The 144179-nt window shown below is 38.0% G+C and overlaps 1 protein-coding gene across 13 annotated transcripts; it reads left to right on the top strand.

Moving 5' to 3' along the window:
• Window positions 1-4872: 4872 nt before the first annotated feature.
• mef2cb (myocyte enhancer factor 2cb) lies at window positions 4873-62926 on the top strand. 13 transcript variants are annotated; one of them, XM_049002509.1, is made up of 12 exons: window positions 4873-5072; window positions 10842-10951; window positions 26437-26609; window positions 35866-36069; window positions 45792-45935; window positions 46025-46162; window positions 48425-48611; window positions 49409-49456; window positions 56442-56614; window positions 57611-57740; window positions 58404-58539; window positions 59511-62926. In XM_049002509.1, the coding sequence occupies exons 3-12, from the start codon at window positions 26556-26558 to the stop codon at window positions 59746-59748; spliced, it is 1452 nt and encodes a 483-aa protein (XP_048858466.1). In that variant the 5' UTR covers window positions 4873-5072; window positions 10842-10951; window positions 26437-26555; the 3' UTR covers window positions 59749-62926. The 13 variants fall into 13 exon arrangements, with proteins under 13 accessions (XP_048858466.1, XP_048858449.1, XP_048858465.1 ...); XM_049002492.1 differs by having other exon boundaries at window positions 4874-5072; window positions 48422-48611; window positions 59415-62926; XM_049002508.1 differs by having other exon boundaries at window positions 4874-5072; window positions 48422-48611.
• Window positions 62927-144179: the final 81253 nt, after the last annotated feature.

Raw genomic sequence — 144179 nt, forward strand, 5'->3', positions numbered from 1 at the left:
GCACAGCCCCATGTTTCTGGCCATGACAGGGACCTCTGATCATGGGCCAAGTCTTGCCATTTCTTTAGACGTCTTTATAGGGAGACAGAAATAATGGAGTGTTGAGAAGAGTAATAAGGAGAAATAAATGGTTTACAGTGTCCTACACTGAGTATTTGGATAATGTAGCACTGCCCTAACGACACGCACTGTTGGATGTCAAATGTCTGCTATTATGTTTTTCTTTGTTTCATGAAATATCTTGAAAGATTAATAAATTTCACAAGTTTTTTTTTAATCAGCATACATTTATTGCTAAATAAATATCATTTTGACATTTCTTCTCTGCTTTTCTATGTCATAATAAAGATGTGTTTAGTTTACAGAATATGTGATCATGTAATACACAAGGAATAAAGTGTCATGCTTGTATTTCCTCTATCAGTGTATAAACAAATTTTAATTCCTGGGGGTATGAAACAATTCATACCACTTTGGGTGTTAAAGATTTTTAGAAGTTTAAGAATAGGTGAAGCTAAATAATTTTGGCAAAGATCAAGGTTTACAAGTTCTGTATCAGCTACAAGTGTAACAGACAACAATTTATAGAATGAACAAGATTAAAGGGTTCGATACTGGTTTTCACAGAGCTGTGATTGCTGCTGTATATGATGGAACCAGCCAGTTATAATAAGGACACTAGGAATATTCAATAAGTCCAAAAGGATTCAGGTCTCTTACAATATTATTGGAAGATGCCAATTTATATTGGCCAACCTTACAGTATAACACTGACAAAATTAAAATAAGGAATTGAGAGTAATTCCTGAGACATTGCAATCTACGAAAAGATAATTTACATACAATGTTCAATGCATAGTATATTCATACTAAACTGACAATAATGAAGAGCAAATGGTGAAATAAATGAATACCTCACTGGGAGACAGTTACATGGAAACTGCCTGCACAGCATGATGAAAAATGTTTCAGAATAAGAGTTCAAGGAATATTCATATAAAAATTATGGGTAAGTTTGAAGGTTCTTTTGAAATGCATACAGATTAGTGAAAACTTAATTTGTGTTGCATGTCTGCATAAATTTAGTATAAATACATGTACATACATACATATGAACCACAGTGCATTCATTGATACAAGGTATTCAACTTTCATTGTCAATGTCCTTTAAAGTGAAAATGCAAAATAAAAGTATATATTGTTGTATTTATGGGGGCTTTTTACGTAATAATGCATAATGTATAATCATATATATGAAGTCACACATAATTTACCATAGCCCTGTAATAATGACAGAAAATGCAAAATATTTACTGCACGTTACATTGCAGTACTGGTTATAGTGATAGCAGTAACAATACTACAATAAGTCAGGAAATTGATTATTACATTTCTGCTGAACCTTTGTTTTCTTAATGCAAGCTATGTATGTAGCTTGTATGTAATAGTTTAATTAGTTTTTAAGTCTTTTCAAATATTCTAATATACATGTAGTTTTTCAGCTGAGTGTCTTTAGGAAAAAGACTACAAACAAACACTGGAGCTCGAGTGAATTCTCCTTGCAAGTGGGTAAGTGTGCACCTTCCTCTAAAGAATTCCTCCGTTACCCCAACCAGGTTCCAAGAGGCGTGGCATGAAAGAGACCTGATGAAGATTCACTTCACTGTAAGAGTATCAGTCTCCTGCCTTCATGTCCTCTGGGAATTGCGTATTCACTTTCACCAGTGCTTGAGCCACTTCCTAAAATGGTAGGAAATGTTTTGATCAGAAATATTACCTAAAACATTACATGTATAAAAAAAACACGGAAAGAGGGCTTTTTTTCCCCTTCCTGCTGTTTCATCCATTATTTTGTTTTGTCAGTCCAATAAAATTCTTTAAACTACTGCTATTATAATACTGCCAACTAATAATATGAAAATTCAATGGGATAATTCAGTACAAAGTAAATTCCTTGAGAACTCATGTATAATGACATTTAATATAGATAATGGGGAAGATACATGAGGATATAGTCTTACTGGTACCTTTTTAGGGCCACCTTTACATTACATATAAGCTCTTATTTATAGCGTGCTACCCTAGAGGACCAAGATACATATCTTTTCTAGTATGGGGAAGTATGTTCGTTTCTATGGACACATATTGTAATCCACTAAAGTTTAATGCTTGGGAAAAGCATTATATCTCCATCTTCCAGCCACATAACCTGGACCCAATCCCAAGCAGCTAAGGACACTGGGCTAGGGTACATATACATAGACGCACACATGCAATTATAGTCTATTGGTGGGATTAAAATCCTGGCGGTATGAAACTAGGATAAATGATGGAAAATAAATAAACAAAACATGACTACAAACACTCACTGGCCACTTTATTAGGTAAACCTTGCTAGTACCGAGTTGGACTTCTTTTTGCCATCAGAACGGCCTTAATTCTTCATGGCATGGATTCAACAAGGTGCTTGAAGCATTCCTCAAAGACCTTGGTTCATGCTGACATGATAGTATCACGCTGTTGCAGATTTGTTGGCTGCACCTTCATCATTTGAATCTCCTGTTCCACCACATGGAATGAGATCTTGTGACGGTAAAGGCCATTTCAGTACAGTGAACTGCCATGCTCAAGAAACCAGTCTGAGATGATATGAGCTTTGTCACATGGCACATTTATCCTGCTGGAAGTAGCCATTGGAAGCTGGGTACACTGTGGTCATAAACGGATGGACAGGGTCAGCAACAATACTGTAATGGTGCATTGTATACCCAAAAAAGTGGCCAGTGAGTGTATATATAGAATGCAGAGGTGGAGATTTCAGGTCCAGAGAGTACAAATCCTTGAGTCTAACATGTTAAGATCAGTTAAGCCTCATAGAAAGCAATTGCCATTCATCAAAGAATCATTTTTGAACCACTATGACAGCAGTTGGTGGTCTTAGCAGCAGTAATTGTATGATCTTGCTTATTCTTGTCTTCAGGAATACATTCATGAAGCACATAGCACAACCTTGTATGGAAAGGACCATGCAACTGCACTGCATTGCACCTATACCAGTGTTTCCCAACTTGGTCCTCTGGAACACTCAGACAGTCCAATTTTTGCTGGATTCCTGCAAAAATGTGTACTGTCTGTCAGGGAGCTGGCAGGGAGCAAAAATGTGTACTGTCTGTCAGGGAGCTGGCAGGGAGCAAAAATGTGTGTCTGGGGCTGTCCGAGGACCAGGTTGGGAAGCACTGACTTATACCAGAATTTAAGACAAAAAACAGAAAGTCTCTCATGTACAACAGATGTACAGTTGCAGTAATCCACAAGACAAAGGGAAATAAGAATGCTATGCTCCAACAAGACTGAATCTGCATATTCAATTCAATTTAATTTATTTTTATATAGCGCCTTTCACATCAGAGTCGTCCCAAAGCACTTTACAGTACATGGATGTGTTGTGATACATGAAACATCATTAAAGAGAGATACAGAACAGGAAAAAGGAAGGAAAGAAATTAAATAAAGAAAGGCAGAAGACAACGGAGGAGAGGAACCAAAAACTCCCAAGTAAGGAGAAAAAAACCCCCTGGGGGTCCAAGGTCAACTGGCTGCTACCCCCCCCCCCCCCCCCCCCCACCGGGCATGCTAACATTACCGAAAACAGAAAAGAGTGGACATGCTTGCTAAAAGCAAGGTGTAAGTTATGATTAAGAATGAAGACAAAGTCCATCAATGAGTCCATTGTCCATGTTGGCCTGTGTAGGGTGACCAAAGTCCATCAATAAGTCTTTTATCCATGCTGGGCTGTGTCAGGTGGCCATGAAGGCTGTATATATAATTCCACTCGTAAAAGTAATAGCAAATGATATGGCGCCGATGTCAAAATGAAGGAATACCCATGTGTGTCTGAATTCCCATGGAAAAGCAATAAGTGGGCTATAATTTGCTCAGTCCAGTCACTCCCTGGCTTCTACTTGGGCTCCTGTTCTCCATTATAAGGCATCACTAGCACAAGGCCCTCATGCTCTTCCACACCCTGCATGGATATCCAAACAATGGGCGCAGTCTCTTACTATGTGGCCTGGCGAGGTGCAGCTGCCCGAGTCAAAGCCCATGGTGCTTAGGAGCTCCAGCCAGATTCATGTTGGATGTTGATTGCAAGCAAGGAAAACACAGGAATATATCAAAGTACATTAAACAAGACATGAAATTATATTTTGAAGCCCAATATATTACTATTTGCAGATATCAACATAATTACAAAATACGCACTGTTTTGTAGAATAGGATTTTATTGCTAAAATATTCCGTGAATTTAAGCTTTCTTTCTGTGGAAGTACAATTGTTAGACATGGTGAAAAAGTATCCATGAAAATCTTGACAGAATTATGTAAAGCACTGAATATCCATGTTCCTTAATTGCCTTCCAAATGCAAATCAACTGGAAGTGTTATTTTTTTAAAAGCCAGTAATTCTGGGACAAGCATCAGCTTCATCAAAATTGGGATTTTTTTTCCATATTATTTTGTGGTTTCATTTGTGGTATCCTTTAACAAATGAATAAAAAAAATATCTCTGGCTTTGAGCATTTTTCTTGCTCACAAGGATGAGGTGTCCCTCCACCATCCTGGAGAAACACTCAATTTTCAATATGGCCATCAGTCGATGTGCATTTTTTTGTTCCAAGATGGCTAGCAGCATGCTTTTAGGGGCAATCATATGACAACACTGACAAACGCTGGGCTGTTACTGATACCTTTCAGGACTAAATATACCAAAGAGTGACAGTACCAGCTGCGAATGGCTTTGCCAGACACTTGTGCTGCTGGATCAGAAATATCAGTGGCCAGAAGTAAGTGGGGGGGGGGGGGAGGGGGGGTCGCAGTGTTCAGTGTAGAGAACGAACGGGGCAAAACACAACCCAAATCGGGTTTTCTACTCAAAGCCAGCTGGTCTGGCTTTATTTATGCTGGGCATTTTTTTTTTACTTAATTTTATTTTTTTCCCCTGTGAATGTTTGATTAACCTGGCCCACAGCAGGTGCTGGAGGGTGTAGCTTCCTGGGGAAGCAAGTAACGGCACTGGTAAGCTTTTTGGGTTTATTCTCTTCCTCTTCTTCTTGAAAGCATACTTGTGTGAATCTGGACTGGGTTAGCGCTTGGAGCATGCTCTCTGCTTCCCTTTCACTAGAGTTGACAAACCCATATGTGTCTTATATTTCTCATCATCGATTTAGAGTATTTTCCAACTGAGATTTCTTAATCCTGACAACTCTGGGTGTTATGTGGCTGTCTGAAACAAACTTAAGGCAAATGCGGCATGATGCTAAGAAGTAAAAACAATACAGAAATGGTTTCATTGGGGACTTTCTTATAATCTTCACTAAAATCATGAAATCCACATAATATACTATAAAGACAGGGCAGTTCTATGTCAGCTAAGAGGAAGGGAGACTGATATAAAACGAATATCTCCTGAGAACACCTTCATGAGAAATGTCATAAGAATTTTGTTTAATTTTAGGTTCTATTTGAAATAATTTCATGTGACTTTCAAAAAAATAATTTTCGAAATTGCATGCAGAGTCTTAAAGGTCATGACAAAAAATCATGGAATAGCATTAAAACCTTCTGTACGAAAAGTGTTTTTTTTTTTTTTTATTTCATGCTTTATAGTTTCAGTATGTTTTTCAGATCTTTTTTAATTCTCCAAGATCAAACTACTAACCATTCTTTTTTGTCATATTAGGACTATATTCCTGATTAAAAAAATGTATATTACCAGTAGTGATACTGGTAATAAAGACACAGGAAAAATTGATGAAGCTACTGATCGAATACTTTTCATTTACTTACATAATACATTTTGGGAAATTTATGAATTTGTAATGTACACATATACATATCCTTGCTGTCCCTTTTTACCTTTTGCATATACATACATATATATATATATATACACACACATACATAGATACACACTATGCTATATATATAGTGTATACACGTACATGCACACTATATATACTATATGAACCATATGTATCTTGTGAGTGTTTGTGTGTGTGTGTGTGTGTGTGTAAATATATATACACACATATATATAACATATATACATATATATATAATTAGCTATAAGTAGTACATACATATGGTACGTATAGTATATATATAGTGCATATATATAAATCTTTTTACTTTTGACATTTAATAACAAAAATCTAGAAGACTATTCCTATTAGGTACAAACATTACGCATGCAATAAATTTTTAGAATTTTATCATTTTATTTATATATACACTTTTATAGCGAGATGTAACAAGAACATTTTGTTTTATGAATATTCCTTGTTCAGTTCAAAACTATATTTGTTGTGCGCCAGCTCTACAGTTGGTTTAGCCATTAGTATCAAGGTTTCGAGTTTATTTATCACCAATCCGTTCCGGGAATCATGCCATCCTGCACCACTGACGTCGCCTTTTAAAGCAAAGGGGTTGTTCAGTCGGTAGCAGTGTTGCCTCTTCCATGCCGAGGGTTGAAAGCCCGCCCCTGTTGTTTTACAGTGCTGCACGGCCTTCCTCTGCATTCTCTTCCAATACATCTTCCAACAGTCCAAAGATGTTGCATTAACATTAACTCAAAATTACCTGTGCTATGTAATTGTGTCTGTCCTGCATCCCCTCCCTGTACTGCTTGGGTTTGGTTCCCAAGTTTATTGGAGTCTATAGTTCGCTGTTTGTTTATTTATTGTTTGTAAATAACGGTCAACTTTTGGTAATGGCTGACCAATTTTAGCATGGGCATCACAATTACAATAAAATCCTTTTCAGTTTGCATGCTTGCAAAACACCAAAATATATTGCTTGCATAAACATGTAAATGCCCCCAAAAGCTGGGTTATTATTCCTGTTTTATGTTTACAGTATTATACTTTTTTACATTTTGAGATTTTTTTCTTTATGTGACCCTCATTGAGTAGTCAAAACTGAATTGATATTTAAAAAGTATGCTTTTATTATTTTACGCGAGGGCGTACGGGATATGCAACCTCAAGCGATTTATAGCATTTATGATGCATTATGAAAAAGGAATTCCATCACTGAAGAGGCCAGCATGTTGTTTGATATCTGTCTGTCTGTGTTTTCATGACAGCACTTCCTAGCAGTTCCTCTGTAACAATTTCTGACCCAAACCTCCAGGTTAGCAAGGTCTTAAGGTTAAGTGTAGTGTCACCCTAAGGAAGATCTCTGCTGGGGTCATCGGGGGGGGGGGGGCTACCAGCACGCTGAACTCTTCGTTGTAATTATGGATTTGGGACAATTTGCTTTCTACCCACTTCACAACTATGCCAAGGCTGGCTGGGCTCAACCACTACAGAAATCCTCTCTACCTACTTTTTTCAGCTGCAAGCCCTTTCATTGTCCTAGACACAAAATCTCACTACCTTCTATTAAATTACATTTTGGGCTCAACTAAAGGTATTTGTTCTTGATATATAGTACCAGGGAGACATCGATCAAACATTCCCACTGAACGAACAAAGGAAATTATTTTTTTTTCATAAATATAATAAAGGTTGGATAAGCCTAAAAAGAACAAGTGTTTTTAGTTATAGAACAAAGAACAATAATATAATACGTACACTGTATGTGTATGAGTGGGTGCATGTGTGTGTCTCACCTCGGGATTGTGGAATTTCCCTTAATGCGTTTTAGTGCTGGTTTTATATGGTGTGGCAGAGCACGTACATAATTTTATTGTGATTAAAGCATACACCCCCTGTATAAGACTTCAAAACATGCCATTTGACACATTTGAGCTTGAGCTCCTTGCATACATAGTAGTATTTACTCATACTGTAATACTATTCATCTATTTTAAATGAAGCAAATAAATCAAGTTTGTAAAACAGTTCACAAGTTACTATGAAATTGTCTATGGAACATGAAAAATAAAATGATTATCAGCAGGACATCTCACTTTGTCCAAACACAAATAGCTTACCTGTACATTATTTAATTCTATACATAGTTGTTAGTATTTACAAAACATATTTGTGAGCTTGAGATTAACTGGTCAGCCTTACTTCAAATACTTGCGTAACCATATTTCAAAAACATGAACCACTGAAAAATAGCACCCCAGATGGAGAAAGAGTGAATTGCAATTGTTGTTATTTAAAAAAAAAAAAAGTACAACTGCGTTAATGTTTAATTTCTGATTCTTCTTCCTCTTCTTCTTCTTCTTCTTCTTCTTCTCCTTATTATTATTATTATTATTATTATTATTATTATTGTTGTTGTTGTTGTTGTTGAAGCATGTATATTTACACAATCTTTAATTGAAAGCAACTCACATTCTTCCAATCAGAAGACATACATGATATCAGTACAAAGATCTAGTGCTTAGTTGCTTAGTTCTAGGCTGAGCGCTTGGTGCAAAATAAGGTCAAAATGCTGAAAACAAAGCAGTATCATGTCATTATACAGAATAATTACCTTCTATTTTCTAAAAATATACTATGCTCATGATTCTATAGTTATCCCGCAAAAGAGACTTTGTCCATTACTTGTTGATATGTGGAATTAGGAATGTTATGAAATTATGTACACATATTAAATTGTTGATTTTAATGTGCCAATGGGAGATTTTTCAATGAAATAGATAAGCTTTTCATTCAGAGGTGAAAGAAAAGTGACCCTTTCCGATGTGACAATAATTGTACATGTATATGTTATACAGGGGTATTCAAAAAAATCTATTAACTTCACTCATTTCATTTAATAAATCATGAATGGATATAGACATGTGCACTCAAACTCTTTCAGGCACAAGCACGCACGTGCACATAGATAAGCATGATTATATCTGAAGAAATGCCAGCCGATACACTTCTTAAGTCTGTATTATTTCTGCTTCTGTGCAGTCGTGTCAAGTAACAATTCAAGGACAAACAATACCTACCTGGATTCATTATGTAATAAGAGATAAATCTCACTTTTCTTTGGTGTTAGATTTTTTTTAAAAGACTGAATATATTTGCGGCATTATCAGCAGTGGCAACCAGATTTTAAAGTACATTCCAAGTCCTACTGCTCATATTTAATTTATACTTGAATTATTGTCAAGGAGAGGCAATTGACTCATTTTTTTCCCCCATTAACAATCTGATAAGAAACAGTTAAAAAAGATACAATGTTTTGTCAGGTGCAGCAGCTGTTATATTTGTATTGTTATTCTTTTGAGTTCATAAACATTAAAGATATTTATATACAGCCTGTACTATCCATAAGAAACTATCCTGGAAAACTGTACCAAGATTTTAATAGCCTTTAATTTCCTTAATAAAGTTATTAGAAAGAAGCTTAGTAAACTATACATGCCAGAGATTTAATTTCTAAGATCTACAATGCATACTTGGCAGTGTCAGAGGAAATTTAACCGGAAAGTGCTCCCCAGGGAAAGCTTGTTTGCCTCTTGTTTGTGAGAGGCAGCTTAGAGTGGGGGTTGGGTACGAGCGAGGATGAAGAGGGCTATGGGAAATGGTCTATTTGCAGTAATTTTGTTATCATGTTTTCCATGTTAAACTTCTTTACTTAAAAAATTGAGAATTTGGAGAAAGGTTTTTTTTCTCCAAAATTTCTGAATACGTGAACATCGAATGTCATCAAAGGCTATGCAGTCTAGCATAGAGTTAAACTCGGTGATAATAAATGGCATGCATTTGAACCTGGACATGTAATTACATGTAGGGCTTTTATTACAAGGAAAGGAGCTGGATGCTATGCAGTAATGCTATTACAAGAATACAAAAGAGAAAGTATATGTCCATCCATCTATCCATCCATCTCTCATACAGTGTCACTGTAAACCCAGGAAGCACAGAATATGAGACATGAGACAACAGGTCAGGATGCCAGTTCCAAGTACTGGCTTAGTCACAAACTGAATACGTCCACTAGACGAAACATATGTTCCTCAGACTGACTCCTTCTGAAAAACCACACAACAAACCACATCCATGAAGCCTTCAACAAATTTGCACAGTGGATGCTTTATTAAACATATCCATTGTTTAGGTCTAACCAGAAAATTTGTCATTTTTAAAAACGGGCTGGTTTTTTCATACAGCTATTTTTTTGCGCTCAACTAGCTCAATTAGCTCAATTAGACGGTATATTTTATGCTAATATTTCCTCACGAACAAAACCTGTATTATTTTTTTGTTCTGCTATTGGGATCCTATTCCCAATTAGGTATACCTATTCAGTTGAGGTGCATGTGATAATGTTTGGGTCACATTATCATATGCAGTGTTCAAGTTAAGCACAAAGTGTTGCCACGGTGACTCCGCACTAGTTCTGCCATGCTTATTATACAGTTGTTCATTATCTATCATTATTCTCCCATCACTTACTGGCATGAAATCTGCGGCATTTCTCTGATGAAGACATAAACTGTGATAAAGGATTGTAGAAAGAGAATACTGACATACTGAACGAGTATGAGTACAGCTATACTGGAATGCGTATGTTCACATTTCCCATCTTGCTCTCCTTTGAGACATGCAGACACATATAGGTGAGAGAGAGGCTTGGGGTCCAAGCCATTTATCTGATGCCCCTAGAGCCCCTAGATGGTTAAGCATCTTGCTCAAGGGCCCAGCAACAATGTGACAATTCTGCCAAGCATGGGATGTGATCCAGCGACCTTCCAATCACAGCCGCAGAGGCCGTACCCAAATTGTGCCACAGACTGCCCCAACTTGTATATGTGGTCGTGCATCCATACATATATAGAAATTCCAAGACTACACATACCAACTAAATAGCTGCCATCTTTTTTTTACTTAGGTGCCAATCAAACAAGGAAGCACTGGGATCTGTGAAGACTAGTGATAAAGCGTCAAGACTACACACTTGACAGAAGGCTCTGAAGTTGAACTGAGAGAAATGTGAAGGTGGTAGGTAGAACACGGCTGCAGCTGTCTTACACTGTATATTTACATTTTGAATATAAAAAGACAGCTATCAAGTTTAAAAAAAATCACACAACCCTCTTTTAAAAACCATATGTTATATGAAATGTGACATTCATATATTGTGATGTAGTAGTAATAATAATAATAATAACAACAACAACAACAATAATAATAATAATAATAGTTCTTATGATTGGATTTGTATAACTTTTACTGAAATAGTTTATCTGAATGAAGACAATAATAGCTTTAATTCAAACAATACTTTTCATTGTTGCATGTTACAAAGCTGAATTTATGTCAACTGTACTGATTTCTTGAATAGTGTCAAAAAGTAGGATTATTTGGGGGATGTTATTCTGTTTAATGCATTACTTTCTGCTTCTAATCAATGCCAGATTCAGGTAAGTTGTCACATAAATCCTAAGTAGGCATGGGGAATAACAGTGACAACTGTCACATCCTCAAGCATTTAGAACCTGAAATTACCACTGGTTAGGACTATAGTGACACAAAAAACAGTGTACCCATATAACGTATTATTGTACGGATGCTATTTGGATTAATGAATTAATGAATAAGCTCATGCACTCATTTGATGCTTCCCTACAAAATGACCAGTTATATATTGTCCATATCCTTTATTCATATATACATCCGCAAATATGTATGCATATACATATATAAACATATAACACACTTCCATGCATATATGCACTGCACTTCTTATTTACTTCTTTACATTTTAACTGGGTTTATAACTAGGCCAATCGTAAAATAAAATCAAGAAATAAACAGGATTCAGAAGCAAAGCCTCCCTTGTTAAAAAAAAGAAAAATAAATATATTGCAAGTTAACAATAGAATAGCATGGTTTACGTTGGCTGAAAGACTGTTTTATTGAGAAAATATCTATGCCTAGTTCTTTTTTTCGTACATGGAGTACATCGCTAGTTTGAATTGCGTACCCGCTGTACCAGAATGAGATTTGAGATAAAAACGCATTAGTGCAATGCTTCTTTCATTAAAATACTTGAGAGATCTGAGCCCGCCCCTTTCAAAAATGATTATTTCTATCCGTACTGGAAGAGGGTGAGGGAGAGACACGGCTGGGATTGTGGGAGAGAACAGGAGCAGACCTCAACAACATCATCACCAGTCACTTTCAGTTCAGTCCTTCCTGCCTTTATCCCCCAAACACCCGAGAAGACTAAAGCAGGCGCATCTATCTGCTTAAAAGACACTGTACTTGGTTTCGTGTCAGACAGAAGACTGTCTAGTTTCGTTGCCATTGTGAGTTTGCGCTCCTACGTTGTACGCGGCGTTTCGCGTTTGTCCTCCTGGATTTTAAGTGACTTTTCGCGAAGTCCTCCAGCGCAGTCGCCTTTCACCAGTCAAGAAAAAACAAATCGGCTGAAGTAGATGACTTTTAACGGACAGAACACATGCATAATAAAGTAAGTGTTACTACTGCAATCAATACATGGCCATTTCCAGGTGTATTATTGTGTCGCGTACTGAATGTAATGCCAAGCTTTGGCTGGAGTTAAGGACAAACTCGGTTGCTTTGTGGATAACTCTGGGTTCGGTGATGAAACATGTTTCCTGAAGAAAAAAAAATGTATTAACTGTTCTGAGAACAAAGCCCCGGCACTAATGTAATACTAAGGGTAACTATGAAAAGAACTATGTAACAGGAGAGGGTTATTTCATAACTACATCGGATGAATAGATGTTTGCTTTCTGAATTATCCAACTACCAATCAATAAAAATAATACTAGCCTAAATGACCAGATTAATTTCAGCAGTTCAAATGCTGTTGATCTGTTAATATATTTGCCTCTGTTGTAATGTCTACACAGTTGGCTATTGTTAAAAATAGCAGTGCTATGGGATGGTCTTTTCATTTTGCCTTATGTCAATATGCCTAATATTTATTATGTAGATGTGTAAGCCGCAATATTGTGGATGAAGTAATTTACGTTTTTATTTACCTATTTACGTATTTTAAGAATAGCAGCACTTAAAAGAAATTCTATTATTTTCATAATACTTTGTTTTTTACAACTAGTATTGGTGAATGTTTTCGGACATTAGACATGAATATGCAGTTTTTAAAGACACAGCTTTAAAGTTTCTTTCAGTTCAGGGCCGACCACATGTTACCCGGCAGTATAGATCTGGCGGCGTGGCGTTATTATCTATTTACTTATTTATTATTTAATTCCCCCCACCCCCCATTATTTTTATTGCTTAGGACATAGCTCTGAGAAACTTTACACAACTTACATGCGTACGAGGTGCGGGTAGAAGGGGGGAAAAAAATAATAGTGTACAAATAGACTGTTTTGACGATATTAAACTGACTTGCTTGTAAATACACCGATTTTGGAACTTAACCGAAGTAAAGTGTACAGTTATTGCCACTACTTAACACAAATTTGAACCTTATGGTGGACATATGGTCAGGATTCCAGTGTAACATATATTTCATATCTATGTAAAAAAATAGCTGGAAGTTTCATTCATTGTGTGAAGTTGAATTTAAGGAATCACCTCTTTGCAATGTATCAGGTTTAAATCTGACATAAAATGTTGCTGCAGTCATTGGACAAATATCGCCTTACTGCTCCATAATAAATATATGTAAAATGTAAAACTTTTTTTTCAATAACTTACAGTCATTAGCACTTCTATTCTAGTTTTACCCCTTAATCTCAAATTCTAATAATTTCTATTGTGTTAAAATGTCTCTTCTGGAAACATGAATCTTATCACTTTGTTTGCTTTATTTTTACCTGCTTACTGTGTTATGGAATAGGTGTGAAAAAGTATACACCTGTAAACATTTGATAAATAAAGTAATTTATTGCATTTTATCACAATGTAAATTCCATACTACACAATCGTTGGCTTTGTACTGAGCTTTTCTAGATGACTTATACAACCCATTTAATATATGATTGTCATAAAAATAAACTGAAGGAACAATTCCACTGGTTCCTAAAGGCAGAAAAAGTATATCTCTTTTTACGGCTATACCCCATTATTTATAAAGCTTGTTATAGGTTGAATTATCCTCCATCTGGAAGCGAAACTGTAAATTCTTTGTTGTGTTTGATTCATCTTGACATATGCCGAGTTGAATTTTTAAATAAACATTTGCCAAAGGGCAGAACTTCCTTTGAACGAGAAATATAGTCAATTATTATTACATTTTCCCCATGTGCTGAATGCCTGTTGCTGTGGCAGGATTTGCTCTTGCTTAATCTCCTTAAATGTGAGGTGAACATGCCGCGTGTGGACCGACGATTACACAGGGGACCTCAGCCAAACAGCCTAATCTCAGAGTCACACCAAGTGTAACGTGCTGCTTAATTTCATGTTTTCCGGGACCTGTCGTCCGTGGGAATTCACTCTGGATTTCGCTGTCGATTCACAAAACTAACAATGACAACATGGTCTTACGTGGCTTGCCAAGAAGGATTAGGTGGTTCGTGTGTCACTCTGATTGGCTGGAACCTTGAGCCGATTGTTGAGACATGGCATTGGCATGCTCTGGGCCGAAGCGAGGATGGGGGTGTTCTATCGCTATGCGTACCTTGCCAGCAGTACACTGGCCCAAAGTAGCACCTTTGGTCTGTAAGATGAAGTTCTGCTGTCTAACGTAGGCAGGATTGTGCTGGAAATTTGTTACATGTTTTCAGAATTGTTTGATTGACACAATTATGTCTGTACTGTTTATTAATAATGTAACTGTTTTAATTGTCAGTTTAAGATTTTGTATCGTTGCTTTACAGCATTTATACAGTTCTACTCATAGAAACTCTAAATGCAATGCTACATTTATGTTTCTTTTTCAATGTGGAAGTATTTTATTAGGCTTCCTGCAAATAGGGTACTTTATGATTTCATGTGATTTAAATATACCGTGGTTTAGCTGGTGTCCTTCTTCTGTTCTGTTTTTCTGCAAATCTCTCCTTCCGTTAAACCAGCCTTGGAGGCAGGTGACTCCATTACAACTGCAGATTTTGGCAGAATTATATCAGCTATTTTTTCACGTAATGAAACACCGGTTATATTATAGCAACTTTTTTGTTTAATACTTTCTTTTGGTGAAATGTGAATTTATTAAATAAAGGCTTACAAATTTTCATGTAAAGTACAAGGAAGTGTAAATATTTTGTGGTCAGTTCAGAAGGTCATGCTGTATTCTAGTATCTTATTTGAAAGTACTCTAAAGTAGAGAAGAATAAATGCTTAGAGGATGCATAAATGGTAAATCATATATTGATGTGAAGAAAATTGAATAAAAATACAACCTGCTTCAGAAATGTAAAAATTAATATGAGAATACTTCTTATTCCAAGAAAAAAAAAATCGAAGGCTACTGTGAAGACTTTATTCATGAGTGTATTTAAAAACCACAGTGGAATATCTGCCTTTGATGTTTAATTGTAATTGTAAAGTACATTTCAGAATATGCCTACGTAATATTTTCTGCATAGCAGTGTCATATTGTATTTCTTCGTGTGAGCAAAATATCTTTCTTGGAAAGGGAGAACGGTATAAAGTCTTGAACGATATGGCTGTCTGGCGAGTCTGGTTAAAAGAGCTAGTGTCATGCATCTTGGAAAATTGGTCAGACAGAGCAGGGCTGTACTTGCAGAGTTCAGGGATTGAGAGAGAGAGGGACCGCACTCCTTCCTTGCGTCGGGCTGGGGCATGTTGAATCGCAGAGTGTGAGAAGCAGTTCTATACACATGGTCTGTAAAGGTGGGCCAGTCATCTGTCAGGCCTGAGCTACAGGAGCAGCTCCTGGTGCTGGGTGGTCTTGCAGGGGAGACCTCTTGGCCAGTCACAGTTGGTTTATGTCATCAGCTGTGGTCTAGCCAATAGACATTAAAAAGTTCAACATCTGGATGAGAATTTAGGATTTCCTCACTGGATTATTTGAAATATGGATGGAGCAGGGAATAGAGGCAGGCTAAGGTAGAGGATAAATAAACACGCATAGTTAGTTGAGGTAGTCGAGTCCATTACAAGGTGATTAATTTGGATTTAGATTTTATTTTTAGTTTTATTTTCAGTTTAATGCCATGGTTTTTTCAGTGTTTGTATAAACCAGGTCCAGAACTGTTAATTATTATAGCACTTCAGAACATACGATTTCTTTTAAAAGAAATCCTGCAGTGATTTAAAAGATTTCAAATTTTGAACTATGTAAATCCACAGTGCTTTTATATAGAAAGCATTTATGGTGGGGAGTTGCAGGCTCCTTTGTCCTATTGTAGAGTTTGATATGGACCAAAACTGAAACATTTCCCAGCGAATGTAATTTGTCTTTGTCAATGAAGCGGCATTCCGGGTCTTTCTCTGTCTGTTAGGGCTGCAAGCACACAGCCAGCCTTTACTGCTTGTGCCACACATAACACTCATGTGACAACTTAGTGTGTTCACAGAAGAGAGGGGTCTCACATGTTTCAGATTCATCCAGACTATCACAAAATCACGTAATTAATAACATCGATTTGCTAATAGTCATAAAGTTACTCTTTGAGAGTATTATACACCAGAAACGGAAATAACGTTGTAGTAGGGGACAGTTTGGCTATCTTGTGTCCTGCGTAAGCCATGCCATTGAAGTGTCCAGTCAGCCTGTGCAGAAGTGCTCTGTGAGATCTAGCCAGTACTGTTGTGAATAAGGTTAATAAACAAACAAAAAAATTCTCTTGCTACCATATGCCTGTGCAACGTAACAAAAATCCTGCGTCTTGCCAAGGTACACAAATGCATTTTTTTTCCCTCTGTCATCTGTCCCATTCTCAACAGATGTATGCAATCTGCTCTACTGTTACCACCAGGGTTTTGTTTATTAAGAGAATATGTTAGAAGATGCCACTGTGGTCACTGGATGCACTTGTGTCAGACTGATTGAGAGTGCGCTCTCAGGGCTGGCTGTGTTTTCCTGCTGCAGTGAAGGATGATCTTTAGAAAAAAAAGTACTTCTTTACATCTACCTTTAGGTTTCATCTTTGACTGAATGTTTGTTAGCCTGGATTGCATTTGTGTGTTTGAGTTTGCCAAGAAGTAAAACGATTGCAGATAATAACTGACGGGGCCTGCTTTTATTTTGCAAGGGAAGTAAATTTCAGCTCATTGAAATTCTTTTATTTAAAAAGTTATAAAATAAGCTATGTTATATTGCAATCGATAATGATAATCAGTTAATCTTAAATGTACTTTATGTTAACAAGGAATTCTTAGATTTATAGAGAAGCAATAATTAATTTTTAAGTGAACTTAAAAAGGGACTTGAAAAGTGATGCTCACTGAAAGCTATTTGTGATTATGTTGTGGTTTTACTCAAGGTGCCTCTGTTAGTTATTGGCGACAAGCTAAATTAAAGCAGGGAACTGCCAATCAGCTTCTGTGGTCAGGAACAGTACATACTGCTATCTTGCTTATGTGAGGAAGAGATGTATTTATGTTTTTTGTTATTGCTGTTTAATTTTCTCAATCGCTGCAATTCAGTTTTAACAAGTCATTTTTGTGGCCCAAAGTGAGAAAAGGTGGCTGTGTAAAAGCGGTAGCGCCATTTGAAAACCATTTGGAGAACAATAAAAACGCTAGGATCTTATATTATTTGCAAGATGCATGAATGTTGATTTTCCTTTGCTCTCTGAGCCCTCTAACATTTGTCCCTTAGCTATTACAGTATAACGGATAGACAGACACTAAGAGCAAATGGATTATTAAAGATTTTTTTCCCATTTAGAGTTTTTCTGCAGAGTACGTTGTTTTCTTTGATGTATGACTTTTCCTACACTAGTTCCTCCAAAGGACAGTCAATGATGTCATTAATTTTCTCATATTTTACAGATGCACTGTCTGGAACAGGGAGAGAGAGGAAAAAGAGGGGAAATTTGCAGCACCGTGTTGCATGTATAATTAATGGCAGCTGTGCTATATTTGAAACTTCAGATCCACGTTGCACTTGAAGGCTTGCTAGACTGTGCGCGGTCGTGGCTGAAGGAGTGCGCGCACGGATGCTTTTACCTGACACGGCCGGAAAACTTGGTAACAAAACAAATAATCTTGTCCGACTCATCAGCCAATGATCTGGTGTGCGATTCCAGCGATGACAGAAGCCTTAAAACATGCAGAGTTCAGTGATGGCTGTTTGACATTAAGAGGCAAACTGCTCCCGTCATTTTAGTATTGAATTAAATAATTCAGATGCAAAATTTTCATTAGGTGTATTAGTCCATGTATGTGTATGACCAGGCCTATTTTAGGCGGGCTTTAGATCCCCTAAAATGTTTTTTAACCCCCAAAACTAAATGTGGTTTATTGGTTTAAGTCAGCCCCCCCTCCCCAGTAAAGACTCAGTGCCCCTATCCATTCATCTCTATTTACACTCCTGATTTACATGTACCAGGATCATACACATACTCACACACACACACACACACAGGTTTGTAATTTTATCTTTGTGGGGACTCTCCATTCATCTCTATCGGGGGAAAACTCTAATTCCAACATGACGACCTTAAGCACTGTTTAACCATAAGTAACCAAACAAAATATGAGACGTTTGCCATTTTTACTTTCTTTATTGTGTTCGCAGATCTTTGTGGGGACCTGAAAAATGGTCCCCACAACGTCAAAATAACATATTTTTATTATATTGTGGGGGACATTTGGTCCACACAATGTAATATAAACATGATCCACACACACACATACACATACACACATCACAGTTTTTGATGTATAGATAGTGGAGATTTCATTCTCCAATTTGATTAAGTTATTTTTATTAAAGGTTATTTTTCATTCCATAAGAAATTACAAATGTAACAATGTAACATATGGCGATTTGTGAATGCCTGCCATTTTGGCCCATTTCGTTTCCTTTTTCCATTTTCACCTCTCGGCTCCTTTTTTTCCACTTACATCTGGCTGATGCCTTTTATTAAGACTACAGTTTAGACCGGAGCCCCTATTGTAACCTGTCGGTAAAAATATTCGTAGCCATGTTACTGCGAGCTTGTTAATGTTGCTTTTAGGCAGGAGTACTGTAATAAAACATCTGAGTCACAAATTTCACACAAATATTTTGGCTTTCACAAAACATGCATTTCCGGGAATTATCCAGTTTTATAAGAAATAAACAAAACTCTCCACTGTGGTCAAACTAACAGAGGATCCGTAATGTATTAACTTTGCCCTCACAGAAAAAGCATTGGCTACCTTTAGGACGATAACTTCACATTAAAATTCATTTCATATACGTTCGTACATTTTGAATTCAAATAAGTGCATGCTATTAATGTGCAGTTGTCATTATTTTATTAGCAGGCCATTTGTAATCCATCAAGGGCAAAAGGAAGATTGTTTTAAAAAACACACTCCAGACTATAGGAAGCGTTCACGGTGTTTTCTCCTCACTCTTTATTTGACCGTCTACAGTCTGCCCTTATCATGTTCTCTGGCTCTTTCGCTAATCAGAGGAGAAATGCTGGAAATGATAACAGGGATTAGCTTCCGATGCTTGCTAGCCTCCTCGGTCAATTACACATGTAATGAGATGTTTGTTTGGGATAATGCTCAGCGGGGTGGGTGCGCACCACTGAAACCGGGCATGGACGGGGGAGCTGGGGGGGGGGGGGCCAGCAGACCGCGTCCGCCCAGCGGAGATTCAGCTTTCCAGGGGCGGCACGGGATCACCTGAATGTTACAGTAGCGCTAGGGGAATGGAAAAAGCCACGGGAACGGGAGTGGCGTGTTTTGTTGTCATTAGCCGGGGGGGCAGCCGAGGTTATGTGAACAGCGCAGCTGCAAGGGGAGCCCTGGGACCTGGGAGTCCAGGCAGGCAGACCCTCAATGTTCTGTCTGTAGCAAAGAAAGCTTGTGAAAGTGCCCCCCACCCACCCCCATCCTGCTCTGACTGCTCGCCTCCCAAACCAAAAATACTGATCATATGGATAAGCCCACAAGCAAATAATAATGATACATGCACACCACTACTGAAGTCCATATGCTAGATGGATCGTCAGCGCAAATTCTGACTTGCATAGTTGTATTTATTATTTGAGATTTCAAAATTAGCCCTTTTTTTGTGTTACTTCACAGTGTTAAAACAAAATGTTGGCCTGCCTCTTGGCGCATTGTGACAAGAAGCCACACCTCCCTGTCACATTATGATCATATACTACAAGCTGTCTGATACAGCTGTAAAGAAAACAAAGCAATGTGAATGCATTTGTAAGTGACAAGACTGGAAAAAAAAATCTCATCACAGGAGCCCATCTACAAATGATATGTCCTGTGACTTTAAAGTATGGAAATCCTATACAATCAAGCGGTAGAACTTTGTTAAAAAAAAAAAATTCTTAAAGTGATACACAGCACTGAATATGCAGTGTGTATTATAGCGCCATTTAAATGAACGAGGAAAAAATGTTAACTTGCCATTCAGTAAAACAAAAAACAAGTCATATAAAACAGATAAACAACTGGCAAGCAGTGTTTTGACAAAACACACATTTTTTTATCTGCCCTTATGATTTTGTTAAGGTCAGTTTGAACAGCTGAAGTATTCTGCCAGTCCTCTGCTACGCAGTATAAGAATTTGTGATTTTTGCCATTTATTTCTCTTCTCTTTCTGAAGCGTTAAGTAGGAGGGAGTATTACTGGATTCCTCGAGCTCCAGTTGAGGTCCCTTTGAAAAGTGTGCAGTTTTGATTTTCTACAGCTGCATAAGCCCTTTAATCATATCTTTTTTGGAGCCACCTCAACTCCCCAACCCCCCTCCCCCAACATATGTTAATTGGCTGCTTTCTGTGACAAATTATGAGCACTTACTTTGATGAGGTTCGACTGTGATCATGCTGTAGTTGAGTGTGTGGTGATGCCAGACCCTGCTGGTTCCTCAAACCACTACAAACTTGCGCACGTCACCAGGCTGCTGAGTAATGAGAGACTGGCCTTCTCGCAGGGCTTTCATTTTCCAGTCTCCTAGACTGAGATGTAACTATAGGTAACCAGACAGTCTTGAGCAGTTTGGTCTCATTAAACTGGTTGACTTGTATTTAATCAAATCTTCAGAGGCTAGTGCTTGAAAAAATGTATACGTGTGCAATTACAATAATATTGGCTAAAAAACAGAACAGGTAATCAGTCTTCAGTCAAATTTAAGCTTGCGTGTAGCATTGTCACTCTATTGTTATTCTGCTATATGGCTCAGACTGCTTGCTTTTTCTGGGAACTGCTACAATTAAGACTTATTTTATTTCTCTCTCTTTGCGGTACATGATCTGGGTTACTCAATTTCCTGATGGAGCACAGGGAGTGAAACCTTAAGAAGGTCAAATTCATGAAGGACATTTTTGTTGAAACGCACGACCTTCTAGTTCTGCGTGAAATAGTCTCATATTGGAAGGTAGACATCACTAATAGTTAGGCCCATTGGTTGCTCAGGTTTGACAGGTGCATATGTTTGAAGTTTTAGCTGTACAGTAACTTATTTGTGACTTGGGTATTATGGTAATACGTTCTGAGATACAAGTTGAATGGTGTGGATAGGGATATTTTTCAGTACTATCATGTACTTTGAAGAACCTGTTCATTTCAATTCTCACAGCATTTTGTACTGAAAATCAGCATATTTTTTTCAATGAATTACTTATAAAATCAGCTGAATGAGAAAGTTTTTTGTGGGGGGAGGGGCAGTTGTAGAAATAATGGATAAGGACAGAGGGCTGAAAAATGTAATTTAATGGCACACCTCTGTTAACAGGAGTTGTACAGAAAATTTAACTGAACAAATTTAAGGCTAAGCAGTCTAAGAATGATCAGAGAATATCATGTCTTTTAACAAGCTGCTGGAGATAAAACAGTTTCCAACTATCTGAAAACTCACAACTTCCTCTTTTTTCACCACATGCTTAGCACATGCAGGAATTAAAAAAAAAACTCAATACATCACATCAGATCAAAAATGGACAAGTATTAAATTGGTGCCAAATAAAAAAAATGGGAGGAGAGGAAAGGAAGTAAGTTGGCGATCATTTGAATCTGTGAGTCCTCTAAGCCTCGAGGCCTAATTGGGGCCAGCTGGGAACATTTAATAATTGTTGTCAGTAGATCAAATTTAATTCTCTTCTTCGCAGGGCTGCTGTAGGGTATAGAGAGACAAATTGTCATCAGAGATTTATATATGAACAAAGCTTTAATTAGGCTGATTAGGATGCTGGAAAAGTGAGATGAAGTAATCAGCGGACCATCTAACTATGCATTTAGTGTTTGGGTCCCATTTGGCTCCGCCTACATTTTTTTTCCAGGAAGAGGTAACATCCAGCATTACCATTCCTGGGCAGATATGTCAGATTTTTGTTGTTGTTAGTAAGTTCTATTGGCTACAGACTGAACCCCAAAGTTTAAAAGAACTTTTAAAAAAAATTAAAATAATTAAATACGCCTGATGGTGTACTTTGAAGCGCCTAAGGCCTTTGGTATACAAGGACTCGTGAAAGGTTGTGTGAGCGTGTCACACCTGAGCTGTGTGAGGTGAGATAGCGGCTCAGCTTTCACCCTGCACATGCAGATGTGTCTGCTGGAGGACTGTGGGGGGCGGAGCCACAGGGCTGTTAGAAATGCCCGTCGGCTGCAGGAGAGCTAGAAGAGCAACACAGCTGATTAGCAGAGCTTCATCGTCGCTACCACTGCTGCCCCCATCCCTGCCATCGGCAATCTCCCACCCCTCTCTTCTCAATCCTCGGCAGACCTTAACACTCCAGGTGTCTGGTCCTCCCAGCTGGAAAGTGTTTTGACATATTAAATCATTCTGTTGATGAAGAAGCACACTTACAATTCATCACATTTTTTAAATCATTATACAAACATTGTTAATTTCTTGGACGGGTGAAACGCAGCACATGATTCGTCCACATTTATGTTTTCTTGTTAATGGGACCTGTGCTCCTTCGTCCAACAGCGATAGTTGTCGTCCTCTTTTATAAATAAAGTGATCTTTAGTTATCTAACAGTTGGGAAAGATTCAGCATGATCCACAAATTAATCCATACAGAAGATCTGCCTGATCCCACCACAAATTATACAAAACAAGTGAAAAAGGTGATCGCAGTATGAATCTGTGGTAGTGTTTTAGATGTTTATGCTTTGCTACATGACGGCTGCACTCATGCATCCTTTCAGAGGGGCTGACACAATATTTCATCTCCTCTTGTTTCCAGGAAGTTCCGTGGTTGGTAACGAAAAGGTTGTGAACGATACCGCTTTGGCTGCTGTTCTCACGTGGTTGTCAGAGCAACCAATGAATGGCGCAGGTGCTGCCAGTCGCAAACAAGAGGTGGCAACATCTCCTCCGGGTCTTTCACTCTTAAAAAAAACAGCTGTCATCTAAATTTAATTAAAATAATCCATTACTGCAATATAAGCTATTGTCATATGTGTATATGGATTCTGTTCTAATGTTACATGGACACTAACACAGCTGTGTCTTGCTTCATTATTTTTACCAAAATTAAAAACACTTTAAAATGCTTCCCATCAAATGTGTCCATCATGCTTATGGCATGATTACATTTTTAAAAATTGGTAGACGGCCATGTGCTGCTTTTCAGGTTCCATTTTCAAAGTCGCACAGCTTCCAGCATCTTCTTCCACCCTGTTTAACTAGTTTACCATTGGAGCAGGAAAAAGAAACTGTGGTTTCACCTCTGAAGCAGTTCCCTGTAATTCATAAATAAAAACAGTTTTTTCCCCTAATGCTTTAATGTAGCCTAGTACCTTAAAAGAGCTATTCACTGAATGTAGCCAAACAGAAATGCATTTCATCTATAATTTCACACACCGGCCCATAAAGCCTTTAATTTTAATAAAGGGCATTTACTGCTTCAGATGCCTAGAGTTCCCTATACATATAACGGTCAAGTTGTTGTTTTTTATATTTGCAATTGTTTTCTTGTTTTCAGTGACTGTAACAGAGCACTTGTGTAACACGATGATTATCTGTGTACAGCTAACAGGTAATTGAAAAAGATAATGGGAAGGCAGCTTATTTTGTTGGTTTTTACAACCTCCGGTCAGTAACTACTGATGGACTTGCATCTGAAGAGGTTAGGTTGCAGATCTTCAGCACAAAAAGACAATTCGGATAGCAGTTTCAGCTTGGAGCAGGAAGTAGAGCAGTTCTGGGTCCCAATTTGCCCACTCTGGGACACTTCAGGGAAGGAAGCACCTTTACATCTTTTATTGTTTGCAGCTGCTGATGTCACCTCCTTCCACAAACACGCTGTGCATGTTTCCTGCTATTCTGTCTGATGGGGGGAGCAAAGATTAAATGTGCAGGGCCCGTTGACACTGGATCAGGCTTCTGCTTTGGTATCACGGTACCGGACAGCATAATATGATCACTATTTTTGCCAAATTCTTATATGAAATTTTAAAGTGTATTGCAGCCATTGCATTCCTCTCACCACTGTAAAAAATAACATAACAAAGGTAATTAAGCTACAGGAGTATTTTTCCACATCTTATGAGCAGACAATGAACAATTGTAAGTTTTCTTGCCGTAAGTATCTCATTTAGACAGACTGGGTTAACAAGTGCTAGACTTAAGAGCCCGTGACTGTAATGACATTAGACGTACAATGAGCCCCTACATGCCCTATTGGCTGTACCCTCCTTCCTTTGCTCAAAATATTCCCATAAGAGCTGTTCTGTGGAAAAAAAAGTAAAATGCATGAACTGAGATGAATAGATAAGCATGTGGCAGAATAAGGGTAACTTAGCAGAATCCAAGCTTGAAACAGTGCCTGGAATATATACTCATATAGAGATTGTCTGGAAACTATATTAACACTGTTTTTTATTGAAGGAAATTAGAATTTATTTGATTATTTAGCTCACCTGAAAAGTTTATTTACTGCCTGCGATATGATGTTTTAAATCTCTATAAGCACATTTCCTATGAGGATTGAAGGCATTGCCTTCCGCATATGTTGTTAGTAAATGTATTGCAGATGTGCTGAGAGAAGCCACACAGTAGGAGTAATGGCCCAGTAAAGTTTTAGGGGAAAAAAATGTAAAAAATCATGCCACATTAATTTTCTGTCTAGCTAATTTACATAAACATAAGACCGGGTTCAACATATGACAAATTCATGTTCCTGATTTAAAAAAAAAAAAAACATATATATATAAATCTGCATAATACTCGTATAATATGCAAGTGATTGTTAAACTGATGGCTTTAAAAGGAGGATTATTTTTTCATGAGGCTATCCGAGAATTCAAAGTAAGCCCAGCTGAACACTTACCCAAGTGCCTTCAACCAGCAGTATACTAACTGGGAGAAATATACATAAACAAACATAAATCTCAAAGATGTGAAGTGATACTGAATCATGCCTCATTCAGTCTAACATCTGAGAGCAATACACAGTACAGTGCCTCATTAGATCGCAAGCTTTTTTCTTCTTCTTCCTGAATCTGCTGGAGGAATAAAATGCCTGATTAGCAGATGGAGGGGACAGCAGCAATGCTCTCGCCTTCCCTGGGAAGGCCATATCCTTGTCTTACTCTTTTCTGAAAGTCGTCTTCCCAGCCCCCTCTTCTCTCATGCAGAAGATGTGTGAAGTCCTTCCCACTCTCACCACCTCCTTCCCCAACCACCCAGACCTCCCAGTGAACCAAGGCTTACCAGAATTAGCTGACAGTGGTATCAGGTTGACCTTCAGAAAGAAAGGAGATTTTATCCCTCCTTTTTCTCTCTCCCTCTCTGCCTAAAATTTTTTCTGTGGACTAAAAGTCTCTTCAGTGTCTGTTCCTGCTGTTGCTACCGGGTAGCTGTTCCTAGTGGAAACGCAACAAAAATTCTCTTTGGACCAATGTTAATTTATGATAATATAGTATAAAAAATATATGATGTTTTTGCTGTTTTTAAGACTAGGTGCTTTTACATTTTTGGTGTAGCTTTTGTCAGAAGTCTTTGGAATTTCAATGTGCAAGATATAAAGTCGAGATGTGCCCAACGTTGTCACATCAGTAATTAACGTCAGAATTTCCATTCACATGTTTTCCTGTGTTCATTTAACCTTTTTTCTTTCCCTAATAACAGGTTAACATTGTTGTAGTTTTTAATATTTGTAGAAGCAGCTCTTAGTACTCAGAGTTAGGGTCATATAACCATTGCTTCCTATAAGGCCAATGGAGTTTCTTATGATGGTGTCAAACTTTGCTAAATAATTACTTTCAAGGGAAACCGATGACAGCTCAGTCTCTCTTAAGTTTCCGCATAAAAATCCAAAACTAATTTGTATTATATTGACACTTCAATTTACACTGCTGTTCCATTATTGAGCGAAGATGCTGGTTTGGAGGCACTGGATGTTTAGTTAACTGGACGGGTTGTCTGTGTTTCTCTCCCTTTTCTTTAGACGTGGAAGCTGGAAATTGTGAATTGACTTGAGCAAGTACAGTAAAGAAAGTGTGTTCTGAGGATAGCCGGAAAGAGTGAACGAGGCAAATAAAGGAGGAGAGAAGAAAAGAAGGAAAGATGGGGAGAAAAAAGATTCAGATTACACGGATTATGGATGAACGCAACAGACAGGTAAGAAAATGGGGGAAACGGGGCTCTTGTTTTCAGAAACCATGGATATAGATGCTGGAAATTTCGGGAAATTGGATTTGCTGTTGAAATCCATTCCAACATGAAGGCCGCAAAGCCATAGCAGTTCCCACTGCCTTGTTTGCCACACAAGACAACTCAGGCTCTCAGCAGTGGAATATTACTCTGGTGAAGAGGGGGCAGGTGGAAAAACACAAACAAATCAACCAACACAAAAGTGATAAAAAGCAATTGGATGTTGGTGCATTCCTTAAGTATAAGTCATGCCACTCTTGTTAACTACAGTAGGCTGCATTTTTTTGTAATGCGGAAATGTTTTCCAAAAAAGTGTCTGATGTCAGTTCCATTGCATCTGAAATGCATGCAATTACCGAGAAACAATACAATAATTTAAATACATTTTGTGATAATGATTCTGCTTTGCTTTCATTTTCTAAGCTGTACACCAGAGTGTACCATTATTGCATTTATATACAGTACTGTGCAAAAGTCTTACGCAGGCAAAGAAAATGATGTTTAGATTATCCTCGTATTGGTGTAAAACTATGATATTATGCCTGTCAAAGTGTGTCAGCTTCGCCATTTCAGAACCTCTGCTAAAATCATCCTAGTATTTGCAGCGACCGTCCAGTGCAGCCATGTATTTTTTGACTTGGCCACTAGCACACCTCATACAGCTGGTCAATCTCTCACTGACTTTTTAAACCAATATATTTAATTATTCAACTGAGCTGTTGGTGAAATTTAACAAAATCATGGAACGGCTGAGGTGAGCCTGAGGAGAAGTTTGGGAACTGAAGCGGTGTTCATCTAGCCATTCAACTAGATATCAGTAACTTTTTATAAAACAGAAGAAACTACTACTAGGTTTTATTGCGTTACTCTTAATTTGCACATGTTCTAATGTTAAATTGTGTTTTTTGTTCTAAGCCAAAGTACGCTTGATACCCAGATAAACAGCTTTAAACATTTCTTTGGACTGCCTAAGACTTTTGCACAGTACTGTATGTTGGATAGGAATGTTATTTTCACAATATCTAAGAAGAGCATTGTTTATATATTTATAATTTATTTATATATGTATATATAAATGGTAAAATAGCTTAAATACAATTAGCTTTTTGCTCCTGGAGAATTCTTCCTTTGTACAAATATTAAATAACTGTCTAAATCATTTAAAAAATTTCCTTGCGCAAGAATGACATAAAAGCTGAAAAATATTTTATATGATATATTACTTATTCTTGAATGTGAATAAATATTTGGGAATATTAATATATGAAATGTTTAAATATTACTTAAAGTGTTGCGAGTAGAAAAAAAGTAATATGAGGTCATTAAGAATGAATTCCTCAAAATAGCAATTCAGCTCATCAGTTCACAGAGTGGGAGGAAAACAATTATTTCATTCTATCTGATGAACAATTTAAAAAATGTAGTTTGGATTGATGAATGAAAAGCAGATGTTGATGAGGTGGATTGCACCACTTTACACAATCATTTAAGCTATATACTGTAGGGTTTGGAAATTATTTATTTTGTTGCAGAACAAAAAAAAATATAACCCTTAGCATATCTTGCTTCCATCATAGGGCAGGATATTGTGGCACATATATGAATCATTGTGAAAACCTAAAAAGTGTGACACTAAAATGTGAGGGAAATTTAGATATGATAAAACAACTATTTATCTCTCTAAGATATTTATCACAAAAAAATGTAACACCAATATATTTTTTAGATTTCTTTTTATTTTTTAAAGTGCTGCGTTTCTCAAACATATGTCTTTACATCTATTTACAAAATACTGGTCACTGCTTTTGTCAATTCTCAGTCCAGCAATGATCTGCTTTGAGCTGTGTTTAATATGCATTTATGCTATGAATTATAACTACAGCAGCAGGCAGAATCCAGAGGTTTAGTAATATTGCGTAATTAGGACACATGGGCAACACTGGCATACCATAAGTACATTTTCTGCTAAATGTAAATACATTACAGCTAAATATTAAGTCTACATAATAAATGTTGAGTTATGGCAAAAGGGGCAGGGAGGGAGTGGGGTGACTTATTTTGATTGGTATAGGGGGCTATAGAGTTGAATTTTGTCATCAGTATTGACTTTATCTTTGGTAAGCATTTGAAGTCTCTTAAAAAAAATGTAAGTGTTTCTATCGTAACATAGTATACATTCTGATAAGCATAGAGTACCCATAACCTGAACAGTGAATATGTTCAGCTTTGCTTTCCATTCTGTGTAAATTTATGAAACTGGACTTGAGATACAAATATCACTATTTGAAAATACTGACACAAAGATTATGATTTGAGCCACCAGGCAAAAATGAAAGAGGGAATGAAGAAAACCTATAATGAAAACAAATTATTAGTAAGAATTAGTTCTTTGATTTATTGAAATCTTTTAGAAATTTGCTATTTTTGAATTTACCAACTCAGTGTAAATGTCTAAGTTGGATTATTTTAATTAACAATAACTAATGCTTTTTCCAATTCATATTATAGATGTGTAACTAACTCTAACAGGCTATATTTCACGGCTATTCTATGTTTATGGTATTTCTTTTTATGCAGCTTTTTGTCAGTAGCCAAATGCAAACAGTTACATACTGGGGCAAAAAAAACATTGACTTATCAATTTCAGTACAAAGGCATATTACACCTAATATTTGAACAACAAACATTTGAATGATAGCTTGTATGGTAGTACAGAAAATACATCATATTTTCTGATGCTGACCTAGTACCACATTAGACATCCAAACGTTTTCTGATGGTCCAGTTTATTTTTGTGTTGATTCCTGGCACTATATAGGTCCCCATAAGCGCACACCAGTTTATCTGTTGACATTCCAAGGATACACCCTAATGTGGCAACCTTTCTGACAAACTTGTGGATGATGTTTTGAAACTCACTCCATTGTTTGTTCACATGGCAGTGTCAGACGAGGGCAGAGGGGCTGTCTTGTTGATCTAGGTGGATATCTGCAGACTCCTTCAACAACCCATAATGGATCTGTTATGCGGCTATAGTGCAGGTCCTTCTTAGAATAATACTGTGCATCCTGTCATCCTGCCTTCCTCTTTCAGGGGTGAAAAACACAACTGCGGAATCATGCTTACAGTTTTCCTAACAAGCCGCAAGACATTGTTTAGCACAGCGGTAAACACGGGATCTCTGGGTGAGGCTTCGTGGATTAAGTTTATCACAGGTGGTGTAAAAGTTGGAAACCTACATCCCCATAAGCCATGTATGTAAAGCAAGAATAAGACTGTGGTGCGTAGCAAGCTGATAACAGGGAGTACAAAGGTGTATAAAAGAATGAAGTCAATATAGATTATCTTGTATAGTTTTCCAGACAGCACATGAATCCTATCTTCTGATGTTGGCTCACTGCTCAAAGGTATACAACCACTCAGCCTCCCCTGGCTTCACCAGACATTCTTCGTGTGGGGCAGGCACTCTAGACTCCCTCCCAACACTTCCACCGTGTACATGCATATACATTGGGCCTCCGTGGTGTTGACCGGCTGCCCAGAACACACACAGGGCATCAGTGTGTGAGTCCTGGCTCATATCCTTATAGCCACTCAAAACTCTTTCCTAAGGCTATCACATGAAAGGCCCTCTATGCCATAAACACACTGACCATAGATGGGATAAGCGCAGACCTAAAAAATGGGTTCCAAATTGGATCAGCAATGCATTGTTTGCGTCCTAGCTATTTCTTTTACATTCGGCTTGAATTTTCTCGGTCATGTCTAATTTAACATAGTGACACGTCTACCGCTTTGGCTCCGAAGGGTTCAGGCAGGTCAAGGACGGGTGAATGAGTAAATGCCTATGACTGAATCATCCCTCGCATTAAGCAGTAATAGGGCATTACTGATGGTCCAAGCGTTTTACCGGAGCCCCCAGGAACCACATGCGGCGTGTGTTTTTAAACCCATTCGCAAGTGAAGGCAGGACCATGCGAAAGAGAGCAAATTGATCTGTCTGTGACCACAGCAGCTCCAGTCAACAGGATTAGAGTGTGAACCAGTTCAGCTCAACTGTACAGCAGGAGAATAATGAGGCCCCTTGGGTATCTTATCACTTCTTCCATTTTTTTTTCCTCTAGTCTCCCACAATTTCATGACTGTTACCCCTGAATGGCCCAGTGTCATTTCAGGCGCTGTAATTCGCCGTCAGCAGCCTTACATTGGCCGGATTTGTGCAGCTCAATTAAATATGTATTTGCGTTTTGTTTTAGAGGGTTGTATTGATTCTGTTCTTCGTAGCTTAATTTTTCCCTTCACTTTAAACTGACTGCTATGCCTTCCTGTATTTTAACAGATGCAGGTTTTATCTCAGCATGCTGAAAAAAAGTGTTATGTTGAGCAATCATATAGAAAGCAATTGCTGCAGGCACAAATAGCGTACTATAACACCCACGTCTTCAGCCGCTAAGTTTGGCACTATTTAACTTGTCATTTTGAACTGAACCAGGAACATGTGAAGTAGTCAAGCTGTTATGCTTTGAGAAGTTTTCACTAATTTATTACATTTTGTAGTACATAATACATAGATTTACATTTTTCTTTGTTTGTTGCGGCTTATTTTCTGTAAGGTTTTTTTTTCTTTTCTCAGAAGCAAGATACAAAATATTTCATTTCTGGTAGCGTAAAATGCAATGCAGAAGTCTGAAAGCAACTTAAGTGTATTTGAAAGAAATAGAGGGAAACAAAGGGCTCGTTGACGTACACCTTAATCAGTCTTAGAACAATCTGAGGTACTACTCGAAGCAGTTGTGCATGTCGGTCCCCAAACCTCTGAAACAATGGGTTAGTGTTCCACACAGAAACGCACACAGGCCTGAAGCACATAAGGGCTCTTGTTGTCCTTATTTCTCTCTAGAGGACCCCAAGGGAATGTGACTAGGAGGCGGGAAGCAGAAACGAAGCCATTGTGATAGGGAAGCAGTCAAGTTCTTCCTGTTATGAGAGGAAATGCATGCAGATGTGCTATCTGACCCCTTGCATGTCAGGGAATGTGCTGTTGACATTTTTCTTCTTTTCCTTAGTCTGGAGGTTTGACTTTTAAGCAGCCTTATAAATATAGTTATCGTTTGATTAAGAAACCATTTGCAATGAAAGGCAAATAAAGCTGACAAGAGACCTCCAATAAGCCACTCTGTCGTAGGTGTGAAAATCAAGATAATTTCCAGGATGACAAACACATTGTAGATTTAAGTTAGACAAACCAGCAGTACTAACATTGATATGCCCGAGTTATTGGTGCTAAAAACAGCCCCCATTGATTAATTCTTTCATTTTAGGTTTAATTTACACAACATCAATGAGAAACATAAAAGTAAATGTAGCTAGTTAAAAAAGCAAGGCCTGTCATTGTGCGGAAGAGAGAAACTACACTATATGGACAAAAGCATTGGGACACACCTTTTAATCACTGAATTTGGGTTTTTCATTCACCTAACCACGCAGTCAGGTTTACAAACAATTGTGAAAGGTGAATTGTGACATAGGTCGTTTTGAAGAGCTCAGTAAATTCAAACGTAATACTGTCACAGGATGCCACCTTTGTAATAAGTGAGTTCATGAAATTTCTTTCCTGCTAGATATTCCATGGTCAACTGTGGTATTATTGCAAAGTGGAAGCATTTAAGAACAACAGAAATTCAGCCATGAAGTGGCAGACCACATAAAGTAACAGAACGAGGTCGCCAAGTGCTGAGGCACATAGTGTGTAAAAGTCACCAGCGCTCTGTTTACTCAATAACTGCAGAGTTCCAAACTTCCTCTGGCATTAACTCCTGCACCGGGGGCTTCATGGAATGGGCTTCCATGGCCGAGCAGCTGCATGCAAGCCTCACATCACCAAGTGCAATGCCAAGCGTCGGATGAAGTGGTGTAAAGCACCCTGTCACTGGACTCTAGAGTAGTGGAAACATGTTCTGTGAAGTGACAAATCACGCTTCTCTGTTTGGCAGTCTGATGGATTAGTCTGGGTTTGGTGGATGCCAGGAGAATGTTACCTGCCTGACTGTATTACGCCAACTGTAAAGTTTGGTGGAGGAGGGATAAAGGTATATGGTTGTTTTTCAGGGGTTGTGCTAGGTCTCTTAGTTCCAGTGAAGGGAACTCTTAATGCCATACCAAGATATTTTGGACAATTCTATGCTTCTAATTTTGTGGGAACAGTTTGTAGAAGGCCATTTTCTGTGCCAGCATGACTGTGCCCCAGTGCACAAAGCAAGGTCCATATAGATGAGGTTGACTTTGGTGTGGGAGAACTTGACTAACCTGAACAGAGCCCTGACCTCAACCCTACAAGAATAGAAATTGTGGGCCAGGCCTTCACATCCACCATCAGTGCCTGATCTCACTAATGCTCTTCTGGATGAATGGACAAAAAATCCCACCGATAAAGCCTTCCTAGATGAGTGGCAGCTGATGTAGCTGAAAAGCAGGGACCAACTCCATATTGATACCTATGGATTTAGAATGGGATGCCATAAAAGTTCCTGTGGGTATAATGGCCAGATGTGCCAATATTATTGTCCATATGGTGTATCTATGGTCTTTACTCATGAAGATACAAAGGTTCACTGTGAGGATTTGTTTTTTTTGTTCTGGACCACCACTGTGGTGAATGTGATCTAACTGCCAATATTCTTTAATTAGCTCATTCTCCTTGGAACAGAACGGGCAGAAATAAATGCTAACGATGCATTTTAGCTAAAGCAAAAAAACTAATCCAACAATGCAACAATGACAAACCAGTGGCAGTGGTTTAGCACTGCAACTTATAACGTTAGAAGCATCACTTAACTGCACTCGAGACCTTTATGATTCTCTCGGCGGTTGAAACAAGTGTGAAGCCTGAATGTCATAACCAGACAAGTCAGATGCAGCGTTGAAGTTCTTCTGAGGGATACAATAAAATGCAATTTATTTTGTTGGACTTTGTATTTATAAAGCTTATAAGTACTGAATCAGAAATGGTGAAATTGATCTATGAAATTGTGTTCCATTGCTTTGTTTTTTATCATTATATATGAACATTCTTTGTAAAAAGCCTAAATATAGATAGTCGGACATGACATGAAATACAGCCATATGGGTCAGTGTCACGTTACCTTCTAAATCAAAATCTAATAGAGGTGTGCATTTGTTATTTATGTAGATAGGTGTGTATGAGAGGGTGTGAGAGGTATTTCGGTTGGCAATCACTGATTTTTTTTTTGTTTCATCACTGCTGTGTGAGTATGAATAAGTCTTGTTATCTGACTTTGTGTTCTTATTTTGGCTTTTCTATGTATTTTGACAGTATATTGAATGCGATTTACTTGTTTAGGTCTATTTCTAAGTGTGGTTCTATGTATGAGGTCTTTGCTGTATGAATTGGTGAGAGACAATGAGAAAAAATGTGTTTCTGCTTGGGTTTTTTTTATCCATTTGCATGTCCATGTTATGTTTCTAGGTATGCTTGTGTCTACATGTTTATGCTAAATGTCTGTGTTTGTGCATGCATGCAGATTTGTGTATATGTGCATGTATGCATGCATTCAGATTTGTGTACATGTTTGCGTGTAAACACGTTTGTCTTTCTGTGATGCATATGCTTGTTTGTGCATGTTTCTGCGTGCAGGGATCTCTGTGTGAGTGCCTGTATACATATTTGTTTCTTCGTGCTCATGTATGTTTGTCATTTGCCGTTACTCTGTGTGCATTTTATGCCTTTCACTGTGTGAGGAGTGAGACTACATGGACTCAGATTTTGGAGGTTCGCGTTGAGGGAGTATCTGAGCAGTCCACTGACTTCTTGGGCTGAAATGTGGCATTTCTCCCTGCATGACTACCTGAGCTTCAAAGGGAAACCAGGCCAGCAAGGGAGGCTGTAGAATTAGAACTGCAAGAACAGCTTAAAAAAAAAAGTAAAGAATAAAAGGAAGCTGTGGTGTTAGCATTCTATGCAGGGTGCTGTTTATTTGCTGTTCATAAAGTATATAAAGTACTTCATCACCTCATGTGCGGCCTTACATTTTCGCTATACTTTTAGGCAAGGCAGCAGACCTGCCGACCTTCTGCTTCCCTTGCTTATTGCTCCACCAAAATAATTTAAAAAAATTTTCTTTATTTTTGAAATAATCATATCGTCCCTATATTTCTTGTTTGCATATGCAGTATACTGCAACAAAAGTAAACTCTAGTTCATGGCATTATGACTTGTTAGAAAGAAAAGTGATGTAGAAATTCATAAATCAAAGTGTTTCAGTATATGAGAGTATTAATATATCTTTACCTAACCATAAATAAGGTTGCTACCCATAGGTTAGTTATTGCTGTATTTTGCTGCTCATTAGTTTGTTATTACAATTATTTTTCCCATGACTGAAATATTAGCAATAGACATCAGGGGAAGGAATGTGCTTAGTGCTGCAATTTACAGTCGTATGTACTGCAGAGAATCTGACTACTTTTTGTGTTTTAAGTCTGGTATTGACCAGTGCTCACTAGATATATTATTTTGATCTTCTATGCAAATGTCAGTGTAACATACAGTGATCATCAGAGATATTTCTGCTCTCTCAGCTCATCGATATGGATTTGCCTCGGGTTTTCTATTGATAAGCTGGTCGATCTTCTCTTATGATGAAATTTATGCACAGAATTCTGTCTTCAGTGAGTTTGTTACCTCTTGGTATGCCAAGACTGAGGTGTCACATTTGAAATGGATGTGCTTTTCTAACTACAATTGCAGAATGCAGATATTTTATGGAAAATATTTAGCTCATAGGGTATATTGATGGGCTGTACAGTTTCTGTGGGATGAGACAAGTATCCCCATGATGCATGAGAACAAGTCTGTATGGAAGCCCCTGTTTATTTTCTGATTTAATTTTTGAATACATGAAAAAAAATGTGTTAACACTATGAATTAAAGAATTCCTCACCCAGGATCAATAGAGCATACCTTGTTATCTTATGTTATCCAAAAAAATCAGTTTTTCTAATAATACCAATACTGGTAATTACAAGTATATCACATCAGATTTCCCAGATTTCTTAATATCCTTTGGGAGGAAATACTACCTAAATGACTAACTAATATTTAATGCATGAAGAAATATATAACATACAGTGTTATATATATATATGATATATTAAATATTGAAATATTTTTACAAAACAGTGTTGTGTCCTTTGTCTTTTTCAGGTGACGTTTACAAAAAGGAAGTTTGGACTGATGAAGAAGGCCTATGAGCTGAGTGTCTTATGTGACTGTGAGATCGCCCTTATCATCTTCAACAGCACTAACAAACTGTTCCAGTATGCCAGCACTGACATGGACAAAGTGCTATTGAAATACACTGAGTACAATGAGCCACACGAGAGTCGAACAAACTCAGACATCGTCGAGGTAAGGTCCTCTTTAAACCATCACGTCTACAGAATGTTAGCACTCAAATACGCAACACATTTTTACTTAATAAATATTTTCTAAATACTCCGACAGGAACAGAAGTTGGTTTTCTGGTGAATTTCTTAAGCAAGCATAGATGACTTTGGTTACAATGTCCGCAAGTAAACAATGAAATCGCTCAGTAAGAATGGTGTTAGACTATTGACATTTTTGACTGTGATCCCTTTGTGTTCTCCTCATTTGTCCCTGTGACACATGGAGATATGCAATGCTTTCATTAAATTGTATGTCAAGTGGTCCATGTCATAGATTAGTGAATAAGCAGGGTTCACGGGATGTTAAATGACAGTGGCAGGTGAAGCAAATGTCCGGCAGGATCCTTAAGTGTCAGATGACCCTGTTATGCAACAGGCTTTGACAGACGGGGGTGTCCTGTAATGCAAGGTGGTCTGCTGAGGGGCTTAACTTCTCAAAGGCTCAAGGACATTTAAGTGGAAAGTCTTTTTTTAAACATCTGACACTCCGAAAAATCAGAGAGCACATGCAGATTAAGTAAAAAGTCATGTAAGAGTATTTTTTTATATCATTTATGCTAATGAAAAAAATACTAACTGCCTAAAGGGTGAAAAATTATCATTGTGTTAGAAGATCCTCTATCACAGAGTTCTCCAACTCCAGTCCTGGAGAGCTACTATCCAGTAGGTTTTCTGTCCCACTTGGCTTCTGATGAGCCTCACCTATTCCTGGTATTTACCTGAGAGCAGTTGTGGCTCATCAGAAGCCAGGTAGGATAGAAAACCGACTGGATGGTAGCCCTCCACGAGTGGAGTTGGAGACCCCTGCTCTATCATGTACATATATTAATTCAGAAATATTAATGTATTGCATTTATTAGAATTAAGAATTCCAAAATGTCTACAAAGTTTTGATGGTTTAACATCTATTTATTCAACTTCTTCTCCTGGTCTGGGTTGCAGGCTTCATGGTTTATGGTTTTTGAAATATATAATATATCTTGTCCGTCTCTGTGCTTCTTGTCAACAACTGGTGGAGAGATCGTTTGTCTCATGACAGCAGCACATTTCTATATATGGGTTACTGTTTATGTGCTTGGAGGCGAAGTGACTGGCCGACAAATTACTGAAGGTGGTGGCTCCTATATTTACACACAGACATAGATTGCTTGTGAAAGAGGAACAGTGGTTCTAATTTTTCAGCCATTTTTCAAATATTTTTTATTTGGTGCTTATCCATAAATAGCAGCGCTTCATATTAGCTAGAAAGGCTTCACCTTTCCTAGAAAATGTGGAAAAACTAAATTATAGTCAGGGGTCAAGGTACCATAGTAGTTATGAGAAATGACACGTAAGCAAATGATTTCGTACTTCCTAGCTCCTCAAGCAGGGCTCATTGACACTTCATCTTTTTGCTCTAGTGAAATATATCTAAATTAACTATAAGAGGAATAAAATTGTTAGCCCCTTAAACATGTGCTACTCTTTGTAGTCAAAGTTTATGGAAAAACTTACTGCTTTCTGACTTGATCACAGCAGCACCATAGTCCCAAGCATCCATTTTGAAAGAATGTTTAAATCTCATCGATCTGTCGCATTTACGTGTCACATCTCAAGGTGCTGAGTTGTGCTGAATCACTAAGCCAATGGTTTGAACCACACCTCAGAAAAAGCTGACCCGTTGTGTGTTCAGGAGCTGTACTGCTTCCTGTCTTTCACAATGTTGAGTCGGTAACACTGCCCAGTTTATCTAGCAGGCTGATCGAGGCACAGTGAGAGAAGGAGGGGCAGGCCGCACAGTGCAGAGCGCAGGCAGCTGGGGAAGTGCCCCGCTGCATTAGCAGTAAAGCTCTATGCAATTAGCATGTCTTTGGTTGATAATTAGCATTGTCGGCAGAGTGACACATGATGGCTGCTGAGGCTCTCTGGATTGTTTATGGAGGGCTAGAGACGGTTTTCTTCTCCAGGATCTGTCCCAGAATGCTGATCCTTCAGAAATCTGGGTTGTGTTGCAGTTAGTCTTTATCTCGTATCTCTCTGGTAACCTGCTTCGTTACATGTATCCACAGGTGAATTACAATAGCAAAATAGGAATCCTGAAGAATCAGTATTAAATTTGCACATATATTGTTTTTCATTTGTATTATAGGGAATTGGTCATTATTCGATTTTTGCCACAAAAAAATATCTACAAAGACTTTTTCTGATGTCACCAACAGCATGCGCTGCTTCTGTCAGTTTGCCATTTTAAATCATCAATTTTATATTTTGTAATTCACATTTAGGGACCCACATTGGGGTGGCATGGTGGTGCAGTGGTTAGCACTGTTGCCTCACAGCTCTGGGACCCGGGTTCGAGTCTTCGCCTGGGTCACATGCGTGCGGAGTTTACATATTCTCCTCATGTTGTCGTTGGGTTTCCTCTGGGTACTCCGGTTTCCCCCCACAGTCCAAAAACATGCTGAGGCTAATAGCACTTGCTAAATTGCCCATAGGTGTGTGTGAGTGACTGGTGTGTGAGTGTGCCCTGCTATGGGCTGGCCCCCCATCCTGGGTTGTTCCCTGCCTCGTGCCCATTGCTTCCGGGAAAGGCTCCAGAGCCCCCACAACCCAGTAGGATAAGCGGCTTGGAAAATGGATGGATGAATATGCATTTTAGAATGAATCTTATGATGTATAAGCAGAGTAATCCAGGTGATAGCGAAATACTTTTTGGAATTGTATGGAACTGACAACTGACAAGTCCTTCACCCATATGGATGCACCTTTTATATCAAATAGAATTTGAGTGATGTTATTGCTACCACAATAATCATGAAGACCAAGCCATCAAATTACCAAATGCTGGTTGAATTCCCCTTTAAGGAATCTGCTTAAAAGAAACAGAAGGACACACCCAGGCATTCGATGTGCAACAAACTGTGATTGGGCATTTCTGGCTACATTTCTCCATGTGAGGATATGGCATTTCTCACCACAGTCCATAGGCACCATGCAAGCACCTGACACATCCTCAGGAGGCACTTACACAGTTGAGAACCACCAAAGTACCTTTGGTTTCAGTGAGATAATAATGTTCTTTGGGCCACTCTTGGCTATTGGACTGATCTGTTTGGAATGAGCACCTTAGCTTGCTAATCTACTAGGAAGTCCCAAGTTCTAATTATACGTATATAGACATGACCTTAGTGAGCACATGCAAATGCGATATGCACATGAAGTAGGCATTCTGCTTGTTTTGTTTTTGAATGTCAAGATTGCTCCTCTCCATAGAAACACTCCAGCATTCAGCTTCCCTGAGACTCTCATTAAAAACATCCTACACAGTAGCAGCAGACCTGACACAAGAGGTTCAGATAATTAAAGCTAAGTCTTGAAGTTCAATACATTTTTGAATCTTATATAAAATCACTTTTTTTCCCTGGTCCCATTATAATGCATGTCTGTGGTTGACAGACTTGTCTTACTGCGTAATTTTGGCTAAAGATAAAGAATAAACAAGTCCGTAAATTGTTCTTTATTCAGTGCTAGGTGCTGTATTTCCTCAACACGTGAATAGCATTAGTGACAAAATAAGAGAGTGTAACTGCTCCAGAATTTCTCGATCATGTATTTTTGCCTTTCTATTATAATGCAAAAGTCTCAGAAAGTTTTATTTTTAAAATATTTATTTCTTATATAGTTTTATATTTTACTATGTCCACTAGAGATTTTGGACCCCATATCATATTGGGCCCCCAGCCCAGAAAAATCCTACTATGTTCCAAAATTTTTTAGACCTCCTGTTACTCAGGGACTCTTGGAATCATCCTAACCCCCCCCTCTCCCCCCAGCACCCCTGTATATGTGTGCTGGGGGGGGGGGCACAGTGGCACAGAGGTTAGTACTATTGCCTGGCACCTCTGGGACCAGGATTTGAGTCTTCGCCATGGCTCCTGGTGTGTGGAGTTTGCATGTTCCCACTCTGTCGTTGTGGGGTTTCCTCCAGGTACTCTGGTTTCCCCCCACAACCTAAAAACATGCTGAGGTTAATTGGAGTTACCAACTTGCCTGTAGGTATGCATGTATGAGTGAAAGGTGTTTGAGTGTGCCCTGTAATGGGCTGGTGTCCTGTCTTGCTTCCCGGCGTTGTGCCCATAGATCCCTGCGACCCTGGATAACATAAGTGGTTGCAGAAAATGGATGGATTTACCTATATATGTGTTAATCATTAGAGTTATCAATCAGTGTAATAGCAGACGTGAATTTTTATATTTGATAAAGTCGTAATTCACGACAATATATGTACTTGATTTGCACGTAGACTGTGTGCTGTGTAGCATGGTATTTCAAGTGACTCTTGGGCAAGGAGGTTATGCATGAGCAGTGGCATCATTAGATAAGATTCGAATATGGCGTGCAGGTGACAGTCCTGTGGCTCACATGGATGCAGTCCCCAGTGCAGTGCACTGAAAGAAAGCCTGCAATCCCATTTTCCCTGATTAGCTTAATCGCAATATTCTCCCTTTAATCTTAAATAGTAACAGCACAAGTCAGCCTCCTTTCTTGTCTCCAACTGGGAACATCTGAATGAGGGGTAGCAAGGGAATTTGGGTAGAAGGGTAGAAGTTGTTGATTTTTTTCAAAGTTTCACTGTAAATGACGATCTGCTTGGTTAATGAGGTTGTGAAATACTATGACCGATGTGTACACTTGGGCGATCGGACCCTTGCTGAAATGTGCAAGGAGAAGTGGAGGATTCCATTCTTGTGGCTAAAGTCAATTTTAAAATTGGTGAAATAAGTGTTATATTTTCAAATTTATGAATAGATAAGATAGACGAGGAATTCAGACTTTTGTTTTTATTTCTTAATAGTTTAATTCAAGCAATGACATTTTAACATTACTAATTTAATAGCAATTTTAAAGGACAGAAAAAAATGTCATTCAGTAATATGGGGGATTTAAACACTACAAACTGTACGTCCTGAGGTGTGCACTCTTTGTTTTGCAGTACATTTAGAGTAACGGAGTCTGTGGTAATAGTAGATTTTTCTCTAGGGCTGTTGGCTCAGAGCGGGCCTGAGGGAGACCCTGCGCTTAATTATTGCAAGTCAGTCTGATCCTACTGTACAGGCTATGCTCACACATTATGTTGCCAAAGATCATAAATGCGTGAAGTAAAAGATCACAAATGTTGTTACTTGGAAGGAAAATTGCCACGTTATTAATGTACAATGTCCTTGTAAAATCTTGAATCGTTATTTTCTCATTCACATTTATGTTTTTTTCTTTCTTTTCTCTACATGGTCCAGAGTTTCTGATGAAGCGCAACTTTAAACTGTATGCCAGTGAGCTGGATTATTTATGAAATTACGTTTCTTTTTTTATTCCATTCTTTTCGCGTTAACAGCAGATGAAATGCTTCAGTGGGTGTGTTAGGGCCTTGGGGCCCCACCTCCCTTTTGTGTTTTGGTATTCTTTCCTAATAAATGGCTTAAAACTGCTAGTTGTCTAAAAATAGAAACCGGCAGAGCTAAAAATAGTTCTTGGCTCGAAGTTGTGCCAAGAAAAAGGAGAAGAATAGGAGTGGAACACCAGTCCTGAGTAACTGTGCTCAGTTCATTCGGCTCCTTCTGAGCATGCCAGTGATGAACTGCCTGGAGCTGCCAAAGGAACGAGACTGGCCCTTCATGCTGCCCGTCTCCAGTAAACATCTGATCGCATGGATAAAACATTTAACTTTTGCTTACTTGTGCAAAAATTTCTCTTTCAAGTGAAAAAGGGAAACATTAGAAGCAGATTTATTGATATGTTTATATGCATGCTGGGTGTCCAGCTGATCAGTGTGAGTAGAGGAAGGAAATGAAGGGGGGCCTGGAATGGACACTCATCTGTTTCGTTTAGCAGTTGGGCCCCAGTCCCCTTCTGGTCATTAGGATTATGGATAAAACCACAATATATAAAACTGGAAAGAAATATTACAAACTAAAGAAATGGAACATTCACTGCAGGGAATGTGTGACCGAATGCATAAAACAAAGACACATAGCACTTATCTTATTTTTTTCACCTTATTTAAAACTTGTAAAATGGCATCTTACTTATTGTGAGGGAGACCTTAACGAAATCCATTATAATGTTCCTTCTGTCTGTGAATATAAATAACAGACATTTATGCAGTACTTTGTTCATCCCCTTGGGACTATTGCGTCATGTATCCCAACTTCCTCTCCATGAAAGACACAGACACACATGTTTAAACAGGCATGAGCGAGTTTTGGGATCAGAGCAGAGGGTCAGTCTGCATCCAGTGCTTCTTAAGCAGGCTAAGGACCCAGCTCAATGCTTAACAATGATACGACTAGCAGCCAGAGGAAAGTCCCTAACACATGCAGAGATCCCTAACCTGATTAGCTATACCACTATGCTAGCCTTACACGGCTATACTAAGAATGCTGTACTTCTATCGAAAGAAAATCCATAACAGAAAGTTGATAGTAGTTGTCTCACAGCTTTAATGCCATACCACAGAATTCCCTTGGCTGGTTGCTGATAGCAGTGCTTTTGTATTGAAATATCTCGTAATAAGTTCATTTTATGCATGGTTAAAAAACGGCTATTTCTATGTGTGGGATGGTACATATTTAGCAGATCCACCTTATACTGAATATCCACGGCTTTCTTCTTCCTTGTTTAGCTCAACCTATGTGATCTTCAGACAGCTGTAATTACATACTTAAGTGCATTATTACCAAATACATGGGCACTTTACTCTGGGTTGTTACATCAAATGTCTGTGCCTTTGATTCTTGATTACAGTATGTGGGAGCTTCAAAGGAGCAAATTACAGAAAAGTCACTAAGGCAGCAGTTTGATGCCCAGACATGGCAGTCTGAGCTGCAGTTGATCAGACCACTGGAAGCGGTTCAATGTCTCTCACATGGTGATAACACAACTACACACCCGCATCGCATATCAGGAGGGCCTCACTTCTTCACTGGCATCTCCCAGCATGCCTCTCAGTTGGGTCTGGCTTGTTCAAATCGCGCTCAAGTAAACGGTGGCCTTCCCGCATCAGCCTCCCATCTGCTACCAATAAGCAAAGCCAACCCTGATCTCTCTGATGTTCACTACTGCATTGAGAGCTCTGAAGACCCATAACAGGGTTCAGAAAACTGTCGTAGCAGCATCTCGCTGTTGACATACCTTTCACAATGGGCCACATTCTCTGGTGATTTTTTTTCAGGGAAACCTTTGAACTGAATCAGTTCATAGGTACGTTGGTAACAATATATAGTAGTTTGTTTTAAAATCCTTTTATTGTGAAAGGCAAGGGTCCTGCAAATGTATGCTGACCCTGGCATGCTGACATCTGGACTGTTCTACTGCGGGGGCTCTTTAGGGGAGCTGCAGAGGGATTCGTGAGCCAGTGGCATGCTGCCGAGTGAGCTGATGGCACGAAATTCATGGGGTTGGTGTCAGCTGTCCCCACTGAACCCCTTGCAACCTGCCAGTAATGCACACTCCCTACTACAAATCTTCAGCTGAAGGTTACAGATGATGAGGGTATGTAGGACGCTGTGTCTACATTCTTCTTGGCACAGAGAAGTACTCTGACAAGCCAAGCCAGGAGGGAAAATGATGAAGAAGTAGTTTAATTAGGAGCAAGCCTCTGAAGGGGCTGGGCAGAGGGTGAATGAGTCGAGGCTGTTTTTCTCCCTCTGTCTCTTTTCCCTCCTCTTTCCACAAAGCACCTTTGAGACATCCAGTCCTCGTCTTTCCCAAGCTGACTGTTCTTTGTCAATAACATTTGGACTTTTGGATCTTTTAGTCACCCATGCAATTAGCATGACAGCTTAGCATATTCTACTTTCCTGTTGTTAGTTATTTTTAGATGAACGAGTCGAATACTCATTCCTAGGTCAAAATGCATTTTAGCAAATCATTTGTGAAATTAGATGCTTTCTCATAAGTTTTCATTTTTCATGACCCCTACTCAGTATCATTTTATTAGATATTTAACTTTGTTAAGGGTTTAATTGGTATTTTTTTGTTTCATATCCATGTTGCTGCTCTTGCCTTTGAGCGTCGACATCAGAGGACGTGAGAGAGCAGCTTCTGATTGAAGGTGAAGAGGTGTGGGTAGTCAGCGTGTCGCAGAAGGCAGCACACATAGGCTGGGGAGGGGCCGGGCCTGGGCTGTACATTGAGCGAGAGGGCCATCTATGGCTATCCCCAGAAGCCGAGTCACGCGGCCGGCTGCCTCCGGCCCCCTTGTCCCTGGCGGCAGGGCAGACGACAGGTGCAGGCACACTGACAGGTGCGGATGTCTTGAATGAGTGGAATTGCCGCCGGCTAGCGATGTGACCCCATGCTGGATCGTAAAGTGCTGAGGCCCAGCGGAAAGTCAAGCTAAGCCGCATGCCTTCCCATCACTCGATGCCTCGCACTTTCCAACGCGACGCTTCCCGTGAAGATTTCAACTCCAACCACTCTCAGCTCCTTGCCAAGGCGCAACCACCTACTATCAGAACCTTCCGGAGAGCTTTTTGAAAGGTTGCCATCTCTGAGGAGCTCTATTATTTGGCAGTTATGATGACTTTACCATAGAAATCGCTTCCCTTGCACTGTTTCTAAATCACCATTACGGAGTTCAAAAGCGTCAGTCTCCCAGCCGTGTTTGGTTGCTTGTTTAGCGTTTTTTTTGTGGGGAGGTGTGGGGTGTGAGATTGTTAACCGTGTTTTCGAAGAGCTGAAATGCAGTGCATTTTACCCTTTCTATATCCATGGTTAACAGAGCAAATGACAAAAGTAAATGATTTGCTTCCTAAAACCTTTCTAGAAAATGTGTACAGAATGTATAAAGCATAATTTTACAGAAGGGAAAATGTTTAGGTTGCCGCAAATAAAAAAAAAGCAGGTGGAAACCACTTGCATTTATTAAAATTATTAATGTGAGAATGTTACGCACATGAGAAGATGACACTAACCTGCCTACATTCTCTCATTCATTTCATATCAAATTTTAGCTGCCTCAAAGTAAATTTAATTACTGTCATCTGATGAAAGCAGATAGCTTTCTCGAAGGCAGTCACTGAATAGACAGTTGTAGGCCTTTTATTATTCCCTTGCACTAATCTCCTTTTATTAAAACCACTGGATCTGAAAGAGAGAGCTTTGATGGGACATAGCCTGTGTCAAACTGAGTAGTCCATGTCCACACACAGATGAGAAAATAACTTAGGAGTCTGCTGAATTGCGTTTCAGATACATATATATATATCTGATATATATAATTTTTTATATATATATAAAAATGTGGATGGATATATATGCACCCATGTTTTGTAACTGATTGTCATAATCTATATATATATATATATATATATATATCCTCAGTCCGGATAACTGTACATCACGATGCCTCCCCAGCCCGACTTAGGAGGATTTCTACAAGAAGGTGGCCATCAGGTGGCTGAATGAGAAATTGCTCTTTTTTTTCCATGACATGAGCTCCGTACAGCCAACCATCTCATCCTTATTCATATACATATAATCATTAAATGTTTTGTCATAATACATAATATTTCAATTGGGGATTCGCCAGACTGATATAATGTGAGTGAATTTGTTGATTTTCAGCCGGCTTGGAGCACATTTTAAAGGATAAAGTGCCTGCCATAAGACGTGCGCCTCAACTGCGTGCGATTACTTTGTCCACAGACCTTGAGAAAAAAGGGCTTAAATGGCTGTGACAGTCCCGACCCTGATGCTGACGACTCGCTGGGCCACAGCCCTGAGTCCGAGGACAAGTACAGGAAAATTAATGAAGACATTGATCTGATGATCAGCAGGCAGAGACTGTGTGTAAGTATGCCTGAGCCCCGTCTCACACCTCTCCCTCTTCTCTCTGTCTTGTTTGTCTTTTCTGAAATTATCCGGGGGGAACCTGACAGGCGTTGAGCAAGAAGGAAAACAAAGGTTGCGAAAGCCCAGAGCTCGACTCCTCTTTCGCTCTCACCCCACGCACTGAGGAGAAATACAAACAGATTAATGAAGAGTTTGATAATATGATCAAGACTCATAAAATACCTGTAAGTACCTGTAAGTCATGGCAGTTGGTTGCTTTAGTCGCTACAGTAACCTTTTTAACCCTTTTTGTGTGGACTCTTCAGCTTGCAAATTAACTTGGAATCCCAGCGACATTAAAGAAGGACTACTAGTTCAGCATACCGTTGTCCCAAAATCAGGATAATTATTTTAATGTCGGGTTGCTGACTGAATTGAATTAAATTTGCCGCTGATATAAAATTATGAAGACCACATAATTCATAAAGTAAAAAAGCAACGTAATATTGCAAATATAAGCAGAAAACAAAAATCTGAAATCCTTGTCACAATGATTACGATGACATCAGCCATTCTGACGGGGTTAAAACTCAATTTTTTGTAGAAAAAGATTTCTCTTATTTTACAGCAAAAAAAGCTACGGGAGGAGGTGTTCCACGATGGCCATCCACCTCTAAACTGTGCCTTGCCCTTATTCCTCATTTTCTTAACAACAGCTACCTTAACGACACAAGCCTCTAACCAGCTATGTCTAATGCCAGCACATCACACGAGAAATCACGCCTGCATGCGCTTGCACATGGCCTCCGTGCACAGCTCACTGATATGAAAAAAGAACCGACATGCATCATTCCATTCTCCTTCCATCTAGTCACTGTGACCATCTGCTTCATTTGAATCTTAATTATAGCTCATTTTAACAAGATTACGATATGAATTGAGTTGTGTCAACCCCTTACATACTTACTTTTTTACAGCGCATGAGTGAGCCATACAGAAAAATGGCAGTTTACAGGAAATGCTTCTGTGCCGTTTTACACATAATTGTGTAAAAACTTCAGACATCGTTGTTATCTGTATACAGGCCGACTTAGAAGAAAAAAATCATTCAAAAAAAGGAAAACAACACCCAGAGGATGGATTGTAGGTTTGATAATGAGAAGGAGAGACTCAGGAAGAGAGGGGTGGGGTCTGGGGGAAAATGGCAGCGGTTACAGTGACTGTGCACATACAAGTGGCAGTTCAGAGTGTGGTCACCGTGGTTACCAAGTACAGGGCTAGCAGATTTTGAGGATGGAGAGGATCAGCACAAACAGGAAGGATGGCACCGTCAAAATCAGCCCAACACCCACGCACCCATACACCCAGAGGCGTGGTGTGGCCATCTCTGCTCTCTCAACCACAAAGCAGAGAGTAGCAAACGGGAGGAAGGGGGCTGCAGACAACTAACATGTAAGATGTTATTAAAAAAGGAAACACTTGCCAGGCAGCAATTAAGGAGAGCTGCTGTACAACTGTGACTGGTAGATAGCTTCTCAAAGACAAGGGATGGGGAAAAAATGTAACAAAAAAAAATATTTAAAAATATAAAGGTGAATGTTAAGCCATAACACACAGACCTATGGCTGGTACACTTAGAAACAATATTTGCTCTGCTAAAGAAAAATAATAGACTATTGCTTTTTAGATATTAAAGAGGGGTCGTTTCTTTCTGCTGGGTGTTCTTAAATGGATATTTTCATGACTGTAGAACACATGGTAGCGATTACAGGGCTACCTGTCCTTTCCAAGGATAACACTGATTAAGGACAACCTCTATTGTGTTCCTGTTTTAAGCCAATTTGAAAGTGGCCAATGAACGAGAACTAGCTTAGTTTGAACACAGGGCTCTTAAAGACCGGGTCAGTTGACTCTTCTCGGACATCATACCTGGTTTCAGACATTTACTTTCTTGAGCATCTTCCCATCGCTCGAGAGTAAACATGGGCACAGACATGGTATAGCTAATTTAAGATTTATGTAGGAAGAAAAAGCATGCATAAGTGGTTAGTGACCACTGGAAGAACAAGGCTCCTTTTAGAGTGGAATTTCTTGCGGCATTAGCTACAGTCCATTTTAGGAGTGGCATGCACAAATACATGCTGGAGTCCTGTCTTTCTGTCTGCCGAAGGGCCTTGACCACAGCATCCAGCTGACGCCTCACTGACGGTGCTGCCGTTTAGCATTTCTGCTAAAGTTATGAAATGAAGGCGATGAGGCTCATGGCAGAACATGGAGTGGCTGTACCTGGACATTTGTTAGGGTTCAGCTTTTGCTTCTGTTACTGATCTTCTTGAGATATTAAGAAAGGTGCACTGGCTATCACAATACCAACACCATTGTATATGGTGTTCCATCAGGTTTGATTGTATGATAGTAAAACCTCGCTGAATAGGTTCATTTGACTCCTTGATCTATTGTTGCATTTCTTTATTTTTTGTTCTCCCCTCCTATACCTCCTCCAGCAGACTGTCCCCCCTTCAAACTACGAAATGCCGGTCTCCATTCCAGTGAGTAACCCCAACAGCCTGATCTACAGCCATCAAGGTGGGTCTCTTGGCAACCACAACCTCTTGCCCCTGAGCCATCACTCACTGCAGCGGAATAGCATGTCACCAGGAGTCACGCACCGGCCACCCAGTGCAGGGAGCACAGGTAACGTTACTGCTGCTGCTCTGAGCATGTCGCAACAAACATAAGCCAGCTAACTCAACTGGGTGTTACAATCACTCTCCCCGCAAGACACGCCTCCTTGCCGGGTCCCTCACCAATACAACACTGACAGAGATGATGTTAACATGACTTCATTTTATCTCTGTTTGCCCACAACTTCAGGTTTTAAAACTTAGTTTTCATCAAGTTTTCATCAGTACATCAAACCCCACTTAAAAATATTTTCAACAGTGATCCTTCAGAACCGTATACCAGAAACAAGCACTTTTACATCTCTCTTGGAGTTCTCTTCTTCATAGAATATTTGCTTTACAGAATATGTATATTATAGAAATTAAATTGTTTTTTTTTTTTCTATTTTAGCATTACTGAAATGTTAGTATTGTCTAAATGTTGTAGTCGCTTTCTGATGAGTTGAGTGCTCTTTGATTATGTTTGGCTTACAGATGCAATTTGCTTGGTATTACAGGGGCAAAATTAAATATGATCTTTGGCCAAGCAAGCAATATACAAACCACAGAGGCTGACTTTAAAAATATCTCATTTTTCATAGACTGTGTTGTCAACTTGCCGAACTAAATGCACCCAGTAGTAGATTTTCTATCTTTCTCACTCATCAGCATATTATTGAGTGACAGAAGACTTATTAATTTGATTGGGTTTGGCTTGTTGTAACATGGGGGGTTGTACTGGAGGGGGTCGAAACTACACAAGTGATGAAAAACCAAAGGAGGAAAATCCCTCAAGATCTTTTTCTTTGTTTTTCTCTTTATTCCTAGGTGGCCTTATGGGTGCTGACCTCACAGCTGGTGCAGGCACCAGTGCTGGTATGAATGATTTATCATTTTTCTAAATGTGTGTTTTAATGCATATGCTAACCTACTTCACTTACGGTATATATGCAGGAAGAAAAAGAGAAACGGCAGAACAGACACGTCACATGTTGTTTTAGTCGCCTGAGGAATTCCACCGTGGAAATGTATCGTGATCGCCGCGCTCGGATATCCTGCTGAATAGCTGAAGAATTCAGATGGCTAGTAAAAGAAAACAAATTCTATTTAAATGATGAAAAAAGACGTAGGAATCCAGCAGTATCCGTGGTTTTCCTTCTGTAGTTGTGTGAGACGTATAAGTTTCCAGTCTCTGGCAATTGGGATGGCAACAGCTTTATAATGTATAATACTAATTTATAATTATTACTTAATTATTAACTGCGTTTAACTATAATTTTTATGTTGTTTCATATTACTCTAATCACTGATGTTGAGTTCCTTTTACCGCCATAATTTTGATTTTAATTGCTAATTCATTGACAATATCCTCTCCTGATTCACTATTTCAGCTACCATTATCTTACCACATCTTGTTAGTTAACAAGAAGGGGCCTCCTGCTTTTTCTCTCATCTGGCTGATTGAATAATGGTCGGACTACTATTATTCGTAAGAGTGAATAACTTTAGATCACGACTCTTTCTTTAGTCAGAAGCCGAGGACGGATGCCTGCGGTCAGCAGCAGGTCCCACTGTCTGCTTCTATATTTCTGTTCTGGGCATAATTTACATTTATTGTGGGGTGTGTTTGGCCACCAACGTGCTGTGCAGCGCACATTAAATGCAGTCTTTGTCTAACCGTGGTAGGAAACAGTGAAGCCCTATGCACCCTGCACCATAAAAACAAGACAAGGATATAGTCATGTGGAACCTTTAAAATTCCATTCGAACCATTCAGAATTATTCAAAAAAATGATCTAATGAATTTATCTAGTCTTTTTGGGATTGTCTTAACCAAGCATTCCAGTGCCTTATGTGACCGTTGTCAGATTTATCCCCTTCTACTCTAATCAGAACTTTATAGTGACTAATTATAAGTGTATTTCCGGTCATTTCTATTATTCTTCACCAGTAGCTATTTAAAATTTCTTCTTTTAAATGCTGTTGAAATTATGATTTAAAATTATGACTGTTTGTGAATAGCACCATACCTAAAGAATTTATCAGATGGATAAATGTCCAGATTTAGAAATATATGTAGAGTTGTGAGATAGACAGGACTTTTATGAGGCATAGAGTACTTTAATTTCTTTCTGAAACTGGACACTTCATTTGCAGTTGCTTCTTTTTCATTCCCGGATATGTACATTCTGTAGATTTATTTCAGTGATGACTCACTGGACCTTTGGGCTGGTTTATTTTGGTTCCAGGCATGCTGAGCTCTCAGACACTCTGAGGTGTGGAGCCATGGCGTTTAATGCTGATTGTCTGCTATATGACACATGATGGCAGTTTGATACTGAAGGAAGGTTCAGCTATATTTCTGGAACGGTGTGACTCCAGAATCCAGACATGTTAGACAAGTGAAGGTCAGCATAGTATAGTCACATCCAAATAACATATATTTTTATCAGGTGGATCATATTAGCTAAATTGTTGTCCAGTGGATCCGTTCCCCATGACAGTTGTATAACAATTTTCAGGTCACTGACATTTTAATACGAGTCCTGAACTGAACACTTAGGACTCAAGAGGTCGAGTTCATGCTAATCTAATCTAATTTATTATTTATTTATTTATTTACATTTTACATTTCTAATCAATATATGCAGATGATATTTTTAGGGATTTTATGTAACTCTTACTTTCAGACTACAGTACTAAAAGCCAAACACAGTTTTCACTGACTGCTACTGTATCTTTGCTTTTACTCTAGTTAGCTTACAGAGTGATGCCGGAAAATCCAGAAGCATCTTAAGGACAATCAATTGTTATGAGTTTTGAATATCTGTCCGAGAAGCCCTTCTTTGCCATGTTTTGATTTTGCTGCATTCCATGCTGATTATTTAGTTTAGCATCTATCTACAATTATCTGAATGGGGAGCATCGATAATGTAAGTTCTCCGTTTCTGCGACATTTCTGTGAAATATGCTAAGATATCAAGAACAAGCTGAGACCATCCTTACAGCTGGGAATGAAAAAAATATATCTGTTTTGAATGGCTGTTTTGAATTTCCTTAGTGAAATACATTGTCACTAAGTGGCACTGTCAGAGTCAGCCAGCAGCAATGATTGCTGTTGCTTTCAGCTTCTGCTAATTATTCTGCTAGCAGATAGTCAGTTTTTTTTTGGTAATTTATCTCAAATTGTCCGTCTTCTATTACTGTCTAATACTTTCCTCATTGAACTGCTGTAGGAATCATTCTGTTATCACTGAGATAAATAATCACCATGTTAAGCTCACCAAGGTATCGTGCTTGATGCTTTGGAGTCGCGTTATGGCGGTATTGTGCAAAGGGAAATTCACCCAGTGAAAGATTAAGCCATATGGGCTGCACAGACAGCACGAGAAACAGGCCTTGGCTGTTTCCTGCCCAAACTCTAGCACACCCCCACTTGAGTGATTCCATCAGGTTTGATACCGTAGGCATAACCAAGGTCAGCTCTTACCACTAAAGTGTCCTGCAGCCATATATTAATACTGGGCTAAAAGCTATGAGTGGCTCTCAAAAAACCGTGACAGGTTTTCTTTTGGATTGGTGGCAAATAATTATTGGTGGTGGTTTCTGCAAATCTCCCTGTGTTCTTGTATATTTCTGCATCTGCCAGTGATTTCCTAACATCCTGGACTGCATGGCACACCGGTTAATTTAGCAAACTGCTGCCTGTTGCTTGAACTAGTCAACAAAGAGCAGATTAATCAATTACAGTTGTTTTATAGACATATATTATCCTAACACTAATCACACAACCTAAGTTACCAGCAGACCAGTGAAAGGATTTAATTAAAACTGAGCATGTAAACTGTATGTCATATTTATAATGGAACAGCCATGTCATGAAAACTTTGTACCTCCATTTCCCCAGATATAGTGATGAGGCCTCTCTGTGATATATACTCTGTTATACTAAAGATGTGTGAGAAATAACCACTTTCCTAATCAAACGCTATCTATTGTGCCATATATTGTCATGGCCACATGTTCGAGAACTGTCAGTTTTGGGGGTCTGCATCTTCAAAATACAAACACATCTACTCCATATAAGAAATTATATCCAACAACTTCGTCTTTACTGACTCTTGACAAAATTACATTTAGATTAGCAGATTATAAGAGATTGTCATAATAACTGCCAGGATGAGTGAATGAAACTTGTTTCTTTGAGTGGGATCTGACTTTGGGTAGGTCTGGGCTGAAGAAAATGTTGATGATCTCAGAAATGCCTTTGTTATGTTGTTAAAACCATCTTGTTTATGAATCTTATGTGTCCAACCTTAGTCAAATTGTCTGACTGAGATGAATTGTCTGACAGATTTTACCATTCAATAAAAAATTTATGCTCTTAGAATATGCAAATACTCTGAGGATGCGTATAAATAAGAATGGTTTCATACGTATTTTTACAATTCCTTTTATGTTTCATTGCTTTTTAAAATTTCCAATAATTTCAGTTTCCATAGTCTTTTTGCAACTGGTAGAACTAACTTCCTTTTCTCCCACTAATGTTAACTGCCAAATGTGGAAACCAGAAAGTTCTCTAACTTCATGTACTGGCTCGATCAATAAATCAAGTACAAAATGCGTTACAGATTATGTAAGTAAAAGAGCCCTTTTAACAATAAGTTAAAAAACCTATGGGCAGGAATACAGGCCTCTGTGGATGGAACGCGCATGTAGTTCTGGTAACATTCCGTGCTCTGTGTGTGTGTGTGTGTGCGCAAGCGAGCAGGTATACCTATCCTTATGGGGACACAATCTCCCCATAACGTGATAAATATCCGTTTTTTTTGCCTTATGGGGACCGGTCTCCTGGTCCCCATAAGGGGAAACTGTATTTTATAAAAGTTGGTGACTGCTATGAAAAAACTAAAAATGCAAAATGTATTTTGCTTGGTTACTTATGGTTATGGTTAGGGCAGGGTGGGGGTTAAGGTTGTTATAGTTAGCGTTAGCATTTTTCCCATAGAAGTGAATGAGCGGGCCCCATAAGGATAGGTATACCCTACATGTGCGGGTGTGTGTGTGTGTGTGTGTGTGTATATATATATATATCCATCCATCCATCCATCCATTTTCCAAACCGCTTATCCTATTGGGTCACGGGGGGTCCGGAGCCTATCCCGGATGCAATGGGCACGAGGCAGGGAACAACCCAGGATGGGGGGCCAGCCCATCGCAGGGCACACTCACACACCATTCACTCACACATGCACACCTATGGGCAATTTTTAGTGACTCCAATTAGCCTCAGCATGTTTTTGGACTGTGGGGGGAAACCGGAGTACCCGGAGGAAACCCCACGACGACATGGAGAGAACTTGCAAACTCCACACACATGTGACCCAGGTGGAGACTCGAACCCGGGTCCCAGAGGTGTGAGGCAACAGTGCTAACCACTGCACCACCATGCCGCCCCCATATATATATATATATATATATATATATATATATATATATATATATATATATATATGGGGGGAGCAATGTGTTTTATATTTATATCTATTTGACCCAGTTGAGTAATAAAACTGCAACACCGTTTATGCATTTTGCTGTTTATAAAGTGGTGTACATCTTCGTTCCTATATAACTTTGATAAAATATAGTTGCACAGACTGCTACAGTTCTCACATGGATTACTATAGTGCCCCCTGCTGGAGTTCCGATAAACAAATATTCAGTACACAAATTTGACAGAGATGCAAGTATTGGAGGCCAATTATGATAAAAAAAAAAACCCACCAAACTCCCTTTTTTCATTCATCTATGAAATCTTCAAAACAATAATAATTCTTCTTTGTCTTTAAGAGCTTCTGCTGCAGCTGCACAAGCTCGTCATGACTGAGCCAGTTAATTCGCTGTCGCCAGGAAATGCTTTAGCACAAAAGACTTGCTCACATATATGTTTTTCTCCATTATGAAGTACCACTTCATTTGCTGCCAGCTGTGCCATATGTTCTTTTGATAGAACAAATTGTGCCTTCAAGACTTTCATTTTAAAAACAAAACCATGCCTTAAAATTTTACAAAGATCTCCAGTGAATTTGGAGACATCTGTGACTCATTCTCTGGCGGTATATGATTAGGACATTCATATATGTCGAACATATAATTCTCGCCCCTCTTTTAAGTGGGAAAGGCATTATGGCACTTTGCATTCTGCTCAAGGAAAATTTAAGTGTTACTTATGCAAAAGAAATGAAAATGTGCAGTCTCTTCTTTTCATTGCTGAAGAAATACAGCGATTCTCTGCTTTTCACTGAGATCAAGTTGGTTGAGAGTCAACAAGACAGGGATTTTGTGTCTTGATTTCATGCATGGTCTTTGTTGCCTTAATACCAGTAATTACTTACATGTGCTTGATACTGCTTTAAGAATGGTTGGCTTGTCCAACCACGGTTGAGAACTCTATGATTTATCGTTTACATAGCTCGTTTTCTGGATTTTAAAAGATGTGACTTTAACCATTTTCATGAAAGGAAAAATGAAATATATTGAATTCATTTCAAAGCAGTGTAACCTGGTTAACAAGCAGGTCAGCTACATGATAACCATTAGACTAAATCACCCACCCGCTGTTGGTACTGTAGATGGGTGGCAAATGCTTACTCATGTAGAGAACCGAGGTTTATTGATGGTGCAGTAGAAAAGTCGTCATAGATATTTTTGATTCCTTTTTTCTGTTTTTATTGTTGCAATAGTCCTTACCCCTTTCTGTATAATTCTTTTGCAGGCTTTCTTTGAAGGACGAGTAATGCTATGATTATCATGTTAAGATAACATGTAACATAATCAATAGTATAAATACTCACAGGTTTTATATATGTGTGTGTGTGTGTGTATAAAGTGTGTATAAAGTTCATATATATATATATATATATATATATATATATATATTGTAGCAAGTACTGACCCTTTTGATACATTGAAATCTTTTCCAAAAGAGGCTTGTAAAGATATAAATGCTTTACATGTCTGTAGCAAGCTTTAAAAAAGTAAACTGCTTTTTGACCTCAAAGCCACAAGAGGAACTTGTGAGACTGATCATTTGACTTTTTCTAAAGATATCGTATGAGATATGAGGCCCAACCTCAATCTGGAAGACCATAGCACACCGCAGCACATGTACATTGCCACTGTACAGTAGCTTGCTTTTTTAGTCAGAGAAAGAGCAATAGTTTTTTATTATCATTTTATATTGATTGCTAATTTTCTCAATTTGATGCATGTAAATACAGAAATTAGGCCTTACCAAGTCAAGTTTGCTGGTTTTTGACATCTATCAAAATTCTAAGCTATGGTGGTTGTTGTTGTTACATATTGTGTGCAATGTACAGTATTTGTTTTTATATATGTTCTTTTTTAAATGAACTTATTTAAAATCTAAACAAAGCAAACTGTTATACAGTTTTTCATCCATAAAATGCTTTTACAATGTGAAATATTTTGAGTATTTAGTAAGCAAAAATTTTAATTGCAGTTTCAGGACGTTTATCGGGTAACAAGATTTGTTACTAAGATAACACTTTGTTTTAATTTTTGGAATACTCAGAAAATTGGAAAGATAGAATAGTCTTGCACCATGTTTTTGCATTAGATCAGTGTGAAAATATAAGCTACAGATAAGAATGTAATTAATGGAGGTTGTGTGATTATTTATGACGAGGTGCAAAGCTAGCATGCAAACACGGGCACAGAGTTTGCATTCTAGCATTGCTATCACTTTTCCCCACTGAACAGATATAGCCTGCTAGCGCTAGACTTTCTGTGAGAGTTTTCCACCAGTGAGTGACCTGCGGGTGCTCCTCTTCCCCTCCAGGCAATGGTTATGGAAACCACCGCAACTCCCCCGGTCTGCTGGTCTCTCCAGGGAACATGAACAAAAGCATGCAGACCAAGTCCCCCCCACCCATGAACCTGGGAATGAACAACCGCAAGCCTGACCTGCGCGTGCTGATCCCTCCAGGCTCCAAAAACACCATGCCCTCCATAGTGAGTCATTCTCCATCATCTACTCCAGCAGCCTTCAGCAGCCTCCCATAACCCTCCCTCCCAGTTTCCATCCACTGATCTCCAATCAGAAACCGATCACTGGACAAGTTGTCTTTTTTGTTTGGATGGCTAACGGTGGCTGCAGTTATATTTGTGAGTGTGTCTGTAATAGAATAGCATAGTTCTCAGAAATCCACCACACAGCACACACCCGGTGACTTACTGCCATCGCATATGATGTACTACACCTCTTATGTACAGTTTTTAGAAATACTTGATCCTTAAAACTACTCACTTCCCTCCACAAGACATCCATGACACTAATTTGAATTTATTGACCCCCCCCCCTCCCCTCTTTATGCCACCAGTCTGAGGATGTTGATCTACTGTTGGTAAGTGGGTCTCTCCTTGAATAAAGAGATAAAACAAATGGTGGCAAAAATACCATTCTTTGTTCAGCTGTTCGGATTGTTAAGAGCCCTACAATAAGCCGCTGCATGCGATTCACATCTGGATGACATTGAGAACTTTTTAAGACTCAAGGATGACACCTACTGGCACATAAAAGTAAATGTGTAGGGTTTGATTTTCCTTTAAAGATTGTCACATGCATTTTGTCCCACTTTAAATATATGATTCTGTGTCAGATTGTTTTCTTAAATGCTCGGGAATTTATTCAAAGCCAGAATAACGGTACTGAAACAAAAGATTTGTATTGCTCATAATTTCCAGTATGTGTACCCACTGCCACCACAAAGGGACCACGTTCTTCCCGCTGATTCTGTTACCTAGGAGACCATACTTTAAGGGTTACTATAGTGACGGCAAGACCTCAGAAGGTTTGTAAACGATCGGGTTGGCAGTACAGTGGAGCTGAATGTGAAATGATTAATTTGAGATATTTGGTTGATTTTTCTAGGAAACGTGACAGAGAAGACATTTCACAGCACACTTAATGAAATTAAGATATACATGTCCTTGTTTTTATTATCACAGAACCAGAGAATAAACAACTCACAGTCAGCACAATCACTGGCTACCCCTGTGGTGTCTGTAGCAACACCCACTTTACCAGGACAAGGAATGGGAGGCTACCCATCAGCAGTATCCACTACGTATGGTACTGGTAGGTACAATCAGTTCACAATCAGTACACAATGCACAGATTTTCAACCTTGTCTGTAGCCAGAAAAATGTCTGGCTCTATCAGTAAGCTGACTAATCTAAAGCTATGAATGAATCAAAAATGCCTGTTTAAGTCTGGTTTGCTTGGCAAGTGTTATAATCGGAAAAACATCATTTAGTCTATGTTTTTTGTGGCAACAAGACGAGAACAAGACGAGAATGCAGGGAATTGTCAATAAGATCCCTTTCAGATCAACCAGTTGTCCCAGGTGTTAAATGACAATTAATGCATGTCATTCGTTGTGACTGTTTTATGCTAATTATTTAGCGAGCAATTTTTGGGTAGTCATTTCTGAGTTAGTTAATGGATTATTAATGAAGGAGTATACACTATTAATTAAAAGGCACATTTGTAAAATATCACTTAAGCTTAGATGTAATTGCCATGTATTAATTATTAAATTATGGTGCGACTGCAAAGCACAGTTAAGCTTCAAAAGTTGTTCATTAAGTATAATAACTAAATAATGCTAGAAAATGCTGCCGTTATGCTGAAATCACAATTCATCTTAAAAACAAAATTATCACCAGTGAAACAATTTTGAAGTGAGTAAGAGATTAATAAAGGGTGGATGACAAAGAGTATGTTGCTTTTTCTCTTTAGAATACTCCCTCAGCAGTGCAGACTTGTCATCGCTGTCAGGCTTCAACAGTGCCAACACCCTGCACCTGGGCTCCATGACAGGCTGGCAGCAGCAACACCTGCAGAATATGCAGCACTCTGCGCTAAGCCAGCTAGGGTGAGTGCAGGCTAAGGGTCCCGCTCACGCACAAACACATGCAGTGTTTTAGCAGCACTCGGGGCATGTTCTCTTCGTCACAGTGAGTGACACTTTCAAATAAGATGTCATGTATCACTGAAGAAGGAGGAGCCCATAGGTCATTACGCATGTGAGATTCTGTTGATGCTTTTAATCAGTGCTTTGCTCTTTTTTTGCAATAATATTCATGCATTACAAGAGTAACATTTACAAAAGTCTTACATGAGGCACATGGTTCATCATAGACATTTCAGCTCTAAATGCTGGCCAACATCACTCAAGCCTTGTTGTCCTTACTGGAAAGCAACAACACTGCGTAAATAATTAAGTAGAAAAATTTACAGTATAAACAAGGTCATTTTGGGGGGATTTTAAATGCATGTTTTTAAATGTTTTATATCATTCTGTAGAGATTATCTGTATCTCCCCTTACAAATCCTCATAATTTCAATATGAATTTACCCAATGACCACTGGTGCCAACTTATTGGGGAAAACATAGTACATCTACCTACATAATTCAGTGTTATCCTCATATGGGCTATTATCTTTTACTTTCCAAAAAGTACTAACAGATGCAGGATCAGTTCTGAAGAGATAAAAAAAAACATGTATATTTAATCCATTTAAACCATGTATTCAGTTTTTGCTTCTAACCACAAGCTAACAGTCTTCACCATCTGTGAACCAGACAGACACATGCCTCTTTAATTCTGTGGTCTTATATTTTTGTATGAAGCTGTGACTACTTGACTACAATCTGTGCATGTGTGTCTGTGAGTGAGCGTGAAGAGAGAGTGCGCTAAAGCGCGGGAGTTTCCTCATCCTGTAACTGGGTTTCCTTTCCTCCTACAGAAATTGCACTAGCACTCACTTATGTCAGAGTTCAAATCTCTCCCTGCCCTCTGCTCAAAGCCTGCACATCAAGTCCGAACCTATTTCTCCTCCTAGAGATCGCATCAGCAGCACCCCAGTGGGGTACCCGCTGCAGCAGCCCCAGTCCCGCCAGGACTCGGGCCGCTCACCAGTCGACAGTCTCAGCAGCTGCAGCAGCTCGCACGAGGGCAGCGACCGAGACGAGCACAGGAATGAGTTCCACTCGCCCCTGGGACTGGTGCGGCCATCTCTGGATGAGCGAGAGAGCCCCTCGGTCAAACGAGTGCGCCTGTCAGAGGGCTGGGCCACATGATTCACCCCCTATTGCCTGACCGCGAGTGCGATACCGCTCTTATGCCCAGGAGCGTCCCCTGCCCCCCCCCTTTTTTAAATTCAACTTTAATATATTGTTTTTTTTTTTTTTTTTTGCGGAGTGAGTGTGCTATATGTATTAAAGTATATATATAAGTGGTCAGGGTGCCTGGAAAGGTAGTGAAATCGGGGAGAGGGGAGTAAGGGCTGGATGGGGTGTTCTGGCAAAAAATTATGCATTACTTCTTGCCGTGTGTGAAAATATACATGTCTATGCATATATAAGTAGACACTTACATATATGCCTACTTATATATGTGTATATGTTGTGTATATATATTTACAGTAAAGTCAGGTACTCTGTTTTATAAAAGTACTTACAACTTGCCTCAGTGAAAATAAAGTTTAAGCATATATTGCTAAGAGTACAGCCTAGCACTTAAGCTGTATCAGTAATACACGTGTACAGGTTAGGTTTTATCAATCCCTTCTGTACTCCTTTGCAAAATGTAAGTTACAGTAGATGATGTCATGTTGCAGGTTCAACGTATTTATGTAAATATAGGTTTGGGAAGGGAGGGTGTGGGCAAATGCTGTCAGACTTCTCAGATAAATTGCTAATAAAAATGGATGCTGTTATGCAACATTAGAAGGATTGTACAGGAACACCTGCAGACCCGTAAAAAAAGGTGGCAGAGACATATGACAGATGGAGTCAATGGAAAATATGTTCCTCTCGATGTGTTGTGCATACAAATGCCAGGACTTAAACGCATTCAGTTAAAAGCAGATCGTACTTTAAAAGCCATGTTAGTTAACTAAGACAAATTGGGGTCTTGCATTATATATTAGAACATAAAAAAATGTAAGATACATTTGCTTATATTTTCATATAAAATGAATAAAATGCTAAGCTTTTGTGTCTTTTTGTAGCCAAAATGTTTTGATAGTTTTTCCAATATTGAAAGAGGTAGAAACATAAGAACTAAAAGAAAATAAAAAATGGGCTTTTCACCAAAGCCATGGAAACAGTTACTAAAATTTATGCTTTGATAGACTATTTTGTCTTTGTAGAGGTTTTTCATTCATTGTGTATTTCTGATTATATATATGATACTAAGAATCTGTGAAATGTTCATGCTGTGTATAGCTTTGATTATACATACATATATATAATTTATATAAATATATAGATTATATATATGTAGGTATAGCAAATGTTTTTCTCTAATAGTTGGTTTGTACGTGCAGTTGCACATTTTCTCTGCGCTATATTGTTTGTTTTCATTTTTTTTTCCTGAACAAAACATGGGTGTAGTTAACTTAACGTTAACTTAATGAAACATTTGGAGTGATTGGCCCATATATATTTAAAAGGAAAAGAAATACCTCTTCCAATGTGACAACCATTGAAGACATTGAATTTACATACTGCAGTTATTATTTATACCCAAGTGGTACAAATTTCTGTTGTTCAGCAGGCAATCTGTCAAGTGTTTAAAAAAAGTATTAAAAGACATTTTGTCACTTTTTAAAGAAAATTTTGTACTAATATATATGGTAATTAGTCTATTTTCATCTATATTTAACATGTACCTTAAGAGGTGTTGTGTGTGTTTTTGACCATCTTCTGGATGGTTGTTACCTTGTTTTCTTCCATTTCGGGTGGGAACTGAGCTAACAAGAGCATGAAACACAAAAGCTGGTTAAAACGAAGCACAACTTGCTTTTCTTTCTGTTTTGCGATGTGTCTCACTTTGTTTCTGCCTCCTGTTTCAATCTGCTATTACTCAAATTTTTACAGTATTACTGTGTGCAGTTACTATGAAGTTACAAGATTATTACAACATACGTGTAATTAGCATATGGGGCAGAGACCCAGATTTTTTTCTTTTTTTGTTATTCATCAACTATGAATTCAGGCAAGTTATGATGTCAAACCAAAGCCAGTGGCATTGCCGTTATTTTGAACATCAATTTTATATGAATTCATAGTGAAACTGGCATGAAATTAAGGAACGTTTGTACTGAAATGCGTATATGTTGCACACGTACAATCTGAGGAATCCATTGCACGTCCACCTTGAATGAATCGAAAAAAATCAATTAAATCAAATCCTGAAGAGTAGAATAACATGCATCCATACAAATCCCAACTTATTCTTGCTCAGAAATTCACGGCACAGTAGCTAAAATATGTTGATTCCTTTGTGATAAGAAAGTTCTAAAATGGCTGCATTCATACTCTGCTACGTCTGTATCCCGTGTCTCAAAATAAAAATTTTGAACCCAGTTGTGAAGTGTACAATAAGTACACGTAATTTTAAAGCACAAGTTATCAGACATGAAATTCATTTCCTTCTAATGTATATTTATCAATCTAACTGGGTTTCTGTGACTTCTGGGCTTCTGCTCGTGCCGCTTTCTTGCTTGTGTCCACTCTGATTTTCTGTAAAATTTTCAATCATGGTTCTGGAGTAATCACTGGGATTGCTGGTTTTAAATGAAGAGTTCCTCAAAAAATTTGGGTAATGGCTTTTCATATTTTTTTTAACCAAAGACACAAAGCAATCTTTTTTTCTTATGGTAGTATTTTGGGGAATTGGGGTTAATTCGGTGTTTTTCACTGATACAGTGTGTAAAGAAATTACCTGGTTTTGTTCTGTAAGGTGCAGGTACCTCAAATTGACCCAACCAGTACCTCAAATAATCTATGAATGAGTCTGTTTGATGAGAGAGGGTGTAAGATGACCCAATTGCATGTCAAAAAAGAGAGTGTAAAACACATTGTGTTGGTCTGGCATACATTGTATAATCAAAATGAGACACTCTTGTTGTTCCATCTGGTTTGCTGTTTTCTTTTTTCTGAATAAGTTGTTACCATTAAAAATAAATATATTAATAAAATATACAAAAAAACAGTAACAGATGTAGCTTGTATAAAACTAAAAAGGGGAATGTTTAAAGTCAAAAGTAAAAGAGGCTCACAGCGGCATAAGCTGGACTTTGTCGCCACTTGAAGACAAGATGTTATTAAATTAAACCACATCTCTGTATCTCAAGGGACTTCATTCAGCTGTATGTAGTGACAAAATGGAAATTAAATAAAGTTTCTCCTGCTGGAAAAAGGTATTTGTATTTTGCAGAGAATTCAGTAAAGTTACTGGCTTTCTTAGTTACCATGTGTTTCTGTGTGATTTATTTGAGTTTTGTTAGTTTACTTTATGATTATAACAGGTGCAATATATTTAGTTTAAACAACATAACACTACAATAGAAATACACCATAGTGATGTAATACAAGTTAAAATGATTTACGTATGTGATATGTTGCATGAGGCAGTGGAAACCCTGCATGTCTTGCTGTACATCACTATGCACACATGCACACACACACACACATACAATTACACAGTCAGAACAAATTTACAGCTCACCCAGAACCAAGGGCTGGACACAATCCTGGAAGTGTAAGGCCACTGTGCTATTCAGCGCATGACTGTTTCCTCCTCAGTCATCATTTTCTTCTTGCACTTTTTATGTCATATTGAAACATTTTATATTAAGACAAAAGTTTTGGTTCGTAAAAGGAGACCTATTACATTACATCAGACTGTTCTCACGGTATATTCTAACAAGTTTTCTTCTCAGTATTCTGTTATAAAACTATCTGATCAGTAAGCACTTGCAATTACTTTCTCCAATAGTTCTTCTGGTTGCTGAAAAATTCTCTTCAAACTCAAAAGTTTTTCTCTTTTTTTCTTTCAGTAATTCTTAGTAATTATTTAAGTCCTATCGTGTGTGTGTGTGTGTGTTAGTTAGTTAGTTAGTTACATTTATTACAGTGATAATGACTGTCATGTTCTTCCTAAATTATGATTATACCAAGGGTCTGCCATTAGATCTACTGCAGGATATGCAGAATACATAGAATTAAAACAAGGTGAAGGAAGGTAAGCTATCTTTTCTGGGGAGGAACACATAGCAGAATTCAAACATACAGGCTGATCCCCAGAGATGGGGCAATGTTAAGGTCATTTTACATATTTGACACTACAGTACTTACAACCCACCAAAAAATATGCCCATCTGTGGCCATAGGCAAGGGGGGAGGGAAATGGAAATATAAACCAGGCGCCATCCAATCTACCAACATGAAGCTGGACTCAATGGAAAAATACGGAATGATTGAATTAGGATTTTTGAATAGCCTTATTGTTATCATTACTGGTTTTCATATATATTTGGGTAACTGGTAATTTGCCTGTTTGCCTGAAACGTTTTCTGGCACCAAACAGGAGCGTGTTGAGGAATCCAATGGTCACCTCATCGGCAGACCTTGGAGCACATCATTCTGTAGTTTGACACATGCCTACCAGCTCCAAGAACCCTCAGATAATTCTCCTGGGCCCGACGATATTCAATGCAGCTTTAAGAGATATAAGGCAGCCATGCATCATTTTTTCACTTTTACATAATTTAGATATTGATAGAAAGGAGATATTGTAGATTTTCTGTTTCCACCACAGCAGATTTTATATGTCAGAGGGTTTGTTATTTCGAGCGTTTAGCAGTAATGGAGATGGTATCCAAGTATAGGTTCTGGGAAATATGCTTGGCTGCACCTGCTAGCCAAGCTTTTGGGGATTTGTCTGAGGACACCACTGTGTTATTAGCCATCTAAAAATAACATGATATGTGATATTTGCTTAAAATTAAATTTGCCTTTATTATTTTCAAAAAAAAAAAAAAAAGGAATGGAGAAAAACTCATGTCAGACTGAGAATTTTATTGCATGAAACATTGGAGGCATTGCATATGTGATTAATATATTCATAAATTCATTTGTTTGTTGATTTACTCAAAGTGTGGTAGTGACTGTGGCTACTCTTAGGAGGCAAATGTAACAGATACTCAAAATGACATTCAAAACCTGTTTATTAAGTCCCATTATATCACATATTGGAAGTTAGATTATAAGGAATGCAACACCAAAACCCTGGGTAATACTACTAGCAATGGCTAAAACGATTTGGCCCCACTTGCTGGTGTAACCTTCTGATCCATGGTTTGTGCTTATGCTTCATGGATAAGTGTTTTTGCAGTCAGGGTGGAACCAAAGAATAATGTTGGAAAATGTTCGCTGCATGCTGAGCGCAAAACAGTAAAAGAATGATTTACAATATTGGCAAAATAGGGGTAGCTCAGCTTACCTTTACAACTGTATATTGTAAGATGGTAGTATGAACATCAATTCAAGAACCACTTTGTAGATCATTACGACATATATCTAAACTGTGATTCTTTTGCTGCCAGTGGGTAATTGCATCCCTTTTCCAGTGTGTCAGCCTCTCACTGTATCTCTCTCTCATCTTTCAAAGAGGTACTTAAAGATTAACATATAGGCATGGATGTCGGCTGATGAGTGAGGATTTAAACAGCTATGTACCAGTTATGTAATGATGAAAAATGGATATATAAATGACAGTTATTTCCGTTTTTTTTTTGTTTTTTTTTTGGTTGGTTACATGCATTGCTATCTGTTTAAATTCTTAATAGCAATAATAGTGAAATTCTGTGCTTTTCATGCTTTTACATTTCACATTTTCGTGTATCACATGAATCTTTGATTGTAGTGATGTCCAACATGTATCAGTGTAATGCATACATAGTTTTTTTTCATTTCATATTCTATCCATCCTGAAATTTTACTTGATTCACAGATTCGTCTTCCAGCCTTTTTCCAAGACAAGATATAGCATGGCCTTTTCATATTGCATTGTAAAAAGCCAAGTTACCACATTTATCGAATGGCTTAGTTGTTTATGTACGATGGCTCTAAACGTGTTTTTTATGCACAAATTATGGACCTGGGAATTGTACTGAAAGTCCCCATTATGGATTACGGTGATGGATGGATGGATGGATGGATGGATGGAATGATATACTGATGAGTAGATAGTTATTTCAAATCCAGTCTATAAAAGTGCCTAATGAAACCGACTATGAATGAATCTATATCGCGTTATTCAATGTTATTTGGAGAATTAAATTAGAATTTTAAGATAGTGCAAATGGAACAATACTCCACTAATTACTTTGCTCAATACTAAACCCTCCTTAACAAACAAAAAGAGAAAATCACACGTAACTTACCAAAATGAGATTACATATTACTCTTATAATCAATAATGTAGGCTACTTAAGGTTTTACAGTCGTTGAGTGACGATTAGGCTAAACAAACAAAAAAAAACTAATTCTAACATTCTCAGATTTTCTCTGCATTTATAAAGTGCAGTTGCTTAATAATACAAGCAATATTAATACAGGATATAAAACAAATTACATTGCAGACGCATATGTTAGCATGCGTTATGCGGCTCGGATTCTGAACGGACCTTTATCTATCTATCTATCTATCTATCTATCTATCTATCTATCTATCTATCTATCTATCTATCTATCTATCTATGAATGTGATTAAACAAAAAAGTTTTTTATGGATTTTTAGGCTTCAGTGAATATATCCAATAGGCAATATTAGTGTGTGTGTGTGTGTGTGAATTATGTTTATATTACATTGTGCGGACCAAATGTCCGTGTAATAAAAACCTGTTGTTTTTTCTAAGTTGTGGGGACCATTTTTCAGGTGCCACAAAGATCTATATAAATGCAATAAAAAAAGTAAAAGCGCCAAAAGTGTCGTATTTTTCTTTGGTTATTTATGGTTAAGGTTATGGCTAGGTAGGGGTTAAGGTCGTCATGTTTTGATCTTCAGAGTTTTCCCCATTGAAAAGAATGGAATGTCCCCACAAAGATATAACTATAAATGTGTGTGCGTTTGTATGTGTGCGCCCCGCCCCCACCCCACACGGTGAAACATGAAACACACCGTAAATATTGCTTATACGTATTGAAAATACAAATACAATAAACACATGTCCACAACACAATAAAATATTATTTATGTATTTATGTATGTACACTATTTATCTGTGTACATTATTTATAACAATATAGTATACAAAACAATTTTGAGAGTCTGCATTGTAGTCTGCAAATGTGCAGTATAGTGATTTAAAGAATTTACCAATTATACGTTATGAAGATTAGCTAATGTTTTTGATCGTTTTTGTGGGGGGTGGGGTGCTTTTTAGCCTATTGTACAAAATGATTAAGGGTCAACAGAAAAAAAACAACAAATGTATAAATTTCTCGAAGTGAATTTATATGTGCAATTATAATTGAGCATGAGAGTTTCCTTTTAATTTATGGTTTTGTTGTGAAATACCTTTCTACTCTATAATCTATATTTTCTGCGCGAAGGCTTTGTGCCTGTGGTCACACTAGATGTCGCCATCTACAAACGATTCATTTAAGCATCCTATACAACCTGAAGATTGAAACACAACTTTCACCTAAACGATTGAATGTAAATGGAGAAGCGATTGCAAAAAAGATATAAAGTCATATATACGCCTCTAATGGTAATCTATCTATCTATCTATCTATCTATCTATCTATCTATCTATCTATCTATCTATCTATCTATCTATCTATCTATCTATCTATCTATCTATCAGATCTTTATTAAATACGTCTTGTACGGCAAACAGGATAAAGTGTGGTGCATACCTACACAGACAGGGCTACTTAAATGAAAAACGTAGTGTATCAGTATAGGCCTATGCTGTATATGGCATTATAAGTAGTTTAGCGGAAAAGATAGGTGTCACAAATTTTCCGATACGCAATAAACTAAAGTATTCTGCTTACATTGAAAACACATAAACTAATGGAGTTTTTCTCAGATTTTCGCAACAACAACGCCAACACATAGGGACAGTATTATTGCTATGACCATTTAATAATACCCAATTACAGGAATTTCATATAAATTAATAGCACACATAAATCAATAATGGCACTTTGTTACGGTGGTTTCCTCTGTTGTATCAGTTACTAGACAAACTTATTTGTCATTACAGAAATTCCAGATTTATAACTTGATGATCATAGATGCATATCACCCCACTTATCTCACAATGAACACTTCTATGTCGTGTACGAAATGACGCATAAATGTGGATACATAGAGTAAGCTGAATTGTTTAAAAATACTGGCCAAAAAGTAGTTCTTGCAGTATCCATAACCACGATAAAAGCGCTTTGTTAATGCTCTACAAGGATCAAATTATAAATCTTCAATAATGTTGAAAAATCCTGTAAATTTTGACAAATGCCTTTGTAAAAAAAAACAACTGCAACAATATCACCACCAACAGCGTTAACAACGTTAACAACAACAAAAATAATAATAATGATAATAATAATGTATAGTACTAAGCAAGATTATAATTAATACAATACGACTTTTACAGAGAATTACTCTAAATGTGTATTCCTTTTACGTTATAATTAGGCAATACGTTGAATTCTAGATATATGCGAACATTCAGAAGGCTTTTTGTAGGTTGGGGTAAAGGTTTTACGTTCACTCAACTTGAAAGGTAGATACCGTGAACTATGTAGGACGAAAGCGAAGGCCAATAACTGACCACACCCCCTCCCCCTCCGTTATTCACTGGATTACTGTGCGTAATTTTGGGTAAAACAATCATGTTATTTATACATTTATTTTCACAGTATTACATTTGTAAGCATTTATTATTAATTTATATGCATTGAAATTGAATTAATCTTAGTACAAACAATAAGATTTAAATATCATTGACTCCATAGATTTGCACGTTAAAGACCTGCACCTCCATTACAACAACCACAGTAACAACAACAACAATAATAATAATAATAATAATAATAATAATAATAATACACACTCAGTAACCAGCTGGCTTTGTGAGAATGGCGCAGCAGACGTTTCATTATGCATAGGTAATATCCACAGGAAATACAGATTCATCAGCTTCGTACCACATATTGTAAATATACTGATTCAATAAAAATATTATACATTTTAAAAGATAATAATTAGGTATTTGGGGGTACTCCGCGAAAATAAAACGAAGTGATCAGCCATAGTACAGAAATTTCTCCGGCTGGTAGAAGAACCGATTTACATATTTAAATGCACTCATTTCCTTGATGAATTTAAATACGACTGTACGTATTAGCTATGCATGTCTACGTCACTGAACCTGACCTCACTCTAAAACGTGTATGCAATTGTTAAGTGGATAGTACAGTACTTAGAATGAGCATGGGACGTTTTAAATTGAAGCGTAATATTTTGAGTGTAGTCATTTTTGTTTAATAGATATCATTGTATGTTCTAAGCATTACCCTTACATAACTTCACTATAAAGTTCAACTAACACATCCAAAGACCGTTATACCAGAAGAGAGAGTAGTACTCTAATATTACCAGAAAGTGGACATAACTGCCTTAGGCGTGTCTTTTATTATTACTGGCGTATTTATAGCTCAGATAATCCAGTGGCCCTCATAATCAATAAGGACTACGTCGGACAAAAAACGTTCGTTTTATATCCCGCTGGGCGAGTCCAGATCCATCAGCTTCATGCACTTTTCTTGCTATGCTGATCCAATGCGGAACTGGTGTAATATACAATTATCCAGTTGGTCAAAGATATTTAATAAAGGGTTCGCCAGTATTCCTGATTTGACACAACCAAGACTTTTTCCCTTTTTATGACTGTAATTTATAAACGTGAATAATAACTGCTTCCCCAGCTTTGAAAATAAAATAAAATAATACAACTGGACTAATGACCTTGTAGATATAGAGAAACGCTATATTTTTCAGAGTGTATAGGTGCGTGGATGCAAATACAGGCCTTTTAGTGTGTGTTTTTTATTTTACTATTCAGCACGGAAAGAAAATTCCTTTCTGTTTGCAAGTACAAGTTGTAGAACAGCAAATTCGTTGCATCTTTCACTCTAGAACTTGGATTAGAAAGCACGCTTAGTTCAATACAATAGATATACAATAGATCTAGAGTTTATATCCAACAAAAGAAAGAAGGTTCTTAATATTTCAGAGCACGTCGGGTCTCAGACACAGGGTAGGACTACTCTTCGGGAGTCCCAAAAACATGTAGACACTCCAGCCTGGTTGTGCAGTACTCCATTCGGTGGACAAGGCAAAATCGTGTGGGCAAAGTTTCTGTACCGGCCTCCTTACACCCCGGCCCCGCCTTTCCTCTCTACATCATGTGGGTGGAATATGCTTCTGTTTGACTCAGAGCCACTAAACAAGTATAATGGCTTTAGTATTAGCGGCAATTTTAAATGGAAGGGTGGCAAGGGATGGCTGGATATTTGGTGAAGAAGGTTAGTGAGATCCACGTACATGCTAACATGGCTTTTCCCCGGGGTGCTTTCTGATTCTTTACAGCACCTGCAATATAACTTTAAAACATTTGGAAAATGTAAGTATTTTTTCCTCAGTTTTTCCTACCTTCTGTTTTAAATCGTGCCAGGACGCAACCAATCACGAGGATATGTAAATCCTTAATGGTCACGAACTGTGTGTTATAAACTATTAAAAATAGTCGATTACAATACTCAGAAAAATGTTTTGTTGTTTTGTAGGCTAAGTACCACATTTGATCTATTTATCAAATATTACGCTACAAAATAATAGTAGTAGGCCTATTTGATTTTTATTTTTTTGTTTCTCGAATGGGACTATTACAAACGTGTGTTGTATGTGATCTTTCTGCCACGGCCATCAATACATGTAAACCCTGCAGTCCACTATAAATGAGACTTCATGGCTAAGCAGCCCGCTGTACTTCGGCTTTCCATTATTGTTGGCCAGTATCAATGCCAAACTGTTTTTGCAACTTGCGTGACTTAATATGGATAGATTCTTCGGTATTAATGCAACATTCGGCCATTGTTTTGAAAAATGCAAGCAATGGTTTTGTAATGTTTTAGAAATGGAAATTATTATACGTGCTTCGATTAAGTATGTATTTGATTTCTTACATTTTAATAGCATAGGGCTGGTGATATACGCAGGCTAAACGACAACTGAAATATATACTTTAAAGTGCAATAATTAGCTGTTTGATTATTGTAAGTAAAATGCCTACCGCATGTGAAATTGATTCCGTTTCCTGACTGACGTCACGAAGCCGTGATTTAACAAACCCCTTAATTGCATCGCATGTTTAAGGAAATAAGTGAAATACACAGCCCTGAAATATATATGCATAATCAGTTAATTGACATCTTGATGTTTGGTTTGACTTCAGGAAAGACAAAAAAAAGTACTAAAATAGTATAAACATGTAGCTACTAATACGTGGGCATGATTTGAACCATTACCAGTCATTACTGAATAATTCATTGGTGTAGATACAGTACTTTATACAGCCATTTTCCCCATTCTTGTAATGATACTCAGTCTACCATTGTGAAAGTGGCACCAATAAAAATCGAAATGAGGCTGCAACCTCACTAAAGATGTTTCATTTGCACTTTTAATTTGGAATACACCTGCTCTGCCTGGCCGACTCTAACCTGTATTCTGCTGTTGTGTACATATTGTGTTATGCATATTTCTTAAAGAACATGCATTTCTGATGTAGTTCGTTATATTATGTCAACAATTCTAGTTCTTACCCAATGCTTTTGTTCATTTTAATTGCAAAGGAAGATTACAAAAAAATCCCAAAATTAGAAATCAGGGGCACAATATTTGTGTGTGAAGAAATAATTCAGTGGGTGGATTCGACCGTTGGTAAGTTGCGATCACTCCACCTCTTGAGTTCTACGAATGGAAAGTATGTTCTAGTTATGATCCAGTTTCATGAAATACATTAAAACTTAACTTATAAATATGTAAAATTAAATATGATTAATTTTGCAATGTACATGTTCGTAAGGAATCGGCATATAATATCTTATATCCATATAACAGGCCAATCTGTAACATACCGGCCGGGAAGTATTTCGAAAGCGTTATACGGTTTCATACATACCGAAATGGATAATTCTATTCTCTTCATTTAGGCACATATACAGTAGTACAGTATAATGAAATAAGGCACTAGCAGAGAAACTTATAATCGCGCCTCACTTCGTAAATAGTGCAGCGCTTTCGCGTCTAGAGTGTTAAATTACGTATTTGGTTCGGTTAATCCAAGGCGGAAACGACACTTTCAGGAGTTTTTTTTCTTCAATTGCCAACAAACTAAACGGGTATTACGGATCGTATGTATGCACACTTCGCATCATAGCGCCTTTTCGCTCTCACACATATATTAAAAACGTTCATATTATGTTAATATTAATGATTGTAGCCGGCAGAACGGACCCCACACAAATACTTTAGCCTATATATACAGTGTATGATTACATTTATTTTTACATTTTTACAGTTTGCTGCTGTACTACATGGGAGATTGCAGCTGCATGGATCATGCGACAATGAGTACCTATATAACATTGCCGATGCGTCTATTGGTTTAAATAAGCTTGCAACTCAATCTTGCAGCAAAAAACATCGACTTGCAGTACTATTTGGACCAGCTTTTCCAGTGAAACGACCCGGCTCCATGCCTCAGCAAAGAAATTCGTTTTCTTATCGCTGACACTGAGAACAAAATTCAGACTGGCACGTTGCATGGTCAGATCCGATACGTTATCCACCCTCCAAATGACTTTTTTGACAGTCTGGATATTAAAACTGATCTTCATTTGCAACAAAATGAATATTTTAATGCATCTCCATCCTCTTTTCTTCTTTGCCTTTCGAGAATGCTTGTAGGGCAATTATTCCAGCGCTTTTGATAATGGCGGGAGGAGTATGCTTTTCCCTTGTACATATAGATATAAAGGTGTATTTAAGGCATCTGATGGCATCATCATTACCGTATACTCCCGCGGATCGAGACCTTTGACCTCATCGGGTTGGTCCAGATTTTGGCACTGCAAATCCCCCTCCCCCTTCTTTCAGTGATGGCCCTTTTTTCCTTCTTTCAGACCGTTGGCAGCGGCAAGCCAGCAGGACGGCATCTTCGTCCTCCCAGCTCTCTTGGCTATGTCAAATAAATGCTGTATTTCTCCCAAAACCATACGATTCTTTACGTGCAACCTGCCTTACGCCGTTTGGCTAAACGATCTCTGCATAATTTCAAACGACCGCTGTTTGATCTTTGTTCGGTACTTTTTTTCTGGAACCGGATTTTTTCTTCATATAACCTCTTGGCTGGCTATGCTGGATATTGCTGATGCCACCGCGACTTAAGAGAGGCAAATGGAACCTTTGTGAGTGATGCAATTTACAATGCAAATGCAGGCCCTCTGCAAGGATTAATACACATTGCTCAGCTGTTTCGTACTGCATCCCAGCACGTATAATTAATATGCGAATATTGTATGTTCTGTGGAATTATGCGTCCTTTTGGAATTCTGTTTCCTTTAGGGATTCTTTGGTCCTGGGAATTGGGGAGGGGAAAGAGGGAGTTAAACTTCATGCCAAACTTTAAATGGACGTGGCCCTAATGTTGGGATTTTGAAATTATATTTTTATTTTTGGAGAAGCTTATTCAAGCTGCCTTGGCTTTAACTGTTTCAGAACATTTGGGCAAAATGGCTCTCCAGCATGGAACTACAACCATTATTATTATTGCATTGATTCATAACTTTTGAGAGGAATATCGATGAAGGATGGGAAGTTAGTTGTTATCTTTGGTTATCTAGCTGTATGAGTGTGATGGTCTTCATAAAGCTAGATAACCGAAAGTAAAAACTGCTTCCAGGATCATCGCGGGTGCTGAAAGGATTTTTAAAACTATGAATGAAGCGCGTGTTACTGCTTCCTGGCATCAGTGTTTCAAAGGCAACTTCCGCAACTGGTAAACATATTAAAATTGTGACGGTTATTCTACACTATTTGCATTTCAGTGCGTTTATATTACATGAACAAATGGGCCTGCTGTTTCTGTAATTTGTTATGTAATTATAAAGAAGCGCACGAGCTAAAATGTAAATCTGTCGATTGCGTTGTCTAAGTACATTTGGTATTTTGGTGATGCATTTTCAATGCTTACATCTAACAGAAACGCTTGAGCATTCGAGTTTTTTTTAGTTCTACTCAACGGTGTTCCAAATGCAATATAGTGATGCAATAAATGGTTTGCAATTTGTTTAAGATATCTTCAAACATTAAACAGATTAGAAAACTGTCACAAAGAGTTCCAAATGTTCTGTCTCGTAGCCTCGTAGCATCGAAAATGAAACGGACAATTACGGGAGGAACCCACGTGTGCGCCTCCCCTTTTTCAGGCATGATCGAGTATATCCAGGAAACGCCACTGGCATCCCAAACTGAAATAATTAGGTCGTATATAGACCTGACAAAACTGGAAAAGGGATGGGGAGTGGGGAATATGGGGCTGGCCTTGCTTAATTGATTCCGTTAAACGTAATGCAGGAGATGTGAACGACTGGACGCTCTCATTCCCACGCTCGAGGGCAAGTGGCAGTTCTGTGTTCATAGCGGATATGACAGACAGTGCTGTCAGATCTGGGGTGGGGGAGACGTAGGGTCATTAAAAAACATCAAGTGCACCAGACCGATCTGCATGACTTAAAGTCTCGACGTTTTCTCTGCCTTGGCAATCCCAGTCTTACAGAGGCGTCTCGTTTCAAAATTAGTTTTAAAACCATGCCCGGTTATAATTTATAACACGACCTGTTGACTCAATTAACACAAATGCATCTATCTTAATGGCGACTGGTCGTTCATCACCGAAAACCGCAGCTCCTCACATTAAACACGAAAAAGTAAGATTTATGAAATACATATTTTGAAATGTTTTCTCTGAGCAATGTCTGCTAGTTGTTGAACTTGGGAGGGGGGGTTATAGCGATTTCGAAGTCGTATTTTGTCTTGATCTACCTTATAAGATTGTTAAATTGTACTGATTTCTATTTCAGATTTACTGACAACTAGAAAAATAGCATGTCTATATGCTGTATACCGAAACGGTGACATTTACATACATAATTATTAGAATGGAGATGCATTTGGAAACAGCTTTTCACATGAAGGCACGTGTTAGGCCCTGTAGAGCCTTACTGGTTAAGGAGGACGTTCCTAGTAACTTAGAGACATACAGCTTACGTTCATTGCATTATAATTATTATTATGATTATTATTATTATTTGAGTATACAAGAATTGGTCAAATATGCCAGGAGTGCTCAGTTGGTTATAGACATTAGACAGTTGTATCTAGTTCAGAGTTAAGGTTGGTGGTATTTTAGTCTTTTATCTCGAAATTGTGGAGGCTACTCTTGACTACGACAAGTTAATGAAGACCATTAAACCGTATTTAACGGTTGCTGGTGCTTCTCTTTTATAATGATTTGTGATATCTGGTATTTGACGCAAGGTCAGTATTTTAAATTCGATTCGTTTATATTTTGTCACAGTGTTAAAAGCATAACAAGCTTTGCCAGAGTTAATGATTACATATTTCCACATTGTTTACGTTAAACTTAAATCACTGTATTTAATCGCGTTTGTGTAAAACACACAACGTTATTTTGATACTCATGGCTGTTATGGAAAATAAACATGGTGAACTCAGTGGCAGATCTTGGTTAACTTTGCATTTTTGAACTAGCAATTTATGTTAAGTAGGATGAACTTTGGGCCACCTCTTGCCCACAGCAGCGTAAAGGATTCAAGTCCAATGTTAAAAGCATCTGAATTTAACACCATCTGGGAGAAAAGGTCCCAGCCCGACTTTCTCACACCGTCAGACAAAACTAGTGTCTCTTTTTCGGGTCCTTGTCTAAGCTGGCGTACAATGCCGGGTCATTATACATTTGCTGAGAGAAAATTTGAGAACACAATATGGCCAACCAGTGAAAGACTAAGTTTCTTTGTGCCCGGTTAAGTCGATTGAAATCTTCGTCGCGAGCCTGTGAATGGTGACATTGTTTTCGTGACTGGGCCTGCAGTAAATGTCAGCGTATTGTAAAGAAAACCTTAAAGTCTGCAAAAAGCTCACCAAATCTTATATTTCGCAGTAGAGGAATATCATTGCAGTAGCTCAGAAAAAAGGCATACCTTTTTATTGGATGTTAAGTTTTGCAACGGTTTTCACGATGCAATGGGATTCTTATTGTTATCTTTTAATATGACTTTAAAAAAAATAAATAAAAAATCAAGCACAAATACAGTTATAAAATTGCAAGTTAATCATGCGGGATTTTTATGTTTTTGAATAGGCCTATAATAAATACCAAGAGTTGGAAGTTTTTGGTGCAGTTATTATTAAGTGTTACAAATACAAATGTTTCTTTATTTACACTTTTGTCCAGCAACAGGATTAGTCTCATATTATCTACAGGATATAGGCACGGTGTTGTTTTCCAGTACAAGTCTGAAGTTATCATGCCAGGAAAACTGGATTCAGTTGTAACGTATTTAGTATATAATTAGAAATAAACATGTTTGAATATAATTATATAAAATATGTCAGTTGGTGTAATACGCATGACAATGCAGTTGGTAAACTCTTTTGAAATTATTTGTGTAGGATACATTTGTTTATTGACATATAAGCGTGTTTTCCATGTACCTATGGGGAGAGTTTTCTTCAGCTAAAATCTTCATAAATAAAGCAGCACTAAGGATATGTAAATATGGTTTGTCTTCAGTGCTGGGTCAGCCTTTTATGAATTTTGCAATAGGTGTAATTTGCTATTAGGAAAGTGTGATATTTTTGCCTTGTTTCTGTGTTTAAGGTGAACTGTAATTGTGTTGTTTGTGCCATATTACAGTCTTAGGAAGCCATTATTGTCACGTGATCTGTAGAATAGCATAGTCACAGAGATGGGAGTAGTCATTGTGAAGTGTTTTTTCTTTTTCTTTATACAGTGGTTGAGCAAGCATTCAGTTTCTCTCTATTGAAGAGGATCATGCGGCATAACTGCAGAATAGCTCATATAATGCATCACAGGATGCTTTAAGAATGGTGTACTTTGCTAGATTACATAGTTTGTTTTAGATGCTGTTACAGTGACAGTCGGGTGGTTTTTTTGTTTAACATAAATAGCAGTTGGTTTATGGTAATACATATTTTATGTCAGAAATTGGTATTTATACCAAAATTAGTGCAACATCTTGAATAGTAATAGGATTTTCAAGTAGGACATGAAACTAAAAGTGTCTTCCCAGACTTGTTAAAAATTTGGTGTAAATTTGTAGAATTACAGGAAATAAGGAATGGAGTTATAGTCCCTCACAGGTATCTAACCAGGTGCGTAAAATGCTGGGGGGGGGGGAGTGGGGGTGACATTTTCCTCCCAACATTTAATTTGACTTCAATCGTCCCCCACAAAAATAGACCTTTACATTTTTAACACAAACCTGAAAAATAATGCAAATACATTATCATATTCAGATATTGGTAGGAAAGTAGCAGTATTGCAAAACAGCAAAATTTGTCCGCCATTGATGGCATGATTCTCAAAATGTCAGAGGGAAGTTCTGTTTCGTTGTCACAACAAAGCTTTTTAGAAATAAGGAGTCACTTTCTTAATGAACACATTTATCATACAGATATAATGTTATAGTACAGAGATAAAACCTGTGCATATCTGGCTGATAAAAGTTTGACCTAGACTGTTTTTGATGATGCATTTTTAACCTGCATTTATGAACACACTAACTTTCAGTTTCAAGTAGGTGGCAACAGGATGCATTCTGAAAAGTAAAGAAAAAAAGATTTGAACTATATGCAGATGTTAAACAAGCTGTGAGAATTTTTACACACACTCTGTTCGGGGTCTACTTTATTGCTTGTAGAGGGCTTTTCCTCCAATTGGTGTTGCCATGGTAACAGGAGATGAGCTCACAGTGTGCACCCTTGCATCAGCAGCACTTGTGTATATAATTGGGTAAAGCTCACAATCTGGTTCTTAACTGGTGCTGAGGAAGAACAAGTTGCAAATAGTATGTTTATATTCAGTACATCCATGACTTCCATTCATCTTCTAGTTGCGTATTTTAGTCATGGGCACAAGGGGCCCGAAGCATATATCAGGCTGCTTAGGGCACTGGGGTACACCCTGGGTACACTTTGGATGATCAGTAGGAGTGATTTCATAAATCAAAACTCATCTGATGGCAAAGCTTATGTTTTGTCTTTAAGTTTATCATGTTCAAAACATGTTCAGTATCAGCACCAGTCATAATAATCCTAGATCAATAATTATGATTCACGTGTTCTGGCCTATTGTACCCTTGCCGCGTGAAAATGGTTTTAGAATAATGTAGAATTTAATTTCACTCAAACATATTCGCTCTTACCCGTATAGCATTTTATTTTTCTGAAACAGTATTGTATTGATAACATATTCTTAATAAGGATTCCTAAAGAACAAATTAACAGAGGAAAGGTCCAGATTATCTTAAAATTGTGGAAAGCCATTTAATGGTATCATGCACGGCCATTTAAACTTCTGGTAGGTTAGAGGGGGATTACTGAGTGTCCATGCTGTGCCTATATCACTTGTCTTCCTTCAGTCCTCTCGTCTTGGGTGAATGGGCTCTCTGCATGTTGCTAGATGGTTCATTCTTTGTATAAAAATGTTTATTTTTTTCTGAAACTTATTTATTGTTCACCAAATGTTATAAATTTTCTTTTCTTTCTTTCTTCCTTTCTTTCTGTTTTATACTTTTATACTATTTTCATAGATTTTAGGAGTTTTTTGAAATTTAGTCAAAGTTTTTACACAATCTGATTTATAACTAAAAAAAATACTGCCATTGTTTCACCTCCTGTACCGCTGGTATTTAATTGCAGATGACAATAATCTCTTCATTGTAATTTTTTGAGTTCAAAACTAATTTGCCAAGAGTTCTTTGTAGCTTACATTGGTAATATAGGAAACTGATTTACCATATGCAATCACAATTTTTACTGGCTGTTAGTCTATTTTTAAGGGTTTTCTTTTTAATTGATTTTATATTGTTAAAGTAGTAAGAAACATGAATGTTTGACATTTTATTGAGCCACCTCGCTTTTATTATGTAAATATTCATCTGAAAAATAAATTAATTGCCTTTCAAGTACTGAATTCTATTTGTGAACGACATCTAAATAATATATTGCATATCAATTCATCATTTATTTGTAGGTATTCTAAATGACCAGATAGCAATACATCATGCACGTTTACAAATGAAAACAAATTTTCAAGTTACAGTGTATTAGGAGAAGACTCTCACTGATGTCTGTATTGAGTTACACCTAAATTTATAGCCTGACTGCAAAGCTTGACATAATCACGTACTCCTACTGGCAGCTCTTTGCTTTTAAATGTTTGGATGTCTGCCAGACTTGAAATCTGCATTTTACAAACAATGTATTTAATTATTAAATGTTTATTTTTTTATTGTTGATGGGTCACAGTGAATCTCTTGCTGAATTGACAATTTTAATGCTTTTTGAAAACAGCATTGATAACTACCCCTCACCCACCAGTCAGGTATCAATGATAAATGAATTTTGCAGTTGACACCAACTGCCATTACACATAAAATAGATGTTTCTATAGCCATATGTTGTAAATGTATTAGAAATGTATCACCTTAAATATAGATTTCAATGAATAATAAAGGATCCACTTATAGTAATGTTTAAAATAGACAGACAGTTATACGTAATTACTACATGAAGATCAAGGAGCGAAAGGAAAATAAGGATGGTTTAACAGGCAACGACTCTATTTTATAAATATATTAATTATAGATTCCATGGGAAAAAAGACATGTATGTACATACCTTTTTATTATTTGTAAATTTTCTAAAATTATTTTAAATCACCTTGTAAGAGTAAAGGATAAAATAAACGTGATACTTCGCTTAGAGAGTCAACATTTCTTTTTGGTTCCTCCATCTTAAGGCTTTGCAGCAGTCAATGTGACGTCATAGACCTAAAATGTCTGCCTGGTTTGCATGTGTCAGTAAACAATGAGGGAGCATGCTGTGAAAGGCTATTATTTAATTACTGCCACCGCTATCCATGCATACCAAATGGGTCATATGCAGGCATAATTCCCTCATTTGCTGTCACATACATGGTTTTGCTCATGGCACCATTTGCCCTGCTGTCTGCAGACACATTTGTGTTACCTTTTCATTTGATGGCGGTTAAGCTGTCGTATGAACATACATGAGTTTCGGTGGCTTATGTATGACTTAGTGTTTTTCCTTACTTATTGATCTCCCCATATTCCATGTTGCATTCACACTGGTTTCATTGTCCGTTGCGCAAACTGATCATTTGAATAGTGTGACTCAGACCAGATATTAGCTATTCTTGATTTGTTTTCTGTTTAAGGTTGTGTATTATTTGCACCTGTTTTTTTTTTTTTTTTATCAGATCAGCATTTCATATATATTTTTAATGTCCATAATCCTGGGGGACGTGTGGGGGCTGTTGCTGTACTTCTTAAAATCTGCTGAATTGTTGTTTTAATGGTCTGAGAATTATTGATATTTAATTGTTTTTGATACTAGGTATGGCACAGCTAATTGTGTTTCTATACAAGCTAAGGGGATGTCTGCTTTATGAAATATTAAAATAATATTTCATTATCAAGAAAAGCTAGATAACAAGCTTTAACTGAGTTAACAGATTAAATGAATTAAAAAAATAGAGCATAGTGGTTCATTTTAAATAGATGTTTGGATGCTTGTATCTGTCATTGTATGATTAACAATCAGCTTGGGACTGTGCAGTTTTTATATTTTTTTATATCGTAATTCAATATAACAACCATTTGTTTGCTCTTTGCAAAGCACATCGCACTAATTATTTTTTTGTTGCTCCCCTAAAGTTCATTTTTCAGAATCTGAATTTAAATTTCTGCTTTAATTTAACAGTTCATAAGCTTATAAAACGGAAAAAGGTAGATAACTATGGGTGGAAGTGGACAATGTACAATGGTGATACAATGCCAGTGTACTTCCAGTGGAAATAGAGGACATTTTAATATCCTCCATCCTTGTATTATCTATCACCTTCAGTTACTCCACATAACAATCACATAAAAGAAAATATAAATAGTTTATATCTATGTTATGCAATTAAATATTGCCATTGTTGGAACTTACCTGTCAGAATGGACTTAATCTCCTTTTTTACAGATATGTGATATATGACTTTACCAAAGAAGGGCTAGCTTTGCATCAGTGAGGTGTTGGCTTCCTGTAATAGAATTGCATGTTTGGAGTTGCATGAAAAATGTGGCACCTTATTTTCGGCTCGATTTTGTGAACTGTTGCAGGAATGTAGCTGTCATGCATTTTTATTTCCGCATATTATGCCAGCTGATTTTGTTTCAAGTATTAGGAGGTTTTCAGGCACTTACCCTTAACTGTGTTTGTGTGTGAGACACTATGAGTAAGACAGTGCCAAAATAAAGAGTACTAATAAAAACATGGAATAAAACGCTAGGTGACAGTTCACAAGGTGAAAGTTGCTGCTGCATCAGGAAACACACCCCAGACTGCTGAGGCGGGAAATTTTAGAGTATAATTAAATTTCTGCATGTCTCAGGCATCACTTGTCATAAATGCATTGACTGTAAGTGCCTGATCTCATGTCACATTTGAGATAAGTGCTTAAAACTACTTTTCAGTGTTTTGAGCTCATTGTGAACTACCGTCTTGGAGAATGAATGTTGACACATCCCATAAACATTTTTACCTTTAAACCTTTTGTGCGCTTCAGGTCGCAGAGGGTTATATTTATTTTTGTGATAGTATAGTTTATCCCTGACGTGATGCTGTGCTTTGTTCGAATATTTTTTAGCTACATCATGCTGCATATAGTAATGTACTCACCATTTGTGTATGTTTTCTGTGCGATATATTTATATCCTGTATAACTAATAATGTCTTCTAAAGAAATCTGACATTTGATGAGTTGTATGTATTCTGTTTTAATTTCTATACAATGCCCATCTTCATTGGTGTTTATCCGTGTCTTCTCAAAATTGAAGTGTTTCAAGTCAGCGTCTGTGAACGCTACAGTTATCCTTGTCATTCAACAATACAATGCAATGTCTAGCACATGTGCAACAAAAACCATAACTGATGAGGGACTTGCACGAGATATGATAAGACGAGCCACACAGGAAAGACTTGGGTGGTGAAGAGTCGTCACCAAAAGACCTCACAATACGCTTATACATACAGTCTGGACTACGTGAAACACATAACACAAGCATTCAGGTGAATCATTCTGGCACAACTCATCTCTCCTCTTTTCTTTTCAAACCTTTCTTGATACCGAGGTCTGCTCCACCTTCAAGCCAGGTCTTAGTCCTATGACTGTATGACTGTATCTTGAAATATTTCCCTGCAAGGTCTTTGATATTATACAGAAATAAGAATATTCTGCAGCACTCACATCTCTGTTTTTCATTATTTAGTTGTTTATTATGTTTATTGGTTTGCTTTAAGTTTTATCTTATCCAGATCGATGAATTGGAGCATATACATCATTCTGCAATAGTTAATATAATGAGGTATGTTTTTTTTTTAGAGGTCGTCATTCACTTTGACACGTTCATGAAATACATACTGCTTTAAACCTGCAATAATATTGCCTATTTTAGCTGGATCAGAGATCCAAAGTATTAAACTAACATAATGATTGCCGCCCACAATGTTTTGCATTCTGCCACATTCTAACATCAACTGCAATTTAATTTTCACTGTTGACTAATTCGCAGGACTCTTGGGAGCATCGAGTAGGAGCATTAAAGTTTTGGTTATTTTAGAATCTTCATTTTTTTATTGCTTGTATTGAGTATCACCCACTGTCTGATGTACAGCCAGCAGTGAGGGTGAGTGCAAGCTGCAGTAGAGCATAGTTTGCTTGTCATCTCTGATTCATTTTTGCTGATAAACAGACGTGCTGCAATATTTCTGCTCATGGGTGAGCATACGTCTGAATTCAGATCGATGGCTGCAGAGTATATGGAGAAGTAATTTACTTTTTCATTTGTCAGTTTGTCTCAGAAATCGTTGTCGTTGTTTGCCTATAAAATGCACGGTCAGCTTGCGCTGACTATTTACACATTTTTATTTATACATGCATATGCCACAAACCACCGTAATAATAAAGTATCACATTATTTTTGGTGCATATAAGTATCAAGTGTCGAAAAATATAATAGCCTTTTATTATTTTTAAATCACTTCAGTAAAGGCAAAATGACAGTTGTAACTGTTTTTTGAAATATGTACTATCTGTATGGTCATATTCTGAAAGCATTTGATTTTAGGTGTTTGTAGCTTAGATCCTTTTATTTTATGAAGTGTGTTTGCGTGTGAAGTGTGGAATTAAGTTAATATTATTGGTCTGTATAGTGGTTGTGACCTGTGCATTTATCAAAATGTGGAGTTAGTCTAAAATAAATGGCCAAACGGGATTTCATTGAAAAGTTCAATATTTTTGGTCATGAAGAACCACAAACCTTTTTAGATGACTTATCTGCAGTGCACACTGTGCATGGGTAGCCAGGAGGCTGTTATATCTGATATTAACCATTATTTTGAGACTGCCTTGGTGCCGTAAGTGGAAAATGAATATCAAAATGACAAGAAGACCTATTGGGAAAGATAGAATATTTGTGCAAAAAGTATGCCAATTGAAATTTGTTTGTAGGTGACATATAACCTATAGGTTGCATTTTAAAAGCATAGTGTTTAAGCCTGTCATTTGGTGCTTGCAGCCAAGGAATGGGTGATGGCTCATTGAAAGAGAAGAACAAAATAGACTCATCTAAACATTTCCCTCAACAGCGACAAGAGTTAGGTGAGTTGAGGGTCTAATGATATGAAAACCTTCATACATTTTTTTGTGTTTGAATGTGGTTTTGCATCCATTTACATCTGTTGTCATAGTACAAGCGTTGGTCAAAATACTGGACAAGACTGTCTCTGCAGGTCACTATTAATAAACAGTGGCTTCTTAAAGAAGTTTTATTTTCCATTTATTACATTTAATGCACGGGAAATTAAACTTCTCTGTTTTTATAATGTATGCAGTTCTGGTTCACAGTATATTTATTAATCATGCTATTTCCAACAATCTAATTGCTATATTCTGAGTGTAATATTGTTTTTGTGGTTTTGGAATTTAAGACCCTTATCAGCTAAAATCTGTGAGGTTCTCAAAAATGACAGTGTTGAAATTAGCAAAATTGACTATAGCCCTTCATAGAATAAGCTTATCACATCATCCAGTAATGGTCTCCATGAGAATACTGACAGCAAAAATAAAGATATTAAAAAGGTTCATGGTCACTTTTATTTACATTACAGTACTTTTACAGTTATAATTAACGGACATCTTATTAGTAAATAAGAAATACCTAAGGTACAGTTTATTGCACATAAATTGGACTATTTGAGATCTACATGTTGAACTTGAGGAATTTCCATTAAGATGAAAGAAGCTACATGCAATATAGTTACACTGCTGTGTATAAACATATCAAGCACCTTGCCTATAAGAGAATATTGAAATGTCTCCACACAAATATAAGTCCTGATCTGATTGACTTCCTTTTATTTATAGTAATATTCTGTACTTAAATGTAATTGGCCTGCAAGGGAATAATAGTATGCTGTGTAAGTTTTCCTTGATCAGAAAAGATGTTAGCTAACTCTTGGCTGCACTATGGTTCAATAGTTTTACAATAACAGAGAAAGAAATAATCTTTTGTTTTTTGAATATTTCATGACTTTTATGATCACATATTGCAAACTTGAATATCAAATATGAAACTATTAGTTCAGTTATATGAAAAACCAGATATCAATGCATACTATATCATTATACAAAGGAAATTTTTACACAACGTTGTTTTAAAGTGATATCTGTAAAATTTGCAAAATAAAAACATACAATGTGCTTGTAGCATGCGGGGAAATGACGACCATGAGCTCCTACAAGTCCTGAACCAATTATTTTTAAATATAATCCAGATGATGTGCTTTAGGATTAGGAAAATAATTATCTATTCGACACCTAAATTAGCTGAACATAAACGTCCCATCCCAAAGGTTTACAAATGAGCAAAATAATTCTGTGTTCCTTTTTTCTTCCTTTCTTGACTTCCTTCCTATTAAACAACATGCCAGAACAAGTTTAGGGTATACATACACACGGGGGAGTGATATATGTCTTTGAAATGAAATTAGTCCGAAAAAAGAATGACAGGATAACACTTTTACCTTTTGTATATAAACAACCAAACAATTCAAGCATATAATATCATACAACATCCAAAAATGTTTATATTTGTCAGAGAGTGTGTAACATAAGCCATTAACCTATGTTTTTATTATTGTCCTTTGGGTGTTGAATTCAGCAGACAGCTGACATGTTGTTAGTGCTAATGTTGATCATTAAAAATGGTAATGCAGGATAATGAGCTCTAGAAAATTCTGTTAAATTGAAATTGATCCAAGGCAAATCTTTTCTTCTGTCTGACCTGCCAGTGTGTTGACAGCTTTAAAATTTGGACCAAGTACAAAATAAAATGTAATCTCACAATCATGATGCGGGACAGTGTTTTCAATATTGGAAGTAAGTACATATTTATTTGCGCATGGGGCCTTTGTGCAAGCCGCAGGTACTTGCAGCAGCGTGTCTGTGCTTGTTTATGTTCTTTCTTCCATTTAATTCACTGGGAAAACAATGTATTTTTTTAGTGCTGTATATATTTCCATAAAGATCAATGATTTGTTTGTAGCACCACATGAAAGGGAATGGAACGTAAAATGGCGCGTCTGCTGCCATGGGGATGATGTGTTTGTGGGAGTTCGGCACATGAGCCGGGGCCCCGCGGCAGCCACAATATGTTGAAGCCCCTGCACAATGAGGGATGGAGGGATGCAGGCAGACACTTACAATAATGCAGAATACCGTTAACATTCCTGCATGTCTAATGGCAGTACTGCAGCAGCAGCGGCAGCCCTCACCCGGGGCGATAGCCGAAGATACTGACACCAGACAATGACTGGGCTCAGTGAGCGTTTGTGGCAGGTCATCAGCATTAAGCCCAACCTTAATGATTTATTAATATGCGGCGGCCTCATCTGCATATCAGAGCCTTAATGCATCCATCCACAGATCAGCAATGCCATCTGGTGAGCTGCAGAGAAAGTGGCTGCGAGACCTGGGACGCCGGCCTGGCGTGCAAGCTCTTGGTTACGCAGCTCGTGACTGATGCCGTCTTCCTTGACATTTGTGGAGGGATGAGGAGGGGGCCGAGCAGCTTTGGGGGCGGGGGTAGCTCGGGCGACTTAATGAGGTGAACGGTTTCCACTACTAAGACATGTCTTTGTGTTGATTTGCATATCTATGATGGCGGGTTCTTTCTGTTGTTTTTTTTTTGGTGCCTTTCGATTGTGGTTATGGTTCAGGATTGAATACTTCGCGATTCCTCATCACAGTTATAATAGAGCAGTAAGAGAACAGCAGATGTGCTCAATTTTATGTGAAAATGCAAGGACAAAATTTCTCTGTGGGAGAAAATGACAAAAAAAAAAGGAAACGTGTCTCCCTGAGGATGGGGTGAGAAATCTGTTTCTGCAGGCATCCACTGTCAACTTTAAAGCTTGCTTGACATCCTCTGTGTCGTGGGTCTGGAGTGGATTTACGTTATCTATGCCTCTTTTTTTATTTTTTTATTTTTTTGCAAGCTTTGAATTTTTTTCCCCCTGCTTCAGATGTGAAGTTAATTTCCAGGGTACTATCAGTAGTATGTTCACTTGGTTTGTATGTGGTCCTTAACATACAGAGAGCAGAGGAAGGGGGTGAGGGTACAGATGGGGGAGGGGACAGCTGGAGACTGAGAGGCGAAAGTACATACAGTATTCCAGCACCAGCAAATTGGCTGCCTCTTCGACTCGGAGGCTAGGGGATCCTCCAGATTTCATTTGCATGCAGCACAATCTCAGGGATTAGACCCAACTGGTATTCATGGAGGATTTATACCTGAAATGTATTACATGGTTTGTGAACCCCCAACCACTTACAGATAAAACAGTATATGTGTGTGTGCACGCATAATCGTTAAAAAAAAACATTTACTTGTCCTTCGCTTTAATATTTGAATAGTGTTATGTGTGTAGTAGCGCTGTATAGTATCTGTATTATTGGTGAGAAATAATTTTTTAGTTTTATTTTGTTAGCATCGTACCGTTTTATTTATACCGTTTATGTTATTATTTTTCCTTTTCAATCCACCTGTATACCTACATAAATTCTGTGCAGACATAAAAATCTCACAGTTGCTGCCTCGATACAAGCTAACTTCTTACTTACCTCTCCCAGGCAATGAATGCATTTAGATCATATGCAACTTCAATATTTATAAAAAGGACTTTATTTCACAGATTAGTATATTTAGGTCAATACATCAGTTTGATTTTATTTTTTAGAATCATAGTCAGGATCACAAATGCAGGGCTCACACACATACAGTGATTTTTATTAGATCTTTACAGAATATTTTCCCATCATCTACCATAAAACCACAAGAAACCTAATTTCCAGGATGCAGACAGCATGGATTGGCATGACCTCTTGGAGTAACAGAAATATGATTTTTCTAAATATAAAACATATTATGTTTGCTCTAAGTATATGCTGCAATACAAAAAAAAACACATTTTAGATGTTATACCATGTTAAATGTAATTGCACAAAAATCCATTCAAACTGATAAAAAAAAACATATTCCATCTTCCATATGCAAGCATGTCTGCAGTTTCAGAGGAAGATGAGATTCATATATATGTCTGTATTATATTTACATAATATTAAAATGCTTTGATTGGTAGATGGCGTGGTGTGTATACTGTGTGCTTTAGACATTGTGGCATGTTTGTAATCAACAAAGCAAAAAGTGTTGTGCTTTCATTGTCAACTATCATAAAAAAATGTCACAAAAGAACAGGCACTGTTTGATGTATTAATGCAGCTATGAACCTATTTCTAAGAACCTGATTATTTTTTCTCTCTGATTGTATAAAGGCATATAATTGGGCATATCATCTTTAAGGAATACTTCATAAGCTTATAAACTGTGATATACTTGCTGGGTGTGCCAGTATGACTTCTGAGGGAGACTAAACAATTAAGTTTAACAATCAGTCCAAATGACATATTTAAACATGGGAACACTATTTAGTCTGCTGGCCCCTGGGTACTGAAGATTGTCTGGTTGTCACTGAGTACTCAAGATTGCTGGTAGATTGCTTTGTTACCATAATAAGAAGAAGTAGCTGAAATGTTCTAGAAGAAGGATCCTCAGGGCAGAGATTAAGCCACTCATGGACAATGTGCTGCATTATTTTTCATACCTTTGAATGCTTACATTTATATGGCCTATGGGTTTAAAAAGATATGAGATTCCTACAGAATTTGCGCCAAAATATTTGTTTGTAAGACAGTTCTTCTCAGTAAAGAAGGTCCTGAGTTGCATATATGCTTTGTAAATGAGTTTACTTCATAGTTGTAAGCTTCATCTTATTATTAATTCTTTGCATATTGCAGAAGACCTGTATAACCTGTGTAATGTTATAATGTGCAGAAAGGGATTATGTAGTTGTCAGGGCCGCTTTCATTGACGTATGCTTCTGCCCTACAAATGTCACGTTGTATAATCCAGAAAAATTGCACCCACCCCTACTTAATTATGCATATTCATGATGCCTGCTGCCATGATGTTTGCATATTGCTTGTTACCATATTCATCAGCATTGTAAGTAATGCATGGATGTGACAGGATAAAGAACTCAGAATTCCTTAATGGAAATGTAGTACTTTGAAGAGCTTGCTGTACTACAGCATTTTATTGCTTGTTTTCTTTGATTTAAGAAGGCTATCACAAGTCTTTTCTGACATTTTACAGACGCCATACATCACACGGAAAGAGAAAAATATGAATAAAAAATTAGTTTTGTCTTGAATTATCAAGGTCATTTGAAAGAAAATACAATTTTGATGCATAATCTTTTGTTCTATACCTCTCTTAGTTTTCCCTGTCATGGCAGTTGCCTCTCTCTCTCTCTCTCTCTCTCTCTCTCTCTCTCTCTCTCTCTCTCTCTCTCTCTCTCTCTCTCTCTCTCTCTCTCTCTCTCTCTCTCTCTCTCTCTCTCTCTCTCTCTCTCTTGCTCTCTCTCATATTTTGGTTGCCAGTGCTGTACCATGGATTAGATTTGTTATGCATGGGTATTTCTCAGGCTGTAGTTGAACTGCATGCTAACCAGAGTGGGAAAGTTTCTGCATTAGAGATGAAGATGAGGACTTAGCCCGATATGAGGAGGAAGCACAGGGACAGGGTGTGAAGAGTAGTGGGAGCAAGTGGATTCCTCAGTGCTTCAATGGCTCTTTGTGCTGGAATTGAGAGCAGAGTTAATTAGTGGTTCTACAAGTAATTAATGGCAGAGTTCGGGCTGAACCACCGCTTGGGTAAACAGAGTGAGGCAGCAAACAGAAGCTACAATGGCAGCATTGTCCTGGGTCTCTCATTAGAGGCCGACTCGCAGACGGGAGTGGAGGGGCTCGCTAGCGGGTGGGAACCTGACAGGAGAGAAGTGCTGAGGAACAAGTGTCTCCTGATCTTATTACAACTGGATCTGGCTTTTGGCATCAACTGTGCCAGTTGTGTTCACAGAAGCCAAGACTGTCATACTATCTTCCCATCAAAACTCTATCCATGCCTGGAAGGCGATGGTGAGGGGGTCGTTTGAAGGCCTGAGTTTGGGCTATGCTTAACGAACATTGAAGAAACAAAACAGAAGAGAATATATTACACTCTGACTGTAGAGACTGTCAACGAGCCACAAGAAATCTTTGCAAACTACTGTACTTTGCAGCAAATGCTATTGACAATGCAACTGAAAATCCAATCAAGTTTATAGGCAGTTACGGCACTTTTTACTTATTCTGTGATTCTTTAAATTGTTTTAAACTGATATAGTCATATAATCGGGAAATAAGTTATTAAAACTATCAAAGATACTGTAAAACTGACCTGACAACATGTAGGTTTTTCTTTTAAAACACCTCATTGCAGATTTTCAAAATAATTCAATAATTCAATATATGCCTCATATGCATCTGTATGCATTTACAGTACATACAGATGTGGACCAATTTCTTATTACTGTACGGCATGTATTTAAAGAAAGGATGCATTTATAGATTTTCATTTATGCACCTTGTCCGCAATGTCCTCCTTCTTCTGCTGTTTTTCCAGACACTTTTAAAACTTTGCCTTTGTATTAACACTGCAGCTGCAGTGGCAGGAGCAGTGCCGGCTCATCCTGTGGTGCCTGTAATAAATAATTCCTGTGTAGTTTCGATCTGTTCTGATCTTTAGGTGTACACTTCTCTGATTACACGCCTTTAAGCACCCCGTGTGTTGTGCATGTACACGGGTTTGTTTAATCATATATTTCGACTGCTGCAATGTCTGACACTTTGGGCCATCATTACTGGTGAAAGCGTCTCCAGTGGCTGAGAGAACTGTCTCAAAATGAAGCCTCGGTGGAGAGATCCCACCTCAAAGTTTCTAGACAGGAAATCGGCAAAGAGACAGAGGCAGGCTCTTGCCATCTTCTTAATGTTCTGTACATCTGTTACATGATTGTTCTCACAATAGTGTTTGCAGCTGTATTGAAATCCAAAGAGCATAATTAATAATTGACCTCAATATGACAGTGGAAAAACTAGATAAGAGTCTCACAGTTTTGTCTTTTAAAGTTTCTGATAGGACACAGTAGAAGACATGTGGGAGCTCATGTAATATACCATGTTATTTAGAGTGGAATGTAAGATTCTTTTTTTATTGCACAATTACATTTGCGTTTATCACGCAGCATCCTATAAAGATGCAATTAAAAATGCTCCCTCTTTTAGTTTCCCTTTTTCTTATATAGTCCTGACAATGAAAACAATCCACAGCCTTTTACCCGGCAACATTCAATACCATTCTGCTTCAATTCACAAAGCCAGGACTTATTCAAAATGTAAAATGACACCTCGGGGTTATCTCCAGTTTTTCCTAAATATTTCTCCAAGGAATGATTGCTGAAATAAGCACACATTGGAATAGCCAAGGGTGGAAGAATGACTGCACATTTATATCTAGCTGAACACTTGAACCTGGCTAAAAAATGTCTTATTTTTTTAAAGAATGAGTCAAAGGTCTAGCTTTGGAAATGATGGTGGAATTTGCTAGCCTATTCCATTTATTTGAACCAGAATTTTCTCTTTTGTGGGAATATACCCCGTATTTTTTCCTCTGCATCTCAGATTCTTGTTTTTAATTTCATATATATACTTTTCTCTAAAAATTGTACAAAATTAACCAGTCTGGGTAGTATTGTTTATAATATACTCAAAACATATAATCACCAGTATATTATACATTTATCTTGAATCGGGGGATGCGACAAAACATGAAATATTCCAGGTGCAAATCGATTGTTACCATATTCATCAGCATTGTAAGTAATGCATAGATGTGACAATATTTAATCCCATTGCACCAGTCTGATTCCACAGTCGCCAGCAGAAACAAATACTGGCTGGATCTCTAGCAGATTCTTGGAGTCTGGTGACAACCGGCTTCCGCCTCCCCCCACCTCCCACCCCCACACATACTGACAAAATACATGCGGTCATGCCCACACAGGCACACACATGCGCACAGCTCACATGACTGGAAGGCATTTTTTGTGGACATTGAACAAAGGAAATAAGCCATTTTATTTCTATTGCAGCTTGTCTAAACTAATAACTTATCTTCTGTTCAATATTTGTAATGGGTGGCACCTCCTTCAGACGGGCCTTTCTCAGAATATGCTGGGTTTCATTGCTATATTAAAAACAGGATTCATTCACATGTACAGTTTATTCCATTTTTATTTGAAGAAGTACAGATACTTTATACTGGCTAAAAACTTTACTGAATATTTTTTTTGCTGTGAATCATATTTAATGTTTATGTGTGGCAGTCAGGAAAGAGCTTGCATATCCTCTGACTTCATTTGAAAATCAGGTTTAAATTTAGGGGGAAGTTGTTCATTGTCAGCAATTATTGCATACTTTGCAATTATATACATAATATGCTTGACATTTATTTTATATGACATATGTAATATTAATTTTTAACTATAAAGACTCTTTATTCATTATGTACCCATGCAAACCCATGTGGGCTTGGAAAATGACTAATACTGACCTGTCCAGTGCTGAAGGAAAACTGCGTGCTGTTCTGTTTCTAACTGGACAGGTCGAATAGGCATCCTTACAACATTGCAACATTTTCTGTTAATATGAACCATGTTGATGTTGTGCGGTTCATTATCCTTTATCACACAGTCCTTGAAAACATGCCTCAAGCTTATAAACAATAGACATCAACGTTGTGTGCTACAAGCACAAATGTGTATGATGCAGGCTCAACCTAACTTACATTACACTCCTTTTGTGCAGCTGAATGTCGTGGTGTCTGACTGCCCTTTGGGAATAAATTCCAGTGGAAGGCTTTGGAAGACTTTGGCAGATCAGTTAACTTTTAATTATGTAAACTCCTATTCACAAAACCCAGACCAGGTGGTATTATTTACTATTTCCATTGAAAGTGTATACAAACTATATTAAGTGACAAGAAAGAAAAAAAAATCTTCTATTGCTGGACTTGTATTTCTACACTATGCTCTGATCTTCTGACCTGCTATAGTGAGGTAAGGTGAGATATGTTTCCTTGACATAGAACTCTAGTGATGAGAGCAAAGTGGGGACAGCGATCTGAGATAAGTATAGCTCCACATTCGATCTGCGTGGGAAAAGGCCACTTTCCACAGGGTTGCTTTTGTCTTCTATAATTGTTCATGTTTTCTGGGTATGAACGTAATTTGTTAAGCCTAAGCATGTTTCACTAGTTTCATGTAACAGACATGGGCGCCTTGGAAAGGTCCCTGCACGTGCCACGTATGTGGCCGCTTGTCCAGTGTTGAATGTTGGCACCATTTCTGGATTTGCTGCGCCTGCTGTTTGCCCTTTCTTGCTTGTTTCCATAGCAATCAAGATTCATAATGCTTCATTATCACATTTATGCTCTTGTGATTTCACATAAACCCACGCACCCCCATTTAGTAATCACTGACAGAATACTGGTTTCCTGCCATTTTTCAGTTTTATGTAATTAATTTTTTTCTTTAATTATCTAATTATATATTTAATTATATAATAATAAATGTAATTTATTTATAATTTCTGACTTCATGTTTACAGTATATTATGTCAAAATATATCTATCATTTATTTCATAGATAGTTTAATTACATGGTAATTATTTCAGCTTGCCTTTGCACTGCTCCAAATATGAAATCAGTATTTGAAATAGCAGCCTATTCTCACATATTTATTTCAAGGTGCATCTCTCCTAGAAGAAAGGAATATTCAAATGTAAAAATATTACCTTTTGTTTAGTTTTTTTTCTTTTGTTAGCCTAAGGTACCAGCATAAGCAACCACACAATAACATAATTCTTTAGTACCAGGCAGTTAAACTGAAAGTCTTTTGTGCCCTTGGATAAGGGAGGTTGAATCTCTTTCCACAGCATCCTTTGTTTAACAGTTGCATTTAGAATTCAAAACTACACTTTAAAGACTGCACACACACGGTGAGGAAGGGGCCGGGTGGGGGGGGGGGGGGCACCACCAGGGCTGCTCAGCAGAGCACAATAAAAATGGCAGAATGGATGTCTGAACTTAGACTGAATCTAATAGCACCCCAGCATCCAAATAATTCCGTCATATCCCTCAGTGTTGAATATAGCATCAGCCAATCAGCTCACTCTGTGGCGCATGATCCTGCCTACCTTCCCCTGCAGCAAGCAACCCCCTCGACCTCACCCTGCCTTCTGTGTCGCTCCTACCGTTAGACAGCAGCTCCTCACATCCAAATGTGGAATCAGACAGCAACTGCAAACAGGATGGAGAGGAAGCAGCAGCTCTAAATATGTCTCTATTATTATGTCCATCCACTGTTCACCATACTCACACAACAGTCTCAGCTCATCACTGAACTGACGCTCAGTATACTCATTCTGGTATCTCAAATAGCCATGGGATTTACACTGGTTGGCAATGTCTTTAAACATTATTTTTACTGATAAGTAAAAGTGGTAAAATAATGTAAATTCCAAGATAGAATGTGATTTAAATGGCATTTATATCATGGTAAATTGATACCCTACCACCCTCACACAGTCTGTAAAGACACATTCATGTGCTGAGTGGTTGGGAGGGGGCTCTCGAACAAAGAAATAGCCCATGCTGCTGATACAGAAGGCCCAGCTGTGGTGGCGGAGCCATGGGAATGAGAGCTGGTGGAGTTCAAGGTCATCTCCAGCACTCAGCCGCTAGGGCCACATTGTCATTTCCCGCCACTGCCTTCAGACTCTCAAGGGTTCTTCCCTGGGACAAGGGAGGGACTAGCCAGTTGATTCCATTGATGTTCAGCATGTGTCCCAAGCACTATAGTGTCATAATGCAGCTTAAGACGATGAAAAGGGCAAACTAAAGCAAAGTGAGATGTGGTTAGTCTTGGATCTGTGCGTATTATTTTTGATTACTTTGTCAGTTAATGTGACTAATGATGGCACTGAACAAATGTATTTCAGGACAGCATCTGGAGAAAATGGGGATTATGGGTGCCAAATTATATTTTACTTAATAGGACACTAAGTAAGGTAAAAAGTACTTTAAAAATAATACAAGTTAAAAAAAAATGGAATCTATGACTATGTCAAGAAGAAAAATTAGAAAAATTACATTTACGACTGGGTCAAGGAGGAGTCTATGATGGCTTTTGTGCTTCTTGGACAGTAATAGTATATAGATGGAAGCACAAATGGCCATCCTCCTGTAAGGTCTAAACCTGTGTTTTCTCTCTTGTGTTGTAGTTTCAGAAAGGAAAGATGTCTGTACGCTTCATTTTCCTTACTCTCTTGTTTACCAATGTACTTGAATCTGCACTCAGTGGCGTAGGAAAGAGTTTGATATTGGGTTTGGGATGGCACAACGTAATCATTTAAATGTAAAGTTTTTTTTCTAAACATATGAATGAAGCCAGATTAAATATTGGGGTTACATATCTCCCTGATAAAATTTAAATAAACTTTATAGTGATCCTGGATGGTTCTTGTCTCATAAAGGTATCTATAGTGTATTATAGATGAGAGCTTCATAAGGCAGTCATAATGCATTATAATCATGGGTATAATTTGTTATGCCTTTTTATAAAAGCCTGTTTATAATGCTTTAATAATGCATAATAAGCATTATGAATGTGTTAATAAATTACCAAAAATATGGCCTAAAGTGTTACCAAAAACTAATTGAATTTGATACACAAATTATTTTTTCAAGGTGAACATGACTAAAACTGTTAATTGCATATAGTGTTTTTCTGCAGATATAGAAGTGTTATTGGCCTTTCGGTTTCGTCTCTGTGACATAGAGAAGATGAGATATTTTCTTGCTATTCTCCTTTAGATAAAGCTCGGGCCACCCATCATCCCACGAAACTAAACACAATCAAGTCTGACATATTTCAGCGTTGGTTGGATACAAATCAGTATGACAATGGTAGAGAATTTTGATGTACCCTCCGCCCAGTTTAAAACTGAAACTTCCCACATTCTGTATGCCTTTCAAAGTCCTTTGTAAGAGGAAGAGGATGAATGGAGCGTACGAGAGGATAAAGCTAGTTTAATTTGAAAATCTCGCCGGCACATTAGATGGTGTGGACTCATTGTGAGCAGAGGTCGACCTTGTGGTTTCCTATGGTTTGAAGCTAATTGTTTTCGTCAGGACAGGCAACGTCTGCGAGTCCACTGCAGTGTCCCACCAGCAAGCCTCCAGTAACTGAGCCAGGCTGTGTAGAATGGGCCCACTTTGTAGCAACACAGCAGGCTCAAACACCACCTATTCTGCTCCTCAAACTGTCATGCATAACAACTTTATTGTGCTAAATTAAACTTGAAAGCAAGCAAAGACCAAGAGATGGAGAGGGTATGAGAACAGAGTGCTGGCAGTGCCGGAAAAAGGGAGTCTTGGAAAACCGAGCTTGAAAAAGGAATAAAAGACGAGGCCGTGGGAGTCCAGCATATTGTTTCATTCTGGAGTATGATTTCCATACTAAGCATGATGGAAATGGTGAATGGGATCTAAATTTATTCAAATAGGGTTATTTATTTATTTATTTATTTATTTATTTATTAAATTAAACTTTTACTTTTAGAGGGTCTCAGAAATCTTGATTTCAGAAAAACTTCATTGGTGGATGATTTCTGAAAGTGAATCTGCAAGTACCAGTAGAGTTATTTGTGGTCAGCAAGGCAAAATGGAGTTAACCATCTTAAGAACTGATCCCTGGAAAGAATTGCAAGTGTGGGAAAAAGTCCGTTTTAATACATGTCTGCGGTGACCTTCCCTACCAGCATAATGAATTACATAACTTAATTTTTATATTCAAAATAAAAAAGGCCATATGTTCAACTGCTGGTCCACACAGTGTTTCTCATTGTGTTCTCTGCTGGTTTGCTAATACCCATCATTAGCTCCACGGAATATATCCTCACCCTGATCACCTGGAGAGAAGAGTTCACCAATCGCGTTAACTTAGACAGAAGCGTGATCTCTGAGAATGGCGACCACGAATATGATACTTGTCTGCAGTTCTGCAAAGAATCAACAAAGGCTCAACTCTACCCATTATATCTCAGTGTGCTTCCCACGAGGGACCTGTAGTACAAAATAGTGTATCACATTTCCGGCCCGTGCAGATTTAGACAGTTTTTACACAGTTTTTAATTTTTTAATTAATGTATTATCTAAATATAAAATATTTTTGTGAATTTTAGTATACGTATATCACACCTCCAGAAATTTATGCAGTCTCGCACCAAAAGCCTTCACAAAATGTTCTTGATTGGCTTGTATTTTTTGTATGTTTACTGCAATGTTCCATTTCTCTTAATGTTTACTTGAACTTCTTGGAAAATAGCAAAATGTACTTAACTAGTTTTTGTAGAATGTTTATGATATGTTAAGCAGACAGTACATAGCAGGACTACAACCACCTGGAAAATGGTGTTCTCTTCTGAAGCAGAAAAGATTTTGGAGGGAAAATCCGTCTTAGGTCAGACTCTTGCTCAAGTAAAACAAAATTCCAGTTAAAGTACTTATGCTTAGACCGAGTTTTAACACTCGGCATTATTCTGCCGTAACCAGACTCCCTACCGAAGGGTTTGATCTTCTATTTGGAGATGAAAGGGGTTTCCTGGCAGAGATAAACTAGGGTCAGAGGACAGGCTTTCCTCTTGTGTACCTGTTGCAATGAGATTCTCTTTTGGGAAAAAATGTCTGTCTGGAACTCAGGTGTGAACAAAACAGCATGATGGCTAATAGTAGCTGATTATAATAATCAGGAGATATTAACAGTGTATCTATGTTTTATGTATTGCTTAACAGAACTTTCTGGCCCCAATCCCTATAGTAGTGCTACATTAGTGAAATGCAATACTTTATTTATTTAGCAGATGCTGTTAACAAAAGCAACATAGGAAGCAGGGTCAAGCAGGCCTTGGAACAACTGCGGCTTAAGACTAAGGCCATATTTGGGGAGACGAAAAAGAGGATGTGTCCAGGGATCAAAATTTTAATGAGATTTCATGTTCATCAGCCAATAAGGTAGTGCTTCCCTTGTGAAAATTAACGAGTTTTCCCTAACCACCCTGTAAAACAAAAATTTGCGTCTGGGAAAATCCAGATGTATAGTAACCATATAGTTAACTCTAGTTTTACAATCTATACACAATTCACAAAATATATTTGTATGGAAATCTCTTTCAACAAACGTTTCAAAACGCTAAGCTAAAGTTTGTTAAACTGCAAGCAAACGAGAATGACTGTTCACAAGAAAACAAAAATAAAGGGTCAAAGTGCCAGTGGTTTGTGGAAGTTGACGTCACTCATGAGCAGCGCAACATTTAGGGATGTGTATATCATTTAATTTTTCAAGTAAACGTGTGCATGAGCCTTGCCACTCAGTGGCTGCCATATATTGAAAGTTGCCTTTTCCTTCACTTGATATTCCACTATATCTTGCAACATTGGGTCATATGGGTTGCAGCGCTTAACTCAAACAAATTGCAGATTTTTTAAAAACCGCCCAGATACCTGGACAGGGGCCAAAGAAGAGGATGTGTCCAGGGAATCCCAGACATATGGTAACCCTACTTACTGTAAGGGCTTTGCTCAAGGCCCAGTGGTGAAAATCCTTTGGTGGCAAACGTCTGAGAACAAAGTCTATGAACCAGCTTGCCGTTTACTATTTTCACTTTAACATAAAGTTATAGAAATGTAGGAGTAGTGTTTTGTTTTCCCTCCGTTGTTCTAGTAATGCTTAAATATGTGCAGTGTTTCTTTCTTTTTGGTGACAATGGGCACATTACTCTACTGGACAATGAAAATGTCCTTCTTTGTGTCTCATAGTTTTAAAAAGAAATGGATAGATTCTTTGCCCTGCTTATGTAACGTGTCACCATGGTTTCCGAGAACCTGGCACGTTGACACATTGGCTTCCATTCTCATTCTTTTATCCATACAGACAGTACCAAGAGTAAAGCACTCGGTCATCCCATTTTACAACAAAGCTTTGCCAAACTAAGACACAACTAATGTAGCTGCTTTTTTGGAAAAGAGCCATTTCCAACAAATAGATTTGTCTGTGATACCTTGAGTATTACAGCTTGCAAAAATAGTATGCTAATGTCTTCAATGCATCATGCGGCTTCCGCTTCTGTTAGACTTAAACATGGAAGTGTGCATCTGAGATTTTTATGCAACCATTACTGTTGTGATTAACAGATTGCATTTACATGAGGATAATTACCACATCGAATTTGCTGTCCAGTGGCTATGGGTTTTTTTATGTGGGATTCCCACAAGCAGAGAATGCTGTTATTTAAAAGAGAGACAGCGAAAGAGAGAAAGGAAAGAAACTTTTATGTTCTTTTTTCAGCATCAGTCAGACAGTGTTGTTACGTGTTGTAGGATCAGCAAGAGAAATACTCTGTATCCGAGTAAGATCCCAACGTCTGTTTTAATTTCTGATGCATTGTTACTATTTTGCTTATGAGATTATAAGTGCTTTATGTTTTCTGTACGTTATAATGTATGAAAAATTACGTTAATATTTTAAAGACATGCTTAATACTTAAAGTAATACTCACGAGTTTTTTCATAGCAAAGAACACTCTGAAACTGTTGCCATCTACAAATGTAAAAATATCTGAGCGATACACACACACACACACACACATATCTGTATGTCTAAACAATTGCATTAAAGACATAATTTCCCCATATCTCACTGGTATCAAATTTTGAAGCTCATACTTTACAAACAGTATAAAATTTAACTGCTCCAAAGGCTGACCATTATGATGCACTATGAAGGTATTTCTAGTGCATTATAGATGAGAGTTTCATAGAGCATTCATAATGCATAAAAAACATAGCTATAATGTGTTATGCCTTTTTATAAATAGTTATAGCCACGTTTATAATACTTTATGAATGCATTATAATGCATTATGAAGGTTTATATAGTGCATTATGATGACTGATTTAAATTGTGTTACCAAAAAAACCTTTTGTAAGTTGCTTGTAATTGTTTATTAATGATTTATAAGGTGTTACAACCTACTTAATAACCTGATAATAAACCATTCGTAATTCCTTTATAAGGGTAGTCTTATTTTAAAGTGGTACCAATTGATAATGCCTATTTTCCCTGTATCATTTCCTATGAAGACAGGAAAGAGGACTAAAAATGTATTTAAATTTAATGAGGAGCAAAACGCTTCTTGAGTTTGTGCTTTAACATGGTATACAGCCGGAGAGGGTCAGCAGGCTCAGTGTCTGCATTACAGAGCGACATCGTGTGCTTCTGATGGTGTATGTGTCGCAGAGTATCCATGACAACGCTCGAGCATGCCAAAGATATACCAATGCTATTTTGCTAAGGGCAAAGGGAGGTATTTATAGGATGCAGAATGAATTATAATGATTACAAATTATTTACATTTTATCTGTTATCTGTTTTATCCACACGGTTGGTAGCCACAGTATTTTTAACACTGCATCATATCACATTATGCATTTGGTATATGTTTAATGTGTATCACATTTTATTATGTAAAAAAAACGAAAATAAAGAATGGGTGAAATGAAACCAGGAAAAGAGGAAATGAGACCATTTCATCAAGCACCAGCATTAAGACAGCATATAATAATAATAATAATGGGGCAGCATGGTGGTGCAGTGGTTAGCACTGTTGCCTTACACCTCTGGGACCCGGGTTTCAGTCTCCGCCTGGGTCACATGTGTGTGGAGTTTGTTCTCCCCATGTCGTCGTGGGGTTTCCTCCGGGTACTCCGGTTTCCCCCCACAGTCCAAAAACATGCTGAGGCTAACTGGAGTTGCTAAATTGCCCGTAGGAATGCATGTGTGAGTGAATGGTGTGTGAGTGTGCCCTGCGATGGGCTGGCCCCCCATCTTGAGTTGTTCCCTGCCTCGTGCCCATTGCTTCCAGGATAGGCTCCGGACCCCCCGAGACCCAGTAGGTTTGAAGTAAGCGGTTTGAAAAATGGATGGATGGATGGATGGATAATAATAATAATAATAATAATAATGCCCAACAATCTTGTACTGCATAAATGGATATGGAAAATAGATGAATGTATAATGAAGCTTTATGTCACACAACCACAAACTGCAAAATCATAGAGAGGAATGAATGAGTAAATGAGAATATAAGCAAAAGTCAGGATTTGTGTTAGTTCACTCAATGCAATTAAATAAAATGGTTTATCTGTTTTTAACCTCAATTATAAATATTCATAATGTACCTTTCACTGTTCTGCTTAATTAGTCAAAAAAAGCTCATAATTAGTTGCGCCTGAATGGGCTGAGGAGCCTCACATACACTGTTGTGCATGGCCTTGCTGTCTGCTTCAAACTATCTATAACAGCGCTGATGTTAGACGCTTATGTATTACTGTTGCTTTCATGGAGCACCTTAGTGTCTCAGTGAGTAGCACTGTTGCCTCTCCCCTCCTAGGTTTGGCATTTGGATCCAGCATCACAGGCCTTACAGAATCATCACATAGGATTTCTTGTTTAGCCAGATAACTTGTCAGATTTAAGGTAGTCTGGGCTAAATGTAAGTGAATGAAGATAAAGTCTATTTAAACTGGGATACCTTAAATTTGATAAGTTATCTGGCCCTCCTCTTTGTGTATGTGGAGTTTGCATGTTCTGCTTATGTGTCTGTACCCTGTGATAGACTGGTTTGTTTTGTAACATGTGCCCTATTTTGCCTGGGAAAGCGTCCATAACAATGAACAATCAGGGTTGTTGGTATTATTTATACAGTAGGTTCATGTAAGCCACAGATGGCATTATGGCTCAATGAATCGCTCAATTGCCTCACACTACCAGAGTTGGATGTTTTAGTCCTACTTTGGTTTGTATGTTTGTCAGGTAGGGCTGGGCAGTTGATCAAATTTTAATCTCAGTTATGATTTTGGGTTTTGATGATTATCAGGACAAAATTATTATTGTGCCGCACTTGTCCTTGGGTTAAACTTCTCACATAATTTCTTACAACACAACTACACCAAAGCAATGGAGCATAAATAGGTTGTTTTGTTCGTTATTTGTTAGTAACTGGGGGGATCGATTGCGATCAAAATGAGACGCAGCCTTTTCTTTGTAAATTACTTCGGCCTGTATGACCCACAAGATGTTCGTGATTCTTATTAAATATAGGCAGTAGATTGATATTATGTTTTCCACAGAATAAAAAGAATGATGTAAAGTTGTCCCACTAATGAAAACCAGGAAGTTTCACCTACGGCATCAGTGAATATTAGATAAAAATGACAATACTGTCTGTATATGTCTGCCCTGCAATAAGCTTACTTCCACACGGGGGTGTCCTGTTGAGCCCCCTCCAAACATGATCAAGTAACTGTGCGGTTAGAAGATGGATGAAATATATAAGTGATTAATAGTGCAAATTTTCTTTCAAAATAACATGCAGGGTTTTTGGATATTAGTTTGGAGTCTGTAATCAATCCATTTTTAAAAACAGCCGGCCCTGAGCTGGGTGACAGAGTAAGGTTCAGGAAGCACAAGGTGAGGTATATGAACTTGGATGAGATGTTGCAGTGGATAGGCACATGTTCAGAAACAGATGGTGATTCACCTGTCGGCATGTTTTCGGACTGTGGGCGGAGCCTGGAGTACCCTAAGGAAACTGTAAGAAACATGAACTGAAAAATATTTTGACCTGTAAAGCCAGGCATCCGTTTCACATCTAAGATTTAATAAGTTTATAGCAATGCCCATACTGTTTATAATGCAGATAGGTTCTATGATGTCCTGCACTTGATGCCCAAGGCTAAAATGTCTTCAGTGAAGCTTTTCATTGCTAGTTTGGCATTTTTTTTACCCCCATTGCCAAAGGCAGTGGAGCACAGAGATCTTGGAAAATGGAGAAGTACACCTAGGGTATAATAATAAATAATGGGGGTTTCTGGTGGTAATAGAATACATATGTGTCTGTCTGTACATTTTGATGTTTCTCTTAAATATTGTTTCATATAGAAGAGAACATTTTGACAGATTTCATGTATGATAAACCCCATTTATGGAAAAGTGGGGGTATTTTCTCAAATGCAATTAAAAGTATGTAATCCATCCATCCATTTTCCAAACCACTTATCCTTTTGAGTCCAGAGTCTATCCCGGAAGCTATGGGCACAAGGCAGGGAACAACCCAGGACGGGGGGCCAGCCCATCTAAAAGTATGTAACTTGACCCTTAATTTAAATGACAAAAGTACAAGGAAATCACTTTTAATGCAATGCTGACCCGTTTGATTTTATTTTGTTAATATAAACAATTTTTGAATTTTATGCCTACAACAACTTCAAAAATAGTCGGGACAGGTGCAAAATAACAGTGTAAAGTTCTTAGAGAATTCAAATAAAACCTTTTCAGAACATTCCACAAGAAGCAGGTTACTTGGCTATCATAATTTGGAATGAAAGAAGTATCCATCAAAAGCTGAGTCTTTGCCAAAACAGTGAGTGTGGCTCACCACCTTTTGTCAAACTTTATGAGAGAATTTCAGTCAGTTCAAAATAAACATTTTAAGAATTTAATTCTTTCATCATCTGCAGTACATAATATTCGGCATCGTATGAGATACCATCTTGCTACTGTGATAAATATAGCCACATGGCCTTCGGAGCACTTTGGAAAACTGTTGTCACTCAACACAGTCTGCCTCTGAATCTATAAATGCAACCTGAAACTCTGTTACGCAAGGAGGAAACCATGCATCAGTTCTATGCGGAAGCAATGCAAAGTTCTCTAGGAGTTCTTGTGAGATGGACCGAAACACAGTGGAAAGATGTGCTGTGGTCAGATGAATCCACGTTTCAGCTTGTTTTCTGAGAAAACGGTTGAGTTCTGACTTATCAGCAAAAGGTGTAAAAGCCAGCATCTATCATGGTATGGAGGTGCATTGGTGCTCACAGTGTGCATGACTTGTATATGTGTGAAGATACTATTGACGTGGAGGCGTATGTTGGGATTTTGGAGAGATATATGTTGCCATCAAGGCATCGTCTAGTAGTGGGATGTCCATGGTTATTCCAGCAAGATAATGCCAGGCCTCATTCTGTATACACTATAACTCTATGGCTTCATAGACACAGAGTATGTGTGTTTGATGGCTGTGCCAGCTCTCTAGATCTGTCTGCTGTTGAAAATGTATGGTGCATCCTAAAGAGGAGAGTGAGAAAACGGGTACAATCGACTGCTGAGCAACTGGAGTTTTGTATCAAGCAAGAATGGGCAAAAATTCCACTTGCAACAATTATTATTCTCCATTAAATTAAAAAGTGCAATTAAGAGGAAAGGTGTTGTGACGCATGGTTCACATGTCCCTGTCCCCATGTTCACATGTCCCTGTCCCCATGTTCACATGCGCCCCTGTCCCCATGTTCACATGTCCCCCTGTCCCCATGTTCACATGCGCCCCTGTCCCCATGTTCACATGTCCCTGTCCCCATGTTCACATGTCCCTGTCCCCATGTTCACATGCTCCCCTGTCCCCATGTTCACATGCCCCCCTGTCCCCATGTTCACATGTCCCTGTCCCCATGTCCCTGTCCCCATGTTCACATGTCCCTGTCCCCATGTCCCCATGCCCCCCTGTCCCCATGTTCACATGTCCCCATGTTCACATGTCCCCCTGTCCCCATGTTCACATGTCCCTGTCCCCATGCCCCCCTGTCCCCATGTCCCCATGCCCCCCTGTCCCCATGTTCACATGCCCCCCTGTCCCCATGTTCACATGTCCCTGTCCCCATGCCCCCCTGTCCCCATGTTCACATGTCCCCCTGTCCCCATGTTCACATGTCCCCCTGTCCCCATGTTCACATGCCCCCCTGTCCCCATGTTCACATGTCCCCCTGTCCCCATGTTCACATGTCCCTGTCCCCATGTTCACATGTCCCCATGTCCCCATGCTCCCCTGTCCCCATGTTCACATGTCCCTGTCCCCATGTTCACATGTCCCTGTCCCCATGTTCACATGCCCCCCTGTCCCCATGTTCACATGTCCCCCTGTCCCCATGCTCCCCTGTCCCCATGTTCACATGCTCCCCATGTTCACATGTCCCCCTGTCCCCATGTTCACATGTCCCCCTGTCCCCATGTTCACATGCCCCCCTGTCCCCATGTTCACATGCCCCCCTGTCCCCATGTCCCTGTCCCCATGTCCCCATGTCCCTGTCCCCATGTTCACATGCCCCTGTCCCCATGTTCACATGCCCCCCTGTCCCCATGTTCACATGTCCCCCTGTCCCCATGTTCACATGTCCCTGTCCCCATGTTCTTTTGAGTGTGTTGTAAGCATCAAATTCGATATTTGATATACAAAATACAATTAGGTTGTTCAGTGAAAACACTGAAAATTTCGTCTTTGTACTCTTGTCAGTTAAAGGTTCAAGAAAATTATCAAATCTTTCTTTGTTTTATTGCATTTTAGAAAATATTCTGTTTCCAGAATTGGGGATGGCATTTTGAATTATCTAACTTGCTCATTTGTTTGGTTTTAACTGATATTATGACTATGAAAAACTGGCACTTATGAATGGACTGACATGCAGCATATTATTATTATTTTATTATTATGTATTGTATAGTTACTATTCTTACTTACCTAAAAATTTGACTTAAAGACAGACTTAGGAAATGGATCTCATTCATTTCCTGGGAACTGCCCGTACAACATCACAGGAAGTCTATTAATCGACATTCAAAATTCAAAGGCATTTCAAAAGAAATATAAGAAAATTCGCACACCACATGCTGGTGAAGAGAGCAAAAAAAAATCATGTATTGCCATTATTATGCACTGCCACATGTATATCATGGTGCTGTCATCAGTTTTTACTGATTGGAAAAATGAAGCATAATATCCAGGCCAAAGTTATTTGCCCAAGGTCAGACAGCAGATCCACATATGATCTTACTTGTCATATGCAAGTTCTCTCAGCAAACAGAGCACCTCTCCCCCAGACATCGTTTAATCCGTAACCATTTCATTTTTCTTCAGGGCATGGTATTTTGGAATGGGGCAACTGGTATGTTCATTTAAAGGGAAACTCTTTACTGTGTTAAGTGAAATATTACATTCGGTCTCACCCAGGAAGACAGGGAAGGCTTGCTTTCGTTTTCTTGAATAATAAGGTGCCTGTTTGCCTGTCCGACATCCATCACGTTGTTGTTTGGCATGTTGCCATGCTTTCATTTGCATTTTTTTTCTTTTTCACCGTTATTTATAAAATGTAAAAGGATCTCTAAGCACACTTCTCTGAATCGGCTTTTTATTAATCTAACAATGTCACTTATTTTTAAGACACACTAGCAAATTAATTAGTGGACAAACAAACAAATAGATGAAATGGGGAAACTTCAAATGCATCAAATAACCAATATATAACTTCTATATTCTATAATATACAAAAAATAGATTTCACATTGTACCAATGGCATGGTTTATGGTTTGGAGTATCAGGTAATGTTACAGACCTGATTAAAGCAATATGACCATACACTAATTTTCCTTACATTTGTTTGCTTTTATTTTTGAATTGTGCATTGCAGAGCTGACTGTCACTCAGTTAAGAAATGCATTAAAATATTATTTCAGTATGTTTTTTTAATTATTTTCAGTACAGTAAGAGCAACATGGTATGATGAATGTCATGCATATTGTAAAGCATCATGAAGAGGCTTCCTTGTGTACTTTTAAGAATTTACCCATGTAGCGTCTGTTACTCCAAACACACACATACAAACACACACACACACACATATGTTTGTATTCTTATCTTTGTGGGTACTGTCTATTCATTTCTGTGGGAAAAACCCTAATCCCAGCAACGACAATCTTAACCCCTACCCAGCCCTAGCCTTAACCTTAAGTACCCAAACAAAATAATTCTGGCATTTTTAGTTTTTTGAATACAATCACAGATTGTCCTCACAACATCACATGTGATTGACTCAGTTCAGTAGCACTGTTTCTGAAACTTTCCAAAACAAGCAAACACTGACCTTTGGAGTCACGATCGCGGATAAAGCGGGCGATAGAGCGTGCAGGCGAGCTCGTAGGAAGCAGGCAGGCAGGCAGAATCGGGGAAAAACGGGGATTTATTCTGTAACAGGACGGGCAAGACGAAACACTAGAAACGACGCTCACCAACATCAATGACAGACAACGGACACAGGCAAGACTTGGACTTAAAATGACAGGATCAATCAAAATGACTAGACACAGCTGGGTACGATCAGGGAAGCACACGTCGATAATCAGGGGGGCGTAGCACACACGAGGATAATCAGGGGGGCGTGGCACACACGAGGATAATCAGGGGGGCGTAGCACACACGAGGATCGTACGAGCCGGGCAGGACATTTGGACCTTTGCAAGGTTTTTTTTTTTTTCTTTGTTTTTAATAGTGCAACAGAATTAAAATGCATTATTAGCTAGTTCAGGTTCAAGGACTTGAACTCAAGGACTCATGGTTTACTCCACCTAATGTAAAGTTACCTGCATTATTCCCAGAAATCAGATATTTCAAACTGAATATTTATGAGCCTGGAGCCTGTACGGTGGAGAGACTTCATGGTTAGAAGGCCTCTTTTGCCTCTCACCTCCTGAGTTTCAAATTCCATCTTCAATGAGTGAATGTTAGTCTGTTTGCCAACCTCATGCCACGTGGGTTTACTCCATCAATTCAAAGATACATATTTCAATTAAGTGTCATCCCTAAATTGCCCGGAGTGTGTGACTGTGTGCCCATGTAATGGACTTGTATCTTGTCCAGGAAGTATCTTTGCTTTGTGCCCTGTGCTGCAACAAGAAGTGGATTATGTACTGTAATAGATGCCAAAACTCTCACTGAATTTGAGTCACTGTGAAAGGCACTGATAGCATTAATTATAAACAGGTAATAATATGCACATTTCGTACTTTTCTCCGCTATAAACCTAAAAATCGTACATTCGAAATATCGCAAAAAAATTCAGTTACTTGATCGCTATACTTTCATATGGAGCACTGCAAAAATGGTTCAGAATGATTTAGCTTTGTTTCTTGTCCACAGCTTCTATAGTTTCTAGAAACTTGATACTATAATACCTTGTTTGAAAAAAATAGTGATATCTGATGAAATGGCCTGTGTAGCCTTTGTGAAAAAAAGTATCTGTCAGGCACAGACCCTCTCAGAGGGCTGTTTGAAAAACTCTTATCAGGTCTTATCAGGGTAAAGAATGTCATGTAAGGAAATACATGTGAGAGCCGTTAATAAAATAAAATGAAATAAAAAAGTTGATGTGAAATATGAATAATGAATCATGTCACTATTATAGTTGACAGAAAATACCATAAATCCTTTTTATGTTTTGAATTTTGTGTTTGATCGTAAAACAAAATGATAATGATAATTCTGATCTGTAACTGTCAGTGCCCTATGGCCAGTATCTTCCTTTAATGGAAGACATTGTGTAGACATTGCTGTGTCTGTTTTATTTCACTATCAGTAACTCATGAGCTAGTCACATCTTAAGTGTTTATTTTTTGTTTTGTTTACCACTTCCCTGTCCAGACCTTCTTATTCCTAAAAATGACACACCCCAATAAATCCCCAAGTCATGTACTTCTATTTTCCTGTTGCAACCAGAGGATTCCTCACACAAACAAATTGTTCAGATGACATGACTCATTGCAAACAACCAAAACAGAACAAGCTTCACACCAAGACAGGTCCACATAAGCATGTGTTGCCGTGAGATGTCTCAGATGCATATCTTCTTTCTGCTACAGGCTTCCTGAAGGTAAGGTGACAGCAATTCAGGAGAGGGAGACCATGAGGACTGCTTGGTTTTCAAGCTTTTGATGGAAAAGTGCAGCCTTTTCACACTGGGGATACTTGTAAGTGCACCCAGCACTTACAGAGGAAACATCCTCAGTTGGTTTCACTTGCACGGTGGATGTAGACGGAGGGCACTCTAAAATGTGCTGAGTACACTTTCATCTCTGGAAGTGCAATGACAATAATGGTCTTGTCTTTCATAGTGTTCATCTGCAACAGCATTGAAAAGACAGGCACTGATTTTCTTGAGCTGAATACTGGAAAGTTTTTCACCCATGAATGAAAGAGGCAAACATAAAGACACTATACTGACCAGCTGTAACATAAAATTGCTGGTTTCTCAACTGAGTGGTGCACTAAAAAAACTTATTTTTTTCTTTCCCGAGTTGTCAATTAGATTATGAACCGATCCTGTCTATTTTTACGGCAAAGTGGGCCTTTTTTGTCCACATTTCTGGTCGTGAAAAACAAAGATTCGTAACCACTTCACAATGTCAGGATTTACATGTGTGATGTATTTCATTTTTTTATTAAAAAAAATAAAGGTGAGCAAAACACCATTCCACTGTTCTGGGTATTGTTCATTATACTTACTTTTATGCATCAAGTACTCCTTTCAAACCCTTTGTGATAAATTTCCAATTTGCATTTCTCATCAGAGCGGTTGTGTGATTCCCATAGTCACATTGTTTCACTTCAGATTTAGAATTGTTAAGTGTGATCAAAGTTTTGACCTGGAGCTCCTGTCCAATTTGCATTAGCCTGTGTGCTAAGGTTGTCAGATATGATTCTTCATGACTCTTTGTGGCATCAGCCCATTTTCACTAGCGTGTCATTAATTGGCCCCATGCCATATCATGTACAGCAACTGGATATTTGTGATGAGAGATGGTCTGATGCATATGCCACATCTCCTTTTCTGTACCCGAATGAGCCCCTGTCTTGCTATTATTGTTTCTGTTAGATTACATCATATTGTTGATTACCTCACAACTATTGCATTTGTCACTGTGATCAGAATAATATATATAGGCAGGACAAAAGCAGGATTGATTTTTGTGGTGGTAACATACTCACAATTAAACATCCTTTGCGGCTGCAGAATTATTCCCAGGATTAAACAGTGTGAGATTCTGTATCCATTTAAAATTAAAAATACTTGCACACAATATCCGGGTATTGATTATTTTGTTGGTGATGTTAAATAGCAGTCAAATATGATGTGGTCAACTAACATAGTTTTAATGTATTGACTCAGTTCACAGCATCTGTATATATTATATACAGAAATTCAAGACTTTGTGTATTTTGACACACACTAGTCAAGTCTGTCTCTAAGAAAACTTATACAAAAACTCTGGTCAGTACATTTGGATGAAGTCCTCTCTTACATTACTGTACCTGTGCCTTTGTCTAAAACTGGAAGATCCATCAATAGCTCTTCTATTAAATAAATTGCAAGGGTAACGCTTTCATACCATAGATGATAATAACTCAGATCACTACTTTTCCAAAATATTTGATGTCTCCTTCAGATTTTCTAATATAGTTTTTGATAAAACACTTTTACAATATAAAAATCTGCCTAAATATTATTTCACTAAATATATTAATATTAAACCAAGATTTATTGAACATATTAAATAAAAAACCCCTACATTTAAATAAGAACTGCAGAAACCACTATTGCATTTTTCAAGAACAACTGAACTGAAACAAAGATATGACTGAGCGTTGGAAATCGGGCACTTTATTGCAAAATCAGGTTGGATTGATCCACAGTAATATTCCTAAAAATTATAATTCTTTAATGTCAGAACTATTTATATATTATTGATGCATGAATTTGACCTTTGGGATGTTAAGCAAAGTCTATCTGACCTATGCTGAAGGTTTTAAGAAACATCGATTTTTGATTTGCACAACAGAGCTTTGATTGAAAACAAACAACTCTATATTGATTTTTGTACTAATGCCAATAGGAAATCCTCTGAAGTGCATTTTCATTACTTCTGACTAAAATGTATTACAATACCCTGAAAGGTAGTATTTCCGCTATTCCGGAAGCAATGGGCATGAGGCAGGAAACAACCCAGGATGGGGGGCCAGCCCATCGCAGGGCACACTCACACACCATCCACTCACACATGCATTCCTACGGGCAATTTAGTAACTCCAATTAGCCTCAGCATGTCTTTGGACTGTGGGGGGGAAAGCAGAGCACCCGGAGGAAACCCCATGACGACATGGGAAGAACATGCCCACACACACGTGACCCAGGCAGAGACTCGAACCCGGGTCCCAGAGATGTGAGGCAACAGTGCTAACCACAGCACCACCATGCCACACGGACCAAAAACTAAAAAAGGTAAATTATATAGATGACCCAGTTAGTATAGCACCTGTTCTTGAGATTTTTATTTGAGCAGAAATTACCTCAAACTTAAATCACATGGCTCAATATAACACTCTCCAACAAGACAATTTGTTAGTTTTATAGGTGAAATAACTACGCTGGTTCAGTCACCCTGCTAAACCCATCCTCACTTTATTTCATACCAAACTGTGTCAATATTTAAACAAATCTTGCCTAAAATAGCCATATCCGTCTAAAGATAAATCACGGTCAGCAGGAAGCAAATGTGTTCAAGGAGGACAAACTGTGACTGAGAGCTCGCAGGGTCATGTCCTAGCAGTAGACTGATGTTATCAAAAATCTGGAATAAAACTCTTTAGTGTATGTAAAGTGGAACTTTGGTAATTAGCAATGTAAGCTTAAAGAAAGCATCAGATGCTATGTAAAATTATTAACCGACTGCTTTTACTATTTTATTGTTTCATTTTCCATGAGGAACCATGATGAAGGACAACTTTGCCCTCAAGAACTTTTGTGTGTATCAAAAAGGCAAAGCTCCTAAAACTAGCCAGCTGACACTGTATGTAGTTCATTCTGTCAATTCATTAAAAAAATAGGATTCACAAACGTCCTTGCTTGCACTCTCAGCACAGAATGAACAACAAAGTCACGGGTGCAGCCTCAGTGAGCTGAGATACAAAACATTGAAAATGCATGTGCATCGGCCTTCTGATAGACTTGGAGAGGGATCTCGGGCTGGGGCACATCCTTGGCTCTCCTCTATTAGCAGTGTCACATCTCACTGTTTAACCCCCTCGCTTGGGAGACCCTTTTATTTTCCTGGAGAGCCCTGCAGCTCCGTGGTTTAAACAAGTGAAATACTTTCTGCCTTTCAATTAATATGCTCCCTGCAGCACTGAACCCAGACTATTTCAGGGTTAGGCTACAGTGAACAGTGAGATTTTTCCAGCAGGGCAGCTTCTATCTATTCATTTGTTTATATATATATATATATATATATATATATATATATATATATATATATATATATATATATATATATATATATATATATATATTTGTTACATATGGGTACATGTCTTCATATTTCAGGTGATAAATTGTAACAGTTTTTTTCTGTTAATCAGTGGCAAAATGTGATCATACAAATGGCACCCATGGGATGGAAATTTGCATCTCAATAAATACTTTTCCTAAAACAAGTAAACAAAAATGTCAATACTTTTAATTTTAAAGTACTACCACGCCAGCTTCAGCTAACTTAATTTAAGCAAACATCTGCAAATGAAGCATATTTTGCAAGTATTTTGACATTTCTATTCTTGTATTTTGAGTGATTTTCATTCAGAGAGAAGCTGAATAATCTCTATTTGGATGCACTATTTTTCACCCTAGACCTGGTTTTGCTGAGGCTTGCCCTGTATTTTCCTATCCCTAGTGCTAACCAGAAGAGTGCTGTGTGTCCAAGTCACGTTGAAATGTATGTATTCAAATGGTCAATATGGCACAGAAGAACAAAAAGAAACCGTCTAGACGCTGCCATATCACTCCGCTCAGATTTGCATGGTATTTCCCAAAGGGGCTGTAAAGCAATTGTTCTGAATATTGCAGCCCCTCCCCTTGTCCTGCACCATGACAAACATATGTAACCTTAAATTCATACTACTTCTAAAGTTGAATGACAAGTCAGTGAAATAAGTTATTAGATGATAGATAGATAGATAGATAGATAGATAGATAGATAGATAGATAGATAGATAGATAGATAGATAGATAGATGGATGGATGGATGGATGGATGGATGGATGGATGGGTGGGTGGGTGGGTGGGTGAATGAGAAACTCATTGTAGAATCTGACGGCAGCTAGCAGAAAAATCCTCCGGTACGGTTTCCAAGAACAGAGCAGTTGGCTGAGTCCGTTGCTGAACATGTTCTTTTGGTTAATCAGGGAATTATGCAGCGGGTGCGATTCATTGTCCATTATGCTAAGTAGTTTGTTAATTGTCCTTTCCTATTCATCTGCTACTAAAAGGGATCCATGTCAATTCCCAATACAGAATCGCATACTACAGTGTAGAAGATTACCCTAGCAACAACAGGCCTATTTAGATAAGTCGTTCCATTTCATGTATAGAGCTCACTACTTCTACAACTACTGTAAGTATTTTGCATTCAAGTAAAAATATGTCATACAGCTGCAAGCACAATATCACACTGTAAACATGGTATCTATACAAATTACATCACTAAAAACATATTTCACCAATAAATGTAAGGTTTTTTACAGAACTAAATATCCAGCTTGCATTTCCTCCTATGTACAGTATTGTAATGAGTTCACAGAATACTGTTTTTCATCAATCCAATTTTTGAACAGCCATATAAAGCACCTTAAAAATTATGTAATACAAAAGTATGTAATATTTACATTATTAGTATTTATGGTTCACATATATTTTAATAGATTTTGCATGTTACAATGTAATAGTGTGTAAAAATATCACCATCATCAATTATTTTCTCAAACTGCCGGAAACGGAATATCAAATAGTAAGTGGAAAGGCTAACAGACAATAGTGTGACCAACTGAGTAAACCTAGTTATTCAGTCATGCATGTGAAAAAGCATAATAATAATAATATTTTTCACAAATGTAATACCTACATGTTCTGCATTAATTAATGCATTAACTAACTAAGTAACCATCCAATGGCATATGCATTCAAACTGATGCACTCCGGTGGCTATTTAGGCAGTTCAGAAGGTCAAGGGCACCAGTGCTGCATTTAATTTATATGAAATGTAATATTTTATAAGGTCACAATAGTAATGAAATTAATCCTACTATAATGTTAGCATGAACCATATGTAGAGAAAAAGCTGATTGTAAAGCAACATATTTGTGATGAATTCTGCCAAACATCAAATCCAAACTGCTCAAACTAGAAGCGTGGGATTGGAATGAATTACGTGCTATTCATTGAGGCATAATGCTTTTTGAAATTTATGAACAACCAAATTTAATATGCAACGAAATATTTATTACAGCAAACTAATTTTTAGACAGGCAGGCAGGCAGGAAGGCAGGCAGATAGATAGATAGATAGATAGATAGATAGATAGATAGATAGATAGATAGATAGATAGATAGATAGATAGATAGATAGGATGTCTGCCATGCTTAAATTAGAACAAGTTCAGGATACATACATGCATACATGCATACATATAACCCAGTTTTGATTCCCCGTTGCCTTGACTGGGGGTTAGGCATGCTTGAGCGGTTTTCACGTTCAAGTTAGAGAACAATCCCCAGGCCTGTTCATCCCAACCCCCCATCTTTTCTCAGACTCTCCTCAGTTTTGTTGATATTCAAACATTTCAATTCAGGGGGCCGTAGTTTGCAGCTGCCCGTCTTGCTTGGGTGAATAGAGGGGACTTTTTTGGGGTGTGGGGGCAGGGAGCTGTGAATGCTTTCCCAATAAGAGATGAGGCATATTGAAAACTATATTAAATTACCCTGATTAACAATTTAGCCACGAACAGGGATGCTGTGGAGGATCTCTATAGGCAGGCCTGGGGGCTATTCATCCTGGGAACTCCGGGGTCGAAAGGTCCCCCAAGTTCACAGGCTCTGGGTCTTTGTTATGCTAACACACAATCTCAAATCAGCTGCCTAGTGGAGTGTGAAACAGGAATGATTCCTGAGAACTTTCAGTAAGTTGTCATCCTGTGTTCCCCAAACACTATGCTGAAGCTCGTTCTGCGGTATGAAACTTTTTATACAAGGATGGGGGCTGGGGGTTGGGAGGAAAACAAAACAAACGTGGTTGTAGTGAATAGCTTTTCCTGCTCTGAGCAACCAAGTCATTGACTCCCTCTACTTTTGTAATTCAGTAAGAGTTTCAAGGAAGATTGTTTTAAACTCTAAAGCATAATAATAATAATAATAATAATAATAATAATAATAATAATAATAATAATAATGAAAATACAATGATACATTAGTTAAATTAATCAAGATATAGAAAAGGAATCCTTGAGAACAAAACAGAAATAAAGCGAAAATCAATAATAAACTATATAAAAATATGCTACTGACAAATGTACTTTTAAATATTGTAGTCTATCTGTAAACTGAAACGAGAATAGATCACAGAGAACATATTTATTTAGATTTATTCTGATAATTGGGCATCATTATAGATTTTATCACATATATCCCACATGTATAAGGTCAACACCGCTTTGACATGCAACCATCTGCTATAGTTCCACTAGATGAAACATAGACACAAACTTAGCGGATAGTGCATTATAAAACAAGTATATAAAAAAATCGACTCCACGGACGTTTATTCTCCATCAGATTTATAGTCTCGTGTTTGTAAAAACCCAAACTTCTGACTATTATTTGAATAAAAGAGGCACCTTACTTATCACATTAATCAAGTAACTTTATCTATCTATCTATCTATCTATCTATCTATCTATCATAAAGCACAAAAATTATAGAATGTCAGGACGATTAAACGAATATTAATGAATAGGCCTAATTCAAACAAAAACTTTGGGTCTATCAGAAGTCACTGGGGAGAGGTAATCAATACACGTTAACAAGCAAGGCATGATAAGATAACATGTATGTTAGGTCAAAAGTCAAACACCGGTCAAATACTCTTGACCCATAGGTCAAATACACATACGCTGGTCCTGGGGGATTTCGCTCAGAACTGTACAATGCTTAGTCTTTAAAAGTAAACTAATTGCTTGCAAATAATTAAGTGAATCAATATTGCAACTGCAACCTACATTACTAGCATTAACCAAAATCCAACTATTTATACAAGTCTATAAACAACTATTGTGCTGAAATAATTAAATATAGCCTTCTTCTGTAGTATTTCAAATTGCATTTGAAAAGTAATAAGTAATGTATAGCAATTTTTATGTAAACTTGTACATAGATACGGACATAAAACATAAATATAATTAATCTTTTAAAGTGCATGCACACACGTCAGCAACAACATACCGTATACCATAATATTGTAGAAAAGGATACAAATATTACTTGACAATCTCACGGAATGTGTAACGACTTTGAATATCATTTCTGTCTGACATAACTTAGTGATTTTTATTAAGCAAAGGTAATGAAAATTTGAAACTCATTTTCATATATTTTGTCCTGATCGGCGACATTTCAAGACCGATTAGAAGGAGAGAGTTCTGTTATGTCTTAGAGATTCAACAACAAGGACATTAATGCAATTTCATTTTGGTGTTGTTCTGGTGTTGTAGATTTCGTCAGTAAAATGGTAAGCATAAATAAGGTGAGCTGAAATAGTTTTAATATATCTAAATAAGTACAATTAAAAAACAATGCTTAGCAAAATGGTCATATTGTTTATGCAATATTTCCAACATTATAAGTGATAATTTACCTATTTTGGGATAATAACTTGTTTTTATGACAAAATAAATCACGTGGCTTTGTACTTGTTGGAGCTTGGTTTTCTCATTTTAAAAGGTTTAATTTGTTATTATAAAACAGTGCCAGGGAAGGTTTTCTGAAAAAAAAAAACAGTAAATAAATAAACAAACAAATCAGCAAATTAATAAATTCCAAGCAATTCAGCACCATTAACTTTTACAGAGGGATCTGCCTGTGATCAACAATGTTGGGATCTACCAATAAATGAGAAAGGCAACTGAGCGACGACACTTGAAATGTCCGCACTCCTCCCCATTCATTAGGCAAGCCCTCCACTGAACCCTCAGGTTAGAGTGCAGAGGGTGGAGAGGTGTGAGAGCGGGGATCTCAGCAGGGATCAGACTGACTCAATAGGCCCACAAAGCATCCCACTCAGGCTCTGCCCATCCCATTTCGGCTTTCTACAGCAGGCATTGAAAATGCTAAAGCTCCAAGTAGTTAAAAGAACAATTAGATGTTCTTGTTAGGTTCCCTGTATTACCCATTACTTCTGAATGCTCCATGCACACATATATACAACAGGTTTGTATTTAGTAGTATTCAGTAACATCAGGTTTAATCCATTCAACCAGATGAGGAAAAACAGTCGCATACCTGAAATTAAAAAAGTTAAATAAAAATGTATTAGGATAATGCAACAGAAGAGACAAACATAGTACAATCCAATCCCAAATCTTAAAATATGAATTTATAAAATCTATTTCAATTAAAAAACTATTTACAATGGCAGAAAAATAACATAGACACAGACATTTTGAATAAATAGAAGAATTTCTTCAGCAGTATAGGACAATAATGTCAGCAATACTTATTTATTATTGTTTTTATTAGCAGAAACCTCCATAACAATTTATACAAAAGATGAAAATAAATACAAAACTTAATAGACATGTGTGTTAGGTCATGTCGTATGTATAGGTTGTGTTTATTTGATACAAATCACTATAAACATCATTATGTATATGTATATAGCCCTACCCCAGTGGTTCTCAGTCTCGGTCCTCGGGACCCACTGCTCTGCTTATTTTTCCAGCTATCCCTGCCCCACACACTGCTGATTACCTGGATCAGATGTGTTCAGTCAATCAAAATCTGAAAGACAGCTGGGACTTGTGTGTGGGGCAGGGATAGCTGGAAAACAAGCAGGGCAGTGGGTCCGGAGGACCGACTTTGAGAACCACTGCCCTACACACAAACACTCATATACAATATATTGCCAAAAGTATTGGGACATCTGCCTTTACACACACATGAACTTTAATGAAATATCATTCTTAATTCATAGGCTTTAATATGAAGTTGCCCCACTGTTTGCATCTATAACAGCTACAACTTTTCTGGGAAGGCTGTCCACAAGGTTTAGGAGAGTTTTTTTTTGGGGAATTTTTGACCATGCTTCCAGGAGAGCATTTGTGAGGTCAGGCACTGATGTTGGAGGAGAAGGTCTGGCTCACAGTCTCCACTCTAATTCATCCCAAAGGTGTTCTATCACTGTTGAGGTTAGGGCTCTATGCAGGCAAGTCAAGTTCCTCCACACCAGACTCGCTCATCCATGTCCTTATGGATCTTGCTTTGTGTAATGGTGTCCAGTCATGTTGGAACAGGAAGAGGCCATCCCCAATCTGTTCCCACAAAGTTAGAAGCATGAAATTACCCAAAATGGCTTAGAATGCTGCATCACTAAGAGTTCCTTTCACTGGAACTAAACGGCTAAGCCCAACCCCTGAAAAACAACCCCACACCCCCTCCACCAAACTTTATACTTGGCACAACACAGTCAGGAAAGTACCGTTCTCCTGGCAACCGCCAAACCCAGACTCATCCATCAGGATGCCAGACAGAGAAGCGCGATTCATCACTCTAGAGAACACGTCTCCACTGCTCTAGTGTCCAGAGGCAGCGTGCTTCACACCACTGTATCCAATGCTTTGCAGAGCGCTTGGTGATGTAAGGCTTGGATGCAGCTGCTCGGCCATTGAAACCCATTCCATGAAGTTCTCTACTCACTGTTCTTGAGCTAATCTGAAGGCCACATGAAGTTTGGAGGTCTGTAGCAATTAACTCAGACAGTTGGCAACTTCTGCACACTGTGCGCCTCAGCATGTGTTGTCCCCGCTATATGATTTTACGTTGCCTACCACTTCATGGCTGAATTGCTGTTGTTTCCAATTACTTCCACTTTGTCATAATACCACTACAAATTCACAAATGGACTTATTGCAGAGGTGCCATCCTGCATCTGCCACATTCCCCTTATTTCTGACGCTCCTGGAAAGCACACACTTCACTAAATGCCACAGTATATCAAAACTTTGGTTCATGAGGTTGAGTCGACACTGCAGGTTCATTTGCATATTCGTCATGCTGGCAGGGTGTGCATGTCCCAGCATGTTCCACAAGTAATTGTAAATAGCCCCTTGTGTGTATTTGTTGTTGATAAGTTGTATTTTCCTATTGTCGCACGTGTGATTGCCCATGTCTTGAGTTCAGTTTTACCCTATGCCCCCAGTCCAGTCCAGTGTTTCTTTATTTCATGGTTCCTTTGTGATCTGGTCTCTGTCCCTTCTGTTTGGTTCCGGATCTTGACTGGTGGAATATCTAGCAGGGAAGAAATTTCACAAACTGACTTATTGCAAAGGCATCCTATGACAGTATCATGCTTGAATTCACTGTGCTCTTCAGAATGACTCATTATTTCACAAATACATCTGTTGCAGTGGGTCTGAATGAAACACTGCAATTCAATGATTAAGAGGTATGTCCCAATACTTTTGCCCATATAGGTTATTTTAGTTCAGAGTGAAGCAATGTATATAAAAATTCCATGTCGATGGATAGCAGAAATTCCAACTGAAACTAATATTTGAGATATGGGATATTTGGGTAATAGAGTTGATCCAAAAACAGGAAATAGACGAGTGAAATGACATCTGAAATACAACAAAGAACGAACTCTTAAAATGAAAAAAATATATATTTTTTTCAATCACTGAAATGTTTAATAGCAGCTCTCACTAAACAACAAAGCGACTTTTCTACTTTGGTGTTACTCCAGACAAAATGGTTTACCGTAAAATGGCAAGATGAACAGATTGGCCAGTGAAAATAAAATATAATGTGGTGTGTGCATGCTAAAAAAGCATAGGCAGACATGCAAGGTACAAATTGAGCAGGTGGTATATGGATCAGCTAGTGAAACGATTTTGTGCCGCTTTTGAAAAGAAAATAAGCTGTATATCTCCTGTTTGAACAGAAGAAATTAGAAGGAAAAAACACTAGGATCATTTAAAAAAATAGCTAAATTCAATTACATTTATTTTTATATAGCGCCTTACAAGACACTTTACATGGGAGTGTTGTGATACAGTGCAACATCGGAAAGTGAGCACAATACAAAACAGGGAAATGGAAAGACAAAGAAATAAATGAAAGAAAGCCAGATGACAATGGAGGAGAGGAACCAAAAAATCCCAAGAAGGGAGAAAAAAACCTCTGGGGGTCTAAGGTCAACTGGCTGCCCAACCCCCCTGGGCATGTTAACATTACTGAAAGCAGAAAAGAGTGGACTTGCTTGCTAAAAGCAAGGTGTAAATTGGGATTAAGGATCAAGATAAAGTGCATCAATGAGACTCGTTAATATACATTAATAATCTGATAAAAACATGCCAGTTTTTTTTTTCAATACTGGTAATAAGAAAATGTACATGGTATGATAACCATCGATTTTCATACTCGGGTATACCGTGAAATCAGTATTCCGCTGCAACCCTAGCCTGGAGCCTATTCCAGGAAACACAGGGTATGGTGCATGAAACCGAGTTGATGGAGCACACATAATCCCACAATAAGGACAACTTTATTAAGAACAATTCACATAACCATAGGCTTTTAGTCTGGAAGACAAAATAAGAGTTCCAGGAGAAAAAAATACTGCTCGTAACACCACGTAATTGACACATCTGTGGCACGGCTGCTAGTTTCCAAATTTCAAAAGACACAATACAAAAAATCGTAACGTGAAAAAAATGCGGTTGATAACGACTTCATTGTATTAACACACAAGTTTCAAGCCATTTCAAGGCATTATCCAGACATAAAGTGACTTAAATATGAATAAAATTTGTTAGCATTTCAATATGGCTGCTAGGGGGCATGGTACCATTCCTGGTTGTTTACATGAATAACATAACACTCACCACATCTCCATTAGAGTCCAAAGATTAATTTCCATCATATACCTTTAATCTAAAAACAAGCTAAGATAAAAAAAATAGTAAATATGGCGTCCATAACGTCACCAGTTTTCACCTTGTGGATTTTAGCACATACTGTACACTGCGCCTACACATGATTCACAGGATTCAATATGTAGCTCTCAGCCTATCTAACAATATGAACCCGCTTATGGGCCTATCTGCTTGGTCTACCTTGAATAGCAAGGCTTTACAACCTTTCCTTTCCAACCAACACGGGAAAAAGACAAGCTCAGCAATATATCACCACATTGTTTTAAAGCTATATTGCACAACAGCTTCATGGCACTGGACAGTCTAGCGATGGGGCTAGTGGGTTGATTCGGTCCATACCAATGTTGAAATCAAACCTACAGCCTTAGGAAGACCCAATCACAAGTGCTATTTTCAAATCGGGGGTCCAGACTAAAGGCTTAAAAACAGAACACCCATGAATATAGTAACTATTATTAGACCAAGACGTAACCTAAAAGTTCCACTGGGGACTCTTGTGTGGACAACTTATTATCAATCTCACTGTTAACATTAACTGAACCACAACATAAACCCATCATAAAATGCTTATTATGGACCGTTCACTCTATAGGAAACAAATCGCTTCTTGTCAATGACATAGTGCTTGACACTGGAGCAGACCTGTGTTTTTTTAACAGAAACCTGGTTCAGACCCACAGACATCTTGTTGGAGCCTCACCTGATGGGTTTAGTTTCGTACAGAAACCACGTGGCCCCGGGCGTGGAAGTGGCCTGGCAGCTATTTTTAACTCACTATTAAAAATTGAACCGAAAATTATAGAAGATTTTACAACATTTGAAGCAATGCAACTTCAAATGGTATGTGACCCACCCATTTATATTCTTATAGTTTACAGACCACCGGGATCATACACTTAGTTTCTGATTGAATTTGGGGAACTTATTACTGAATGTGATTAAATGAGAGAAATTTCAATGTACATGTGGACATAGAGACTGATGCCCTCAGCAAAAGCGAATGTTACGAACATGTAACGGGACCCATGCATGTTCACAGTAATATATTAGACTCGATTATCACTCACTGAGTTTTTCTTCATGTATCTGTCTGTCCATTGAATAAATCCTTCTCTAACCATTTTATAATTGCTTTTGTGATTCAGCCACCCTCTTTGACTATGGCGGAGAAGATTATTATGACGTTTCACCTAAATGGTAGAAATTCCCTGCGATTTATTAAGTAATGTGAACTTTGTGTTTAGTACCGATGTCAATGAAGTCATACACGACTTTCATACAGTGGTTAGTAAGGTTTTTGACTAAACAATGCCTTTGAGAAATAAAGCTGTCAAAACTGCCTGATATTCCCCATTGTTTAATGATCACACATGCTCCTACAAACAGGACTGCCACAGAATAGAAGGCAAATGCAATTCTTTGGGGTTTGAGCTGTTCGAGTTGGCATGGTCTGGCATCCATACAAGTAGTCTATTGATTACAATAGAAATACCTCTCTTTACCTTTTCAAGACAATAGCTCATTTAATGAATAAGGCCAAACCTCTTCTACCAAGTAATATTGGTAGTGAATAATTTATGGACTTCCTTAACAATAAAATTGTGAATTTTAGATTTCAAACATGTTTCGATGACTCAAACAACATTGATGCAAACACACATCCTTCATATTTTTGTATTAATCAATGAACAAGAGTTAAAACCAAAAATAACTAAAACCAAACTGACCACTTGTCCACTAGACCCAATCCCCACTCAAATTCTTAAATAATCCCTCGGAGTTCTGGCAAGACCTATAACTGCTATAATGAATGCATCCCTGTCTTCAGGCAATGTGCCTGGGCAATTTAAAGCTGCAATAATGAGATCACTACAGAAGAAACCAAGTTTGGATCTATAGGAGCTCAGTAATTATAGACCTGCCTCTATTGTGCCAATTTTGGTCAAAGTCCTGGAGAAGACAGCTGCTGCTCAAGATCAATCATACTTGGAGACACACAACATACTGGATATATTCCATTTGGACTTATGCCTGGAAAACAGCACTGAAACCACCTTATCTAAAGTCACAAATGACATAACAATGACCACTGATGCTGACAATGGGACTGTGCTAATGCTTTTGGACCTCTGACACACTGACCATTGTAATATTTACATATTACAAAGACTTAAATTTGATGCTGGCATGTGTGGAATGGTATTGAATTGGTTTAAATGAGGGGGTGGCATGGTGATGCAGTGGTTAGCACTGTTGCCTCACACCTCTGGGACCCGGGTTCGAATCTCCGCCTGCGTCACATGTGTGCGGAGTTTGCATGTTCTCCCCATGTCGTCGTGGGGTTTCCTCCGGGTACTCCGGTTTCCCCCCACAGTCCAAAAACATGCTGAGGCTAATTGGAGTTGCTAAAATTGCCCGTAGGTGTGCATGTGTGAATGAATGGTGTGTGAGTGTGCCCTGCAATGGGCTGGCCCCCCATCCTGGGTTGTTCCTTGCCTCTTGCCCATTGATTCCGGGATAGGCTCTGGAGCCCCCGCGACCCAGAAGGATAAGCAGTTTGGAAAATGGATGAATGGATGGATAACTATACTCCATTGTCTATGTCATCAGTCAAAAATGGAGTACCACAGGGATCAGTTCATGGTCCTTTATTGTTTTCTCTCTACATGCTGCCATTAGGTAGGTAACGTAATGAGAAAACATAATGTTAATTATCGTTTCTATGCCGATGATACCGCAGTATATATTTCAGTTGCGGCTAATGACACCTTGTCTATTGTCACTTTAGCTAATTACTTTAACAAAGTAAAGACCTGGATAACTAAAATCTTTTTATCACTAAATGTGTGTGTAAATGTTCTGTTGTTTGGCGGAAAGTTTGCGGACAGAAATATTATAATCTCCATACTCCACTCCGAAGGGATGAACTTTTCCCTTAGCAGCTCAGCTCATCTTGTAACCTAGGCATCATCTTACAGTAGATACAAGCCTCTCATTCAAATCAAATGTGGATGCAGTATGAAAGGTGTGCTTCTACAGCTATGTAACATTGACAAACTACGATGACTTCTTACTATTCAAGACACTGAGAAATTAATACATGCCTTTGTATACATTAGGTTAGACTACTTTAATGCTGTGTTATGTGGGAGCACATACCAGACATTATACACCTTACAGCACATTCAAAATGCAGCAGCTTGAATTGCGTTCTCCTACTTACATATAAGGTATAGGTCTAGAGCCTGTCTACATAACAGAATTACATCAAATTTATCATCCACTCGGATCAGAGAACGCAGGTTTCCTTGTCATTCCATATATAAATGAATGAATAATATACATTTGCGACAGTTGGTGGTAAAGCATGGTAAATTTTGGTGTTGCTATTTGTACTATTCTGGACTATTTGAATTACATGCTATGTGGTTTGAACATGACCTTATGTCTTTTTTTTAGCTACAAAAACATGCTTTATCACTGAAGGCATTCATGTATATATATTTAGCTAATTTTTCTTAATTGTCACACACTGAGTTCAGATAACATCACTATTAATGGATGGAAATAGTTGTAGCGGAAGGCAAGTGACTGAACACTCATGGATGGTGGTTATCTCTGTCAGCCCCCCACTAGCTTCATTTTGCCCCCGCTTGGCTGAGGTCAGGAGGACAGAGTGAGATAAGTGTGCCCATGCTGGTTTAATTTCCCCAGCCTTGGGAGGCTCTTGTAGCCTTGCCAAAGTCCCCAGAAAAAGATCAGTCGGTGTACTACCAAAGTGTCCAGAACAATTTTCTAAAATTGTCTGTTGTTACGATCCAGTCTAGGGTTGGAGCGTAGCAGAAAGGAAATGGAATAGGGAAAGGGGAAAACAGGACAACCAGAGGCGGAGGAAAGGGAACACGGGACACAAAGGGATCTTTTTTATAGTTTTTTTAATATATTTTATTCAAAGATAGTTCACAACAATAGGTGCAACAGTCTTCGGGAGTGACACAGGCCAAAATAACAAACAATCCACCGCTACTGAACAAAACCCAAGCTAAGCTAGTCCTACGTGAAAGACAAAACACAAATAAAACAACAATAATAAGTCCTAGGTCCCTAGCCAAACCAACAATTAAGCAACCCGTCACACAGAACAAAAATGGCAGTCACTCCGTACGCAGCACAGCGCAAACACACAGGAAACACACAATCCAAGACAGCAGTGTCTGAGGGGGCCAGCAAAAGAACGGTCAACAAACAGGCGGGAGATCAAGACCAAAGAAAACAATCAGAGGCGAAGGTACAGAGATAAGGCGAGGCGAAAATCAGAAACCAAAACCAAAAGAATAGCCATACACACGTACTCAAACCAAACAACAACCCAATAATAAATCCAAGCAATGAGCAAAGCTTTCGAGGTGTGTGAGCTGTGGCCTTTTCTTTGCACCAACAGGAAGTAGCGCCTAAGACAGGGGGCGTGGCCAGGTCCGGGGAGGCGGAGCCGAAATGAGCAACCGGCGAATGGCGACAAGGGTGAGAAGTCCAGAGAACCTGCCAGTTTACAACCTATCCTGTAAATGTAATGCAGTTGTTAAAAAGAACCTTGTAAAAGTGTTCATTGCCCAGCAGATCGCCTCTGTTTGTAACTAATGTCTCTTGTATGCCATTAGAATGATTGCTTCAGCCATCATTCAATGTTGATTATTCTGTAGTAAAGTTTTGTTTATCCATACTTTTTTACCATGCATTATTATTATTATTATTAATAATAATAATAATAATAATAATAATAATAATAATAACAATAATAATAATAGTGTAGCACTGGCAGGGCACATATCCCAGCATGCCCCACGTGCAAGTTGTAAATAGCCCTTGTTGTGTTGTTGTTGTTAATTTTAATGTTAATGGTGTGTAATTGGTTCGGTGGTCATTGGGTGCTTGATGTAGTCCTTTTCAGGACTACCAATAAAGAGTGTGTTCTCCTTGGAAAGCTAGTCTCTGTGTTTTTCTCTGCTCCTGTGATGCCTCCACCCGATGCCACACTGGTGTCAGATGTGGGATCCTGGAAGCGATTCTGTTGGTGCGGGTAGGGTGAGCGCTGCATCATCACCATAGCCTGGCAAGTCTGCTCCAGCTTGGCAGACCTCAAGGTTGCAGAGAAGCGATGGCACCTGACAAAGGATGAGTAGCTTGTCTGCTGGTGCTGTGTGAGAGGAGGGCACCGGGCTCACCACTGCCCATGAGCTCGCACTAGAGCCTCCAGCAGACGAGCAGGGGACTCCAGGGAAAACGTCCCCTCCATCTGGGAGGCGCCCTAAAGCCACTCCAGCCTGCCGACCAAAAACTCGGTGAAGATGACATCGGCGCTCAGTAAAATAATGTGCTCAGGAGTTATTTGTATTACATTTAAATCCAAGTTAAATGTAAGTACACGCCTCTACGTGTAATCAAAAATCAAATAAAAGCCGGCACTCCACCTTTTGGTCATTGCAAGGTACAGTACTACCCCCTTCCTCCACCGTCAACTACGTAACTCTGCTGACTCAGACTAAATGCATTTTGTGATCCTTTCGTGACTCAGTAAAAGACGAAATATATTTTGTGATTCCACAGAATTAAATTCTTACACAAAATGACTTTCTTTAATTCATATAATGCATTTTGTTCACAAAATGAATTTATCTCATTCACAAAATGGATTTTGACCAGAAAATGACTTACTTCTGTCCACGAAATTCTAAGTTATGATCAATTCTGTGCAGAAAATGTAACATTCCTTTTGATTTCTGTGCACGAAAGAAAGTGAAGTCGTTTTGCTTTTGTGGACACAATGCAGTAAGGCATTACTTGATTTCATCATTAAATAATGCTTTTTGTGTCACATAATGTATTTTGAACATGAAAATAAGCTTTTGACACTTGGCACCCCATATAAAATGTGACCTTTTTCATAACACATTTTCTTTTCAAGCAGTGTGCTTTGATTATAGCTGTTCAAAATATTTAATAAATAGCCATAAATAGTTAATCTGTGTGTTTCCTAAAGCTATTTTACAATCACAAACATATGCACTCCTTTAGTAGAAAAATATCCCAGCTTTAATGCAGCCTGTTTACAGAACTGACCTTGTCAGAGGACAGCGTAAAATGGCATGTTAAATAAATAATCGTTCATTAATCAGAATCAAAGTAAAAGTCTGAAATAATCGTAATTCTGATTTAAATCATGGCCAGCCCTAATATGAGGTGAACTTGAAAAGCCAGATAAATATTGACAAACTACCATTGTACTCTAATGCCAGGAATATAATTTATAGATTTAATGATAACATTATATAGGGCATAATATTAATGCATGTGTAAATTTGGGCACCATAGTAGCTCATAGTAGTGAGTATTACTGCTGGCTTATGTATTCAGGCCTAGAGGTTTGAATCCTTCTTTGGGTCCTTGTGTTTGCATGTTGTCCCTGTGTTGCACGGTGTGTGTGCCCAGTCATCTTATTCAGGTTGTTTTTCCCACCTTGTGCATGATGCTTCCTGGGCTAGGATCCAGGCTTTCCATGACTCTATATTGGATATGCAGTTAGAAAATTAATAGATTTCTGTTATAGATATAGAAAAACTGGCAGTTCAAAATATTCTGGTGGATGTTTTTTTGGTTTTTTGCATGGTGAACATTTATTACATTTAATTACTAAATTCCTAACAGTACATGAGCTTTTATTGAAGACCATTATTTTATAGATTTGTTTTATAGACAGTTCTTTTCTGTGTGTTGCCATCCAGTATTCGATTTAATTTTCTCAGTAATTAAAGGCTTTGAACAACCTAAATGCAAGTAGTATTCATGTATTTATTATCATGTAATACAATACCCATAGTACTCTTCCGTAACAGTGTATCATTGTCATTTAACGTATTATTATAATCTAATCCATAAATTGACTTTCATCCTAATCCAGCACATGGTTATTGAGTATTATAATTCCATCCATCCATCCATCCATCCATCCATCCATCCATCCATCCATTTCTTGTAACCACTTGTCCTATTCAGGGTTGCAGGGGGTCTGAGCTTGAGAATTACAATTATATGTTTATTCATTTTTAGGAAAAATATATCTGTCTGTCTTTGTATTATTCATATGTAATGATTACATTTTGATGACTGGTCAGCACATTTTTATATGCTTCCTTTTCAGACCAGCTTCATTCAATTTCATTCATTCAATTTGTTGCAGATCCCACATTTTTTCACTTAAAAATTTGAAGAATACTTTGTGCAACTTGAGCTGTTCAAAATATACAAGGTTCTGTATTAATTAAATGACTGTTACCTGGCATCTGTGTTATTTGGCATCATTAAGAGCACTTCGAGATGTGCGCAGGGCTCAGTTACTCATGAGTCCAGCATCATCTGCCTCTAACCGGTACTGTTCTTTTTCGCTTTTTGTTTGGGTGGGAAAGACATGAATTCCTGCTGCTGTCCCACTTACTCTAATAAGAAAGGTTTCGATTTGCAGACCAGGAGCCATTCAGCCGCTCTCCCCAGGGTGTTATCTGAAGTTGTCTGTACGAGTATCAGAGGAATTCCCTCTCTGCTCCAGGGATCTCACAGACAGACCCGGTTTACCAGCATGTCCTTTTAGCTCTACCGTTTCAGAAAAAAAGAAGGTGGTTGTGATAACAAACAAAATACTGAAACCTGAGTTTGCCCTACACGCAACATTGCAGTTCACATCTGGCGGATGAACATTAATGCACGCTGAGTCTGTTTGTAGGCTATGGACAAATACTATGTAAGTCTTATAAGAAAAGAGCAATGTTATTTGGCCAACAGAAGTAAATATTAATCTATAATATATTAGATTGAAGCAACACGAGTCACCCATAAGGTATGTTGTACATATTATATTACTGATTTTAGATGTATGGTGACTTTTCCCATTCTGTGTAGAGAAACCAGTCAGTATGATGCAGATGCATTTAATGACATGGGCAGCAGTTTGTATAATTGTTCAGTTGTCACAGAGTTCCTAATAAAATTGTCATTATTTTGTGGCAGTAATTCATATTTGAAAGTTTCCAAGAATACCCATTCTTTGCTGACTCTACTCTTGAATACATAATGACTGGAGTGTGATGTCGTAAGTGACTCACGGCGTCTGATGCAATTGTTTCATAATATTTCCACTTAATTCTATGGAAATTGGATTTACTTGTCTCTGGTATTGAATTGGTTCTCTCTCAGGTATGGAAAGATGTTGCACTACAACTGCGTAAATTGGTTTGCAAGTTCAAGTTATGACAAAATGTGTAATAATTTTCAAAGAAGGAGACAGAAAAAATGAGAATTTTCTAGTTAATCCAAATGTGTTGCCTGTGTTAGAAAACTTTTACGACACAAAATAATATCATAGTGTTTATACTTACGAAAAAAAACTTCTCTTAAATATAGTGTACTTTTTTTAAGAATATCAAAATGACCTTGGGATCCCGGTTGGCGATCCCCCAGGCCAACATGTGGTCCAGTCTCACCCGCCGGAAATGACCATCAATCTGCCACAGCCAGGTGTTACGTGAGTCTTCAGCAATGAGAATCCTGCAAGCCAGATCACCCTCAGGGAAACCTGCCACATGGCTGTAGTGCTGTAACTGATGCCGTCTCACAATGCAGGTAATGTGCCTCATTTGGGACTCCTTGAGCAACTGCTCGCTCAACACAAAGTCAAAACAGCGGTACTCAAGGATTCTCTGAAGAGACGTAATACCAGTCAGTGCCAGGATGCAGTCAGTGATAGACTTCTTATGTGTAAAACCAGACTCCTCTGGTTGCTGGTAGAAGTGATCCAGGACACGTAAACTTCTCACTCAGACCAGACCAGTAATAGCTGTACGCACCTACATAGTTCAGGCCAATCCTCAGTCTACATATCTAAGACAGTGCAGCCACTAAAATTGCAAAGTTTACCTAGCTTCATCGACAGCAGGGGAAAATGGTCATCAAACCAGAAAGACAAAACATTCCATACACTTGCTCAGATGGGTCACCTCAAATTAGGGTGTAAGTTTTGCCTTGCAGTGGGTGACACCTCAGCACTGCACCAGTTTCGATCCTCAACAGATCTCACCCCATTGGCTCTCTAGTGATTTCGACTCCTTGGGGGATGAGCCCCCTGAGGGTTTTCCCCCATCCCCTTCATGATATGTGTAGCCTTCTGTCTGCCTTTTCAGAGCTGTGTGAAATTTTTACAGTGGCTGGAATGCCAATCCAGCCAACAATACCCACATTTTTCCCTGCAAGTTGGAGGGTCACTTAACACTAGAAAAATAAGTTAAGTTAAGCCAGAGATGACCATTGCTAGTGCTTAGATGGTGAATATAATATATGGTATGTCTTCATAGTTTATACTGTTGGGTCAATAATAGGAGTCAGTGTTGAGAATGAGATAAGCCATGTGTCTCTATCAAATAATGTAATTAGAACTATATAAAAAGAAAATAATAGCCAATAGCAGCTTGTATAGTGTGAAACCATTAAAATAAAAAAGGTTTTGTAATTTGTAAAAGTTTCTATAAAGGTTTTCAATTAGAGTATAATACAGTGAGGAATTATAATGACACACACGCAGCATAACTGATACATACCTAAGTATTGCAATGAGGTCTTGTCCTTTATAAGATACACATACATAGCAATGCCATAACTACCTTGTCTTCCATACGAGTAAAGAACATCATAACCCAGTAGGGCTTCTTTAAACATACCTGCCCTGTGTTGCACATATCAGACTTGTGGGTTGATGGAAGAAGCCACTTTGTATATGCCGTTATATAATGCAAAATTTATACATTCTGAGTTGATTTATACAATTTATTTATTTTATTGTATATTTACAAATTAAATTGGTAAGTGCAATTGTGGTACTTGGAAAGAATTAAGTATTTCTCAATATTTATAGTGAATCTGACTGTTGGTTTGAACCATAGGTGGGACTTCAGGTGGAAAAGGAGTTTACGTTCTAGCAAATATTTGTTTACCTAAAGGAGTAGGTTCCCTGGCCTATATTTGGACTGCATTGTTTTTATATCTGTCTTTCTCTCCTTTTCCCTTTATTCCTTACTACTCCTCACTACTTTTCTAAATGCGTATTGTGCAGCAGTAAGCATATTGAAAATTGCACACCTAACATTGCTTTCCTTTGCATACATTGATGTCATTCTGCTATTATATCTGTAATAGAAATGTACAAGTGTTTTTGATGTGTGGTTTCTTGATCTGCCTCCATTGTTACATTTTTGAAACAAGTAATAAGTTTTTGGTCTTATTATGAATGCAAGAGTGGAGTTTTCTTTTGAATGGCTCTTGAAACATTCTTAATGTGCATTTTATGTGCAGAATGACAGTAATACTGGTCAAGATATTTTATGGAGCCAATTTGATATAAAGTGAAGAATTATGAGGGCCAGAAATATATATTTCACAGTTAAGATGGCAGTGCCCTTGTTATAGACAACTTGTTTGATACTAATTGCCCAATATTTCCATCCTGTAACTTTTCTGCTATTATGTGTTGCAGTGATTACCACTTTTTCTGCTTATTCAGCTGTAAGGAAATTCAAAGCTCTGATTTATTTTCCACTACCATTTTTAGCAGTAGTGACATGCTGAAGCTAACTGGCCTTCGATGAAATGCACCTTCATTCTCGCATTATGTTCAGTAAATGAAATAAAATGCTATATTGGAACATAATATACAATTAGCAAAGCTTATTGTTATGGCTGAGTCCAGGAAGATTCTTAGAGCAGGAGACAGAGGAAACAAAACAGATGATGCATGCAGCAACAAAGCAGATTATGCACTACACACTTAACCTTTCTCCCACCACCCCAATTGACCTACCTGCACTGTACTGTAAATGAAAGAGCTCCTCTTCCTGCTTGTGGCATTTGTTATCCTGAATTTTGGGATAACATTGTATGGAATTCAAATGTGTTACTTTCTGTTGAAAAATACCTTTCGCATGAACGTGCATGTCAAAGGAAGTACTTATATTCATTTCCATTTAGAATAATTTGCATAAATCTAATCCAATCTGTTCATGGTCCTCTTAAACAGACGTAAGTTTGTTTTGTAAAATTTATGAAACAACTACTGCGTTTGTAGCAGTTTAAACATTTCAATAGAGAAAAGATTTTGAATGTTGAAGAATTTGATAAGTCCATATTCTAATTAATACTTGGATGGTGATTATATAACGAATACCCAAGTTCTCTCCTTTGACGAATTAATTTGTGCAAGAATTGGCAATACAAGTGAGTTATACTCTGCAATCAGTGTAGTTTGTGCCAAAGCGTTGTGCTGCACTCCCAAGCGGTCCATTCCTCCAAGGATAGATGTGCTAGATAATGATATTACTGAACATGTGTCGTTTTTGAAATACAGCCCATTCATTGGTAAATTGTGGCCTCTTGACCAAAGCCCATCCTTTATTTTCCTGTCATTCTTCTGCCTGTTACTTCTGTCACTCCCTGACACCACAGGATTTCCTTCATCTTATGCCTTTCTTTTCAGTTGAGGTGGTACCAGCATTCGACTGATGATAACTTGAGAAGCGTGTTGGAAAACAACAAAAAGGTAGGAAGAAGAAAGACAGGTAGGGAGTGAGCCTGGTGCCACAGCAGATCGATGTGCATTGTGCTTCTTTCATCAGAAAGGAATGAAAAGATGCCTCGCTTCTGACGGATCAAGAACATAAACCATGTCAGGGGGAAGATGAAACTGATGCATTTAGGAGGTTTGTGTCATGTAGGGATGTGGGAAGCTTGAAATTTTTATTAGTTGTGTATTTTGTGTGTTGCTTTCTGGTCATTGTGAGGACGTATCATTCACCAACAATATACTTGGATTATCCCTATCAAGTAACACAGAGCAGAAAATTTCAAAGCATGCAATATTTTGGGCACGCGACCCTTTAACTAGTAAGTCCAGTAAATTACGGAAATACTAAAACACAGCTTTTTACTGTGGCCTGTAGATTTTTATTCATTCAATGATTTCATTCATTTTCACCATTTATTATTCATTAATTGTTCTTCGTTTTCTTCATGCTCACTACCATATTTATGTTATACATTCACACCCTACAAGTAAGTTTTTAAGAGGAAATGCTTGGCTTTTTAATGGAGATTGAGCTTACAGCAATAATATACATCTAACTTATCCCTACCGGCATTGTGATGTTGTCAGCGCAAGGTTACATGTACCATCACAATCAAAAGAAATTTAAGAATATCTGTCAAAAGAATCTTCTGGAATCGGCTACAAAGTCATCTTCGGAGGCTCTGTTACTCCTTCAGACTGAAGTCATAATTTTCACGTAAAGAATGTCTGAGTCTTCCTTGGATTATTTGTTCCGAAAGCAAAGTGTAAACCAATCCTGGGAGTCACAAAATATCCCACAATGACAGGAGACCTGCACATCTCCTTTGCATCTGCTGGGGTCAGCACTTGGGTATATAACATCAGAAATACAGTGGGCAATTATGGAGTAAAGGGCAAAATACCTTGGAGCAATTGGGGGTTAAGGGACCTGCTCAGAGGCCCAACAGCAAAAGCACCCTGCTGAGCTTGGGATTTAAACTGGGCTTCCAGTCATGGGCAAAACATCCTAACCTGTTAAATCACATACTGCCCCATGTACATATGTCAAATTAATATGCCATTTACAGTGTGATTTCCCACTGAATTTAACATATGTTTATATGTTTAGTTTAGCCTTGCTAGGATTTCTCTAGAATCATTGTTATTACCTATTATATTAAATATACTTCTCTTGGGTTTAACTCTACGATTCTACTATTGTCTAATCCCATATATTATCAATATCTAGTCGCCGGATAGTATGGAAATACCTATTCTCTTTGCATTTTTAGTCAAAGGATTAGGATCAAGACTGATACCTTTTTGCAACATTATTTCAGCATCTAGGTTTCTAGGTTGTTCTTCACATAAACAGGTTTTTTTTCCATAGAGCACAGAACTCAGGTTTGTTGCAGCAGACAATGTCTGCCATAACGGCAGACAAATACATTCCCATGTTTTAGCTGTGATAACTGTATTCCACTGAAGATTTCCATTAAAGCTGGTAATCTTTCATTTTAATCTACAAATCTGGTTAAACCTAATATTTTTTTTTTGCTGTAATCTTTGTTTTTGAAAACATGCCCCTGGAGTGGAAATAGAAAAATAAATAGAATTGCAAGCTTAATATTAAGCATTATGTGAGTGCTGTATTAAACAAAGTCTAGCTTACTTCATTGCAGAGTTCTATTGTTTTCCTGATCAGATATTGTGGTTAAGAAGTCGTATGGTACATGCGGCTGATGACCTTTTTATCCACAACTGACGTGCTACATTTGTCAAAAATAAAATTTGACTGGCAAATGTATTAACTTTTTGAATGCAAAGGGTCACGATAAAATAAAATGCTAAATACTAAATACCATTAAAATTCACCACACTTTTCATAAGCTAACAACTCATATCATTGCCAAAAAGCAAGTAACAGTCCAATTAGTTCATGTTAATTAAAGGCATAGATCGATTAAAAACTGGTTAGCATAGTGAGTCCCCCTGAACAGGATTAAGAAGCTTTTTATAGTATTCTATAGAGACTCCTGTTTTTTGTCACCTTCATATGGTGAATGTTCCACTTTAGCAAAAATATTCTTGTTTCTCGTTTTCCACGAAACAGAGAAGTATATTACACTTCAACATATCAAGTAGTGGACAGACTTAAAGTGAAGCATGAGAATATCACCACATTGTATAACATGTTTCCCAGCCTCTTTTATTTTCTGGGAAATTCTGAGAAATTCTACAATCGTGCAGGCAGTCTCATGGAACAGTGGTTGCTACATTTGCGACAGTGTGTCCCCAATGTATAAAAATGATTCTACCCAAATTTGTAGAATTTCCTGCTATGTGTTGGTGTATTGCCACATATGCATTCAGTGCAGACATATGCAATTCTGCACTAAATTAAAAAAATGAAGACCTGTTTCCATGGCACTGGAAGACAAAGAGGTTGAAAGCCAGTGACATAGCGGTAAACCTGTGCACCCCACTCAGCTGAATTGTGACTTTCAATGTCAGTATGTACTGTATGTATTACCTACAATAAATGCAGTATTGTACTGCGTCTATTAATTTATGTAGTAGGCACTTTCATGCAAAGCAACATACAATTGAGAAAGCAGAATCCGCCAGTCCCTGGAGTGATTGGAATTAAGGGCCAAACTCAAGGGCCCAATGGTGGCATCATTATGCTAGGACTGAGAAACATCTGCAAACATGCATTTTGGGTTATTTAGTGGTACCAATTGGCATAAACTCATAGACTGCAGAAGGGAAGCCATATAGCAACAGGACTGCATCTGTAACAGGGGCGGGATTCAAACCTCTAGTCCCGGCAGTGAGATCCAGCAGTGCGACCCACTGAGCTACAGTGTACAGTGTTTTTTGCTGTTATAGTGACTGATACAAACCGACACATAAAAGTGAATTTGATTATTCAATATCATGGATTCACATAAGAATACAACATTTATAGCACTGACCTAATTATTTATTAAATCTAATTTCAAACCACATTTATTAAAAGTCTGTTATTTCCTCATGCTTATGAATGTTTTTACCAACTTCCTGCACTGAGTGAAGCACATAGCCTGAGGTGTGACTTTTGCAACAATGACACCAATGCCAAACATCTCCCAAAAAATCTTTATAGAAAATGGCAAAGCTTTCCACGGGCTAAAGGTGTAACAGTAGAGACGTTTCTTGACCTTGGGTGCAGTTGCTCACCCTGAGGACATATTTCTTCCAGATTTTCCGCAATCCGGTCCACATGGTGTTATCCAAAGACCAGCTTTTATATATTGCTGGCTTTATATCTTGTACATAACGCCTGTAATGAGAGCGCCACTCTAAATATTTATGCACTAATAAAGATTTTTACATTAATAAATTTGAACTCCCCTTCATTTTTTACTTATGCTGACTGAAACGTTGGCACAGCAGTATTAATGTACAAACCTGGTGGTCTGCCAGCCTTTGTGGAATAACCCTAACCCTAACCTTCCTTAAAGGAAGGAGGGATTAACATTAGTAATACAGGGATTGTACAACAGTGGATTTCTCACCATTACTAATATTTTACGATTTCTTTTCTTAAAGGTTCTCATGTTGATGCTTTCTATCATGAAAGTAATATAACTCTGTATGATGTACTATATTTTCACTCCATTTTTTCTTGTTCGGGACTGACTGATCCAAATTTACAGGACTACTATCCTGTCATTGATTCAAACAATGCATCTTAGTCCAGGGTGTTTCCTTTGTAAGCACGGAAAAATTACTGTAGTATTTTACATACCCATAAAGGCCCATAAATGATGGTTCCCATTTCTATTGTGTCCTCACTCGTTTAGCTGTATTTGTACTGGCAGTATTTGCTATGAGCCTGAGGGTAGATTTCGACTGGTAGTGAGATGTTGCGAGAGAGAATGTGAATGTATGATTGACACAAGGATCTATGTTCAGCAGGGAGAAAAGAGAAAAAAAAACAGTAAAATTCACCTATAAGCACACAGTTTGAATGCTTGGGGTTGAAGTGTTAGCTGCTGAAGTGTCAGAATAGATTATTGAAAGTCCACAGGAACCGTGATTGAAATAGTAAGCCCTTATAAAGACATAACAGGGTAGTCTTAGAATTAAGCATTCGGTGATGCCTACGTAAGGTAAAACACATTTTTATGCATACCTTTGAACAGATTGTTTATAATGGAAGATTTTTTCTTTTGTGCAATTTTCTTTAGAAACAGTAAATGGGACTTGAAAAATAGGCACAGACATTCGTGACCTTAAGGGTTTTTTTCTTAAGTGTAGTAGCTTTTTTGAATTGTACACTTTGCACATTTTCCTTCACATTTTCTTCTCACAGAATGGCACTCTACTCTTAATGGCTCAGTATTTCGAGGGTAGAGCACGGTACGGAGAGGTCAGTCTGTGCCACCTTTGCTTCCCACTACAGGGCCATAGCAATTCTCATTATTTTTGAGAATTACCTTGAATTCAGACTTTAAACAAGTATGCAAAATGTAATTGCAATGTACATTAACATAGGAAATGGAAGCTTTTGAAGTATGCATTTATATATTGCATTTATATTAAAATAGAAGAAAACGACCATTAAAATAATTTTTAATTTGAAAAAATACAACATTTATTATCATTGTACATTTTAACATCAAAACTCCAAATGTGTTCTCCACCAATGCTACATAAACACAATTTTATATATACGGCTCTGGGAAAAATTAAGAGACGGGAGCGCAATTTTTGATTCATCCATCCATCCATCCATTTTCCAAACCGCTTATCCTACTGGGTCGCGGGGGGTCCGGAGCCTATCCCGGAAGCAATGGGCACGAGGCAGGGAACAACCCTGGATAGGGGGCCAGCCCATCGCAGGATTTTTGATTCACTAATTTTTCAATTTATGGGGGTGCATCTGTGAATAACATATATTCTTTGCAAACTGCAGCTTGGTTCTTCTCTCTTTCTCATTAAGAAGGCCTTCTTCCTTGCTTTATGGGACTCCAGTCCTGTTTCTAGGAACCTGATACAAACTGTCGTAGCAATGCACTTCACACCTGCACTTAATGTTTCCCATTCCTGTTGAAGGTCACTTTATGTCATCTTCCAATTCAGAAGAAACTGTTGGATAAGTTTACAGTCATCTCTGGCATTAGAAAGTCATTTCCGCCTTTTACCTGTCTGGTGTCTGGTCGTTCCCAGTGTCTCCTGCTTCATCTTTTTCTTGTGTACTACTGTCTTAGAAATTTTGAACCTGGAAGTAACCTGCTGCTCAACAAAGCCTTCTGCCAGCAAAACCAGGATTAAACCAGCACTAGCAGGGTTTTTTTCATATAGAATGGTCTCATTTTTTTCCAGACTTGTATATGAAGAATGATCTGAGAGCAGTAGTTACTTAGCTAGTTAGTTAATGTAGACTTGTACATTGTAACTGTGTAAAATGCGATTGTATGTGAATAAAAATTAGCAACATTAATAAGGTTTAAAAAAATTAATGCTGGCTATGATAGAATGGTGTCAGAACACAAAATGCACCACAGCTTACTGCATATAGGACTGTGTAGTCAAAGACTGGTTAGAGTGTCCATGGCTCCTGCTGAACCTGGTCCATCCGTGAAAGTGCCTACAATGGACATGTATCGGAACTAGACCATGCAGCAATGGAAGAATGAGTCATATTATCTGTTACATCACGTAGACAGCCGGGTATGTGTGAGTTGTTTACCTAGGGAAGAGATGACACCAGGATGCAGTATGGGACAAGCCAGCAGAGCAAGTGTGATGCTGTGGATGATGTTCTACTGGGAATCCTTGGATCCTGATACTCAAGTGGATGTTTCTTTGACACATGCTCCCTACCTTAACACTGTTGCAGACTAAGTACACCCCTTTATGGCAACAGTTTTCCCCGATTGCAGTGGCCTCTTTCAGCAGGATAATGCACCCTGACACACTGCAAAAATTGTTCAAGGTGTTGACTTGGCTTCCAGATTCCCCAGATCTAAATACCATGAAGAACCTGTGGGATGTGCTGAACAAACAAGTCTGATCCATGGAGCCCCTACTTCGAAAATTCCATGACTTAAATTATCTGCTGCTAATGTCTTGGTGCTACGATTACAGGTCACCTTCAGAGGTCTTGTAGAGTCCATTCCTTAATGGGCCAGAACTGTTTTGGCAGCACAAGAGGAACCTACACAATATTAGGTAGGTGGTTTTAATGTTATGGATGATAAGTGTATATGAGAATGATACGGTACAGAGTGCAGTGGTTCTATGCAACAAATGTCCATCAAGCCTGCAGAAATAATGTACCTATAGTGTGTTATGTCAGACTGTCCTGTTTGTTGAGATGGGTAGGGGAAAGTCAATTGTTTTTTGTGAGAGGGTGGATTGGTTAGACTGACAGCTGTGTATAACATTCTAGGACATGTAGGGTGTTGGATTGACATTTTTTGACTGGTCAAGGTGGCTGATAGCTGCAGCTTCCTGAGGTTGGTGTCAGGGGTATGTTCTGTGACTGACAATGGTATTTGCTCTCTGGAGGCATTGTGTTCTGTAGCTGCCCTCCAGTGCTGCCGGTTGGGTCCCAGTGATCCACTGTGCTGCCTTGATGACCCTTTGCAGGGCTTTCTTGTCCGTGGTGTTGCAGATGGAGTACCAAACTGAGAGGCAGTGCTGTTACCAGGATACCATTCTAGGGTAGGAATTTGGGCATTTTTGGTGGGCAGCAGTTGTCATATTATGTCAGGGGTCTTGGGGGGGGGGGAGGTATGACGACAATAAAGGTTGTCAGCCCTAGGACAAGACGATTCAATTAAATCACTAATGATTGGTTAAATTTGGTCTGTCTCTGTAGGGCGGGCAGAATATCTGCTGCCTGACCATAGTCACAGCACTGCTGAGATGCAGTAGGTCAGTATATTTCCAATGCTCTAATGGTAGAAGGTCACAAACGTATCCCTTCTGAGGTTTATCCACTTGAGTCTCTACTGTGCTGTCTTGACTAGTGCTGTGGTGTTTATGGTCCATGTCAGATCATCTGGCAGATAAAAACCCAAGAACCTGAAAGCTGAGAGTCTCTCCAACATTTTTCTGTTGTTCATGAGTACAGCAGGTAATTCATTGCCTTGCCCAAAGTCAGTGATTAGTTACTTGGTTTTGATGGCATTCGGAGCCAAACTGTCACTATCTTGTAAAGTGCTGCACCTCCTCCTTGTAAGACAACTCATTGTCGGTAATCAGCTGGCCTGTTAATGTGGTGTCCTCTGCATGCTTTATGATTGTGCTGGTGTTTTGTGCAGGTACACAATCATAAGTGAGAGGGATTACAGGAGGGGGCTTAGCACATGGCCATGCGGTGTTGTTTGGTGTTAAATGTCAGATTTTGTTTTTAAACCGATTACATAAAGTGCAGCTTTGATCCAGTCAGACCACTCAATACTGTGCAGTTCTGCTGCTATGGACTGTATCTGTGACCTCATGCATTGTCTTGATGAAGGGGAATACATACGACTTTGAGTTGGTCTACTGTGTTTACTATAATGCTGACCACAATCTCAAAAATTTGTATGCTTAACCATAGGCATACTTACATTTTGAAAAATCCCCCTTAACCCATGGCACACTGAAGGAAATGCTAAATACTTTTTTTATTGACTTTCTAATTCTGAAATTAGAATCAAGCTGTTTAGATTATGTTTATAGTGAATCAAGCACTATCAGAAAATGTATAAACAATGCATTTCAGTGTTAATACAGTCAGTTTACCACCTCACAGCTTCGCACTCAACATCAAGAAAATGTTAAAAAAAACAAGGTTAAGTTATCTGTTTCCTTGATTTGACCTCAAATGAAAAGCTGTGGGTTGTTAATTTGAAAATGATAAAGCAAATGATTCCTTAACAATTAACTGGATTATATACTGCAAGCACATTTTTTATTTGTTACTCTTGGTCCCATAAGCAAGAAGCTGAAACAGAGACTGAATAACTGAGTATTGAAATCTTTTTTTCTTTTCAGTATTTGCTGAAAACCTGTCGTGAAGTGGACTCAAAAAAGACATTATTTTATAAGATCTTGATCAAATTATAATGACAGCAAATAAACGACCACACACTGCTACATTCATACAGTTTAGGATACAATTAGGAAAATGTTCCTAGTTTGGAAGACAGATGTTAACATAAAGACAATATAAACTTAGGTTAAAGTATGTTTCAGCAAATTAAAAATGGTATTACTGGGTGTACTTGCTTACAGACTGCCCTGTCTTCTGCCAGTGACTTAACTATGGGGCACTGCTCCTCTGAATCTGTGGTCACACACTCTCTCACTCTGTCTTTCTCTCTGAGGTTTCATTGAAGTTTTAATATTCTATGTCTTATTGGTCCTCCTCTTCATTTTCTGGGTCTTCTCTGTCTTCCTGTTTAGACTGTACTGTCCTCAGTGTTCCATGGTGCCAGAGGAACATTTCCAGTTCTCCTGGAGAAACAGCTGTGGTGACACGTCTGCAGCCATCATTCAACTCACTCACGGATGGATCAGCCGAGTCCCTTTATACCTGCAATTCTTTCTCTTGGGACAAAGATTCTTTTTCATTGGCTTCTTTTGTTTTGGGGACAGGATTCACAAATCCTAACAAAAAGAATAATATGTATAGAATTACAAGGATGACCTTATTTCTACGAGGGGAAGAGGGGAAGCTAACAATGCTGAGTTTAGAAAGGACTGGAGATTTCAACAAGCAAACAAAAGGTTACGCGTTTTGGTCTTCCATGCTTTGAAATGGCCTCAGGCTAGCTGCTGAGAGAGCATGTGGTGAAAAAAATGTAACAAGAGAATCCCTGCAGTTCCTGGATCACTGTGAACCGTTGGGTTATATTTAGATTCACCTGAATGGATGGCCAGTATATGGAATACAAACACTTTACAGTATTATAGCTTTAGATTATAGAATTATGTATATTAAATATTAGGTATTTTTAGTTTTACAGCCTCTAGCTTGTGCTAGAGTATATAATTATATATATATATATATATATATATATATATATATATATATATATATATATATATATATATATATATATATATATATATATATATAGAGTATATATTGTATATAATGCATGTTAGTTTACATATTTTCTTGGCACTGGCATTCCATCCAAGGTGTGCCCCAGTGCTGCATGTTACACTGCCTGGGAGGTACTCTGGGATCCTTGCAGGCGGATTATATCCTTGGTGATTGCTTATGGATACCAGATCTTTTAATTCAATATGAATTTAGAAGATCCATCCATTTTCTGTAACTGCTTGTCATATTCAGGGTTGTGGGGGGTTCAGAGCCTATCCTGGAGGCTATGGGTGCAAGGCAGGGAACAACCCAGTATGAGGCACCAATGCATGTATTGCAGGTCACACTTACACATCATTCTCACCAATTTAGCAACTCCAATCAACCTCAACGTTTTTTAAATTGTGGAAGGGAAGCAGAGCACTCAGAGGAAATCCCACAACGACACAGGGAGAACGTGCAAACTCAACACACACTGTACCCTAGCGGAGACTCGAACCCTGGTCCCAGAGAGTAAGGCAACAGTGCCAACCACTGCAGCACCATTGGGTTGCCCATTTAGAACAAATAAAATAATTGTATAAAGTTTCTACTGAATAATTAAAATCCTAAATGGCATACAGACACAGCCTTCACTAAAATTTAGCTGCATTACCAATTTAATATGTATTCAGAGTTAATCCTTCTTTTCACTCTAGGTTCTGAGACACTTGGTGGGACTGTAGCTAAAAAAAGTGAGTGGAGCAGAGAATAGACAAAAGTCTCACTTAACATTTGTGCTAAGATCCTGTTTTGTGAACCTAAAAATAGTGAATTCAGAAGCAAGCCTTGGAACTCAGTTTTACTCTGTTTTGAAATCAGCTGTCACCTAAGGCCAGGAATACACTGAATGGGTACAGCAAAATATCATAGATAGAGTTTAATGCACACTGAGATGCTATTGTTTCATATTGCTGAAATGACTAATGCTCCCTTTGTTTGACAGTTAATTGTTTTTTTTTCATTAAGTACAATAACCAGTTAATTGGATTGAGATGCATTTTAAAAGACTTGAATGCTTAGGTAGTAGTGTGTCATGCAACTTCAGTTTCTTTTGTACGTGATGGTGGCCAACGTAGATGGTCTTTCAGATTAGTATCAGGAATAAGTAGCCCGATAATTTTGTAATTTTGCATGATGATCCATGGTGAAATTATATCCTGCTTGTATTCTGCATCTTGTACTTTGAGATGGTGAACACAATGTGACATGTACTTATCAATAATTTTCAGTGAGTTAACTCTTTAGATGTCCATGCTTTTTTTTGCAGACACTTGCAGTTATCCTGTCTGTTTGTCTGATATCAAACATATTACACACAGAGGATTATTCACACTTAAACAGTGGACGGTTCATCACAAGAATGCAAACATCCCATTTCAGTAGGACAAGACAAGGTTATAGGTGATTTTGTCACCAATTACAGAATTGTTGTAGTGCTACTTGAATGTGAAGCAACAGAGAACAGTATTACAGATAAGAAGGTGAATGTGCTTCCGATGCCCATTTTAGACACTTGTTGAGAATCTGTTGTTCATAAGCAAGTCAAGTGGGCTTGAGTAAATCCGACAAAGCTATATGTGTGAATCAGTGTATATGGGTATGTATAAAACAAACATTTTATACCTTTAATAGTAATTCTCAAGGAAATTATACCTTAGCGATATGGGGGGTATCTGTTTTTGCCAAAGGTGATTCTATAAAGGTGATTTTATAATCTATGTAGGCATTAACACATTCAAAACAAGGACAGGGCATGTGAGGCTCCCATGGTGGGTAGTCATGAGAGGTTACCATAGAAACCATCACTTCAGAAGAGAACGGTTTTGTATAGATTTATATTCTGAATATATTTATTTAATTATACTCGGTTGACAATGTTTCAGTTTTACAACAATGATCCTTGCAGGAATGAAACTGACAATGTAAAAGGGAATTATTTTAATGTTATTAGTATCACATTTGATTTTAAGAATAATATAACTTTCATTGGAGCATGAGACACAGTAAAAGAAGTGATTCAAGTTTTATTTTTTTTATATATTTCATTTAAGTTTGTTCGATACAAATGTCCTAAATTATAGATTCACAATTAAACTGTAAGATTTATTCAACTTTATTAAAAGGTTATAAAATTTCTAGGTAACTGAAATGTAGTTCTTTTTATTTTATTAATCATTTACAAATTTATCGGGAAAAGTATCAATACTATGCATCGATGTCGATACAAAAAGAATACATTCAGAAGAAAATATCTATAGATCATATTTTGCTTAATACTTTGAAAATGAAATACTTCTGCTGAATTTTCCTAATGTGCCTATTTTCTCAAAAGAGAGGACTAAACCCTATTTTAAAACATGAGAAAAAGCTTTTTTTATTTGTTTCTTAACATGTTTTACATTTTTTCTCCTTAAAATAACATTGTGCAATAACATTGTAAAACAACAATGTGCATTCTAACAATAAGAATTCCATAATATAAAGTGCACAGCTCATTATTAACTTGAGCATATACTGCGATTTTTTTATTACCTTTAATGCAATAAAATATAGTTTGATAAAATGCATTGTCTTTTAAAAGATTTTATAACATCTAAACATGGTGAATTTCTGCTGTATACATGTTCCCAGTCAGTGGTTTATTAAAAAACCATTGTTGTGTCTGATCTGTGTATGTGTATCTGTACCTGTACAGTATGTAGGGCTGACATGTAAATAATCTGGAAGGCCATTGACAACCAGAGGCAAAATCCCTGTTGTGTCAGCACACTTGGCCAATAAACCTGATTGTAAGTAATAAAAGAAAAATTTTTAAAAGGAAGTTTAATAAAAAAGATTTGACATTTTCCACCAATTCTTCATAACCATCACTGGATTAAC

This window comes from Brienomyrus brachyistius, chromosome 2 (assembly GCF_023856365.1).
Source record: "Brienomyrus brachyistius isolate T26 chromosome 2, BBRACH_0.4, whole genome shotgun sequence".
Lineage (NCBI taxonomy): Eukaryota > Metazoa > Chordata > Actinopteri > Osteoglossiformes > Mormyridae > Brienomyrus > Brienomyrus brachyistius.

What these genes read in the sequence shown, in the direction of transcription:
- mef2cb (XM_049002492.1), top strand. Translation starts at nt 26,556, where the DNA reads ATGGGGAGAAAAAAGATTCAGATTACACGGATTATGGATGAACGCAAC. An exon ending in TCAGCAGGCAGAGACTGTGT is followed by an intron (nt 45,936 to 46,024) that starts GTAAGTATGCCT and finishes GGAACCTGACAG; the next exon opens with GCGTTGAGCAAGAAGGAAAA. An exon ending in ACCCAGTGCAGGGAGCACAG is followed by an intron (nt 48,612 to 49,408) that starts GTAACGTTACTG and finishes CTTTATTCCTAG; the next exon opens with GTGGCCTTATGGGTGCTGAC.